This window comes from Hibiscus syriacus, unplaced genomic scaffold (genome assembly GCF_006381635.1).
Source record: "Hibiscus syriacus cultivar Baekdansim isolate YM2019G1 unplaced genomic scaffold, ASM638163v2 tig00003715_pilon, whole genome shotgun sequence".
NCBI lineage: Eukaryota > Viridiplantae > Streptophyta > Magnoliopsida > Malvales > Malvaceae > Hibiscus > Hibiscus syriacus.
This window is the reverse complement of record NW_024061980.1, coordinates 1,901,386-2,023,281: the sequence shown is the minus strand read 5'-3', so window position 1 is coordinate 2,023,281 and position 121,896 is coordinate 1,901,386. Positions and strand designations below refer to the sequence as shown.

Below are 121,896 nucleotides of genomic sequence, written 5' to 3'. Positions count from 1 at the left end.
AAAACGGTCAGTCAACTATTTACTCAGAAAAATATAATCAAAAGTAAGCAATAAGGATCGAAATGTTACCTTAAAATTTAAACTTACCATTTTCATTAAAAAGACAACTGGAAATTACCTTAGCATGACTCGCTTACCTGTCTCCAGCGGAGTCGCCAAGCTGTCGCAACTGCCTTTAGGTTGGGCCCCAGTATTGGGCTTCGACTTAGGAAAATGTGGATTGGAGTCGCCACCGACCACTTTAAAACGAATTTAGGTGGGTCAGACACCATTTTACCTGATCTGCGTTGTACCAGAAACGTGTCGAGTTCGAGAGTCGGTTACGGTCAAGGAAGGATTAGCACCCTTGAACCGCCCTTTCGGTACCACATAATTTTCAGTTGTCTTAAATTAAGAAAATTGTAATTTTAAATAAAAAAGGTAAAATTTGATCATGATTACTTACCTTAGATTGATTTGAAAATATCCTTAAAAAATCGAGAAATATGTTAGATAAACAAGGTAAAAAAAACAAATAAGATAAAGAGAATAAAATAAAAGGGAAAAATAAAATAAATAAATAAGATAAGGAAAAAAATAGTAAAATAATAATTATATATAGTAATATTTGAAAAAGGAATATATATATATATATATATACATCAAAGTATTAATAAAATAAATAAGCTATATATATACAACAAATATTTAAAAATAGAAAATCTACTCTCTCACTTCACCGAAAGTGGGGGGCTTTAGTCAGAAATAAGACAAAAAGAGGAAACTGGAAGAGACTTTAGTTAGAAATAAAATAAAAAAAATGGGCCCTCTAAGTTAGTAGTATATAATATAATATAATGTTTAATAATAATAATGATAAAGACACAAGATTTTAAAAAATAATATAATAATGATTAAAAAAATAAAAAAATAATAAAAAATAATATATTTATATAAAGTTATAAAATATATTACGTAAATAAAGAAATAATCAAATAAAAATAATTAAGAATATATATATATATATATTAATAATATGTATATAAATAAACTATTAAAAGTATAAAAAAAATATATAACTAGATAAAGATAATTACAATATATATAGTAATAATAGACTTATAAGTAAAATATTAAAGAAATATATATATATAATAAAATGAAGTAAAAAAATCAAATGAAAATCATTTAATATATATATATATATGTATAATAATAACATGAATAATAAAAATAAATGAATAAAATATTCATATAATAAATAAATGGACTAATATAGATTTTTAAAAAGCTCTTCCCCTCCTTTAACCGAAAATCAAACTGGTTTTTCAAAATAAGCCTCGGGGAAGCGTAGATCTAAGAGAAAAGATCTCGGTTCCCTTGTGTTCATCTGCCCTTTCAAAGTAAAAACGTAAAAGAAGAAGTGAAACAAGCCACATGCAAGCGAGAATCGAAGCAATATAGATAAAAATACCTCTTTTATTTCTCTGTTGAAAATTACAAGCGAATCTTTGGGGCTTATTGCATATTTTCTTTGGGTATTTGTGTGTGTGTTTAATCCCGTATGATAATCGTATCCCCTGGTGTGATAATTACAAGGCTTATTTATAGTACTAAAAAAAACCCTATTTTAGACTAGTATTTGAGTCCTAATCCAACTCTATTTTAGACTAGTATTTGAGTCATAATCCAACTCTTCTTTTTTGGTTAAATGAAGACTCCTCGGTTGACAGGACAAAATCTGGTGTCTTCAATAATGACAACCAATATAAAAAACAATAATATTCATAAAAAATTCATTTTCTCTTTGAACAAGATGTTTTAAGAAGTAATAAAAAAGAGGTGGGCGAATCAAACTATCATGCAGGCTTTCTCGTTACACAATTCTGATTATATCAGCAAGTAACCTTTTATCAAAGAGGAGATCAGATAATACTTGACCACCAGTAAACCAAATGTCGTGAGGATTTCTGTGCGAGCACCAAAATAATTGTAAAGATATGTGAAAAACGTACTAAAAGACAAAATAATTGTGTCAGAAAAGTAGAAAAAACACAGGTCACAAGAACATAAAAATCGTGTCACAATGACATAATTTTTTTTATTTAAAATTAAAGAATAACTTAAGAGAAAAGAAAAATGAACATAATATGAAGAAGAGAACTAATAATCACCTACTATGGTCAGTTAATATTGAAATTAATATCGTTTTTAGTTAAATAAAATCAAAGATAATAAAAAGATGACACAAAAACATTAAAATAAAATCTAAATAAAAAATATTTCATTATCTAAAAGTAAATTTAAAAGACGTAGTTTGAAAAATATGTCACGTATCCAGCCTAATTTTTTTTATAAAAAAAGTACAATTTTCCTTAAAGCTAATCATATTGCATACTTGGCATAGGTGATTTTTTCTCCTGGTATATATTTATTTGAGCGATCAAATATTTTTTTTAAGTATAATTGAAACTCAAAAACTGGAAGACGATAAAAATTTGGGTAGTTCTAGTACGATATTTTTAATATATTGTTAATAAAATATTTTATCAGAAATGTTAATATTTTTTTAATATTTTTTGTAAAATATTATTTTTTTTACTGAAAATATTAATTTCGTTAATTGATTTTCGGAAGAATCCAATATTAATATTTTCGGTAAAAAAATAATGTTTTAGGTAGCACTTTACCGAAAATATTAAACATTTTAGGTAGCGCCCAATATTAATATTTTCGGTAGAAAATAATAATATTTTAGATAGCGATATATTAAAAATATTAAAAAAATATTAACATTTTCAATAACGCATTTCCTTAGCGGTATATTAAAATTGTCGTACCTGAGGCATCCCTAAAAATTTCAAAGGACTAAAACAAGAATATTCTAAAACATAGTGCAGAAAAAAACAAATAATAATTTTCTTACTGCATTTGTCTGATGACCAATGGATATCCAATTCCCACCAGAGCCCCACTTACCATCTATGGCTTTTAGCTTCTACATAAATTTCTCAGATAATTCATTCACCTATTTATTATGACAAATCGGAGATCCTCCTTGTAAACTCCTTCCACCATCAATCCCGTCATTTGAAGTTCAAATCACTGCTTAAGGTAACCACAAGCCTTGTTTCTACTTCAATAGTTCTCTCCCAAAACTCATAGTTTTTTCCACTTCTTTTTTGCCGAAAATTATTGCTTCTAGAAAATAAAAAAAAATGTCAAACTTGAAGGAAAAGACTAAAAACCCTTTCAAAATATTGATACAGTTATAAAGTTGGGTTTAAGGTGGATTTTTCTCTGTACATGGTGAGTTGATGATCATGATAATAATAGAGCTGCTACTGTATGGTTGATGAGAAAGTTCATTAAAATTGTATTTTTCAATTTTGGGTTAAGTGAAAATATTCTTTAGATATAACTTTTATCAACTTTTCAGCCATAAAAATTGGATGGTGCCATGGTGGTTTGATTAGTTGCTGTTTGATGTCTTTATACAGTGTTAGGTGAAGCCTCTACAGTGTGAAAATGGCGACCGGAACGATACCAGCCTCTTTTCCCGGTTTGAAGAGCAAGGAATCAAGCCTAGGATTTGGAAAAGGTCTGGATTTTGTGAGAATTTGTGATTTGAAGAGAACTAAACCTGGTAGAACAAGAATCTCAGTAATTAGGAATCAGAACCCTGGTCAGGATACTGCTGAACTTAAGCCTGCGTCAGAAGGGAGCCCTCTCTTAGGTATAAAGCTCAAACAGAAAAAAAAACTAGTATCTGGATTTGTATGCTATATTTGAATTCTGTGTTGATCTTTATCTAAATTAAAGTGGCAAATTTAGTTGAAACGAGATGTTTCCCCTTTTTTCGCACCTTAACATTTAACTTAAGCTTTGGATCATGATTAATTCTGTGTGGTTCCTCCATATCATTTAGGTATATCGTTTCCAAGTGCAAGTGATTTTCATTTTTCATTCAAGCTTTGTACTTTATTCTGATTATTTCTATATCTTGTGATTAATTATTATTTTTTAATTTAGTTCCTAGGCAAAAATATTGTGAATCGATACACAAAACTGTCAGGAGAAAAACACGGACAGTGATGGTCGGAAATGTAGCTCTTGGTAGTGAGCATCCTATAAGAATTCAAACAATGACCACTACTGATACTAAGGATGTGGCTGGGACAGTGGAGCAGGTATTGACTTCTCCCATCCGCTTAAGCTTTTTTTTCTGGTCAGTATATGGCCTTTGTTCTCTTTTCCTGCAATTTCTATCGATAAGGATCGGCAATAAATCTGATGCTCTCAGTTTTTTCCTTTCCTTAAGGTGGCCAAATGTTCACAACTACAAACCAGTGTTATAAGCAGCCTTCTAATTTGTATGCAATAGTGTTATGAATTGTTGATGTTTGAAATTAACTGCCTCTGTTGATTTTAGGTGATGAGAATAGCAGACAAAGGGGCGGATATTGTCCGGATAACTGTTCAAGGGAAGAGAGAGGCAGATGCATGTTTTGAAATAAAAAACTCTCTGGTGCAGAAGAAGTATGTCCTATTCTATATCACAATTTTAGAATTATTTTGCAGTTATTTGAAGTTTCAATCACATTTAATGTAATATCAAAATTAAATCATGTAATATCAAAATTAAATCATGTAACTAACATTTTATAAATGCAGCTATAACATACCACTGGTGGCAGATATCCATTTTGCTCCTTCAGTTGCATTGAGAGTTGCTGAGTGCTTCGACAAAATTCGAGTCAACCCAGGAAATTTTGGTAAATAATTTGCTGTGCGGTCATTTTTAGAGAAGTTTTTTATTTAATCAATTCTGAATCAAAGAAGGTGGTTAATTGGCAGCTGATAGACGGGCTCAGTTTGAGCAAATAGAATATACAGATGAGGAGTATCATAAAGAACTTGAGCATATCGAGAAGGTCAAATCATAGAGTCCATAAAATTAATTGTCTTCGTGTTTGATTCTTTATGCATGTATCGATTTCAGTATGCATATTGAACTCAATCCCCCACTACAGGTTTTTACTCCATTGGTCGAAAAATGCAAGAAGTATGGACGGGCAATGCGTATTGGAACCAACCATGGGAGCCTGTCTGACCGCATAATGAGCTACTACGGTGATTCTCCTAGGGGAATGGTGAATATTTATCTCATCTCACTCTGCCGACGGCTTTCAAGAGTGTTTTTATCTTGATATGATTCCACTAATTGGTTTTTTCAAACAGGTTGAATCTGCATTTGAGTTTGCTAAGATATGTAGAAAGTTGGACTATCATAATTTCGTCTTCTCAATGAAAGCAAGCAATCCAGTTATCATGGTCCAGGCATACCGTCTTCTTGTGGCTGAAATGTATGTTCATGGCTGGGATTATCCGTTGCACTTGGGAGTTACTGAAGCCGGAGAAGGTGAGGATGGGAGGATGAAATCTGCTATTGGAATAGGGACCCTCCTTCAGGTACCCCCATAGTGTAAATAGTATAGTCAAGAGAAGCTATTCCAAATTCTTTAAATGTTTGTAGCCATAATTTACAAGTGAGAAATCATTTCATAACTACAGTGCTGTGGAGCTTTGTCGACTTGCAGGATGGTTTAGGTGACACAATCAGGGTTTCACTTACTGAGCCACCAGAGGAGGAGATAGATCCCTGCAGAAGGTTGGCTAACCTTGGTATGAAAGCTGCTCAACTCCAGCAAGGGGTGGTAGGATACTACAACTATTGTAATTAGACAACTTGTTTTAGTACTTAAAATGACATTTTGAGAACTTTTGTATCTAAACCTTAAAATTTCATCAGGCCCCATTTGAGGAAAAGCACAGACATTACTTTGATTTCCAGCGCCGTTCTGGTCAATTGCCAACACAAAAGGAGGTTAGCCATAAATGTCTCATTAACATACTGTTAGCTCATCCTATGCACTGTGCTTTTTTAAATGGAGAATTCATTCTTTATAGGGTGAAGAGGTGGATTATAGAGGTGTCTTACATCGTGATGGCTCAGTTCTTATGTCTGTTTCCCTGGATCAATTGAAGGTAACCGCTTGAGACTCTGCTTTCTTATTTTTTTGGGGTAAGATGTAGAGATTTTCGTTGATTATTTTTCCCCTCTCCAGACACCAGAACTCTTGTACAAGTCACTTGCAGCAAAGCTGGTTGTTGGCATGCCATTTAAGGTCTACTCTCGGTCCATGCTCGTATAAGTTAGCTGCATTATGTGTTTTTTCATCACAATTGAATCATCTAGCTTGATTTAGGACTTGGCAACTGTGGACTCGATCATTCTGAGGGAGCTTCCACCCGTACACGACAGTGATGCTGTAAGAATCTGCCTTATTTTATTTTGTTTCCTCAGGGAATGAAGTCTATGGTTCCACTCCCTCTCATCTCTTGTCCTTTCTCTCTCTCTCTACAAAAACAATTGAAATGAAATGGTCAATATTATTCTGTGTTATAACCAGCGGCTAGCTCTTAAAAGGCTGATAGACATAAGCATGGGGGTCATAACTCCTTTATCAGAGCAGCTGACAAAGCCATTGCCTAATGCTATGGCTCTGGTAAGCCTCAAGGAACTATCAACCGGTGCTTACAAGCTTTTGCCAGAAGGTGCTGGTCCTTATTTTTGACATTGAATTCTTAAAGAATAGATGGTTGTTTATATGATATCAATATTACCTTGCAGGTACACGATTGGTTGTATCTTTACATGGTGACGAGCCCTTTGAAGAGTTGGAAATCCTCCAAGACATCGATGCTACAATGCTTCTTCATACTATACCCTACAATGAAGATAAAATTGGCAGAGTGCATGCAGCTAGGAGGTAAAATGTTAATGGCTTGAATTTGTTCAACTCTTATAGATAAAGGGTGTAACATGTAAAGTAACTTTGTCGGAAGTCAAGATGGAATCATTCATAAAGTATGATTTCCTGTCTTAAGACCCATTACAATTAACTCAATCCCTAACTTATTTGAACATTAGCAAATATTTGAACATTATGTTGCTGCAGGTTATTTGAGTATCTATCTGAGAATGCTCTGGATGTCCCTGTAATCCACCATATTCAATATCCAAGTGGGATTCACAGGTAATTAACCGCATAGTGGTTGTTACAGAAGTCAATGTACTGAAATTTTTAGTTCATTATGTTTTTATTCTCTACATGTAGGGATGACTTGGTCATTAATGCCGGCACCAATGCTGGAGCCCTTCTGGTTGACGGATTGGGAGACGGTGTCTTGCTAGAATCCCTGGACCAGGATTTTGATTTCCTCAGAGATACTTCTTTCAACTTACTGCAGGGCTGTAGGATGAGGAATACCAAGACAGTATGAATCTTAGCTTCTTTCAACATCAAAATATTACAAAACAACAATACTCTTATTCTTGAAATCTGGTTGCAGGAGTATGTCTCATGTCCATCTTGTGGCAGAACTTTGTTTGACCTTCAAGAAATAAGTGCACAAATACGTGAAAAAACGTCACACCTACCTGGTGTTTCGGTAATCACTTATATCTCTCTCCTATCTAACACTGGACGGTATTCGAGTTAATCATCATTTTATTTAGAATAATATATATAATTCATCTTACTTTTTCCAGATTGCAATCATGGGTTGCATCGTCAACGGTCCAGGGGAAATGGCTGATGCTGATTTCGGATATGTTGGTGGTGCTCCTGGAAAAATTGACCTTTATGTTGGCAAGGTACTATAGCATGGCATTTAATGCTTTCTAATTCGTCGAAAATAACTCTTTTCAAAGCTAAATATACTGTGATTGTGAACCTAACTAGTATTTGACTATTTGTATCACCTTTTTAGACTGTTGTGAAGCGTGGAATTGCAATGGAGCATGCGACTGATGCCTTGATCCAACTGATAAAAGATCATGGCCGTTGGGTAGACCCTGCTGCTGAAGACTAAATTTAGTAGGTTGGAGTTCGAATTAGCAGATTGGAGGTCAAGGCATACCGGTGTTCTTAACATACCAATCCAAATACAGTTAATAAGAGCAGTAGAAATATCAACATTGTCGTATTGAGTCCAACATTCTCGGGTTTAAAGTGCCTAATTAGCACTGTGTTTACTGCATCTCAATCTGTTTGCATTGTTTTACAACAGATTTAATATTAAAGACAGTTCTATTAGTAGAAGGATACTTTGGGGTTAATAATTTTCACCATCTAAGACTAATAAAAAAATTATTATTAAATATTTAATTCAAATACTTGAATCGCATTGCATCATAACAATGGAAATCGCCAAAGGACACCACAAGGAAAGATGAATGCTAACTGCTCTAAAGAAAGTAAAATGCCACCAGTAAATGAAATTGGGTAGTGTAAATTCAAATGCTAAATGAATAGACATACATCCGTTGACTAATTGATGGAAACGCAGGGTAAATACAGTACACGACGGGTTAAATTTCTCGCAAAAAATGGTCGAAAATTCCTTGCAAATAATCAAAGATAAGAAATTTCGAATCACCAAGTGAGAATTACTAAAATCAAATCAAAAGCAGGTAAAATACATAATGTATGTAACCTCTTATAATCATTTTTAAAATCTGTACCCGTCTCTTCTTCAAAGAATTTCTCTCCTCGCGGCGTATCCGTATTGAGATCTCCCGATATTATCTTGTCTCTTCTTGTAAACCAATCCACCGAAGCCAACCAAACACACCGCTGCCACCACTGCCACCGCGATTCCGGCCTTTTTCCCTGCGCTCAAACCTCCGTCACGGCCGGTCTTGTCTTCGCTTTCTTCGCCATTGATGTTGCCGTGGTTGATGTCACTTGCATCGCTCGGTGAAGGAGCAGGAGAACTTGAAGGCGATGAGTCTCCTTGCGCCAGATCTGATGGAGATGGCGCCATTGGCGCGGGAGGCGATGCAGGCATTACCGGTGAGATTAATGGGGTTGAATCAGGAGATCCAGTCACCGGAGTAGGAGCAAGTTGCGGTGTGTCTGCACCAAGTGAGGGAGTCGGCGCCGGCGAATCTGTAGCGAAGGCGAGTTCTAAAACCAAGAAGAAAACAATGGTAGGAAATCCAAACTTTGCCATTTTGAGTAGATCTGAAAATTAATACAAGAAGCTTCAAAGTGGAGATTCTGGAGGAATGGATTTTAAGAACGGGGTATATCTAGTGGAACGGAAATTTAGGGGGTGAAATATTGCAAATTTCTGTGTACACGTCAGACGGGACGTAATCGCGTATGGAACGGAGCTCCCACCACACACAGGCTATTTGACATAACTGACACCAATTTTCTTTAATATTCTCTTTCTGATATCGTTTGATTAATATTTCTCGAAGTAACACTCTTTTTACTGAGTTGGCAAAGACGCGTCCCCGGGGACGCGCTTTACCCGTGTTTTCGCTGAGTTTGATCCCACATGTGAAAGGCGCATCCCCGGAGACGTGCCTTTCGCCAGCTCGACTGCCACGTGTGGAAAGCGCATCCCCGGGGACACGCCTTCCATTAAATGCCATAAATTCCCCCATCCGTTTTTCCTAAATACCCCTCCTCCTCCCCTATATAAACCCCCTCAACCCTCTCTCATTCTTCACACCAAAATCATATTCTCCTCTCTTATATAACTCAAATTCTCCAACTATTTGAGTTTTAAATTTGTTATTAGTGGTAAGAAATTTATTTTTATGTTAGTATTTTTTTAAATAGTTATTATTTTTTATATTAATATATTTATGTAAATATTATTTTTTTATTAAAATAATATTTATATAATTATTATTTATTTAGAATTATTAATTTTTTTTGCTAATTATATTGTTTTGTCTACAGTTATAATGGAAAACGAAATGCGGTTGCGATTGGATATTGATCATATCTCCAGACATTTTAGCGATATGGTAATATTTTTTATAATTAATGTTAATATTTAAATTTATTTTTATTTTAAAGTTATTATGAATTTATATTAATTTTTATTTTAAAGTTATTATGAATTTATATTAATTTTAATTTTTTATAATGTATATTATTTAGGATGTTGATCGTATTTTAGAGACTTTTATTAAAAATCCACGTATACCGACACCGGAACGTATTTTGCCATATTTGGCTTCTGCCGGGTTCGGGTATATTGCAACAATTATAGACGGTTGCAAACTCGAACCTGTCCTAATTTCTGCACTGATTGAGAGGTGGAGGCCCGAAACACACACTTTTCACCTTCCATGTGGAGAGGCGACAATTACATTGGAGGATGTCTCTATGCATCTGGGGCTTTCCGTCGACGGAAATATGATGTGTGGTATGGCGGATGGTGATTGGCAATCAATGTGCATTGATTATCTTGGAGCTGCTCCGCCAGAGTTTAATGGAGGTAGAATAACTTTATCTTGGTTGAAAGCTAATTTTGAGGTTTTAAATGAAAATGCTTCAGAGGATCAAGCAAAGGCATGTGCTCGGGCATATATTCTACGAATAATTGGAGGAATATTGATGCCCGACAAATCTCGCAACCAGGTGCATTGTATGTGGTTGCGACATCTGATCGATTTTGATGAAGCTGGAAGATATAGTTGGGGCGCTGCAGTTTTGGAATCTTTAGAGAAATGTGTCGGGCGACGAATTATAAGTAAACTGCTATCGGTGGATGTCTTCTGCTTCTACAATCATGGGCGTGGTTCCGCATGTCTTTCTTATGCCCGATCGTGAATGAACCATACGTATTCCCCTTATTGTTGAGGTAATTTTCGAACTAAATTTTGATTTAAATATTTTCAATAAAATAGGGTGATATTTAGTTTATATTATATCTCATAGGTGGTCGATGAAAAGAAAGGACCATAAAAGTATACCTACTGGGTTAGAGGAAATTCGTTTACTTATTGATACGAAAGCTGGGTCTGAGGTATGTTTTTAAATTTGTTTAATTATTAATATTTTAATTTAAAATGTTAGATATAATTAGAATATTTTATTTATTTGAATTGTATATTTATATTTCAGTTTCAGTGGATACCTTATGCGAGCGATGAAGTGAAAGTTTGCATCCCACCCCACCTTAGTGGGTCATTAGAGGTATGGATATCGGTTATACCTCTTATATGTTATGTTATGTTATTATTGAGTGGCATCCAGTTGATCGCGTGCTTCGTCAGTATGGTTGTACGCAATATATTCCTGGAGCACCTAGGAATTTAGACGACGTGCATAACATAGATAGACGAGGAAAGAAAGATGTTAACTGGGTGGTGAGACACAGAGATTGGATTGCGATTTGGGAGAACCGATATACACTGTTAGCCCCTCGACAATATTACGCTGAAACTGGTCATATGGTTACGGATAACTATATGGACTGGTTTAATGAAAATGGGAAGCCGTTTCTACTTTCGGCGGAAGCACGAGGGGTTAACATTCCTAGGCGCCGAGAAAGACGTCAACCGTCTCAATATCATCGTCCCCCGACGCGTGGACGGAGAGAAGGCGCTACCGGTTCTGCATCAGTCCCACCACAACATCCTTATTCGTCGATGCCGCAGGGGTACATGCCCAGCCCTCCACTTCATATGCCAAGCCCACCAGTTTATATGCCATCTCCGCATGGTTACATTCCGAGCCCGCAGGGTTACATTCCGAGCCCGCAGGGTTACATTCCTAGCCCGCCAGGTTACATGCCTAGCCCGCAGGGTTTTATACCATATGGAGGTGCATATACGACTATGTTTAATGATCCAGCATATGGTTCATATGCATCTTATTTGGCTGGTGGTGCTTCTCCGCAAACACCTCAATCTCCATCTGGATCACAGACATCGATGCCAATGTTTCCACAGTTTTCACAGTTCCCGGGGAGCGGTGGGATTGTTACTAGCACTCCTCCAGGGTCGTTATTTTATACAGGCCCTTCAGCCCCTTCAGCGCCATCTACACCAAATGAAGAAAATGTTGTTGATGATGATAGTGAAGATGAGGAGACTGAAGAACAAGTTCCACGAAGAAATCCTCCACGAAATAGACAACCACCGCCATGTGGAACTCATTCGAGAAGACGACATCGGTGATCCAGTTGTATTTAATATTATTTAAATAATTATATTTCAGAATTTTATGTAATTTGGTTATGTTATTTAAATAATTATATTTTCGTTAAATATTGATATGAGATGACTAGATTGATAACATTTAAATAATTAACTGATAAAATTAATAGATCGATAATCAAAATCAAAAATAATAATATAACCATATGTGTAATATTATAATTTCATACATTTTTCCTATAACTACAATAAAGTCAAAACTGGTTTTCATATATTGTTATATCATATTAATGTAGATAATTCACTCCACCTTTAACACACATTAACAAAATACATTTGATAATTCTTACATTATAATCGAAACATTTTACATAATATATTATTAATTTATAATAATAATAAAAATAAAATATTTATTATTAAACAAAATACGTGGCAGTCGAGCTGGCGAAAGGCGCGTCCCCGGGGATGCGCCTTCCACACGTGGCATCCAACTCAGCGAAAACACGGGTAAAGCGCGTCCCCGGGGACGCGCCTCTACCAACTCAGCTAAAAAGGTGCTATTTCGGAAAATATTGGTCAAACGATGTCAGAAAAAGAATATTAAAGAAAATTGGTGTCAGTTATGTCAAATAACCCCCCCCCATGAGATTTTGTAATTAAATTTGGAGCTAACTACATGAAAATCTTATGTTTATGTTTTTGTTCGTTTTTTGTCACTGAATTTAAAAAACATAAGATATGATCATTTTTTTTATTTAATTAAGATGTGGTCACTTTAATTTTTATTTAATTAGACGTGGTCCCTTTTATTTTTATTTAAATAAGGTGTGATCACCCGAGTTAATTATCATTAACAACAATTAAATATTTTTGATATAATAATACATTTGATTCATATTATTTACATATTCTCTCAATTTAGTCCTATTTTTAATAAATTAAAATAAATTTAATCCTCCAATCGAATGATGTCACATGTCACGCCACATAGAGGTGAGCGTTCGATCGAGCCTAGTCAAAAAATTTCGATTTATTCAAGTTAACGAGTCTTATTTTACAACTCGAAGTTGACTTAGAATTTTTTTTTTGAGTCGAGTCAAATTTTTGAATTTCTTTTTAAATTTAATTATAAATATTTATAATATTATGATATTATTTGATTCCAATTTAAATGATATTTTATAACCATATACAATACATGTGTATTTCTTTATATTGAGTCTCAAACTTGAAAAATCAATCCACTAATTATTAAAAATTTTGAGTTATTCGAGTTGTATTTTACAACTCGGTTTGAACTTGAATTTTTTTAGTCGAGTCAGTTTTATGAAAGTTAATTCTCCAACCGAACGATGACATGTGGCATTAGAGGGTGAGCGAAACTCTACTTGACTCGAAGAACTGATTTTTTTTTCGACTCGACTCTTAAAAACTTAACTCGAATTAACTTAGAGTTGTAATTCCATAATCCCGACTCAACTCGAAAAAATTTCAAGTTAAAATGAGTTATAAAATATAACTCGAATAACTTGAATAACTCGAAAATTTTAATAATTAGTAGATTGATTTTCAAGTTTGAGTTTAGTCTCTTGACTTTGTATCATAAATGTGTATCATATATGAAAAAAATATGAACAAATACACATGTATTGTATATGGTTATAAAAGATCATTCAAATTGAAATCAAATACTATCATAATATTATAATTATTTATAATTAAATTTAAACAGAAACTCAAAAATTTGACTCGACTCGACTCGAAAAAATTCTAAGTCAACTCCGAGTCGTAAAATAGGATTAAATTTATTTTAAGTTATTAAAAGTAAGACTAAATTGAGAGAATATGTAAATAACAATGACCAAATATGTGATTATATGAAAATATTTAACTCCTGTTAACGACAGTTAACTCGGGGTGACCATATCTTAATTAAATAAAAACGAAAGTGATCATATCTTATTTTTTTTAAATCAGTGACCAAAAGTAGATAAAACATAAACGTAAGTAATTGAATATTATATAAACCATGAAAAGAAAAGTAAAAATGCAGGATGAGTATAGTTTGTATTGAATTTGATGTTTTTTGTAAATACAAATTTTGTATTCACCCGAAAGCAGTAAAGTTACACTAATACAATACCTCCAAGACAAGAGTTACAAAGACACCCCACCCACCATACCACCCTTATTCTATACAAAGATTAATATTCCTATTAATAAATTTGTCAAAAAGTCTAAATATAATCCGTCTCCTTAATATTCCTCAAAACATCTGGTCTAAGTCTCTGCCTCCTTTAAAAGCTTTCACGATTCCTCTCTCTCCAAACAAAATAGATGAAGGAGCTCCAAGCCAGCTGCAAGACAACAGTGAACAATGATTTATCCTTCAACTTCGTCACAGACCAGGGGGGGCTTCAAGTGCCAACCCAAAACCCCACTCGACAAGTCACGAAGTGTGTAAACAAGAAGCCAGATCTTACCGGAGAAGAAAAAACCAAAGAAAATGTGGACTCTAGATTCAGGCTCCACACTATACAGCACACAAGACCCCTCCACCTTCATCCCAAAAGCTTGCAATCTATCATTCGTTGGAAGTTTATTAAGAACATTTATCCAAGCAACTATAGAGTGCCTAGGAACATGTCAAACCAACCTATGCCATAGCACCTTCATCCTTTTTAGTCTAATGCCATCCCACACCTTTCTCAAGGTCACCCCCGATCTATCACGAGGTCAATAGAGATAACTGCCCTCAGCTTAGACAGCCTCCTCCAAACATAACTATGACTGGAACCAGTCTGTACCCGCCAAAAGTCAGCTCCTCTCAGGACATACTCATCAATCCAGGTCACCCAAATAGACCATTCTCCTGTAGAATAGCCTGAATGGGTAACACTAAACACTCATTGTTCCAGGTCTTCAAATCCTTTAGCCCTAAGATTTTTCTAGGATATTAATGATAATTTTAATTCTTGTATTTTTTAAATATTTAAATATTAAAGTATTAGAAAATTGAATTGACTATTCATATAAATATTAAGTGTGAATTTTAACATTATACCCAAAAAAAACTCATATAAAGTTTGATTCGGTTGATTAATCGAATTAATTTGTATATAATACTATTTTATTATAAATATATTTAAGAATATAACATATAATGATTTTTTATCAAGTTTTATTCGATTAACAATATAGTCAATACAATATATAAAATTTGATAACTCATTAAATTTGAACCGGTAACAATTATCTTTAACTATCGTATTAACGTAAGTTAGATCATATTTAAGAACTATCTTTATAACTCAAAATCAATAAATTTTAATCATTAGGTTATAAAATCTTATTTTATTTATATGTAAGTTATTTTTAAAAGTATTTAACTATAATATTTAAAACGTGTAATCATTCAGTGATTATCATTTTTGTCAGTAGAGTTTCATTTTAATTTTGGATGACAGCAACAATGGAGACTCCATCCATAAAACTTGCCACGTCAGCGAAGACTTATCTTATAGACTACCTCTTTTGAAAATTGTTTTTTTCGTAACACATCTTTATTAAAAGAATAATATTTTTTAAATAAAGTTATTTGTGTGTTATGTGAATAAATAAATGTTTAATGTAAAAATAAGTGTCTAAACTGTATCTTAAATTAACTTTAGGTACCTTAAGAATTTTTCGTTAAATATTGATACTTAACGTTTTATTGGTTACACTTTTAGGTGTCTAATGTTTTATTCGTTCACTTTTAGGTGCCTACATAATAATAATTGTTAAAAAAAATTATTAAGTGACACATGTCATATTTATATTTTGGTTTAATGCAAATATAAATGTTCAAAATACTCTAAATTAGCTTTAGGTGACTACATATTTTTTTGCTAAGAATAAATGTTTAATTTTTCTGACGTTATACTTTTAGATGCCTATGCTATAACGACGGTTAAATTCGATTGTTATATGACATTATAATGTTTATATATTTTTTATTTTTTATTTTTTTAAAAATAAAAATATTATTTTAAGAACATTTTTAAGGAAGAAATTTCCCATTTCGCCCTTGTAAAAAAATTTCTCCTCCCCAATTACAGTTAAGAAAAACCCTCCATCATCTCCATAAAACCCTAAAATTAACTTAGGGTGAGAATTATAAAATTGGGATTATTGTTAGAAGGTTTAGGGATTTTAGTTTGAATTTATGGATTTAATGGGGTTGAGATGACAACAAGAGGGATGATTGACATTGGAGGTATGACGACCGATGAATGGTCGTTCGATAATTACGAAGGAAGTCGATTATGGCCGACGACAACTGGTAATGAGATTGAAATGAGAGATTTTAAGGTTGCAAGTTTTTTTTTTGTAATTTTAGGAAAATTTAGCTTTTTAAAAAAGTAATAATATTATTAATTTTTTAGTAAAATAAAATTTTAAAATATATATAAGTATGATATGTGTCATTTAATGGATGTTTTAACGATCATTATTAGGTAGTCACTTAAAAGTGTAATGTCAGAAACATAAGACACTTATTTTAAAAAAACATCTTTAGACACCTAAAGTTAACTTAAAATATAGTTTGAACACTTATTTTTGCATTAAATCAAAATATAAACATGAAAATGCCACTTAATTGTTTTTTTAACAACATAACTACATAGACACCTAAAAATGTAATGTCGGAAACGTTAAGTACTTATTTTTAACGAAAAAATTTTATGCACCTAAAATTAACTTACAATATATTTGAACACTTATTTTTACATTAAATCATAAATAAATATGAAATAAATATTATTCTCAGAATATTACCTATAAAATATATTAATATTTGATTTATTCAAAACTCGAATCAACCCAATTTATCACTTGTTGTGCGCAATGGCATGATCATTTATCGTGGGTTGCCTTTTAAAGGACTTTATATTTGTAGGCGTTACAGATTTAAAAGAAACACGTTACTTGGTGGATTTCATGTCTCATGGGCCATGCACATTGCACGCCACATGATTTAACATGCTCAGCCTTCCATATTTCCTTTGTCATTACTTACACGCCAAAACAGTATGAAAAGGTTAGTTTACAACTTGGATCAGAAGGAAATTTTTCTCATATATTCCCAACTAGATAAGGCCGTAACAGTAAGATAGTAGCAACAGATATGGGAGAAATTAGGAGCCATTTATTCTCTAGCATTCGTTTCACATAGATGCATAGGTCATGCCTAACAGTCTTCACAACTCATCCTTCATATCCGCACTGCCTCTCTTGTCGCTCTCCTTGGAATCTGAAGACTTGGTTTCGTGATCCGAAGCCGGTTTGACTTTTGGAGTTGGAAATGGTTTTTGGAGCTTAAAAGGGATCGAAGCATGTTTCTTGAGGAACTTATACTATGCCACCACAGAGCGTTCGGTGTTCACCTCTATCTGCCAATGTCCACCATTCAAACATTTTCGCATCATCTTTTGGAAAGAGAAAAGGATATGTCATAGTTGGATAAATAAATAGAAGCGGAATTGACTATAGTTCTTACAGGATCAGAACTCTTGTTTCCTGCTGGGAAGAACAGAACCGTGGGGAACCCCGCTTTCTGCAAAAATAAACTTGTTACTCCCATGTCTCATTCCGGGCTTAAGTGCAAAATACTGAAAATAGCATTTGAATCTTATCCTTTTTCATTAAACAGGTTATTGATTTAAATTTTACCCTTGCACTAGGATGTTCATTTGTTGTCCCATCCATTTTGGCAATAACCAGAGAGTCAATTCGTCTAAGATGTTTGGCAAGCTGGTTGTATATCGGCTCCAATGATCGGCACCAAGGAGCATAGATCTGGTATTTAGAGCATTCATCAACAGTCCAAGCTCATTCCAAGAAAGATTTAAATAACCGGTATTTTCATATTGGACGACAACAATACCTCAAGAAGGACATCCTTGGACTCGTCTAAAACAATTTCATCGAAGCTACTGGCAACCACTACTTTCACATCTTCGTCATTATGTGACAGATAGAATTTTGGGGAAAGTTAGATCGCTATCAACTTCGACAAGGCCAATCATACTAAAAAGAATATGCTTACAGTTTCAGGAATTGGGTCTGACTTATAATAAGGTTTAAGCCTGTCTTCGAGAAAATGCTCTGCAAAAGCCTACAGAAAGGTAGAAACACTGAAGTATACTCGAACCATTAACTTTTACAAGTTTATTGAAAGACAAGCAGTATCAACCGACCAAATTAAAGCAGTGAAAGAGAGAGAGAGCACGTTAATGTTATCCAAAGTGTCATCTCCATCCATGCAAACTTCCTAGCATCAGTTCCAGAGTATGTAAGGATCTGCGTGATAAATGAACAGTGTGATTATCAAATATGCGCATAGAGTATACAACAAATCTCTTCCCACCCACACCACGTCTTCATCATAAGAAAATAAAACAAAACGGATAGGGACATACACAAGATTCCATGTTAGGGGATGAGAACTTATAAAATTATAAGTAGTGGAAAACTTATAAAATTTTAGGCGGCCAAAATATATAAAACTACATAGGAATTTTAAAATTTTAAGGGAGGTGCATCCTTGAAACTAACTGGGGGTTAGGGGAAGATCAAAAAGCATAAGAGTGTCTGACTCTGGGACTATCTCCACTGATGCCAAAAAAAATTTGCAACAGGTCTTCCAGTATCTTTATTATCCACTTGCACGTAAATAGAAATAAGCTGCAAGAAAATTTACATGATAATACTTGGTAACAACTTTTGAAGTCCTCATCAAAGGGGATATATTATCATCATTTTACTAGATACCAAAGTTCTTTTAAACAATATGGAGTTTCTTACCTTTCCTTTGAAAAGTTTTGATGCTTCTTGGAATACTGGGATAAACTTCTGAGAAATGTTTAATGTGGCAAGCAACAAAAGCTTACAACAAAAAGATTAGCCATAAATTCAAGGAATGTGTTATTAAAAATTTCACCAGTATGAGGGAAAGCAAAATTACAAAACATGCACACGTGATTCTTAATTGAGCTTTCAAAAATTGAAGGAGCGTTGTCCCTGTTAAATGTCGTAACAAAAGAAAGCTTGTTGGAAGTTACAAACTCAGATATTGTCCTCTTGACAAACTGACCATCTACAACAAGAATTTTTTTTTGCATATATAAGTTCCTCAAAGCAAGCGGGATCAAGATTCCAATCAATGTTACATGCGTCAGGAAACTAACCAAAGTGGCATATTTTTTTCAGCCTCCCTTTTAACCAAGACCAAACCTGGGCATTTTACATGAGCTTTTATATTCGTACATCTCTCTCTATCTCTGGCTAGTTTATAAACCTGTAAATCAACTGTACTAGAACCACCAGAAGTTGGATTAGAACTTTCCTCTCTCTCAGCTACTACTGTATACCGTTCTACATCCATCATTGCCTTGTCTTGGTTCTGCTGCAACATGAACTGCTCATCAAAGACTACATCTCTATTGATCACCACTTTCTATGCAATCAAATCCCAAAACTTGTATCCTTTGACACATTTCTTGTACCCCAGAAAAATGCAATTTTTCGACTTTGCATCAAGCTTTGATCTCTCATCACCAGGTACGTGCACATAAGCAAGAAAACCAAAAATTCGTAAGTGACCAAAATCAATTGCATTACAAGTCCATACCTCTTATGCAACCTTTCCACCCAATCCTGCTCTCGGTGATCTGTTAATGTAGTAGCATGCCATGCTCACAACCTCTACCCATAAGCTTTTAGGAAGCCCTGCATTCAGTCTCAAACATCTTGCCCTTTCATTCAATGATATGTTCATCCTTTCTACAACACCATTTTATTGTGGTGTCTTGCACACTGTAAAATGCCTCTGAATCCTATGCTTCTCACAAAATTTCTGAAACTGTGAATTTGCGTACTCTGTGTCATTATCAGTCCTCAAATACTTGATCTTTCTACCAGTTTGGTTCACAACCTCAGCTTTCCACAGCTTGAACTTGACAAAAACTTCATATTTCTGTTTCATGAAGTACACCAATCTTTCCTAGAAAAATCGTCAATAAATGTAACATAATACATAGATCCACCCAATGATGATTTTCTGGTAGGCCTCCATACATCAGATTGCACATAATCAAGAATCCCTTCACTTTTGTGCTTTCCAGTCTTGAAACTATCTTTAGTCTGTTTACCAAGAACACAAAACTTGCAAAAAATCGAGCTTGCATCTTTTAACACCATTCAACGGATTTCTTTTATACAATTCATCCATTCCACGTTCACTAAGATGAGCAAGATGCATAAGTCATATTTTTGTATTATCATCATATGACTCAACAGAATGAAATCCACCTACAACTGTACTCCCTAACAGTTTATAGATATTCCCTGCAGTCATCTTTTCTTTTTTCACAATCAATGCACCTTTAACAACTCTAATGGTTTCCCTATCCTCATCTGCTTTAGGAATAAAACCATTCTTATGCAAAGTGCCTAAGATAATCAAATTCTTTTTCAAATATGGTATTTGCCTAACATCACATAATGTCCTAACAATACCATCATACATCTTAATTCTGACTTCACCAATACCAACAATATTGCAACATATATCATCACACAAATAGACATAACTAGAATTAACGGACATGTATGTCGAAAACCACTCCATGTTAGGCGTTATATGATAAGAACATCCTGAATCAAGAATCCATGCATCCATCAACTGAGTTATCGAAATAGAAAGCATATCACCATCACTGCAATATGAATTGTCATCATGCACCACATTCACAGACTTGGATGATTCATCACGTTTCTCATCAGTCTTCTTTTTCCACTTTGGACAGTCTCTCTTCATATGTCTTGGCTCCTTGCACTTGTAGCAATGAATTTTCTTTTTTCCCCTAGACTTTAATTTGGAATTTCTTTTTCCAAACCCCTCATTCTCTGATTTTCTTCCACGATCTTGATTACCCTTAATATAAAAACTATCAGCATGAGAGTTTTCCCTTACATTCTGTTTTCGATGGTTATAAACCAACAAGGTTGCAATAATCTCTTCAACATTTATTGTTTTTTTTTCATATGTAAGAGTAGTCATCATGTGTTCGTAAGATGAAGGCAATGAACATAACATAAGCATTGCTCTATTTTCATCCTCAATCTTCACATCAAGTTGAATCAAATATATAATTATTTGATTGAAGACATTCATGTGCTATGCCAAATCATGACCTTCCTACATCTTCAGCCCATACAGCCTATGCTTTAGATACAATTTATTCGTTAGGGATTTGGACATACATTGGCTTTCCAATTTCTTCCATATTTCTCCTGGAGACGACAGACTCATTACGTGATACATATTCTCATCTGCCAAACATAACCGTATGGTTCATGCCGCTCGTTGCTATAGTTCTTCCCAATCATAGTCTTTCATTGATTCTGGCTTTTGAGGTCGTAGAGCCTTTAAAATTCCTTGTAGAGCCTTCAAAATTCCTTGTTGCGCCAACAAATCCTTTACCCTCGTTTGCCATAATCTGAAGTTACCATGACCGTTAAACTTCACAACTTCAAATTTCACACCTGACATAGCCATCTCAAACCTTACTCTTGATACCAATTTGTAGAATTTAGATTTTGATATAACAAATAAGGACAAAATGTTTTTGGAGTAAATTGAATTTATTCAAAGTCTTTAAAAATAATTCAAATTCCAAATAAAAGTTAAAAATATGTTTTTAAATGTTTTCAAACTTACTCAAACCTTTTCAAAACATACTCGATCGTTTTTCGCGCTTTAAAGTCATGTTTTCAAGCTTCTCTGGCTCAAAGGATCGATCCCTTAAAAAATGATCGATCCCTTAGACAACAGTGAGTTTGAGATCGATCCCTTGACAAAAGGATCAATCCATTCCCAAAATGATCGACCCCTTTGGCATAACGATCAAAATTTTTGAAAAATGATTGATCCCTTTTGTAAAAGGATCGATCCCTTGTGCATTAAAAGTTGCAGGTAACGACTATTTTGATACCCAACGACTAGAAATGACTAGTAACTCATTCAAACTTATAAAAACAACCCTAGGACACTTAAAGAAAGTCACCAACACCTATCCAAGCAATAAAACACAATAGAAAGGCTTTTATTCTTTATTTTCTTTCTCTTGTAAATATTTGTGTTTTTGTGAGCTTTAATTTGTAAACGCCTTCCTTTTTAGAGGTTTTATTGTTTACAATTCTTTTTTTTGTAAAGGGGTTTTGGTTCTAGCTAAGCCTTTGAAAGGCTATGGAGTTTGTAAAGGTTATCTCTTTAGCCTAGAAAAAAAAGAACAAATTAGTGGATTTGTTGGAAAATCCTAAGTGAGGAGCTTAGGTAGTGGATGTAGATTTCATTGGGGGAGTTGAACCACTATAAATCATTTTGCAAATTTTTCTATCATTAAACTTCAAAAAGTCAATTTCCCCCTCTTAGCATATTTCGGTTGATCAATTGAGCTTCATCAAGCCTAACATAATTGTTGTGAAAACGGGCTAATTAACTAAGGAAATCAACAAGCAGTAAAGCAAAAAAAAATGCAAGATTTAACGAGGTTCAGCAATGTGTCTATGTCCTCGGGAGCGATGAGCGGTTGTTCTCATTATTATTCACAATAATAAAGAGAATAGTCGTTCATCACTCCTAATGACATAGACACATTGTCGAACCTCGTTAAATCTTGTATTCTTTATTTATTTTACTGCCTATTGATTTCTTGAATTAATTAATCCGTTTTCACAACAAATTTTAAACTCTTTTTTAACACTTGAAAGATGGTGTAAAATTGATCTTGTCTTGGAAGCGTAGGGTTAGAGACGTTGTATAGGTACGTATGGGCATGGGGAAAATACGAAAATCTTTGGATGATGGGTCCTAATCAGGAGGGGGTTTGGGGACAGAATTGTAATGAACATGCAATGAGAGTGGGACCATTTTTGGATATAGTAGCTGACCGAGGCAGACATCACGTGAGGGGAATTGTGAAGACAGCCGCTCCCATGCAATGCAACCACACCTTCCTTGCCCTTACGTTTCTTTCATTTATGGTTATGGGGGTCCGTTTTACATATGCTTTTATATTTCCAAATATGGACATCATCCATCGACCATTCCTACTGTTGCCAATGAGGCGGGGAAGGGCCGAGTAGGCAACCATGGGTTTTTGATGAAATAATTTGAAAAGTTTATTTAATATATTTGAAATTTAAATATAAAATTTTGAAAAATAGCAGATCATGGTAGTGAAATTAAATTAACCAGAAATACACAGCACAAAAACTTCTTACAATTTCACAATCAAAATATTGAAAGGTGTACGGCGGATACCTTAATTAATTGTAGGGTAAATTACGTGTTTAGTATTTAAACTATTATTTTTTGTATGTTTTAGTAATTAAATATTTATTTTTTTATTAATTTAAGACCATTACAATGTAATATTTGTTTATAGATAATTTTCTACCATTTAACAATGAACGCTCACATCCTGACATTCCTCATATTCGAATCTAAAACCTCAAAAAATAACAACAATACCGAGATCGTTTGATTCCTGCCATATCAGAAATCTTAATTTATGGTGTTTTCTCAGGTCATCAATTTCAGGTCCTTTTTTATTTGATTTATGGTGTTTTCTTTTATATTTACTAACTGAAACCCTGAAAAATAGCAGATTGACGTTCTTATAGTTATTTTATTAAAAAAAATCAAAATTTAAGCTTCTTTTCTTAAATTATATTTAAGGAAAAACAAATTCCTTATTAATTCGTGATTTCGTTATTTTTTTTTCTGATTCTGATGAAAGGAAAAAGTGCTTTTGTATTCGAAGAATATTTGGAACTTCTGATGAATTTATAACCTTTGAAATTATTGGGGTAATTCCATTGCCATAATTTTGTTACTTCTATTGCTATAGAAATTATCCTGCAGCTCGAAGTCATTGTTAATGCCTGCCCCAATATCATCTGGCATGATAACTGGTTAAACTAATGCCTGATGGATATTTTAGAACAAGCAACCATGTCACAGTAAATGTGAGTGCAAAGTATAGAAGATGCGAATTTGATTGGTAAAAGTGCAAAAATCAAATGTGTAATGAGGAAACTAGATTCTTAGTTTTGTATTTGTTTCATGGAATGAACAAGGAGATAATGGCTTCCTTCCCCCTTCATTTTGTGAATTTCTCATAAACTTCTTTTAGCGTTCTCCTTTATATCCTTCTTCCTAAGGATTGAGGTTGATCATGAGAAATCTTGTGCTTTGGTATAAATTTTCTATGGTCACATGTAGAGAGATTGAGACACACCCTGTAACATTTGAAGTTTGGCATGTTGTCACATTCTTCAACGTTTGAAATTCAAAGTCTTCTTCTTCTTTTTTTGGATAAGTATCAAAGTCTTCTTCTTAGTATCCGTCGATGGTTCAAAAATTAATGATTGAACTCGTTGATCTTACTCCCTAGCTTTGCATAAGAAACGAAAAAAAACTAAACTGTCTGGTTATAATTATTAACAGGTTTAAGTGCTTAACTCTCTAGTGTTACGGAGTTGTATCTTTACAAGAGAAAGCAGAGTAGCCTCTTCTAAGATGTTATTAACAATCTTGTTAATTGTTTAAAAATGAGAATGTAATTTCTGGAGACATTTTGGTTTCTTCTGCAGTCTTTAAACCTTTGTTATTAACAATCTAATGTCTTCAGCGATATTGTCACCCTATTGACACCAATTTTCTTCAAAATTCTTTGTGCTATGTATGTGACCTCTAATGAAGAAAGTATAAAACCTTTGGTTTTAGACATGAGACTTGTGCATGTGGTTTTGGAGTATATCTCATGTGGAATTATAGGAAATAGGAAGATATGACTTTGAAAGAAATGGTTAATGTCACTGAAATGATGAACCTGTTATTATATAGAATTGCTACACAAGTAGATTCATCTTGCACTTTGAGATATGAATCTTTAGCAACTTGTTGAGTATGCTATTTGCTTTTATTTATGCAGTAAATTTGAACTGCAAAATTGTTCGGACCTCCCTCAACTTGTTTCTGATCTACATGGTTCCAATCTGCTAAAACTCCTCGTTTTCTTAAAACTCGTCATTTTTAGTTAAAATGATCCACCTACCCCAAAATGACCCGGATCATCAAAATCTAATCTCTGAGAATATGTTTGATTCATGTCACGTTCTTACATTATTTTGTTTGATTTATTTTATACTTTATCGGAGTGTGAAATTATAGTATTTAAAAGTAAATTTCATCAAATTATCCTTGTAACATATTTTATATTAGCATGAAATTCATAAGTATTTTTCCCTGATGCCAATGGTGGAGGTAAACTTATTACTGATTTTTTTGGGTATACCAATTGCAACTTAATGGTTTTGTTGATATCAAACGTCTAAATCTACCCCTAATGCATTATGGTTTAGTTGACCAGTTCATAATATCAAAATATCGAGTGGTGATGCAAACGTTAAAAATGAATGTAAAAGTTGTTAGCATCAACTATTCGAGGGTAGTGGAGCAGTTAATCTCACATGACTACTTGATCAGCTCTTAAAGCCGTGCAAGTTGGGGTATCAAATGAGAGAATTACAGTACTCTGTTTGTATCTTTTTACCTCTATTGTTAATGATTATGGGCATAATCTCAGTTGTCTTTCTTGATTTTCAGGTCCTAAATTTTTATGTGTCTGCCATTGCCTCGTATGATTGTGAGGATCACAAAATCTCAAACAGTGGGGAATACTCTATCACGCAATTTATACAACAAATTGAGCCATAAAATAAGATAACGAAAACCATGAACAATAACAAATAAGATGGTTAAAAACATAGAAGAAAGGCTTAATTCTTAACTGACCTAACCTTAGCCTACATTATACAATGGAAAATACTGAAGATCACATGATTTAAGCAGACTGAACATAGCTTGCTCTATTAGCATTGGTTCGACGAACGTTAAGCACATAATAAACGCCCATAGCCAAAAGCACCACAAATGCCAAACCGAAAACAAGGCCAATGATCCCACCGGCTCGGAGCCGATGCCCGGATTCCTTTTGTGCCGATACCTTGCTTTCAAGTGCTTTAGTTCCGTCCATTTGAGCTGCAATAGGCAGTGGCGAGCAATTGGAACCTGCACAAGGGTTCTTGGTGTCTGGCACATGGGTTTTGGGATGGAAGAATTCATATGCCGAGGGCGAGAAGGCCGTGGGATTCTCGTAGGCAATGCCATGGGGAGCTCTGCCTTCACCATTAGCAATGGTCAAAAGAGCCAAAGAAGATAAGAGAAGCAAGAACGAAACAAATGAACTCATTTTTTCTTAAATTGAGTTGCCTTGGAGCTCAACTCTAGGTGCCTTTACAATGGCTTTTATAAGGACTTTTTTAAAGTGGTTGCTGTCGATGCTGCTTGGCATTTAATATTGGGAAGATAAATTATGGTTCCAAAAGTGCAAGTCATTCATTTTCAGCTCTTTGGTTTATATAGAGAACTTCTTTATCTTTCTTAATTAATCTTCATCGACTAATATCATCATTGTGCCTGTGTTTCATATACTTGCTCCTGAAGCCAAGCTTTCTACCTGTCGGGGTTGGCTTCTCAAACACCCTTGATTGAGAACAAAAGCAATTATAATAACTCGGCTACATTATCCATTGTGCACTGAAATGAGAAGAAAATTATAGGCTTATTATCTCAATATTAAGTGGAAATTATTACATCTTATACAAACAGGCTCGGTTAACAATGTTGTGATGATTTTGTTATCGTATTTTGTTTTGTCATCGAAATATGGAGTAATGGGGAGCATGGAGGTTTTACTTAGCTTGAAAGAACAGCAAAGGGCCTTCAAACGCATATTCTATATATTTAATTAATCAATGGCTAGCCTGCCTTCACCATTATAGCAAGACGGGTAAGCATGCAAACCCAAAAGCTACAACTAGTAATCCATTTATTCATATTATTTTTTTCATAAAAACATTTAAAATTTATATTTTTTTATTATTGTGTGGAAAAATAAATTAACGTTGAGATATTTAATCTAAATTGTAAAATGGGATTTTTAATTTTATCTAGGTAAAAATTAAAAGTTTACAATAATAATATTTTAACATTTAAATCACATTAAAAAATAATTAAAAAATTAAATCACATTAAATATTATCTTTTATAAATATGAATAATTTTCTAAAATCAACTCTTAGGATTTACCCTATTTTTTTTTTCTTCTTTTTTCTTCCCTTAGATGTCGTCGGTCTCTTTTCATTTTCGTCTTTGTGATCGACAATGACATCAGTTTAGTGCTGATCGTCGACCGTCAATATTTATTGTTTTTCTTTACTTTATTTTAGTGTATCTTTTATTTTTTTTCCTTGTTTTTATTTTTAATAATTTTGTCTTTATGACACATATTCTTACGCCTTTATGAAACGTTTTTCTCTGTTTTTATGGCATGTTTTCGATCGTTTGGCCGTTATTTTTGTTTATATTTTTTCAGGGTTGGATCTGACATTGTCACCACTGATCAAGATGGTGCTTCATTTTTTTATCATGCTGATTTTTCCTGCTTTGGACCTCGGATTGGATTTGGATACGCGAATTGCATTAATGTGTAGTATTTTCAAGTCGCTCAATTTTGATTTGCGATTTTTCGATGGCCTTTTAATAGCTTCATCTCCTTTTGTGGTCGTTTACCAATGCGATCTGATATGTTCGTATCTACTTTTTATTCAAATTTATTTGATTAGGTTTTTGTGATCTTAAGTGATTAGTTTTTTTGTGATCTTAGTTTTATTTGAATATTTTTTTTTCTTAATTTTTTTTCCTATTACAATTTTTTGAGTTACCCTCGTGGTTTTTCAATTTTTATCTTGACTAATCTGAATCGATTTGTGTTACACTTTTAATTTTGGTGAGTAAATTTTACGATAAATTTTTTTTACATACACATAGACTCAAACTTAAAACTCACTGAAATAATATCAAACAGTTTATCAATTCAACCAATCCTTTAATTGTTTTCGTATTACATTGAATACTTTATATAACCTGCAAAATTCCAACGAACCAATGGTGTGTCTTCCTATGGCCGTAACATTTAAATCATGGGAGTTTTCACGCAGTTGCTTTTGCAGTGGCCCCTTCAACAAATCCGCGAGATTCTTGTTATGTAGTCAATGGGCTTTTAAGGCTTCACATGTTTTAAGCGTTGCACCTCTAAAGTCGCATGATTCATCCATATCTATTCAACATTCCTTTTGGAGAATTCCAGGGTATATATTATTTGACGGTAAATGGATCATATATTTTAATACTTTTTTTATTTTTTCATTTGATACAATATTATATTTTATTTTTATTTTGATATCATGTCGATAAAAAGTTGACAACGATATTAATGTGATTGTTGTTTTGGTAATTCTTATATAAGGGGTATTGAAATTGAATATCGTATCTTTCTATCTATACACTTTATTTTCTGTTGTTTTTTTTATAATAAATTTAAATATCAATTTTAATAAAATAGTAATTATGTCGCTAAACTTAATAATTTAGAGCATGACCCCTTTCACAAGTGACATAGATTCTATATTTTTCTTTCTTCTCAATTTATTTACTAATTAAAATAAAATTATTTAAAAATAATAATGTATAAATTACTGAGGATGATCTATCCTATTATTTATTCAATTGTTATAATTGGGCTGGATCATCAAGACGGGGATTCTATATAAGAAAGGTAAAAGAGGCCCAGACCTTTATCGACCTAACACATTTCAAATTGTATTTTTTTATAATTTTAAATAATATATATTAAGAGGTCATTAAATTATATTAAGATAATTGTTTTGATTATTAAATCTTTAGAAAATGTAAAGGAAACGATTAGTTAATATATTTTTCTGTATAATGCATTTTTATCTTTTAAGACAGAGAATCAGATACATGACATCGATCTCTGATTTCCAATATTCAGAAGCACAACAAAATTCAACTCATCCAACCACTTTTGTGACATCATCGTGCTATTACTTATTCTGGTGCAAAATAGAATTACAGTCAATGCGTAGTTTAATAATTTAAGAGATAGAGGATAGAGATGCTCATACAAAACCTTTATTTTTAATCATTTAGAAATATGCCCCACGGGTAAGAAGAAGACACAAATTAAACGAAACAAAGAAAAGAAGGAACAAACAGGAACCAGCAAGCCAGCCTTGTTGACAAATATACTCCTATTTACAGTTCAATGGCTCTCTCATGGTTCTCCATTTTATTTTTGGAGTTAAATCAAGCATTGCTCCTGAAAGATCCAAGGGCTTTGACGGCTTCTGCTCTGAGGATGTATTGGTGGCAGAATGCAGCAATGGCAGCTCCAATGAATGGTCCAACCCAGAAGATCCACTGAATAATTACAATGAAACATGATCAGCAACTATTATAATATCAAACGGAAACTATATAGTAATATATAGGGGAGGAAGTAATTTACTTGGTCATCCCAGGCCTTCTCTTTGTTGTAAATGACAGCAGCTCCAAAGCTCCTTGCAGGGTTGATACCAGTTCCGGTGACTGAAATCGTGGCAAGGTGAACCATGAACACCGCAAACCCAATGGGGAGTGGTGCCAACGCCTTTTGAATTTTACATGCAAACGAAATTCATCACTCGTGATTTTGAACGTGAGTTGAAAAGGTAATAGTGATGGAGTTATAATAAACATACAGGGACATGGGAATCTCTTGCATTCCTCTTGGGATCAGTGGCGGCGAAGACAGTGTAGACAAGAACAAATGTGCCGATGATCTCAGCACCAAATCCAGTGCCGTTGTTGAACCCAGCTGCGACCTCGTTCGCACCGCCGCCGTAGTTGTTGTAGTAGTAAGTCTTCTGGAAAGCCTTGACCAACCCACACCCACATATTGGCACCCAAGCACTGAGCCACCATGTACATCAACGCTCGGATCAGTGACACCTTTGTTAAAATCAATTAATCTTACGTGTGGAAACAATTAACACATAAGAATTTTGATAAGGTAATTAAATCAATCAAATCAAGCACATGACATAATTATTAAAACCCTTTTACTTTTCAGTTACACATAACACCACTCAAACTTATATTTTCAATAAACTTCTCAATATTACGCTAATCATCACCGTGTGTATAACAATAACAATGATCAATTACTTAAATTATATGAATCAATATTAGAAATTAAAATTTCTAACAACCTTACGTGCCAAAAAACAGCCCAAACGTCACAGCCGGGTTGATATGTCCTCCTGTATATCACAGTCCACGCAGTTTCTTTCATCATGCTGCTCTAAATTTTGTTTGGTTACCAAGAAAAATAAAGAGTTTCTCACCTGAGATACCAGCAGTGCAGTAAACAAGAATAAAGATCATGCCGCCGAAGGCCCAGGGAATACCAAGGATACCGACACCACCGCAGTCAGCGTCAACGGTGTTCTTAGTTGGGTCGGTTTGGACCTTGTAGCCAATCACGGTCAACACGGTGACCTATAAGAAGAGAAGTGTAGCATTGAACTCGGCGATCACTGCTCTATAAAACGACCATTTGGTTAACTCTTTGGGATCGATCAATGGTACCAGTGGTGGATCATGGTAGTCCTTTGCCTCTCCACGTTGCTCTGCTGCAGTCTCGATATCCTTGGCCATTTTCTTGCTTTCCTGAAAAAGGGAAATGGATTGGGAGTTTTGGGTAGCCGTCCAATCCACCTTTGATCTCCAGCTTCTTCGTTTGCGTGGACCCACCATTTGCCATACAAATTACAATTCCTTCTAAATTTTCACCATTGCAGCTGCCATGCCAAACGTTTTGATGATTCGGATAAAATTAGAAGAAAACTTGCTCACGCCTTTTTAATATACCGATAGGTATATAAATTTAAATTTCACCGGTAAATTAAATAAATATTAAAATTGATTACGTTAAAAATAATCAATTTAAATAAAATGTGAATTAGAAAATATATTCAAGTGCATAGTATGTTTATCAAATTTACTGAGAGGAAAAAAATTAAAAGTTAACATTATAAAATTCAATTTGATGTTGATTAGAGAATTTTAGTACAGAAATGTGTTACGAAGTTGATAAACTATTGTAAGGTGTCGAGACCTACATTATATCATATGAATATGTGAAATTAATGATGTGATTGTAAATCATTTTAAGTATCTGTACTCCCTACTTTATAATCACATGTTTACATGTTAAGATTGGATTCAGGAGATATCCCAATGATGTATACGTATTTTCTTTTAGATCTTTAAGGTATAAAAATGTATGTTTTCTTTGATTTAAAATAAAAGATAATAAAATAAGAGCGATATATTGGACATACATTTCTATCGTTCATTGCATAAATATTTGGTAGATCATACAGTATCAAATAAGATTTATGATTATATAGATATAAAAAAAATATCCTAAACTGTACGGACATGTTAAAAATTCATATCAGAATTGTTTTTAATTTTTAACCCCTCAATCTTATATTATAGTTTTTTATTAACTGTATTTACAATTAAATAATGCGTTTTAACATATATTTTATTAAAATTAAATAGTTCTTTAAAAATTAATATTAAGCTTCCAACTATTTATTCTTTTATTTATTTCCTTTGCCTCCTGTCTTTCTGGTTCATGGCTATGAATAAGCCACGTGTCATCATTTCAATCGTGGAACTTTTTGGCACTTAATGGTGACACAAGTAAGCCGGGCGGTGCCGTCTTTTTATTCCCATTAATCCAAACATAATGTTAATGGCCTTATATGTTGTTAAAATATTTATATAATTTTTGAGAGTTTAAATATTAATATTACAAATGAAATAAATTAAATTAAAATTATTTTTTATAATTCATATTATAATATTTATCTCAATAACTATTAAAAGGTATAAAGAAAACATTTTAATTTATTTAATTGTTTTCAAACAAACATGGTATATCATTAACTTGATACTAATTTAATTAAAAATTTAATATTCATAAAATTTTGAAAAATGATAATTTTTTCCTATCATTCTAGAAAACCCTTTTCTTTTTACATTTGGTTGGTTGATTTATAAATCATAAAAACAATAATTTATTAAACAAAGCAAAAAGTGATTACATAAACTATAACGATAATACATGATTATCAACATTTGAGTGCTTCATTTTACGTCTCTTAAAAAGTTCCTTTCGAGAACCAGGACGCTAACTCCAACCTAGCCTTAACCAAAAAGCTAATCGGTCTTCATCAATCCATCATCCCCATCTCCATCGTCATCCTCCTCGTACTCTTCCTCAGCTTGCTCTTCTCTGATCGTCTCTAGTTTTGGAATACTGGAAGGCCTTGACGGGAAATCAATGAGGGATGGAGGGGCAGCCTCGATCCAAGGCCTCATCATATACTCTCTTCCTCCGATGGGATAAAGAGAGAGGGAGCAGGACAACACGACTCACAATGGCAAATGCAGATTTTGGTTTTGCACAAATGACTTGTTGAAAATGTTCGTGTTTATATACAGAAAAACATGTCGGAGATGATAACGAAACTATTTAATGGTCGGCAAGTAGCTAACCCACGTGGACGATGATTAAGTGAGGTGACAACCTAAGTTTTGACGGGTAAAGGAAAGGAAGAAGATATTTATTTTTCTACAAATTTGTTGGGAAAAGTCTATTATTAGAAGCAAAATTGTTCAACTAGATCCTAAAAAATATAAAGACCAATGCAACCAAGATTTTCAATTTTGGAGTTATGGGAATATAAATGGCACCTCCAACAGAATCTGCGCCAGGGAAATATCAAACAAGAAAATGATGGTACAATAGGGTGAAAAGGTGCACCAACAGGGAAATCATAGCCCCGCAACAGGTGGCAGAATCAAGACTCTAAATAGGTAAAGACAAACATTTCGCTTTCCTCTAAAAGTGAACTTTGTCTTGACATTGACAACAAATATCAAGACATTTAGATGCTGCCTACAGAATGGGGAAGAGGGAAGGGAAAGACTGAATAGGCCGACAAGTATTCAGCTAAAAATCCATCAAAATTTAAACACCTTACAATATTAAACAGAAATCTTGGTGTCCAGGTTAAAGATAACAAGCTTTCTTAACGGCTCGGATCAAGGATAGGCAGACAGAAATGGAGTTGTTCGATGCACAGATTCAACCCGTGCTCCTACCTTTCCCCAAAGGCTCAAATCTTTGCCAGTTTTGAGGCCAACAAACATCAACTTACAAATGCTACCATTCTCCTATTTTGAAGAAGCATCAAACTTTTCCAAGTCAGGGTCATACAGTCATAAGAGCCAAAACAAGTAAACTGCCCTTTCCCTTCCCTTTAAAAGTGAATTTCAATGCTTTGTCGTTAAAAAAAGGACCAAAAAGATCTATACGTTTAGAAGCTACCTATGGAAAGGGCAAAGGGAAATACTGAATAAAAAATATCTAGACATTTATGGAAGGAGGAAAGGAAAATAACGAATTGATAGGGGATATACTGGGATATATTCAGCCATAAATCCAACCAAGTGCAAAAGCCACCATTCTAGAACACACAAAAAATATCCGAAAGAGATTCAGTCCAAGCTAAAGATGATAAGCTTTCTGAATGACTGAGAACACAAGCAAAAACACACAAGGATATGCATGAAAAAAGGGAGTTGTTCTAGAACACGAATTCAACCAGAGATCACTCCATCCCAAAGCTTTCACCTATTTTCAGGCCATTGAACATCTACTTACAAATATGACCATTCTCCTATTAAAGCAGCAGCATATTGATTTATGGTCATACAATTGAGTCTGCATGAATTACAGATCGAGTAACAATGTAACAGAAACAGTACCATTCTTCCTACAACAAGCAATATAAAATGAAAAATACAATCTCAAGCAACAATGAAATACACTTAAAATCTGAAGTTAATCATTCTTAAGAACAAATTTCTAACCGTTACAACAAAGTTTCAGGCTGAAACACCTTTTGCACGGTGCTGCAATTGTCATTCAAAAGCAACTCAATAATTATTAAACTGAGAAGGAAATAATTACAAACTAACGGGCCTAAATCACAACTGAACAAAAACTCAAAGAGAGCTTTTCCCTAGACATGCATGTTACCATGTGTCAGTACATTGTATGGATCCATCACCAGGGACTGATCTAGTATCAAATGTTTCCAGGGGCAAATTGAGTTGGCTCAAAACAATAGGGACTCATTAAGTACTTAATATCAAAAAAAATGGAGGGGGCAAAAGTCTAATTTAACTTAAATCTAAACTGATAGTCGTAGGACCTAAAATGCCTTTAGAACAAAATTTTTTATGTGCCTCGCCTCTGTTCATCATAGATTCTGGATACAACATGAACAAAGAAAACACCATTTTTCACATGAAAATTGAAAGTATCAATGCCTAACAATTAAGCAAAGTTTTCACCAAACAAATTAAACAAGAGCTAGACACATCAAGTGCTGATTGCAGCGCACAAAAGCAGAAAAGAATAGGCTAGTCTAGAACTTTTGTAAAGAAACTGAGACGTGAATCTAGAACAGGAAAAGAATGCAATTCATAGACATCATCACAACAACATACTTGTTCCATGTTCTACAATCAAACCTAGCCAACAGAATCTAACAAGTTAAGCATTCATTAAGAAACCAATATATTCTTAGCCACAACATCCAAAAACATCCATTTAAAGACATCTCAATATAAAAAAAGAGCTAAAAAATATGGCAAGTTGTTAACGAGAAGACTAATGTGATTGACTGCCTTCAACAATCAACAACCGATACTCAACAGATATGGGACATTTCCCAAACAAATTTACCACCAAAACTTGCATTTTCGATTCATTTCTTATTTATCAAGTTGAAACACTATCAAAGCGCAGATTTTTTGTTCATTTCTTACTTACCAATCACAATACTAGCATTTTAAATAGACAATATAAGCAAAAGGAACAAAAAAAAAAATCAAGCATCCATAATACTTGATATCATCTAAATTCAACTTAAAACGACCTCTAAATTAAATATTCGCAAGTAGTTCAAAATCTTAAAATTTAATATTTTTTTTAAGAAAAGACGAACACGAGAATAATCGTAAATCATAAAAACGAAAGAACGAACTTTCTCACTCCAAAGGAACATCAACATCTCCATCATCGATCTCCTGCTGCAAATCCTTAGGGTCTTTCCCATCAACCGTACACCCAACGGAAACGCAGGTTCCCAGAATCTCCTTTACTGTCCCTCTCAAATCCTTAGCCATCGACCTCGGTCTCATTATCTTAGCAATTTCGATGACGTCATCCAGGCTGATGTTCCCGTTATGCTTGATGTTCTTGGTCTTCTTCCTATCCCTCTCCGGCTCCTTCAAGGCCTTGATTACAAGAGCCGCCGCCGACGGAACCACCATGACTTTAGCCTGACGGTTCTGGACGGTGAGCTTGACAGTTACGCGGAGACCCTTCCAGTCCTTAGCAGTTTCTTTGGCGATGTCTTCACCGATCTTTTTGGGAGAGAGACCAAGGGGACCGATCTTTGGAGCGAGAGAACTGGCTGCTCCAACCTCGCCACCGGTGACGCGGACGAAGACGTCGACGACTTGGGTTGGGTCGAACTTGGGCGGCATTGTTGGGCTTGTTCTTTGATGTAGGAGAAGACGTTGGCTAGGGTTTTCAGATATAGAAGATTGAAAGTTGGGATAATATAGCTAGGGCTTTTCCAGTTTAATGACCAATTTAACCTTATGCGAGTCCTGAACAATGAGAAATAACAAGAAGTAGGGTTGGTTTATCTTTGATTATCATACTAATCATATTGTTATTGTTATGATATATTTAAGTTTTTTAAAATTATGAAATTATTGATATCGGTGGTTAAAAGGAGTAATTTTCTTAAAATTTGTAAATTCAAGCAGTTATATATGTGATGTATGTGTATATTATCAATAATTAAAAAAGATTTTTAACAGATATTATCTTGTAATCATCTATATTATTATTTTTTTAAAAAAAATTATGACTCCATTTAACCTATTAAGTTGCCTTAGTACTTAAAAGGAGTTAGTTATCTCTAGAGGTCATAGATTTGAGCAATTACATCTGTAGAGTGTATGCACGTTGTCAATAATTAAGAAAAATTCTGAACAAATATTATCTTGTAATCATCACAAACTATTCAAAAAACTATGAACCACTAAGTGACTTCAATGATAAAAATAAATATTTGCCATAGAGGTCATATGTTCAAGTAAAAGTATTTGCAGATTGTATGTAGCTTCCTAGTCAATTGGATAAAATATTTTGAACAAATATTGCATTGTATACTTATTTTTATAATAATTAATTTAAATTAATTGATCATTAAATTAAATATTGATAACTTATAATTGATTTATTGAATTTGAGGCTTCATATGTGAATATGTGGAACGTGATCCTTAATAGTATGTAATTGCTTTATAATGTTTGGTATGAATTACACTTTTATGGAGAATAACGTTCTATATGATCTCTAAAATCATTTCATGAGTTCCTTTTATTGTTAAATAAACATTTGAGGACTTAGGGATGATCATACATTAGGTCAGGTCGAGTTTAGCTCATCTGAACTCGGCCCAAAAGTTAAAACTTTCCACTTGATTCAAAACAAAATTTTATTTTTTAGGAGAATAAAATTCTCTTTTATCATTGAGATTGTTTGATGCGTTCAAAATCACAAGTTTCCAAAATATAAAATCAATCTAATCAATCAAAATTCGGTAGGTCCAAATGAAATAATCATTTCTACATATAATTGAATAACATTATTAATAAGAATTCATAAAACTATTTTCTTAAGCTTTCAAAAAAATAGAAGAGAACAAAATGGAGGACGAACGCTCTGACCAGGAACACGATCTGTTAATGAGAAGTAAGAAAAAGATTAAAGCAATTCTATCTAATGCAGAAGCAAATAGTTTGGATGATATGGAGATTGTCGACTCAGGAACCATCTCGCTTCTCGAGTCTAAGAAGACGGAGGCTAATGTGATGGGAAAGTCTTCTTATTAGAATATGTTTTTAGGATAAAGTCTGATTAATGGATTTCAGGAAGGTGATGAGTTTGGACCTCTCGATAAGAATGATGATTTAATTTCAATGGGAGTTAAGAATTCTTGGTCGACGATAATGACATCAGCTAAGTTTAGGGCTAGTCTCCACGTTCGATGGTTGGATTGCCTGGTTCTAAAACTACTCGAGAGATCTATCGGTTTTCGAGCCCTAGATGAACGACTTCGAAAGAAGTGGATGCCGAAGGTGGACTATTAATTGATTGATGTTAGGAACAACTACTTCTTAGCTAAGTTTTTAGCCTTTGATGATCTCCGTTTTGCGTTAGAAGAAGGTCATTGGATCATCTACGGTCATTATCTTACGATACGCAAGTGGTTTGCTGATTTCCACTACCATTGACTCAACTACAGTTTGAGTTAGGTTCCCTGGATTACCTGTGCAATAATATAATTAAAGAGTATTATTTGCAATGGGGAATTCTCTCGGACGTTCTCTAAAGGTAGAGCATAACACGAGTTATGCCTTAAAGGGAAGATTTGTTCTTGTTTGTATGGAAATTGATTTTCGAAAAGCTCTGCTGCCAAAAACTGAAGTGGATGGAAGATGGTATTCCATTGAGTATGAAGGATTATCGTTGATTTGTTTTAGTTGTAGTAAGTTTGGTCACCAGGTCTGTCCTTCATCCGATGAACAAACAAAGCTGGTAGAGACTCAAGGGAATGTAGCTATGGAAACAAAAGAAGGTTTACAACCCACAATGATTCTGATAAGGCCAATTCGTCGAAGGACACCAAAAAATTGATTTCGTCTAACTTCAGGCATTGGATGATTGCTCAACTCCGTAAAACAAGGAGAAGCTCCAATAATTAAGGAGATGTGACTAGTAAAAACAAAAATCTTTGAAGAGTAAAAGTTGGATCAAGATTCTCTCCTCTTGAGAGTATCCTTGAAGAGAATGAATCAAATAAGGAACATGATAATCATTGATAAGTATCGTTTTACTGTCAAATAAATTTTTTAATCTCAAAAGAAAGAAATAAAATAGTAGTAGAGAGAAGAAGGGTCGATCCACAGGGACTTTGAAGCTGCTAATGTAGAAGGCATTTGATTCTTGTGTTAGGTGAAGATTTAAGAAAGAATTGGAGGATTTGTTTGAAAGATTGAAAAGAAAATAAAGTTTTTAATTTAAGAAAATTAAAGAAAGTAAATGGATATGAAAATTCAATATAGTAAAAATAGCCTCAGGATTTTGTTTTGTCTCAACTCCCGCCAATCATTGAATAAGATTTTTTACTTCGGATTTGTAACACTCATAACATGTATACGTCTCGAAGTACGATTTATAGAAGTTACATTAACATTTTAGACATTCATTGATCATAAATGCTTAATTTTTTTTTTGTTCACTTTTAAACATTTTCTATTTTAACTTAAAAACTTTTTCCTTATTCCTATAAAATCATAAAATAATATTTGATCATTGAAAACGAAATAGATTTTAAGTAGTAATTAGACAGTTTAGTACTGTTTCATAACTATATAAAGTTGTCTAAATACTTCTTAATTTAAAAACCATTTAGAACATAAAGTTTATACTATTCATTCATAAATACAATGATTCATAAATATTATTCATTCATAAATATCGATACTCCTGGTCTGTGGTATCGATACTATTCTGGGTATTGTTACTAAATTTAGCTTCGATGTTTTGAAAAATACCTAAGACCGATACCCATGTTAGAGAGTATCGATACTCTACCCTAGGTATCGATACTCACATAATTATTGATACCAAAAGTGGCTACTGGAATCTGCTAAGTGAATTTGGTATTGATACCAATCTACAAGTATCGATACCCATTGCATGAGAATCAATACTTCTGGCCTAAAACCACTTTTGTTTTAAGCGTCTGAAGAACATTATAGGTATTGTTCTTCTAGTACCGATACTCGTGCTTAGAAATACCCTATTTTGAGTATAAAAATGCCTCTCTAACACTCCTATAAGTCCTATTGAGGTCCCCAAAAGTTATTAAAGTGTTATGTCTGATTATAGGAGTCATAATAAGTCCATAAAAAATGTTGAATCTACCATGAATATGCTTCATAACTCATGCAACCTATCAAAACACATCTAGTGTCCTACATGTGGTATACTTGAGCTAGAAGTGAGTTACCTTAAATCCCTAAGCTGCTATAAACACCCGAGGTTCAACCAAGAGCGAGTCTTTCATTTCTCTTGCACTTGGAGCTTTCTCCAACTAAGCAAATAATCAAATGCCAGAATTAGTAAATTATTTGGAAGTTTATAATAGGTTTAGAAACACATCTAGGATAAAATCTCCAAAAAAACGAGCTGAAACACCGTGGGTTCCTAAAACCCCACTAAAACCCATGGATGGCCATTATCACCAAAACTTGTGTTTGAGGGCTAGAATCGAAGCTCTAGGAGTGGTTATTTCGTTTCTCACCTTATCTAAACCAGACTAGAATTGTAGACCAATAAAATTTCCACATTTGCTCAAGCTTTTAAGGGAAAGAGGTAAAGTTTGAAGGTAGAAGAAAATGAAAAAATAGAGTTGAGAAAAAAAGAATGACAAACGTGATATCATTCTTCATTAAAGGATTTCAGCATTTGAAAATAAAAAGGGTACAATTACTCCTTTGGTCACTTTAGCTTTGCCCAACTTTTAAAAATGCTCTCTTTAATCCTAGTTGGGCCAAAACCGAGCCCAACCTAATTCCCATTTGGGCCAAACTTTCCTATAAGGCTTTTGGGGTTAATTTAAACACTATAGGGTTAACCCAAACTACTAACCCAAAATTCAAGGGGTTATAACTCTCTCATCCTATATAGAAATTTTGTCCTCAAAATTTACTTGGATAAAAGAGGTGAGGGTACTGAAGCTGTATGTCCTCCTCAGTTTCCCAAGTCACTTCCTCGACGCTATGGTTCCTCCACAACATATTCACTAAAGGAATCCAATTGTTCCTTAACTCTTTTACATCTCTTGTTAAGATTCTGATCGGTTCTTCCTCATTGGTCATGTCTGGGCTCACCTCGATCTGTTCTAGGGGTAAGACGTGAGATGGATCGAATAGATATCTCCTAAATATTTGTACATGAAACACATTACGAATGTGCTCTAGCTATGGTGGTAAGGCTAACCAATACGCAACTGGCCCAACTCTCTCGAGTACCTCGTAGGGTACTATGAAGCATGGGATCAACTTTCTTTTGCGCCCAAAATGAAACATTTTTATCCATGGGGAAACCTTGATAAACACCTTGTACCCCTCTGTAAACTCTATATCCTTACGTTTATCTGCATAAGATATATGTCTATCTGAGGCCTCCCTCAACCGACTTTGAATTATCGAAACCTTTTCCTCAGTTTCTCTAATTAAGTCTAGACCCACTATCTTGCCCTCACTAAGCTTTGTCCAACATAGCAGAGTTTTACACTCGTACCCATAAAATGCATCACACAGATCCATCTAAAGGCTCGACTAAAAACTGTTGTTGTACTCAAACTCCACTAATGGCATGTGGTCCTCCCAACTACCCTCAAGATCTATAATAGTGCACCCAAGCATGTTCTCTAAGATTTGAATGACACGTTCTGACTAGTCATTTGTCTGAGGGTGGAAATAGGTATTGAAGTTTAGTTTGGTGATTAGGGATTCATGAAGGGCTTTCTAGAAACGAGAAGTGAATAGATGGTCTATATCAAATATAATGGAAGTCGATACCCCGTGCAACCTCACTGTCTCATAGATGTACAACTGAGCTAACCCCTCTAAGGTATAATACATCCTAACCAAGAAAAAATATGTTGATTGGTTAAACGGTTAATTATGACCCAAACTACATCGTGTCTCTGTTTGTTCATGGGTAACTCGGTCACAAAGTCCATGGTCACTTTGTCTCATTTCCACTAAGGAATCTGAATGGGCTGAAGTAATCCTGAAGGAACCTAATGTTTTGCTTTAAAATGTTGACACACTAAACATCTATGTACAAATTTTGACACTTCCCTTTTCATGCCCAACTACCAGTACAATTGTCGAAGCTCTTGGTACATCTTGTTACTGCATGGGTGAGCTGAAAATAGACTAAAATACACATCATGAAGGATCTTAATACACAATTGAATGTATGAGGGTACACATAATCGACCCTTGAAGTACAAAACATCCCTATCGTGCAACTTAAAACCTGGTGCCTCGCCTTATTAAACTTGCTCAACCTGAGCCTTTAACTGATCATTTGAACTTTTTAGCCTTTTTGTCTCGCCTACTATCTCTGGCTCAACTCGTAACTTGGCTAACAAACCACATTCACTAGACAAGTTCAACTGTTCTAGGAGAGCTTTCAACCCTAACTTGACTTTCTACTCAAGGTGTCTGCCACAACATTTACTTTACCTTGATGGTAGTCTATCACACAATCATAGTCCTTAAGCAACTCAACCCACCAACTCTGCCTCAAGTTCAACTCTTTCTGGGTGAGTAGATACTTGAGACTCTAGTGGTCAGTTAAGATGTGACATTTCTCACAAAAAATGTAGTGTCACCAAATCTTCAAGGCAAATACAACTGCTGCTACCTAAAGGTTGTGGGCGGGATAATTGTGCTCGTGAGGTTTAAGCTGATAGGATGCATAAGCTACAACCTTACCTTATTACATCAAGAAGTGTCCAAGACCATTCAACGAAACATCACTAAAAACTGTAAAGTTGTTACACGACTTCGGTTGGGTCAACACTAGGGCCCGAGTCAAGATGGTCTTTAACTGTTCGAACATCTTTTACCGCTTTTTATCTCACACAAAGGGAACTCTCTTCTGAAGTAATTTGGTTAACGGGGTAGCTATCATCAAGAATCCCTAAACAAATAGACGATAGTACCCGGCTAAACCTAGAAAATTACGCACCTATGGCATATCCTTAGGTGGCTCCCATTCAACTATGGCCTAAATCTTTTAAGGGTTGACTCGAATGTCATCTGCTGACACGACATGAACTAGAAATGAAACCTCCGGTAATTAAAACTAGTATTTTCCAAACTTGACATAAAATTTACGATCTCATGGTGTCTAAAAAATAATACGGAGGTGTTGATCATGTTCCTCCTATGATTGGGAGTACACTAGGATGTCATCTATAAACACCACAATGAATTAATCTAGGTAGGGGTGAAATACTCGGTTTATCAAGTCCATGAATACCACTGTGGCGTTGGTGGGTCCAAACAACATTACTAGGAACTCATAATGACCGTACATTTTTCTAAAAGATGTATTCGCCACATCGGCATCCTTGACTTTCAATTGGTAATAACATGACCGCAAGTTGATCTTGGAGAACACACACTCTCCCTTGAGCTGGTTAAAGAGATCGTTTATCCCAGGAAGTGGGTAACAATTCTTGATGGTTAACTTGTTCAACTACTTATAGTCGAAGCACAACCTCATCGACCCATCATTCTTTTTAACAAACAAGTCTGGCGCTCCCCACATATAGATGCTCAGTCGAATAAAGCCCTTTTATAACAACTCTTGAATATAAGCCTTTAACTCCTTCAATTTTATCGGTGTTATGCGATAGGGAATAATGGACACCGAAGCTGAATCTATCATTACCTCAATGCCAAATTCTAGTTCATGGGTGGACGGTAAACCCAATAACTCTTATGGGAATAAATCAGGGAAATCTTACACTACTCTGATATCTGTGAGTATTGAAACTGAAATTCGGGTGTCGACCATATGAGCCAAGAAGGCCTCACATCCTTGGTCAATCATCCGCTAAACTTTTATAGTTGACAATAAGATCCTCGATTGGCTTGAATTCTCGTTAGTCGTCACTAACTTGGTACCATTATCTACTTTGAGCTTAAGGTGTCTGGCTATACACTTCAAACTAATTTCATGTTCGATTAACCAATCTATACACAAGATCATGTTGAACTCTTAGAAGGGCAACTCTATCAATTCTACTAGAAATGTCTGACCCTGAATTGCTACTAGACATCATTGAAGAATCTTGTCTATCAGGACATCTAAACCTAGAGGACTCAATACTTGAACTCCTATCTCTAAGTCTTCAGCTAGGATTTCTATCTCTTGAACTAGGTCTGAACAAATGTAAGAGTGGGTGGAATTGAGATATACCAATGTGGTAACTATAATGGAAAATACTATGAAGGTACCTGGTATCACATCTACTGCATCATACTCCTCCCTAGCTTTCACCGTATATTGCTTGGAGGCTACCCTCGACTCTACACTGACCATTTATTTGGTTGTCCCTTTTCTCTGTTATGCAGATGTAGTTAGAGCTGGGTATATGGGCTAAGGCCCGCGGGCTACTTGTTTAACCCGCGATCCGTACGGGCTTCGGGCCTCAAAAATTGAAGATCGTTTAAATTGCGGGCTTTTTTAGCCCGGACCGTTAAACCCGCGGGTTTAATGGGTATAACCACGGGCTACCCGCGAAACCCGCTAAAGCCCACTTAATTTAAAATTCATAAAATTTTAGATAAAATAAACTTAAAGAATTTTATAGAAAAAGAAAATAAATTACCTATAAATATGATGTTACTTATAACTATTGTAGTTCTTAAATTTATTAGGACGTTTGTCATAATTTTACCGATGCTTGATATTTTTTTCATTTAAATATACATCATTATCATTTTGGTATTTAAAGATTTTTTTTATTTAATTTTGACCTTTATTTTTTTCCATGAAGTATGTTATCCATTTTGTTCTTTAATTATAAAAAGTCACGTGATATTCTAATAATATATCACATGACACGTAATATTTGGATTAAAAATAAGAAAGAAAAGTAAAAGAAAAAATTGAAAACATATTTTTCAACATTTAAAGACTTTTACAAAATAAATATATTTTAACAAATTAATGACTTATATTTTATCAATTTTAGTATAACTGTATCTTTCAAATTTACTCTTATACTGTAAGTATTTTATTTTATATTTTTCATATTATGTTTTAGTCTTTCTATAAAGTATCCATAAAATACAATTATTAGGACCACTTGACAACTTTCTTGTTAGATTTGTATAATGTTTGACTTTGTTGAATTTTTATGTTTGAATTTCTGTTTTCATAATTCAGACACTTCTGTATCTTCATATTATAGCCTTGAATAATCGTGTTTTATAAAAGTGTAATGTGGTTATTGTTTTATTTGTTTTTCAATTTGGTGATATAAGTGAATATTGTTTTTTTTAATTTGAGTTTAAGTAATTATATCATTATATATATATATTAATAATTAAAAAAATTTAAAAAAATATTATTTTATAATCATTTCCGACTATTTAAAATAAAAATTAAATATTATTTATTATTTTGACGGTGCTACCTTCATTTTCAAGTTGTTCGATCATTTTTAAAGGTGTAGTAAGTTAAAACATTATTTTTTATTGCATTTAAAGCATTTAAAATTATTTTTATTAAACGGGTCGCGGGTAAGCCCGTTTAGGCCGCGGGTTAAATGGACGGGCCGCGGGCCTTAAAATTCAAAACCGTTTATGAATGCGGGCTTTTTAGCCCGCACCGTCAAAACCCACGGGCTAAACGGGCGGGTAGCCCGTATACCCACCTCTAGATGTAGTATTACCACCCTCACTAGTCCCCAGCCTCTCTGTACGAACGATGTTGATCTCTGAGTCGACACTGGAGTCACTCCTTGAACCTACGGAAAATCTCTAACAAAGTGGTCTAGGGAGTCACAATTGAAGCAACCTATAGATCCCTACTAGCATGTCTTCGGGTGTCTCCTCTCGCACTGAGTATAGATCAGATGGGTGAAGACTCTCATTGAATCATTTGTGCTCACACTGGAGACTAACATCATAGGTCTCGTCCTAGACTCAGACCTACCTCCACGGTCTGAACTCTGACCAACTCTTCTTAACTATATTGTTGGGGGTTTCCACGAACCTTGACTATCATTGGCTCTCTTGGACAGAATCTACGATGACTTCGTCAACTCGGGGACTCTCCTAGTTTATCTCACAGTCTCAATGGACTGTCTAGCCCTCATACTCATGACCCTTTCAATGATCTTCGCCTAACGGGATAACTCGACAAAGGTCCTAGGAGGGTGTACTGCAAGGTATGATAGAATGTCAAGTTGTAGGCCATATCTAAATCTATGACAATGGTCATCCTCTGTCAAAACCAACTCAAGCATGTATCTACTTAGCTTGAGAAACACTCGCTCATAGTCCATTACAGAGCGATCCCCTGACCTAAATACAAAGAATTGCTCCCTCAGATAATTGATGTGAGCCTCTTCGATGTATTTCTGTCTGAACTCAAATAGGAATTGCTCCCAAATATCCTATCTAGCTCAAATGCCAACTCTATCATCTCTTACCAATCAATGGTGTCACCCTTAAGTAGGGCGGTGATATACTCAAGCTTACCTTCAGGGTAAGATATAACTTTCAGAGACTACGGAGGGTATCCTAAAGCTACTGATCTACCGCTCTAGGATCATCATCTCATGAACCAAAGAACTCGGTGGTCTTATATCTGCGAAATCTCTCTTCTAAGGAATCATAGTGTACTATTACGAGTTAGAGGTGATAGGTATAGCCCTAACTATCTGCCTAAGGGTTGAGGTAAAGTCCCTAAAGAAGGTTGCATCCTCAAACCTGCATCCACTGGTACATCTTACTAGTATGTGTCCGGAAGAAACTCGTCGCCGGTGTCGGCCATTAATGAAGCACGACTCTCGTCCATACCGTCCTAATTATAATCTGGAATACCCTGTTTTGGGCACAAAAATGCCTCTCCAACACCGAAGCGTTATTAAAGTGTTATGTTTGATTATAGGGGTCATAATAAGTCCATAAACACACTGAAAAACACAAAATGTTTAATATACAATGAATATGCTTCATAACTCATGCAACCTATCAAAACACATCTAGTGTCCTGCATGTGGTAGAGTTGAATTAGAACTGAGTTACATTGAATTCCTAAGCTGATGTAAACACCCAAGGTTCAACCAAGATTGAGCTTTTCTTTTCCCTTGTACTTGGAGCTTTTTTCAACTTCTCTCATTAAGCAAAGAATCAAATACTAGAGTTACTAACTTATTTGGAAGTTTAGAAGAGGTTTTGGGTCACTTATAGGATTAAAATCTCTAAAAAAACAAGCTGAAAAACTATGGGTTCTTAACCCCCCACAAAACCCATGGATTGCCACTATTACCAAAACCTGTGTTTGAGGGCTAGAATCGAAGCTCTAGGAGAGGTAATTTTGTTTCTTACTTTATCTAAATCGGACTAGAATTGTGCCCAATAAAGCTTACACTTTTGCTCAAGCTTCTAAGGGAAAGAAGTGAAGTTTGGAGGAAGAATAAAATGACAAAGGAGAGTTGAGAAAAAGAGAATGACGGACATGATATCATTCTTCATTAAAGGATTTCAGCCTTTGAAAATAAAAAAGGGTATAATTTCTCCCTTGGTCACTTTAACTTTTCCCAACTTTTAAAAATACCCTCTTTAATCCTAGTTGGGCCAAAACCAAGCCCAATCCAATTCCCATTGGGGCTAAGTTTTCCTATAAGGCTTTTTGAGTTAGTTTAAACACTTTCTGGTTAACTTGAACTACTAACCTGGGAGTTACAATGCATCTACGGGAAAAGGAAGGGCAAAGTCAACGACACCCTTATGTATGGAAATGGAAACATTCAAACTAATGATGATACGCTAAGAATAGACTGTATGATTGTGGGGAATAAGAACAATGATGCGAATAGTGCTGATGTGGTGGGGGATATAATCCATATTGGTGAATCGTCCTCCATAGATCACAAAAGCATGAAACCTCTTAGAGCTCGATAAACAGTTCCTAAGTTAAAAAATCAAGAAGAATCCATGTTGTTATTCCTAAGGGAGGCTTCCTCGGGTGACATGATGATTGTTGATGATGCAAATGCTTCCTCAAGTGAGCATCTTCAACTTGAGCTATTATCAACCTTGTTTGGAACTGCAAAGGTATTGGTAACAAGGAATTTTTGTGTAATTCAAGAGATATTATCAACTTTCATAAACGTAGCGTCTTAGCTTTGATGGAGCCTAGAATTTCTGGTCGAACTACTGAACGAATAGCAAAAAAGCTTTAATTCTCTAAAGTTCACATTGAAGATCCCATTGGTTTTGCCGGTGGTATATGGGTTTTATGGGACGAGCAATTTGTTTCTATTGAAGTGTACTCCTCCCCGCAGTTGGTTCACAGTATTGTTAAATATGTCTATTCTGATCCTTTTCTACTCTCTTTTATCTATGCTAGTGCGTCTTTAGAAATTCGTAGAAGACTTTGGTTAAGCTGGAAAGAATTTGCAAATTCTGTTTCACTCTCTTGGATGATTGTTGGTGATTTTAATGATGTCAATATATCTGAGAAGTTTGGAGACATGACACCCTCTATGCTTAGTTGTCGTCTATTCCATGAGATGATTTTGAATTGCAGCTTCATGGATCTTGGTTTCCAAGGTTCCCCCTTCACCTAGTGGAACAAGAGACATGGCTTTGCTAGAATTCACGCTTGTTTGGATCGATTTATGGCTAATGTTAACTGTCGCACCAAATTTCTAGAAGCTTTGGTCACCCATCTTTCCTGTCTTCACTCTGACCACTGTTCTTTATTTCTCTAGCTTTATCCGGTACAAAATATGGCTAAAGACATGTGACCCTTTTGATTTCAAGCTATGTGGCTTAAACACGAGGATTTTTGTGGCATGGTTAATAACTTGTAGAGTTCTATGGGTGATGACTTTATTTCTTACTCTGAAACATTGACGGATAGTTTGTAGCTCTGGAATCGGGCAACCTTTGGGAATATTTTTAGCCATAAAAATTGGTTGCGAGCAAGGATTAAGGGGTTGCAATGTATCCCAGTTCATTTTCTCTCTCATCGGTTACAAGTCCTTGAAGACAGACTAATTGCTAAGTATAACAAAATCTTAGATCAAGAAGAAATTTATTGGAGACAGAAATCACGTGTCCAGTGGTTAAACTAGGGTGATCATAATACTCATTTCTTCCATCTCTCTACCATTTCAAGTAGAAGGAAAAACAAAATATCTATGTTGAGATATGTTAATGGCAGTTGGGTTAGTGGCTCCCCATCTCTTAAAAGCTTGGTTTTCGATTACTTTGATGATCTTTTTTCTCTAGATAATTGCAACCGAGTTCCTCTTCTGAGTTTAAATTGTCCGCAAATTTCTTGGATAGCTTCCCAGTCGCTAATTATGGAAGTCTAGGAGGAGGAAGTCCACCGTGCTATTTCTTTATGAAGCCTTGAAAGGCACTTGATGATGATGGGTTCCACGCAGGAGTGTTTCAAGAGCTTTGGGATACTTTTCGAGTATCTCTTACTTCTTTGGTTCAGTCAGCGCTTGAATATGGCAGCTTTCTGGTTGATCTAAATCACACACTCCAAGTTCTAATTCCTAAAGTTCCATACGTAAAATTTGTTAAACAATTCTGCCCTATCAGCTTATACAATGTTGCTTACAAGTTGATTACGAAGGTGATTGTGAACCGCCTTAGACCTTTGCTGGATATGTTGGTTACTCCCTTACAAGCAAGTTTCAGTCTTAATCGTCAAGTTGTTGACAACATTCTTCTTGCTCAAGAGATGATTCATAAAATCAAATGCTTCAAAGGAAAAAATGGGTTGGTAGCTATGAAGATCGATCTTGAGAAGACTTACGATAGAATTCGGTGAGACTTCCTTGAAGAAACTCCTGATCAGTTTGAGTTCCCTCGTGCCTGTATAAATCTCCTACTATATTGTGTTCGGAGTAGTAAATTCTCGATTCTTTAGAATGATGAAAAAACAGATTTCCTCAGTTAATCAAAAGGCTTACGATAAGGTGATCCTATTTTGCCTGATCTTTTTGTTTTATGTATAGAGCGGCTCGAACATCTGATTTAAAATGAAGTTAATAAGAAGTTGTGGAAGCCTATTAAGTTAGAACGAGATGGTCATCAAATTTCTCATTTGTTTTTGTTGATGATTTATTTTTGTTCGGAAGGGCGAATAAACATCATGCTCACATCTTCAAAAAATTCTAGATCAATTTTGCCTAGCCTCGGTGCCAAGGTTAGCTTTGACAAATCTAAATTTTTCATATCTCCTCACGCTAGACCAGGTGTTGGAAGAAGGTTTGAACATATTCTAAATATGTGACATTCCTCGTACTTGGGAAAATATCTGGGTGTGCCCCTAGTACATAGTCATGTCACCAAAACTACATACAGAGAGATTGTTGACAAAGTTAAATCTAAGCTTAATGGCTGGAAAGTGAAGACTTTAAATATAGCGGGGAGAACAACTCTTGTCAACTCTATTACTTCGGCTATCCCTACTTATACGATGTTAACGTCTCGTTTGCCTGCTGGCACTGTTGATGAAATTGATCGCTTGAATAAAAGATTCTTGTGGGGTGAAAATGAAAATTAACGTGGACTGCATTTGGTCACTTAGGAGAAGGTTTGCAAACCAAAGCGGTCGGGGGGATTGGGACTTCATATGGTGGGAAAAATAATTTCGTTCTTCTCTAAAATCCCGTTTGGCAGTTTATTAATCAATCGCACAGTTTATGAGTGAGAGCTCTCAAATCTCTTTATGGTGTTAATGGTGAACCATGTAGCTTTGCTCTTAATTTTAACCTAAGCATATCATCCTGGCCCCATTCTTGGAAAAATATGGTGCATGGCCTTCAAGGGCTAGCTACTGGTATGCTTCGTCGGGTTGGTGATGGAAATGAAACTCTATTTTGAAAGGATAATTGGCTGGGACAACTAATTTGTAATTACCAAGATGTGACGGTTGCCCTGGTTGATGATTCCCTCCCCATGGATGTTGCGAGCAGAGTAATGGGCTACCCTATTCCAAGATTTTCGAATAAGCATGATTCTTCTATTTGGAAGTATTTTGGTAATGATTTGTTTACTACACGCTCAGCATGTAATGCCCTTATTTCCGACGCTGTTAATGGACCCGAGATGGAGTCGTTATGGATTTGGAAGCTACCGATTCCAGCCGATGGATGTTCTTTATTTGGTTGACTTGGCGTGATAGGCTTTTAACTAACGCTAAACGAGCAACTTGAAAAGTTTCGCACGTAGATGGTTGTGTAATTTGTGGATGTCCTTTGGAAACGTTAAGTCATATCCTGAGAGACTGCACGATGACTCGTAGAATTTGGGATCGATGGACCCCTAATATTTTGCACGGTAACTTCTTTTCTCAGGATATGAACAGTTGGATATTTGATTATCTCGATTTAAAAAAACATTCGCAAGAGGTGGTTACACGGTTTGCCATGATTATTTAGACATTATGGATGGAGAGATGTAAGAAAGTTTTCGAGCCCGATGATCATGTGCATGATGATTATGGACTTTGGCGGAATATCATCGCTACATCAAAGGAGATTTTGGAGGCCAATATGAAGCATGGTCGAGTTTTATTAAATAATTTTCATGTTGCGTGGATACCTCCACAAGATGAAAGGCTGGAATTAAATACAGACATTACGAGCCAAAGTAATCCGGGTATGTTAGGAGTTGTTAGAAGTGAATCGGGTGTTTGGATTTTGGGTTTTGGGTTTTACGGCATACTTGGGCATTTGTACAAGTGTGTCTGCAGAACTTCACGCTGTCAGAATCAGGTTGACGATTGCTTAGGAATATGGATATAGAGCATTTTAATGTAAGGTGGATGCCCGGGTGATTTTACAACTTATCGACACTGCAGATGTCGCGACACATCCCTAGGGAGCAATTGTTGAAGATATTAGAATGCTGTCAACACGATCTTGGAGTCTCCAATTTCAGCATACCTACAGGGAAGGTAATTTCTGCGAAGATTTCCTCTCAAAGATAGGATGTTTCCTTGATGAAGAACTTATAATTTTAGACTCTCCACCAGTAGCTTTAATGTCATTCTTGGATGCTGATGCCAAGGGAATTGTGTTCCCTAGAGGCTTCACTGTGAACTGATCTCGCTACTTTCTTTTCCCTCGTAACAAAAAAGTAACATTATTAACTTAGGTTTACTTAAAAAAAGTAAAATGACCTCAACGACCTACATAAATTTAATATTTTTTATATAAATATGGAGTGGATATCATATAGTATTTATTCAAAGATTCTCAAATCTTTTAACAATGAATACTCTTACTCATACATGGTGTTTGAATTCAGGACCTAAGTCCTCAAGCAATAAATTTCTTAACCAATAAGATCGTTTGGTTCGTGTTATAAATAATTAGATTATTTATATAATAATTTTGAAAATTAATTTAAAAAGTGAAGTAAAAAGTATATTTTTAAAAATATAGTTTAAAATTTAATTGTTTAGGATTGTGAAAGAGCCAACTAAGGAGCATCTCAGTAACAATCTAAAGCCCTCACTTTCTACCCTAATTATTAAGGGTCCCTATCAATTTTATAAAATTATCCCCACTGTGTACTTTAATTATTAAGGGCCTCAATTTTTTTTTCAATTTTATAAAATAGTCTCTATTTCCTATCTTTATAAGTGATGACCCTATTTTTTTAATTTTATAAAATGACATCACTTTCTATTTCTATAATCGATGACTCCTAAAAAATTTTAATTCTATAAAATTTTCAATTTCCAATCACTTTTTCTATCTCTCTTTAATCGTTCAACACTGGAATAAATCTAATCATATTTTTCTATCTTTTTCAATTTTCATTATTCAATTTATCAAATATATTTTAACACTCAGTTTTCTTCAATCTTAATCTAACTGTAAAATAATATAATATTCTTCAATTTTAATTTATTGTTCAAAATCAAGATCCATATCATACTTACATTCAATTTTTATTCTCTCTTAATTGAATTTAAGGTGTTTTCTTAACAAAACAATAAATTAACATGTTCGATAAAATTTAATCATTTTTTCATGATTTATTAATATAATATTAATTTAATTGATCAAAGTAATAAAATATACTTTATTTTATAGGCTTATTTTTTAGTTTTCGCTCAGAGCCCCAAAAATATCCGAGACAACTCTGAATTGTAGTTAAAAACTGATTGAAAAGATAAAATGTCAATTTTAGACATTATGTTATAAATTGAAAAAACATAATATTTAAATTATATTTACACTTATTAATATTATGATATTTTAAATACATCAACTTAAACTACAATAAAATATAAAAAATAGTTTATGATAATTAATTATAATATTTTTGTATACTAAATATTTTGTTAAAAAAGTTGCCATCAGCTGTTTTTAACATGTGAGATTAAAATTATTACAAAATTAATAATATATTTATTTTAAATAATATATATATGATTAAAGTAAAAATATATTTTAAGTTCATTTATGTCTAATAATCAATTTAAACATTAATAAAAATCAATTAATAAAAAATTATACATGTACATGTAATAATTTAAAAAATAATTAAAATTAATATAAAATTATAATTTTATTTTAAAAGTGATTTTTTTAAAAAGTTAAAAATATGGGGACTTTTAAGATTACATTGAAAATCAAAATTTTAACATATTTTTGAACTAATTTTTTAGTATCTAATATTGTCAATGAGCGGTGAGCATGATTAATCTGATAAAACCTTTGTTATAGTTACAAAAGCTACTGGCCGGTTACCATAAGTTTATCAGGAGCAGTGTAGATGGTCTCCTCCGCCTGTTTCCTTGCTATTTTTATTTTACCGTTGTTCGATTTCGTTAATTTTCATTTATATTTTAACATATTTAAAATAATATTTTTATTATTATTTTTCTAATAAAGAGTATCATAACTATCAGTATTTTTTGAATCTCGGTGCATATTTCTTCTATTAATCTTTTTTTTTGATCTATGATTCTTCAAAATTTCATGGTTGCTTGTTTTTTCGATGCATGATTTCTTTATTCATTTGTATGTGATTTTATTAGTCCTTAAACATATGTGTCATACGAGACTGCGGTTAAAGAATGATTCGTTTTTCATTCGTTCACTTTGAATATTCTTCAAGTTTTCATTCTCTATGTTTAATGTATTGGAAAGTCGGAGTGATCTATTTCTACATGTCGTTGGCTCATTTGTTTACACTCTTACTTATCAGGTTGTCAATGATCTATCACCGATATATTTTATTTATGATAAATATGAATATAGTATGAATTTGATAAGAAGTGGTTAATGATATTTTATTTAATCGATGAATATATTACAATTCTACATTAAAAAATTGTTAATGAGCAGTTATAGTACTCGAATAATCATATTATTGGATGATTAAGGATGTGGATGAGATCCGAACCCGACGAGTTTCGAACCGATCCGATTGGGTCAGATTTAAAAAAAAAATCAAGTTCGGGTCGGGGTTTTTTTAAATGTGATGTCCGGGTTCGACCCGAAAAATATATAATTTTACCTTATATATTTAGAAATAATTACAATAATATCTCTCTATATATTATTTTTTTCAATTAAGTCAATGTTTTTATTGAATATTTTTTTTTATTATTTCGGGTAAGGTTTTTAAGTTATATATAGGGTCGGGTGAAAACTTATTTTGGTCGGGTCGATTCTTAAGTGGATGACTCCTTATTCTCGGGTCGGATGGGTGGATAAAAAACCTGACATAATCCGACCCATGACATCCCTAATTGGATCTACACAAACGGGTGTTATAGCTCGGGCCCAATCGCCTGCTCTCCTCCTCGTTCGTTGCAAACATTTACTTCGACACACCGACCAGTGAAGATCCCGCCAGAAAGAAAAAACGAAGGAAAAGAGCCGAAGAGAAACTACCAAAACAAAACTTCAGAAGGCAGTAGCAAAGCCGAAAGCGCTATCGCAGTACTGTATTTTTATTAACTTAAATCAATTCTTCATTTCGTAATCTGATCTTTCCCCCAAATTCTAAAACCCTAGACTCCTTTCTTCATTTATTATGGTACGGTAAACCATAATGTCGTCCGATTCCAGCCCATCTTCCTCTATCTCTGATGGCTTAGCTGACCTTAATTCTGATCCCCAATTGGTCGATAAACGGTTCGATTTGTTGTCATTGAATGAACCGACCGAATTAGAACGTAATCATCCTGGAAACGGGAATGAAATCGCTGATGGATCGTTGAGTCCGGAGAGAAACAACAACGTCGCTGAAGATGAAGATCGATTACGAGTGGGGGATCAAAGGATTTCTGGCGAAGAAGGGCTTTCAAGTCCCAGCAGTAGTGGATATGCTGGTGGTAGAGGGAGTAGCAGCGTCACGGGCCCATCGAGGATTGGTGAAACGGGTGAAATTGATGATAATGAGATTCAGAAACTGAGGAACGATGGTTCCCTTGGAGGAATCACCGGTTCTTACGCCTCCTGGGTTCCCGGTAAACGCCACGTCGATGAGGTTAGCCATTTCATTTCTTATTTCATTGTTAATAGAGAGAAAAATATTTTGGTTTAGTTTGTCGTATCCCAACTCATCAACTCCTGTTGTATAAATAAACTGAATTTTAGAATCGGGAACCTGTGTGAAGTTTTTGACTATCCAGTAACAATTTCACTGTTTGAATGTTAGTACCATGGGCATCACTCATTTGAAAAAGGGGAAAAAAGTTACATTAAAGAATCTTTGGCATATTGTATCGTATTTGATTTTTAAGTGCAGGATGATGCTTCAATATCTTGGGGAAAGAGGAAGAAGCACTTCTTTATTTTGAGTAATTCTGGCAAACCAATATATTCCAGGTTAGTCACTAGTTCCTAAAATGCCACCATTAGAAGGCACATAATCTTTGGAGTTTAATATGAACTAATTCCTAAGTAATCCTATTTTAGTACCTCTTGTATATTTGACTTCCAGATATGGAGATGAGCACAAGCTAGCAGGTTTTACAGAAACACTACAAGCCATTATTTCCTTCGTGGAGAATGGGTACTTGGAGTTGGCTGCATCTACCTTAGTTTTTAGTAGTTATTTTCTCTTTATCAAGTGCAGTTATCTGGGATACTTTGCATTTTTTATTAGTCTTCAAGGGAATTTTAATTTTCATTCATTGCTTTTCAGGGGAGATCATGTCAAATTGGTCAAGGCTGGAAACCACCAGGTATTGTTATATTTGCTATTTTTCTATATGAAGTTTATCTATTTTTTAATTCTTTAGCTCAAGAATCATTTTTTTTTTCTTTTGCATTTAAACTAGTGGTTGAGCTTTTAAGTAGATACTTGAATTTTCTTCCACATGCTAACTACTCTAGAAAGAAACATTGAGAAGCTGCAATATAATTTATGTTTGAAAATTAAGCTAATTATTTTAGTTTAATAAGATGTGGTGGAATCTTGATTCGAAAAGGCATGTTACTGGCAGGTAATTATTTTTGAAATAAAAGTGAATGTTGTGATAGCAGAATGTTTGATACTAGTTTAAAATAGGCATGCTTGCTTGAAAAGTTTAGTGATTGACCTCATCAATAAAGCTCAACTTCTCATAAATTGCCACTGTTTCTTATTACTTTTAACTCTTATAGGACCCATCTTATATTTTGACCAATTGAATAAGATATGCAGTGGCATATTTTTTTTGTTTAGGTGGTTTTTCTTGTGAAGGGACCGATCTATATAGTTTGCATCAGTTGCACAGAAGAACCCCTTGAATCATTAAAAGGACAGTTAGAGTTTATTTATGGTCAGGTATCTCTTGTCTCCCTTGCAAATCTCTACTTCTGGATAGATGAATTTGGTTACTACTGCCGATTCAAGCCTTGCAAATTTCCCTTGATCATTTTATGCAGTCACTTTTTACATTTTTGGCTTATGAAGTCACCCAAAAGTACTTCTCTTACTGACCCTTTTGCTTGGTTATGAAACGGTTGCAGCTGATACTTATCTTAACAAAGTCAATAAATAGGTGCTTCGAGAAGAATCCTAAGTTTGATATGACACCTTTGCTTGGAGGAACAGATGTCATCTTTTCTTCCCTCTTCCACTTGTTCAGTTGGTGCGTTTTATTGGGCTTTTCTCTTGCATGTTCAACAGTGTTGGTTTTGTCCTCACTTCATCCTGCCCTTGTTTTCCATTCCCTCTTCCACTCTATCGTTCGGGGAGTTTTCTTGCATTTCTAATGATGTTGGATCTTTGTTCTCCTCACCCTCCCCTGTAACTCCCTGTTTCTGCTTTCTTGTTTGAGCTTGAAAATAAAACTACCGAGTTTTTTTTTTACATATTTTGAGTAAATTGTGGGATTTTTGGTTTTGGTTGTTCAACAGTTTGTCACATTTATACCCGGTTGAAAATAATGGTTCTTCATTCAGAACAAGGATAATATGCGTTTGTGTTTTTTTTACATTTTTGTTACTTCTATTGATGAGATGGGAGTTACAATACAATATTCATCCTCTTTCATATTCTACCTGAAGGGTACCTCCTAAAAATTTTGTCCCTTCTTTCAGGAACCCAGCTACATTTCTTCATGCATACACTTGTCTTCCACTTGCTTATGCATCAAGGCAAGCTGCAGGCGCTATATTGCAAGATGTTGCTAATTTTGGGGTTCTATTTGCAATATTAATGTGTAAACACAAGGTGAAACTCCCTCCTCTTTTCACTTCGTTTGCTCTGAAAGTATAAAAAATTGTTTTTGTCATTGCTACTCTGGTTTTACTCCATAAAATAATATTTTCCTGTTCAGAGTATTTTAATAACCTGAAGGTCAATGTCAGGTTATCAGTCTTGTTGGTGCACAAAAAGCCTCCCTTCATCCTGACGATATGTTGCTACTTTCAAATTTTGTGTTATCATCAGAGTCATTTAGGTAAGTAGAATAAATATTAGTAGGTCTTTAATCCCTGTATATTTTGTCAACTCCTTGGTTTTAATTAGTAGGTCTTTAATCCCTGTATATTTGGTCAACTCCTTGGTTTTAAAAGGCGTGCCTAGGCGCGAGGCGCAGCCAGGCACTGAAGATGGCGTCCGCCTGGGATGAAGCGACGCGAGATACAAGAGGCGCGTGCCTCTAGGCTTTAGGCGTCGGGCGCAACGCCTTTGCGCCTTTAAGATTTTTTTTAAAGATATTAATAGTAAGTAGAACAGATTAAGAAGAAATAAGAAGATAAAAAAGAATTGCAGTAGTAAGAAAGGAAGAAGACGGTTAAAGAAGACTAGAAAACTCTTTCTTTTATCACATTTTCTCATTCTTAACCCTAATATTTGACCTATTAACAAGTCCAACCCTTAGCCCAAATCTATAGTCCAACTCTAATGTTTACATAATTAATTTTAAATTTTAAAATAGTTAAATATTAAATTAAATATTAATTACTTAATAAATTTTATTAAATATAAAAATTAATTTTTATAATAATTACAAATTTTAAATTGATAATAAAATAAATTTGTATCATTTAAAAATAAATGAAAAATAGTTTTAAATATTAAAAACATTAAGTATAAATCAATAGCAGTGTAGATTTTGGTGAAAGGGAATTAAAATATGTTTATAAAAATAAATAAAATAATAGTTTTAAATATTAAAAACTTTAAGTATAAATCAATACATTGTAGACAAGTATTTTAGGAGTTAATCGGTGGGTAATGAGTATAAATATACTCAAGCAATTAATTTATAAACTTTTTTAGCATAGATATGTTTATAATATAGTTTTAAGTATAAAATATGTTCCATAACTAATTTATAGGTTTTTTTTAGTATAACAGTGTGTCTCGCTTACGAAAGGCACATGCCTGCGCCTTGTGCCTAGGCTCCAGGGACCTTTTGCGCCTAGGTGCGCCTTGTGTCTTTTAAAACCAAGGGAGACTCTATAGCATCGGAATGCATATGCCTTGAAGCACATGGGACATCATTGTTCTGTTACAATACCTTCCCTTAGTAATCCTTACTAGGGTAGTCGGAGGTAGTAATGGCATTTTGCTTGGATGGTCAATTGGTTTATACAAATTTCTAGCTAAATGTTGTTTGGCATATGAACTACCCCATTACCTTTGTACCTTATCTTGGAACCCCTAACATACTAATTGAAGATCCAATTCAAAAACTTGTTACATCCTATAAGCGATCAATACTTTTACGAGTTCTTTCGTTGTTGTGTGACCATGTTAAAGGTTCTTAATGTTGAATATTAAAAAAGCACATGGGCTGCTAAAGAATTAGCAGTCTGTTGTTTGAAAAAAATGGGGGCTGATTTTTTTTTTTAATTTAAGCAATGGTTAATTACATTTTTTAGTCATTGCACTTTAGGGTATTTTCAAAGATTAATCCTTAAGCTTCAACTATAAATACCATAGTTCATTTAGCTTCAAAATCATCCCAAAAATCATTTCTTTCTCCCAATACTAAAGAGTTTAGAGAGTTCTCTTGTGAGTAGTGAGTATTTTGTAAATATTTGTAAATTTTCTCTCTTTAGTAAAAGATCTGCAGCAGTACGGAGACGTAAGCAAAATTGGTTGAATTCCGTTATTAATTTCGGATATTATTTTTCCGTTTTTATTTCACATTCTCACTAATCTGGCTATAGGGAAATTACTCGTTTATTTCCCAACAACTGGTATCAGAGCTTTTGATTGTGAATTTTGTCAATTTTTTGTGAGGTTACTATTTATTACTATTTATGTAAATAGTAAATTTCGTGAATAGTAAAAATTTTGTCGGCGATACGAGTTTGTCGACGGAGGTGTTATAATACACGGCGGTTCGCAGAAATTGTCAAAAACGATCTAAAGAAGCCAGATTCGAGTGGGAGTGATGGCTGCAGACGAAGGGAATGTGAAAATTGAAAAGTTCGATGATACGAATTTTGGCTTTTGAAAGATGCAGATTGAAGATTTTCTGTACTAGAAAAATCTATATTAACCTCTCTCAGGAAAGCAACCAGAAGGCATGAAGAATGAAGACTGGACTCTTCTCGACAGACAAGCCTTCGAAGTAATCCGACTGACGTTATCCCGCAATGTTGCTTTCAACATAGCAAAGGAAAAGACTACGACGGGTCTTATGGCGACTCTCTCAAGTATGTATGAGAAGCCATCGGCCTCAAACAAAGTTCACTTGATGAGACGATTATTCAATTTGCGGATGGCGGAAGGAGTATCAGTGGCTCAACACCTAAATGAACTCAACACAGTCACAACCCAGTTGAGTTCAGTGGAAATTGAATTCGATTATGAAGTTCGAGCTTTAATTCTCTTATCATCTCTATCAGACAGTTGAAATGTTACTGTTACAGCAGTTAGCAGCTCGTCGGGAAACAGTAAATTGAAATTCGACGATGTTCAAGATATGGTATTGAGCGAAGAAATTCGACGAAGAGAATCGGGTGAACTATCAACCTCCTCAGCCTTACACACACGGAGTCTAGAAGGAGAACTTCAGAAAGAAATTCAAATCGTGGCAGATCCAAATCCAGAAGAGGAAAATCAAGAACATGAAAGAAAGATTTTACCTGTTATAATTGTGGCAAAAATAGTCACTTTAAAAGAGATTGTCGAGCACTAAAGAAAGATACCGGCGCACAGGAAGCCAACATGACAGAGGAGACAGGTGATGACATGATTCTAAGCGTCAACAGTCCGATTGAATCATGGATATTGGATTCAGGGGCATCTTTCCACTCCACCCCATGCCAAGAAATCATAGAGAACTATGTCAGTGGTGATTTTGGGAATGATCATCTAACTGATGATGAAACCTTGAAGGTCGTCGGAAAAGAAGACATCCGATTAAAGTTGTCAAACCAGACCACCTGGACGCTGAAAGGAGAGACATATTTCTGGTCTCAAAAGAAATTTGATTTCTGTAGGACAGCTTGATAGAGAAGGATATAGCACACCCTTTTCAGGTTGTGAATGGAAGATTACCAAAGGAGCACTCGTCATTGCTCGTGGTAAGAAGACTGGTACTCCCTATGTAACCTCAAATTTAGAGAATATCATTGCAGCCGCAGATGCTGATAGAAAATCAAACCTATGGCACCAGAGGCTTGGCCATATGAGCGAGAAAAGGATGAAGATATTTTTGTCAAAAGGAAAGATGTCGGATCTAAAGAATGTAGATGTCAGACTATGTGAGGATTGCATCTTTGGCAAACAAAAGAAAGTCAGTTTTTCAAATATTGGCAAGACACCCAAGGAAGAAAAGTTAGAGTTGGTTCATACTGATGTGTGGGGGCCAGTTCCATCTCTTGCAGACTCACTATATTATGTCACCTTCATCGATGATTCAACAAGAAAGACGTGAGTTTATTTTCTGAAGAAGAAATCAGAAGTCTTTGATACATTCAGAAAATGAAAGGTCATGGTGGAAAATGAGACTGATTTGAAAGTCAAGCAGTTGAGGTCTGACAATGGAGGAGAGTACAGAAACAGTAGATTCAGAGATTTTTGCGCAAACAATGGGATCAAGATGAAGACAACAGTTCCCATGACACCACAGCAGAATGGCGTAGCAGAGCGCATGAACAGAACTCTGAATGAACGTGCCAGAAGTATGAGTATACATGCCGGATTGTCCAAATTTCTATGGGCTGAAGTTATCAACACTGCAACTTACCTGATCAACCGTTGGCCCTCAGTTCCTTTGGATGACAGAATACCAAAAGAAGTTTGAAGCAAGAAAAAAATAAATCTTTCACTTAAGAGTGTTTGGTTGTATTTCTTATGTACACATAGACTCTGCTGAAAGGAGTAAACTTGATGCTAAGTCCAACAAATGTGTCTTTGTTGGTTATGACGGTGATGAGTTCGGTTACTGGTTTTGGGACTATGAAAATCGGAAGATCATCAGAAGCAGAGATGTCATTTTCAATGAGAATGTGATGTACAAAGACAGGGCAACCGTAGAATCAAATAGCTCCAATATCGAAGCTGAAACAAAGAAATTTGTTGAGTTCGAGGAGATCTCTGGAAATGATGTTCAGATCAATCCTGAAGCAGTTCAAGAAGAACCAGACACACCAGAATTGAGACGCTCATCCAGAATTCCTAAACCAACCCAGCGTTATTCACCTTCTTTGCACTACTTGCTGCTGTCTGACAATGGTGAACCTGAGTGTTATGATGAAGCAATGGAGATGGAGGATTCAGTCAAGTGGGAGTCTTCCATGAAAGATGAGATGAACTCGCTTATGTCAAATCAGACGTGTGAATTAGCTGAATTACCACCAGGCAAGAAAGCGCTCCACAACAAGTGGATTTACAAGATCAAAGAAGAGCACAATGGGAGCAAACGCTACAAAACAAGATTGGTTATCAAAGGTTTTCAAAAAAAGAATGTATTGATTACAATGAAATTTTCTCTCAAGTCGTGAAACTGTCTACAATCAGACTGGTGTTGAAAATTGTAGCTGCAAAGAATCTATATCTTGAGCAGTTAGATGTGAAGATAACTTTCCTTCATGGTGATTTGGAGGAAGAAATCTATATGAGGCAGTTAGAAGGCTTCATAGAGACAAACAAAAAAAACCTGGTATGCAGGTTGAAGAAGAGCTTGTATAGTTTAAAGCAAGCTCCTAGACAGTGGTACAAGAAGTTCGATAGTTTCATGGGTAGCAATGGTTTTACCAGATGCCAAGCAGATCATTGTTGCTACATAAAGAGGTTCGACAACAACTTCATTATTTTATTGTTGTATGTTGATGACATGCTCGTTGTAGACTCAGACATGCAAGATATTATAAACTTGAAGCAAAAATTGTCGAAGCAGTTTGCTATGAATGATTTGGGCACTGCAAAGCAGATTCTTGGGATGAGGATTAAGAAAGACAAAAAGTCGGGGACTTTGATGTTATCACAGGCTGAGTACATCAACAAAGAACTCTCCAAGTTTAACATGCAAGATGCTAAATCAATAAATACACCTTTAAGTATTCATTTTAGACTCTCCAAAGAACAATCACCAAAGACGGAAGAAAAACATGCACATATGGTGAAGGTTCCGTATGTCTCAGCAATTGGAAGTCTGATGTATGTCATGGTTTGTACCAAACCAAATATTTTGCTCAAACAGTGGGAGCTGTTAGTAGGTACATGAATAATCCGGGCAAAGTACACTGGGAAGCAGTCAAATGAATCCTCAGATATCTGCGGGGTAATACAAACAAAACATTTTGTTTCAAAGGTGGAGATACGATACTGACAGGCTATGTAGATGCTGACTTAGCCGGAAATGTTGACATCAGAAGGAGCACTACAGGGTATGTTTATACTCTAGGAGGTAGTACAGTGAGTTGGGTTTCTCAACTACAGAAGATAGTTGCTCTCTCCACAACTGAAGCAGAATATGTCGCTGTTACGGAAGCCAGTAAGAAGATGGTTTGGCTACAAAGTTTCTTGGAAGAGTTAGGCAAGAAACAAGAAACAAGAAACAAGAAAACAATGTATTGTATTGCGACAGTCAAAGTGTTATCCATCTAGAAAAGAATCCGTCTTTTCATTCCAGGACGAAGCACATACAATTGAGATATCATTTTATTTTGTCTCTTCTGGAAGATGGGATTTTAAAACTTGAAAAGATTAGTGGAGGTCAAAATCCGACAGACATGTTGACAAAGACTGTGACTACAGACAAACTGAAGTTTTGTTTGCATGTTAGAATAACAAGACTAGAAATGCTGCTGCATCGATCAAGGTGTGAAGACAGATTAAAATCAGTCTTCAAGTGGGAGATTGTTGAATGTTAAAAAAGCACATGGGTTGTTAAAGAATTAGCAGCCGACTACTTGAAAAAAATAGGGGCTGAATTTTTTTTAATTTAAGCAATGGTTAATTACATTTTTTAGTCATTGCACTTTAGGGTATTTTCAAAAATTAGTTCCTAAGTTTCAACTATAAATACCCTAGCTCATTTAGCTTCAAAATCATCACAAAAATCATTTCTTTCTCTCAATACTAAAGAGTTTAGAGAGTTCTCTTGTGAGTAGTGAGTGTTTTGTAAACACCTGTAAATTTTCTCTCTTTAGTAAAATATCTACAGCAGTCCGGAGACGTAATCAAAATTGGCTGAATTCCGTTATCAATTTCGGGTATTATTTTTCCGCTTTTATTTCGCATTCTCACTAATCTGGTTATAGAGAAATTACTCGTTTATTTCCCAACACTTAACAGCTCAATATTACAATTGACAGGCAGAAATGAATATATCGATAATTCTGTACTTAATTGAGTGTTAAGTCTTTGCGCAGTTCTCTTCGAGACATTTCACTTCTTTTATTCTCTTTTTTCTCCTCTTCTATTATGATGTTGCAGAGTTAACATTGTATTTATGCTGATGATTTCATGGGCTTTTTGTTCTTATGAGATCTACATGGTTTATGCAGGACATCAGAGTCCTTACCAATTTGTTTACCAAGATATAATCCTATGGCATTTTTGTATGCTTATGTGCATTTTCTTGATGTGAGTGAAACCTGCTTCAAAATATATTAATTTTATGCATTCTCTATGACATACAGTGATGTCATAATTTTACTCTATATTGGTCATGCCTATAGCATCGGATGATAAATCTTTTTCTTGTGACAGGTTAATACATACTTGATGTTGCTTACTACCAGTTCAGATGCCTTCTATCACCTTAAAGAATGCAGGTAAGCTACCGTTTCCTAATTTGATCCTTATGATATAGTGAACATTCTGGTATGAAATTCGTAATGTCGAAATTAATTGACTGCATACATTTTAGGCTGACCCATATCCATCACACAAATCAGAAATATAGCCATATTAAGTAATAATACTCATGATGTACATATTATCTCCGTATGTAAAAATATTATTGTTCATTTTCTTCTGTTCTAGACCATTGAGAAGTTTGATTTAAATTTTGTAGGATTCGAATAGAAGTAGTTCTTTTGAATTCCAACGTTCTTAGTGAAGTTCAAAGGTCAATGATAGATGGTGGAATGCGTGTTGTGGATTTGCCAGTCGATTCATTGCCTCGATCCGGATCATCTCATCTTGGCAAGCAAAGGCTTACATCAGATTCTCCTGAGATGCCTAGGGAATCATTTGTTGGCATAGGTGGTCCTGCAGGACTTTGGCATTTCATTTATCGTAGTATATATCTTGATCAATATGTGTCCTCCGAGTTCTCACCACCACTTAACAGTCTCCGGCAACAGAAAAGGTAAAACTTTGAATCTTGTATAAATTCAATTGACACTTCTTTCATACCTAATGCATATCATATATTTCTTCACTGTTATTTGCAGATTATATAGAGCTTACCAAAGATTGTATGCTTCCATGCACGATAAAGGGATTGGGCCACATAAAACTCAGTTTAGAAGAGATGAAAACTATGGTAATTCTCTCTTCCTCTCTCAAATATTGACGTTAACTATTTAATTATTTAGTGAAAAGTTAACATTTTTACATTTTTGTTTTCATTTTTCTGTCTGAACGTCTTTTCTGCAATTAATACTTTTGCTTTCTTAATGTTCTGTTAGTGAACAACAGTGTTGCTCATGAGTTATGATCAAAAGGTTTTTGTTTTATAGCCTTCATAGAATTAATAAGAACTCAGTTTAGAATAGATGAAAACTATGGTAATTCTCTCTTCCTCTCTCTAATATTGACGTTAACAATTTAATTATTTAGTGAGAAGTTGACATTTTTACATTTTGTTTTCATTTTTCTGTCTGAATGTCTTTTCTGCAATTAATACTTTTGCTTTCTTAATGTTCTGTTAGTGGACAACTGTTGCTCATGAGTTACGATCAAAAGGTTTTTGTTTTATAGCCTTCATAGAATTAATATGATTACATTTTTCTGTCAGTTTTACTCTGCTGGGTCACACAAGATTTTGAATTCTATGCAGCATTTGATCCACTTGCAGACAAGGTTTGTTTCAGCTTATATATATATATATACCTTAATCATTTATTGTGTTCAAAGTTCAAATCTTGTCTTAAATACTACTGAATACTTTCTGTAAAGAACTTCAAAGTTTCATATATGTTATGTGCAGGCTCTAGCCATAAAGACTTGCAACCGGGTTTGTCAATGGGTAAAAGATGTGGAAAATGAGATTTTTTTGCAGGGAGCAAGCCCCTTTTCATGGTGACAAGTCAACCATGTAAACAAAATGTATTGTAGTTTTGGTTGTTTGCACACTCGTAGCAACTTCTTCGGGACCAACACTTTTTTCCCTCCTATGTTCATGAGACATGTCGTTAGCTACCAAATGTATGATTCACCTTTAAAGGTTCTTTTTTTGTTAGGAAGATGCTAAACTATGAGTACTCTGTTTTATTCGAACTGGGGCGTATTTTGTATTAGTATGTTAAGGATGACAAATAAAGGTGTCAACGGTAGTTTTTTACATGCTCATTGTTGTAGGATTACTTTGTTCTTTTATTTCTGTCATGTTTGAGCGATTTTTTATTTTCTATTCCTCTTTGTAATTTTTTCTGTGCATTTTCCCCATGGAAATCATCTAGAGAGTGCCATCTGAAGTGATGTAAATTTAAGAATGCTTCAACTGATATTTTCCTATTAGCACTGCAGCATGGGCAGTTAATGCTTCATTATTGTTGATGTGAGTTTGCGAGGATATGAACCGAATGCACAAGTTTTGATGAGGCGTGTCTTCCAAGAATCCATCTTCTAACAGGGGTATGTAAAACTATCCATGGGTTTCCTGCTAGTTATCTATGTGCCTAGTCTTAAGTGAGTTTGACTTGCAGTTCGAATGTAGGGAGTAACTGCAATCAATTTCTGGAGTTGGTTTTACAGGCACTACGCCTTGTAACTGCAGGTAATAAAGAGAGAATGATCAGAGAGCTGTAAAAGGTTCCATTGTGGAAGCAGTAGAGACAAAACCAAAGACGTTTTTAATGGGGGCAATGACTATCCTATGAATTGAATTTATTGAAGGTCAGTAAACTAAATGCCCACTTTCTGCTACGATTCAGTATTGCCGAATTATTTACTATTTATCTCTTGGCCTTGCCTTATGAAAAACGAGTACAAAATAATTCCATGCTTTGCATTGCGTTTATTATTAGGTTGGTTTTGGCTTTGCTTCCCCATTTTGTTTGTTCATTTTGTAAAGAAAATTCCATAGGACCTGTTTGAACAATAAACATCTATACACTTTTTTATTTTAAAAAAACACCTTATTCTGCTTCTAAATTGTGCTCTTCTATTTCCTTAATGGGTTTTGCTATGATTATGAAAACTCTATTTTTTGTTTTTATTTTTACTTCTTTACTTGATATATTAATTAAATAATAATAATAACTTGATTGGATTTGGTTGGATGATGTTAGTGTTGAAGTTCTAGTAATATAGATTCAGTCTGACAATTTTAATACTCTATCATTGCACTAAATCACATATCCATGAACTGTATCTTTTGACAACGTACAACACCATTTGAACTGTCTCTTAAATAGAAGACCGTGTTTGTTGCTTCATTTATTGCAAAAAGTTAATTAAACCCCCGATTTCTTCAAACAAACAAAATGATATTTATTTTACCAAAAAGGTACCCATTTTATTTCTCTCCATTGTAGATTCATCAAGAGCTATTTATTATTATTAAAAAAAAGTTCATCCTTGGAACTCTTTGGTGTCATTTTTATTATTTGAAATTAGTCAAACCTCATCAATTTCGGAGATTATTACTGCTTTGGTAATTAAAAGTTTGTTCCCCACTTGCATTGTTCATGGTAATGAAGTCTAGATAGTACCTCATCATATTTGGTGGAAAGTCCATTAACTCATGATATTTGCATCCTTGGACAGTATTCTCTGATTTATGTAGGTGCTATGATTTCATAATTGAATTAGTCAACAATTTTATTTTATTATTCAAGGGAGATTGTGACTTCAAGAAAGTCAATTACTAAAGGTAAAGAGTCCGCTTGTAGAGGAGCAAGTTTAAAAATAAAATTTTAGTGTTATGTTTGGTAGAAGTGTTATTATTTATATTCAAGTATATTTTAGTGCATGTGAATAAGAAATTAACTTCATTTTGTAATTTTTAGTCATGGTTTTATTTCGATATATTTAAGAAAAATATTATTATTTTTATTATATTTTTAAAATCAAATTCAGGTTTGTAGTAATTTTCTTTATGTTTTAACTAACTGTTTTCGAATTCATATATAACTCGTATTAAAAATCACCGGACCTTCTACCCAAATGAAATATTGTGGAGGCCACCGCATATCCATGATGAATACGTGATTAACGATAATGATTAATGTGATATTTATATTTCTTTTTTGTTACAATGTGATATTTATATTAAAACACTATTGATGTATGCTTTTTTTTGTATTTTCATAATTCCAAAATTTATTCACCTCAAAACAAGTAATAGCATAAACTGTAACTAAAATACGTATTAATCAATCTTACTTAATATTATTAATTACTTGACTTGAGATTAAAAAAAGAAAAAATTTGATTAAAAAGATCACATCCGTGCAGTCTAAAGTCTTGGATTTTCAGATGAATTATAGGGTATTATTTTATTGAGTCTCATGTATATTAAAAGTTACAAATTGATATCTAATTATAGGATATTTTTTGTTGAGTCGCTTAATATTAAAAGTTACAAAATGATCATTTAACTATTCATTTATTTTAGAATTATTCTTTTTTCTTGAAAAATTGATGGCAGTTTAAGTTGGACGTTAACTTGCTGATTAAGTTATAATAAAATTTGATCTTAGAATCTCAGACGATTATTATATCTCGGTTAGCATGTTAACGTCTAGCTCAAATAATTGTTAAGTTTTTAATAGAAAATGATGAGTTTAGAACATATAAATAGTCGAGTGATCATTTTGTAACTTTTAATAGTTGAGGGGTTTAAAAAATAATTCATTATAGTTGGAGGATCATTTATGTACTTTGCCCATTAAAATATACGTCTGGCTAAAATTCAAAAAACAACCCCTACCTCTCATGATAGATTTCGGTCTTTTCCCTCTTGATATTTGTTCACCCAATGCAAACCCCCTGAAAACCTTGATCTTTACGGACCGATATTCTATCTCAATCTGGGTAGTATCTCATTTCGCCATCCTGCTCAACTTCAACCTGAAAAGGATTTAAACTCTGATAAAGAAAAATTTAAGAAGCACAAAAGAAAAGCAGTGTGGAAGAAAATAAATAAAGAGAGAGATGTACAAGAACCAGCTGCAAGAGCTGGCCCAGAGGAGCTGATTTAATCTTCCTTCCTACGCCTGCATTAGGGAGAGTCCAGACCACGCTCAAGGCCACCGTTATCTTTAACGGCGAAACCTTTGAGAGTCCTCAATGCTGTTCTACTCTCCGTCAAGCCGAACACTCCCGAAGTCGCCCTCCAATCAGTGACAGATGCACTAAGCTCCATAGGGTCAAGTGCATCCATTATTTTAGAAAAAATAATTAAATTTAACTTAATGTGTTAAGAAAAAAAGAAAAAAATTATAATTTTTGCATACCCATTATTTTTAAGAAAAGAAAATTAAAATTTTGGACCTCTATTCTTAAATTTCTGGATCCGTCACTGCCTCCAATCCCTCTCTGTTCGTGGACCTTCTCTCTCTCGCTGCCAGGGTCCTAGAAGTTTTTCACAGCTTATTTTATTTTTTTAGAACTTGCACCTCATATGTTTAAGGCTCAAATTTGAGGGAGGGTAGGTTTTTGGCTAAGTAGAACCATGGGGAGTGATCGGGACTAAACCATGATCGCCGGAGCTTGAGTTCAGGTGGTTGCGGGGAAGAAGGGAGTGGGAATCACTGGAATGCCCTTTAACGGTTAATGAACTAATAAAAGTAGTATACGATTTTATGATTTGTTTAGGTGGTCTAAAGAGAATTTTGATTTTGTTATCATATGTTTAGAAACAATTGTATTTTGATTACCTGGTTTTTGTTGGTGTAATTAATGATTAATCATGGATATAAACCTGTTTTTCCCTGATGTCACGGTTCAGTTAATTTGGATTGTCAAGGTTTCCTTTTGAGAGAGACATTTGCTTGTCAAATTAAGAGAAACTGGTCATTTTTCTTTAGCTATATGAGAACTAAAAGTACCACCTTTAGAATTACGTGTGGACTTAATCTTAGCAAGTATAGCTACGGGATTAACATACAACTGTTGTTGGAGTTAAACTCGCGGCTTTTTTCCTGTAGTATCAGACACTACCTCCTTGAGAGCGAAAATGTATGTGAATATGAGTAAGCCGATTACAATGATGGCTCGGACTTCTATCCGATGATGCATATCGACAAGAATGATACACGTTTTAGATAATCCTGCTTCATAAGAAGCTTTCAAATTTAAGAGATTGAGAGGTTCTGAATGTTTTTCTTTTTGTATTTATATCTGAAAACTTCTTGAATATGTCCTTTCTAGTTGTCTGTAGCTTTGTTGGGGTTGTTATTGATCTGGCTTCGTTATGTTAGGATGAGACGGGTTTCTAAAAACCTCTTACAGGAAATTTCGCAAAGAGTTGGAGCTCCATTGCCGCATTATACAACATTTAGATCAGGCCTTGGGCACCAACCTGTCTTTACGGGAACAGTTGAATTGGCTGGAATCACTTTCACAAGCGAACCTGCTAAGAACAAGCAGAAAAGAATGCTGCCATGGCAGCTTGGGCATCTCTAAAACAATGTGAGTCAATGTTTCAATTGTTTTTTTGGGATATTTAGGAATGATTAAATAGGTAATACGCAGTTTCTTGTGTGGTTAGAAGGAATATTTGTGCCTAAACTGAATTTGTATCTTTTATTTCCAGTGGCCAAGGAAACTGCAAGCTCTTCAGAGCCAGGAAACAATGATGAACTTGAACAGATCCTAATAGCTCGGGCACTGTTAAATTACCGAGCAAAGGAAAAGATGGCAATTGGAAACTCCTCCAGTGCCTCGATACCATTTACAAAGAAGTTTCCTATGCAGAGTCCTAGACCAACAACTCAACAACCTTCAACCACCTCTAAAATCCTTTCGTTAAACTGCAATAAGGTCGTTCCTCGAAGTCAATTCATGTCAGCAATACCAAATGACAAGCCCGTTAAGCCATAATCGCAGGTACCTGCACCTCGGAGCCATGTGATTCGTCCACAGAAATTCCCTGCTGCTGAAGCAGCTCCTTATGTCCCCATCCTACAATTTAGGACACCTTGTCACGGCATTGCTCCGGCGGTGACAATAAGAACAGCAGTGCCTGTTTTCTCTGCACCTCCACGGCCACCTTCATCCAGTATTGCAAGTTCCTTCGCAGCAATCACCATCTATACTCCGAACCCAAGTGACACAAGCACCATCCATATGTCTTGATCCACCTGTCACCATTAGGCAAGTAGTTCCATTTGCAACCGCACCAATGCGAAAAGATCTTCCAACTGCTAATCCTTCTGCTCTGCCCAACAAATCAGACGATCAAGTAGAGGAAGCAACATGCAAAAACACAAAAAACCTGCAAGAAGTTGAGGCAGTACAGGTTTTAGAACTCAAAATCTGATGGTAGTGAAAGAGCAAATTAAAACAACAGGACAAGAGCAGAAGGATTAGTCTTTTTTGTTGGTATGAAGCTTGTTTTGTTACATTTTTGTCACTTCATCAAATGAGTGCTTTTACCCATGGTTTTCAGAACCGGACCGGTTAGCGAACCGGTCATGCTACTGGTTCATTGGTTCAACCGGTCGAACCGGTCCGACCGGTCGGAAGAACCGGCCGACGTCATAATTATTTAAAAAATTAAATAAAAATACCAAAAATATTTAATAAAAAATAATTGTTTATATCACAAGTCATATTCAAAGCAAGTCATAACATATATAAATTAAAAACCATAAAATCAAGTGAAACAAAATGATTCAAATTAACTATAACATAACCATAAAATCAAGTGAAACAAAATGATTCAAATTAACTATAATATAATATTTAAGGTAAAACATATTAAATAATAAATATAATTATATAACTATAATTAAAAAATAAATTTGGGGTTAAAAAATCATAACAAAATGATATTGTTTGGTTTAAGTTTTTTTTAAAAACAATCCCACATGGCTAAGAAACATAGAAGAGCATCCCAAAAGTCTAAAGAGTAAAAATATGAAAACAAAATAATCTCACATTACTAAGAAAAATAGAAGCACATCACAACTAACTTCTATAAATAATAGAGGTAATTTGACATTCAAAATCATGGAGCCTTTTTGTGAGCATTGAATGAACTATTCTTTCACTTCAATCAAGCTCGAATTTTAGGCTTCAATCGAGCTTCTAATTTTTTTTTAGTTCAAGCCTTTTTGAGTTCAAGTTTCAATATTATATTTCGAGTTTGAGTTGAACTTTATAATTTTTAGCTTGTGAGTTTGAATTGAGCTTACTTTTAAAGTTTTCAAGTTCGAGTCGAGCTCAGCAATACTCGAGTTCGACTTGGCTCGTTTAACAAACGACGTTGTTTGGTTTAATTTTTTAAAAAAATAAAAATAAAAATCCCGGTTTTTCCCGGTTTTCAGCCGATCCGGTTCGAACGGTTCAACGGTTCTAACCGGTTCACTAATAGCGGTTCAACCGGTTTAAATTAAATCGAATTAAATAACAATTTCCGATTGAACCGACCAATCCGATCCGATTTTCAAAACAGAGCTTTTACCGTCTTTCTTGTTTTCTTAGTCGTTACAATTTTTTAAGTTTAAGTTAGTATTTTCAGTCAGATAACAATGCAAATTAAAGTTAAACTATGTCTAGCAAGGTGGCAGAGAAATGAACAAATCCATTGGTCAAACATTGAGTATTTTCAGTCTACGTCGCTACTTTTTATGACTAGAACGACAAACTCTCTGCAAAAGAGCTTTTCGTGACAGTAGATGACAATTTCGTAATGGGAATTCCTACTTTTTTTCTACCATTTCAGAAAGCTGCTCCACTGCGTACATCTGATAAGCTTGGATTTTTGCAAAGTTGACATCTTAAGCTAAAAACATGGGTATGATCCAGTCCACAAAACGCAGTCGTTCTGACCATCATTGAGGTACCTTATCGTACACAATATGATCCCAATGGTACCTAGAAACAATATCCTTGATTCGCAGGAAAATGAATTGACCAAAGTGGCCTCTTAAAAGACAATGTACATATACATTAGTTTTTTTGCTTAAAAAAAATCCAAACCACACTGACTATTCTTAGTGACAGTTCAATAATGCTACTTTTGCGTCAACTGGTTAATAGATTAAGGGGAAACAAATAAATCACCACTATGAAGAAAAGGTTTGTCACTTTTCATATTGTTTATATAATGGTAGAAACTCCTCCCAGCTGTCTCTATAATCAACAACACAACCACTCAATATATCTTTCAGAATCCGATTCACCTGCTTAGACTGACTGTCGGTATGTGGATCATAAGAAATATTGAAATTCAACAAAGTACCAATGGCACTATGCAGAGACTTCTAAAACTTCAAGGTGAATCTCGGATCACGATCTGAAATAATATATAACGGTACCCTATGCAAACAAACAATCTCAGAAATATTACAATCGTGCAAGCTTATTCAAGGAATAGTCAACCCCCACCGGAATATAGTGAGTGGATTTGGTAAGATGGTCAACAATAACCTAAATAGAGTCCTTCTTTGATGGAGTCAAAGGTAGACCTAAAACAAAGCACACAATCACACGCTCCTATTTCCACTGTGGAATCTCAATATGCTATAGCAACCTCGATGGACGCATATGTTCTGCCGTCACTTTTTGACAGGTTAAGCACCGAGACATATAGTCAACGATATGCCGCTTAAGTTATTTCCACCAATGCCTCTATCGGGAGATTCTTATACATCTTATCCCCACCAGCAGGCATAGAGTACGAACTATCATGGGCCTCACGAAGAATGACTTGTTTCAATCTATAATTTCTTGAAATACAATATCGACCTCTGAAACACAAAACACCGTCCCGATCAACTGTAAAATCCTAAGATGCACTACTCTCAACCTCTCTAATCTGGTGAATCGAAAACGGATCGTTACGTTGTTTCACATAAAGCTCGAAAACAAGAGTGTTGAGTTAATCGATCGACGGAATCGGCCAAGAGGGGGGTGAATTGACAATTAAAATTTTGGTGGAAGCTTTTGTAGAAAATTGAAAGTAATTACACAGCGATTTAGAGTGGTTCAACTTTCTCAATCAAAGTCTACATCCACTACCTTATCTATCCAAACTAAGGATTTTCCAACAAATTCACTAATTTGTTCTTTCTTTTGAGGCCAAAGAGATAACCTTACAACTCCCTCAAGAGTATACCCCAATTCTTGAGAACACTCTTTCTCAAAGAGAAGATTACAAATTTGCAAACTTACAAGGAAATCATCACAAGGTAGATTGTTTGCACAATTCTAGAACAAAGAAAAAAAACTCAAAAATGAATACAATTGAGTACAAGTAGTGTTCTTGAAAGCAAAATGAATATTGAATGAAAAATAGGCTTGAAATGCTCAAACTTGAGGTTTGATGCTTTCTCTTTGATTCTCTCTTGATTCTTGTTGATTGTTGTTTCTTGTTATTAATCAATGGCTTATAAGCTTGTTTAAATACACCTTCAAATGATTCTGAACGTTGGGGATGCTTAGTGGAGTCAATAGAGCCATTTAAGTGTGAAAACAATTAATTAAAACAGTTGGGAGCGTCAGTGCATCGATGCATACCCATGGTGCATCAGTGTAAAATTCAAATACTTTGACTGTTGGACCCTTAGTGCATCAAGTGCATTCGATGTTTCAAAATAGCCAGAGTGCATCGATGCATCAAATGCATTCGATGTTCAATTTAATTCATGGTGCATCGATGCATGGATTGGTGCATCACTTTGATAAATTGATTTTAGGCTTGATTTTGGTTCAAAATACTTTATGAGAATTGTTTCAAAAATAGTTTAAGTATAAAACACAATTTTACACATTTAGTAAGGTTTGAATTTGAACTTGAAAGACATGGAGTAATAATTTGATATTCGATTAATTAAATCGAATATACTTAGAAAATCATTTGTAAAATCTTAAAATTCATTTAAACTTAATTTGTTATATCGAAACACAAAAATGTTTTCAACAATCTCACATTTTTTGATATAACAAAACATTTGTGTTATTTTAAGATTTTCTAAAATTTTGAAATCAATTTTGAAAAATTACTCCACCTTACTACAACACTTCTCCCCTTTAACACTTTTACACTTCTCCCCCTTTTTGTTAAATCAAAAAGATATTAAAATATTTTAAACAAGGTTTTGAAAAGCATAGCCAATTGATTTTAAATATATATATATATATATATATAGCTTAAGCTGCTAAGATCACAATCAAAAGAGAGATTAGCCATTAGTTCCATAATCAATATTCATAAACAAATGTGAAATGGCATAATTGGTCATATATATCTAATGATGAAAAAATAAGAAAAATCAACCAAACCAAAAATATATATAAGTTCAAAATCTAATCATTCAAACCATAACAAATTCAAGCATTTAACAATCCAAAACAAACAATCCAGAAACATAAAAAACAATCCAAGTTTGAAATACTAAGAAAGCATGGAGAAAAGGTCTAATCCATCGGAGGGTCGGGAGAAGGATAATGAGCTCGAACTTCAAGAGTGAGCGCGTCCATACGTTCACGCATCCATACGTTCACGCATCTCCCGCTGAAACTCAATAATCTGAGACTCCATGAAGGAAAACCTCAGATCAAATGACTCCAAGAAGGATCAAAAATATGGTGGCATTTGATCTTCTTGTCGTGCCGGTTTCGGTGCAGACTCATCGTCTGGAACGTGATCGTCGATATCTTGCATAAGTTTTTGAAACTCATGATCATCGTCAGCAGTCGGTGTCGGAGGAGGAGGAGGAGAACGAGAAGAGCTAGGAGCAGCTCGTGAAGAACTAGCTCCCGGAGTTTACTTATCGGGACGAAATACCCAAAGACCGGTTTTCTCGTCTTGTTTCCAATCCACTTTCTTCAAGGAAGTAAGATTGATTTGATTTTGGAGTAGGATAGGATTGTCGAGAGAGACGTTTAGACCGAGTTTGATAAAGAGGTTACTCAAAAGACATCCATAAATCAATGTTTCAACATGTTTTAAAGGAACAATGTTTATGATATCCACCAGTTGACTAAAAATAATGTGGGGTAGATTTATTTTGATCTTATTTTTAATACAGCACATCCACCATAAATCCCTAGCACGAAGAGTGGAGTACCTACCTCCGGATGATCTAAACCACCAAGAGATCATCAAATGAAAAAAACGATCGTGATGAGATCGTAGAGTACTAACACTAGAATTTGGAACATAGGGATATTCCACATTTTCATTCTCATTACATAACCCATCATCATCTAACCCAAAACGGAAAGCTATAGTCTCGGGGTCAATATTAATATATTGGCCTAAAAGATAGGATCTAATGGTTATAGTCCCACATTGAGTTTCGTTTTGAATACATACCACATTAGAATAGAAAATGCGGACTAACTGTTGATAAACGATAGGTTTGAGCTGAAACATTTTATCAAACTTCCAAGCTTTAAGAATCAGAAGGTATTCAAAGTCAATATCTATCATAACTTGAAGAGAAGGAATACGCTCTTCCCGGATTCTATAAGATTGAAAAGAATTTCTGTACCTAGAGTACAATTCGTCTCTACGACGCTCAGGCATGTTAAAATAAGATCCTAATAGAGATGTAGGTGGAGGAGGAATGGGATTAGGAGGTTGGTTTGAACGAGAACGACTCGATGAAGTCCTAGGGCGTTTGGGATTTGACATGTTTTAAAGACTCAGAAAAAGGAAAGTAACCTGCAATTTGAAAAACATGTATGCACAATAATCAATCCCAAAACTCAATTGAGTCCTCAATAATTCAAGGTTCTCTAAACCGAATCCTAATGGGCAAGGTTTTGAAAACTATTTAAAAACAATTTTTGTAAAATCATAATATGTATAGTTTTTATGAAAACAATATAATTAAATCAAAAACATCAAATTTAAAAATTAAATTCAAATTTTTGATTTTTTTATTTCAAAAATTCAAAAAAAAATTTGAAAATTTGTGAGTTTTTGATGAAATTGGTTGTAAAATCTAGTTTGTAATCATCAAACAATCAATGCCCGATAAAATGTTCATCCTAGAACTAATTAAAACTAGTCCTAAGATTAGAATATGATAAAATAGAGGTTTTTAGAAAAATACCTTGAAAATTTCAGATTTGAGAGGAATGAGATATTGTGTTGCACAATTTAATGATAGTAGCAGGATATAGAGATGAAAAGCTCGAAGATTCTGATTAAAAACGTTGATTTTGGAGCAAGAGGAGAATTTAGAGATGAAGAGAGGCGTACGGCTGAGAGGGTTTAGTTTTTAGGGTTTAAAAATAAGAAAATAAGCCTTTTAAACCCAAAAACCCGACCGATGCATTGATGCACATTTAAGGCGTGCATCGGTGCACCTTCATGGTGTATCGATGCACATTTAAGGATGCATCGATACACTATTAGGTGTATCGATGCATTAAGCACAAAAATGTCAAAAATCCGTTTTAAACACTCAAAATGCTAAATTAATTAGCTCTAGTGGTATTGGCAACTCATATAATGAAAAATAATCATGTTCAATCAATCAAATTAAACCTTAAACTATATTTGAACATAAAATTAATTTTCATCAAGCAACATTAACTCCCCCTAACTAATATCAAAGAATGCAATCAAAAAGTATTATTATAAGCATTTTTCATTTATACTTAAAAGTGATAAAATTATTTTAAACACTAAGTGAAGATAGGTCAGTTAAACCTAATTCTCTCCTAAGTGTCCAAAATCTTTCCTTGTCTAAAGGTTTTGTAAAGATATCCGCTAATTGGTGCAAAGTATCAACAAATTCTAGAACAACATATTCCTTAGCGACATGGTCTCTAATGAAGTGATGTCTAATTTCAATATGCAACACAATTTTGTTTTTTTGAAAACTAAGAAATCAGCATATTTCCAAGGAATTGGAAAGTACCGGAGGTGCTTTTCCTATCTAATTTGCCTCCTCCATAATCCACATCAGAGAAGACATGCTAGATAAAGCTAGAGTCTCTAGGATACCAAAGTCCTAAACTATTAGTGTCCTTAAGGTATCTAAAGATCCTCTTAACAGCTAGTAAATGTGATTCCTTAGGGCATGATTGAAATCTAGCACATAAGCAAACACTAAACATAATGTCTGATCTACTTGCAGTTAGATAAAGCAAAGAACCAATCATTGACCTATATAATTTAACATCCACACATTTACCTCATTCATCTATGTCAAGCTTTGTCGATGAGCTCATTGGAGTGTTATGTGGCTTCCCATTTTTCTGTTCAAACTTCTTGAGCATATCTTTGACGTACTTAGCTTGATTAATGAAGATGCCATCTTTTCTTTGCTTGATTTGGAGTCCCAAGAAAAATTAGAGCTCCCCCATCATGCTCATCTCGAATTCACTTTGCATTATCTTAGAAAATTCTTGGCAAAGAACATCAATAGTAGAACCAAATATTATATCATCAACATAAAATTGAACTACTAATAAATCTTTACCTTTTATGCTTTAAAAACAATGTAGTGTCAACCTTCCCTTTGGAAAAACCTTTCTCAATTACAAAGTTTGACAATCTTTCATACCAAGCTCTAGGAGCTTGTTTTAAACCATAAAGTGCTTTTGTCAACTTAAGAACATGATTTGGAAATTTTAAATCTTCAAAACCATGAGGTTGTTCCACATACACTTCTTCATTTATAAAACCATTTAAAAATGCACTTTTAACATCCATTTGATATAATTTAAATTCATGAAAATATGCAAATGCTAATAACATTCTAATTTCTTCCATCCTAGATACGGGAGCGTATGTTTCATCATAATCTATGCCTTCTTCTTGAGTATAGCCTTGAGCAACAAGTCTAGCCTTGTTTCTCACTATATTACCACTCTCATCAAGTTTATTCCTAAATACCCATCTAGTACCTACAGTAGATTTATTACTAAACCTTTCAACTAATGTCCATACTTTACTTCTCTTAAATTGATTTAACTCTTCTTGCATAGCCATAATCCAATGTTCATTTTTAATGCTTATTTAATATTCTTAGGCTCTATGCATGAGATATATGCAACATAATTACAAATATTTCTAAGAGAAGATCGAGTTATTACCCTTTTGGATGGATCACCTATAATCTCACCATCTTTGACATAGTTGTACTCTCTTGGGTAAGATACTTTTCTTTCTTCAATGGTTGGATTCTCGAAAGGATCTTGAGTTTCCTCATCTTTCGTTTCTTCCTTTGATGATGGTTCTCCAACGTCATGTTCAACGTCATTTATATTTATAATACCTACATCATCATTCAAACAAGAATCCTTCCTCGGAAGGGGATTATCATCGAAAACAACATGTATAGACTCTTCTACAACTAAAGTTATTTTATTAAATACTCGATAAGCTTTAGAATTTAAGGAATAACCCAGAAAAATTCCTTCATCACTTTTAGCATCAAATTTGCCAAGATTGTCTTTACCGTTGTTTAAAACAAAACATTTACATCCAAAAGGATGAAAATAGCTAATGTTAGGCTTTTTATTTTTGAAAATTTCATATGGAGTTTTCTTTAAGATTGGCCTAATCATTACTCGATTTACAACATAACAAGCGGTATTTGTGGCTTCCGCCCAATAATATTTTGGCAAATTGTTTTCACAAAGCATGGTTCTAGTCATTTCTTCTAAAGTTCGATTTTTCCTCTCAAAAACTCCATTTTTAGGGGTTCTAAGTGCTGAAAAATTATGGCTAATACCATTAGAATTTCAAAAATCAGTAAATTCAAGATTTTCAAATTCAGTTCCATGATCACTCCTAACACTAGTTATAGAGTAACCTTTTTCGTTTTGGATTACTTTTGAAAACATGATGAATTTTTCTAATGCTTCATCTTTAGTACTTAATAATAGAACCCAAGTATATCTAGAATAGTCATTTACCAAGACAAATGCATACTGTTTTCCACCCAAGTTAGTAGTCCTAGTTGGCCCAAAAAGATCTATATGGATCAATTGTAATACTCTACTAGTTGATACATCATTAATGGATTTAAAAGAAATTCGCTTTTGTTTTCCTTTAGCACAAGCATCACAAATTTTATCATTATCAAATTTAAGCTTAGGCAACCCTCGAACTAAATTTCCTTGAATTAGCCGTTGCAAAACACTCATACTAGCATGTCCTAGTCTCCTATGCCATAACCAACTATCATGCTCATCCTTAGCAACTAGGTATAAATTAGTCATATCAATAGAGTCTAAATGTACTATGTATATGTTTCCTATTCTATGACCAACAAACATAATCCGATTAGATGCAATGTCAATAACTTTACAACCATTAGTTTCAAATATGACCTTGAATCCTTTATCACATAATTGACTAATACTTAAGAGATTATGCTATAATCCATTCACATATAAAACATTTTTAATTTCTATAGAAGAGGTATTACCTATGGTACCAATACCTCCGATGTGACCTTTTGAATTATCACCAAAAGTCACTTCTCCTCTATTTTGGTGTTAAACTCTATGAACCGGATTTTGTCTCCAGTCATGTGTCTTGAGCATCCACTATCAAGGTACCATGAGTTTGAATTTGTTTCCCGTGCCTTGTAGCAATGCTCATTTTCCTACAAACATAGATTAATTTCTAATTTTTGGTACCCAAATTCTTTTGGGTCCATATTCATTATTTTCCAAAATCCTAGTCCCCTTAGGTATCCATTTGTTTAGGATATCTTTATCTTTAGTAGTAATGAGTCCTTTAGGAACCCATATACTTCTAACGATTTTTCCATAAGAGGTTCTTCGGGGACCTCTATGATTGTAGTTTTTAAGACTTTTTCTAACAATTTTGAATTTTGAATTTTCTCCATTTTCAAAATGTTTTGTTTCAACTTTATCAAAAGAAGCTTTAAGATCATCAATTTTGTTTTGATGATCATCATTGACCTTTGAAAGTAAATTTTGCAAATCCGAATTTTTCTTTTCAAACTCTTCTAGTTTGATTTCCAAATCTTTGATTTTACTTTCAAAATCATTGTTGGTCTTGGATATGATCTTATTTTCATTTTTCAATTTTGAGACATCATTTTTATATTTTAAAAATAATTTCTCATAATCCGAAGCCAACCCATTATATTCCTCTAATAACTCATCATAAGATAAATCATCTAATTCAGATGAGTTAGAGGTTACCTTAGAATCTTCCCCGAATGCCATCAAGCACAAGTTTACTACTTCTTGTTTCTCTTCATCGCTCCATGTAGCCACATGAGCCTTGTGCTTATTCTTTGATTGACCCTTTCTTTTCAATTGTGGGCAATCATATTTGACATGCCCCGACTTTTTGCATTCATAGCAAATGATAGGGTCCTTCTCTTTTGGTTCATTTTTGAGACCTTTATTTCGTTTGAATTTTCTTCCTCGGTAAGGTCTCATCATTTTTCTGAACCGTTTGGCAAATAATGCCATTTTCTCGTCATCGTCATCTTCATCTGAATCACTCTCATCTTTTGTGAATTTGAGAGCAACTCCAATGTTTTTCTTCTTCTCCTTCTCCTTTGGTGTCTCATCAATTTTATCGAGGTCCACCTCATCTTCAAGCATTATTTCATGAGTGGGGAGGGAACCAATTAGCTCTTCAAGAGCTAAGGATTTTAGGTTCTTAGCCTCGATGATTGTTGTCTTCTTGGATTGCCACGATATTGGAAGTGAGTAAACTAACTTCCTCACAAGAGTTTCGTTTGGAATGATCTCTCCATATGATTTGAGACCATTGAGAATCGTTGAGAATCTATCCGTCATAGCTTTGATATCTACATTTGGTTTCATCCTGAAATTTTCATAGCTATGTGTTAGAAGACTAATTTTAGATTCTTTTACCTCATCGGTGCCTTTATGAGTGACTTGTAGTTTATCCCATATTTCTTTGGCGGTTGTACAAGATGAAACTCTTTCATATTCATCTGGTCCAAGAGCACAAAATATGATATGGATTGCTTTGGAGTTGAGCTGGAACATTCTTGTCTCTCCTTCACTCCACAATCTTGGATGAGTAAGAGGCTTGATATATCCGTCTTCTACAACATTCCATGCTCCCATGTCACTTGCTTGAATGAAATACATCATCCTATTCTTCCAATAGGCATAGTTAGCTCCATTGAAGAAATGAGGCTTGTTGACAGGCATCGAATCGAGACCGGAGTTGACATTTGAAGTAGAGGCCATTGATGACTTGATAATCGATGTAACTCTTCCTGAATCGACTCAAGAGGCGATTAAACCTTTAAATGAGTGAGGCTCTGATACCAATTATTGAGTTAATCTATCGACAGAATCGGCCAAGAGGGGGTGAATTGGTAATTAAAGTTTGGTGGAAGCTTTTACAGAAAATTGAAAGTAATTGCACAACGATTTAGAGTGGTTCGACTTTCTCAATCAAAGTATACGTTCACTACCTTAGCTATCCAAACTAAAGATTTTCCAACAAATTCACTAATTTGTTATTTCTTTTGAGGCCAAAGAGATAACCTTATAACTCCCTCAAGAATATACCTCAATTCTTGAGAACACTCTTTCTCAAAGAGAAGATTACAAATTTACAAACTTACAAGGAAATCCTCACAAGGTAGATTATTTGCACAATTATAGAACAAATAAAAGAACACTAAAAAATGAATACAATTGAGTACAAGTAGTGTTCTTGAAAGTAAAATGAATATTGAATGAAAAATAGGCTTGAAATGCTCAAACTTGAGGTTTGATGTTTTCTATTTGGTTCTCTCTTGATTCTTGTTGATTGTTGTTGATTGTTATTGATCAATGGCTTCTAAGCTTGTTAAAATACACCTTCAAATGATTCTGAATGTTGGGGATGCTTAGTGGAGTCAATAAAGTCGTTTAAGTGTGAAAACAATTAATTAAAGCAATTGGGAGCGTCAGTGCATCGATGCATACCCATGGTGCATCAGTGTAAAATTCAAATATTTTGACCGTTGGACCCTTAGTGCATCGGTGCACTAAAAGTGCAACGATGCATCAAGTGCATTCGATGTTTTAAAATAGCTAGAGTGCATCGATACATGGCTGGTGCATCGATGCATCAAATGCATTCGATGTTCAATTTAATTCATGGTGCATCGATGTATGGATTGGTGCATAGGTGCATCACTTTGATAAATTGATTTTAGTCTTGATTTTGGTTCAAAATACTTTATGAAAATTGTTTCAAAAATAGTTTAAGTATAAAACACAATTTTACACATTTAGTAAGGTTTGAATTTGAACTTGAAAGACTTGGAGTAATAATTTGATATTCGATTAATTAAATCGAATATACTTAGAAAATCATTTGTAAAATCTTAAAATTCATTTAAACTTAATTTGTTATATCGAAACACAAAAATATTTTCAACAAAGAATATGAACTACACGTAACTCTGCCAAAAGACTATTTTCAACAAAAATATTTTCAACAAACTCATCCGAGCAAATAATGCCCTTAAATCCGAATAACATTACGACTCAATACATCGGTAACCATATTAGCCTTGTCTAGGTGATACTTGATTTCACAATCGAAATCCTTAAGCAATTCTAACCACCGACGTTGTTTCAAGTTAAGCTCTTTCTGAGTGAAGAGGTATTTTAGGCTCTTGTAATTAGTGTAAATATAATACTTCTCACCGTAAAGATAGTACCGCCAAATCTTAAGGGTAAAAATCACAGCTGCCAACTCGTGATTGTGGGTAGGATAGTTATACTCATGAGTCTTCAACTACCGCGATGCATAAGCCACTTCATTCTCATCCTGCATAAGTACACATTCTAATATATTATGAGATATGCATCACTATAAACAATATAAGCCTTACCGAGTTTAGGTTGAATCAGAATTGGTGCTTCAGTCAACACATTTTTTAGCTTTTCAAAGCTAGCCTACTAGACCTTAGTTCATTCAAAATGTGCATTCTTCCGAATAAGCTTCTTTAAAGAGCCATTCACAAATCTTTGATAGTAACTATCTAAACCCTGGAAGCTCCAAACCTCCGGTAAATTCTTCGATCATTTACAACCCATAACGACCTCAATCTTTTTCAAATCCACCTGAATACCCTTCGCATAGACTATATGACCTAAAAATGTCACTTTCAAAAGCCAAAAATCACACTTGTTAAATTTCGCATATAACTGATTCTCCTTTAAAGTTTGCAAGATTATTCTCAAATGTTCCTCATGCTCGGTTTTAAACCTAGAATAGACCAAGATATCATCGATGAAGACAATGACAAACTAATACATATATGGTTGGAACACTCTATTTATGATATCCATGAATGTGACAGGAGCATTAGTCAAACCAAACGGCTTCACGAAAAACTCGTAATGGACATAACGAGTCTATAAAGCAGTTTTAGACATATCAAAATCCTTAACTTTGAGCTGGTAATAACTGAATATAAAGTATATCTTAGAAAATATTGAAGCTCCACAAAATTGATAGAAGAGATCATTAATACAAGGTAATAGATACTTGTTCTTAATCATAAGTTTATTCAAATTTCGATAATCAATGCAGAACCGTAGTGCCCCGTCTTTTTTCTTAACGAACAAAACTGATACTCCCTACGGTGATACACTTGGTCAAATAAAACCATGTTCCAAAACTCTTGTAACTCCATCATATTAGCTGAAAAGATCACAGTGAAGTTCTTACAAACAATTCTTATAAACCTTATTAATCTCCACCGGAGTACCCACAGAAAGATAAATAGAGAATGAAACCTTAGTATTCTCAATAGGAATCTCAAGACCCCCAACTATTATACTCATCACATAAGAGTGAGTAAAATAATTATTAAGAAGTACAATGTATGAAATAGAATAGAAGAAAATGTACCCGTAATAATATTTGGCCAATTTTGACCCCCGTACCTCTGAGTAGCATTAACCAACCCAGAATGTCTCGCTACTAACCTATCAGAACCTTTACTCTAATTCGGTCTATCTCTACTAACCAAACCAGAACCAAAACTGGTCAGTCTACTCTAATCCCTACCTCAAGTCAGTGCTTGAACAAAAGTTTGTGACTGACTAGGACTATAAGAACCAATAGTCGGAAGAGGACACTCATTGAAACAGTGCTCCCTATAGATACATCGTAAGCATCATTCACTCTTATACTTTTTGGGTGCCTCTTGTTACAGTAAGAGCACAGTGGTACCTCATAACCACCAATCAAACTGCTAACAATAATAGTCGGTAGCATGTCACTAGTCTTACTGTAGAAAAACCTTGAGAACCCACATTGTAATATCCTCAATACCGGGTTAGTGACTAAATTGTAAAGTCTTATAATTTGGTGATTAAAATAGAATGATTGAATAGTATAAAGATTTATTTGTAAATTATTGTATAGAATTGAATTGAAAGAAATAAGGAATTGAATGGCAAAGAGGTCATTTACAAGAAAATAAGAAAGGAAGGGTTATATATTAATCCACGAGGGTTGAAGAGGGGAGAACACAAAGGCTTCCAGAGTTTTTCTTCTTCTTCTTTCTTCCTTGTACGAGTAAAGCAAAACAAATGTGAGTTTTTTTATTATTGAGTTTCTTGTTAAATTTAAGATTGGGTTTTGATTATTAGATGATAACTAAGCTTAAGGAAAGCTTAAGTTATCTTAAAATCAAAGTATGATAAAGTTAGAAGAGATTTAAGATTAGAGGTTCTTGAATGAAATCTTGGAATATAGTTCATATATAGAATTGGAAGTTAAATTTGACTTGTCATCAATCTAGTTAAGACATATTAAGTGTTAGAAGTGGAATTAAATCATGTTGCAAAGTTAGTATAATTCTTGAATTTCATGAGGAGGATAGGATTTTGAAGTTTAAGATGAAATAAATGAGTATATATATGTTTAAGTATATATACTGGAGTTAAGAATATAAAAGGGAATGAAAGATGAAGGAATTAAGCTAAAATGGATAAGTTTTCAGGTTCAAGAAGTGAATTCTGGGCAGAGTGCATCGATACACATCCACTGTGTACTAATACATCAAGGATAAAGTTCCAGAAATTATTAAATGTGCATCGATACACATGAAGTGTATCGATGCACTCCTTTAAAATAAAAACATCGAGTGCCATCAGTGTATCGATGCACAAGTAGTGCATCGATGCACCCCTTAATATTCAAACATCGAATGGGATTTGTGTACCGATGCATAGGTAGTGCATCGATGCTCCCGTTAAGGGATGCATCGATACACTGTAGAGTGTATCGATGCATACCTTCATTAAAAGATAAAAATAACTTCCATTTTAGCCTAAGGAGTAATAATTTAGAATATATCAATTAATATTCTGATATGTATCAATGTATTACTATGTATATATAGAACATAATCTTGTTCCGGAACAATCAAATGACTAGAATCGAATCAAAACAAGGCTAAGGTGAGTGTATTTTATAGTTAAAATGTATAGAGACAAGACTTGTGATAAGTCTATCTCTGATAGTTGAATTCATGATTCTATACTCATGTACATGCATATATATACTATTGTGATAATGATTGTATGTATAATTCATTATGTGTTAATATGATATTAAATGAACGAATGTCATTGCCAGAGAAACAATCCAGGTATGTGGAATAATGGAAATGATTATATGTGTTTATATGAAAAGTGATGAAAGAGATATGAAATGAGAAATGTATTCATATTTAAGCTCATGTTATATGATATGAGAGCTGTAGGTATAGTTGGCATGCCAAGAGTCGAGGGTTTATAGTGGTCCTTCAGGACGTATCCAATGATCCTTAGGGACATAATGGTCTTTCGGGACAAATATTCACTGCCCCTAGTGGGAATTTATTGAGCTGACAGCGTTAGTGCACAACCTCAATATACTCACGTACCTTTGTTTTCAATAATGTACATGGGCAAATGAAAAATAAATTAAAGTGAAAATGGTACAATAAGGTAAGTCTTATAAATACATGCATATTGAAATGTCATGATCATAAGGTAAAAATTCATATTCATGAATCTATTGTTACATATTTATTCATTGTCTCACTAAGTCTATGACTTAGCGTGTAAGTGATTTATACGTATATACCAAGAAACAAGAAGAGCAGTACTACAAATGATAAGAACAACATCACTACTAAAAGATCAGATCAGAAGTAATTGACAAAGTAGGTATTTTGGGTTATGCATAGAGTGTTGGCATGTAATAAATTGTTAATTACGAATGTTTTGATCGATTTTGTATTTCGTGGTCTCTCTTATGTAAATTAATATATTTTGTTTTAATGAAAGTTTAAAATTTCCTTGTTTTTCTTTAAGTGTCAAAGTTTGAAAAGTCAATGTGATACCTCAGACTCATATTTGGGTCGGATACGAGTTAGGGGTGTTATATTTAATGGTTTCATAGCTACGGTTTAGTCGAGTCTCAGTATAAACTGAAGTCTAGAGTGTCTTATAATGTATATATGCCAAAAAAATAGTGAAAACTTCTGATCTGATAGAATAGTAAGTATGTTGTTTTGCTAATAGAATGATATTATTGTGTCTTAATAGATGTCCGGACATGGTAGTTCTAGAAATGAAGCAGTAGATGATAGACCCGCAGAAAGTAGCAATTCACCTGCCCTGGCCAGGCATAGTGAAGAACAGACACCCTCTGGAGTGCATGTGAATGACCAAGATGTATTCTTTAGAACGTTAGACGTGGTATTGACGCGTTTCCAACCTCCTACTACTTTAACTCCGAAAATGAATGTTGTGAAAGAGTTGAAGGGTTTAGGATCTCCCGAGTTTAGAGGGGAAGCTAAGGAAGGTCCTGTTACTGTGAACCTTTGGCTTAATGACGTGAAAGTCATGCTTGAGGGACTTCATTATTCCGATATTGAGAAGCTAGATGGAGTAATTTCCTTGTTAACAGTACAAGCAAGGATTTGGTGGACCAATATTACATTGAGGATGTCTAGTAATCAAGTAACTTGGTCATCGTGTTTAGAAGAATTCAAGCATAAGTACATTGGAGATCAATTTGTTCGACAGATGAAACAAGAGTTCATGAATTTGAAGTAATGGAATCACACTGTATATAAGTACGAGTGTGAATTCAATAAGTTGAGCCGCTTTACTACGGAGCTTGTTCCTACAGATAAAGATGCTTGTGAGTAGTTCGTAGAAGGATTACGTCCTCGGTTAAAGGAAATACTGATTGTATTGAATCTATCCTCGTTTCAAGAGGTACTCAATCATGCTAAAGCTTTGGAAAGAGATCATAATGAGAGATTTAAAAATTCAAGAGCTCATACAGTCAAAATAACGGGTGCTTCTTCGAGTTCTGTACCATAAAAAATGAGCAAAGATGCTGGTTCTCGACCTCAAGCTAGATCAGAGTCAGTGGCATCCTCCGCAAGAGGATCAAATCCGATGAGAGGTAGACAAATTCAGTCAGTGAGATCTGGAGCTGGGAGATCTAATCAGAGTCAAGTCAGACAATGCCCGCATTATGGAAAGAATTATTTTGGGATATGTAGGATGATTTTCGGAGCTTGCTTTAGATGTGGGGAGACCGAACATTTTGTTCAGGATTGTCCCAGGGGAGCCGGTGAATCTGCACTACAAAAGAGGTTTATTTCTGCAGGCCAAAGGGGTAGAGGTAGAGGAAGAAATCAGTCAGAGTCCTCTGCTCAACAAGAGATACGTTCTACTGCTCGAGTGTACAATCTCAAGACCAATGAGGATCGGGATGATCCAGAGATTATAATAGGTACCTTTCTGTTGTTTGATAAATATGTTATGGTATTGATTGATACGGGGTCTATATATTTATACATTACTAGTAAGTTAGTGAGAGAATTGAATATTCAGTTAGAAACTACTAGCAATGAGGTGATAGTAACGAATCCGTTAGGACACAGTGCTCGGGTAAATATGGTGAGTCGAGGGTGTCCCATACGAATCCAAAGAATTAAATTCCCTGCTAATCTGATGGAATTACCCTTCGACGAATTTGAAGTGATACTGGGAATGGATTGGTTATATCATTATTATGCTAATGACGATTGTAGACTGAAAAGAATAACGTTAAGAAGTTCAGAAGGAGTAGAAGTTATTGTATTTAGTGAAAGATGAAATCCGTTGGCGAATGTGATATCAGTAATGACTGCAAAGAAGTTACTGCTACAAGGATGTCAAGGATTCATTACTAATGTGTTGGATGTAAGAGCCAAAGACAAAGAGATATAAGAAATTCCTATAGTGAGAGAGTTCTTCAATGTTTTTCCTGCAGAGTTGCCAGGTTTACCTCAGGACAGAGAGGTAGAATTCCAAATTGAGATAATGCTGGGAACAACACCCATTGCAATGGCACCATACAGAATGGCTCCAAAATAGTTGCAAGAATTAAAGATTCAATTATAGGAGCTACTGGACAAAGGGTTTATTAGACCAAGTGTATCACCTTGGGGAGCTCCAGTTCTATTTGTTAAGAAGAAAGATGGTTCAATACATCTCTGCATCGACTACAGACAGCTCAATAAAGTGACCATTAAGAACAAGTATCCTCTCCCCCGAATTGACGATTTATTTGATCAATTAAAGGGAAATTAAATTTTTGTCAAATATTGATTTGCGTTCGGGTTACCATCAATTGAATATTCAAGAGAAAGACATTCCAAAGACGGCGTTTAGAACAAGGTATGGTCACTATGAATTTATTGTGATGCCATTTGGAGTTACGAATGCACCAGCTGCTTTCATGGATTTAATGAACAGAATATTCCAATCATATTTGGATCAGTTCGTGGTGGTGTTCATTGATGATTTTTTAGTGTATTCAAAGTCAGAAGAAGAACATAGTTCACACTTAAAGATTGTTTTGCAAATTTTACGGGACAAAAGGTTTTATGCTAAATTCTCTAAATGTGAATTTTGGTTGAATGAAGTGGTATTCCTTGGACATGTAATTTCTGAAGAAGGAATTTGAGTGGATCCTCAAAAGATTAAATCTATTCTGGAGTGGGATGTTCCCAAGAATGTGTCAGAAGTTCGAAGTTTTCTGGGGTTAGCTGGTTATTATCGAAGGTTCATTAAAAACTTTTCGATAATAGCTTTACCTCTAACTAAATTATTGAGAAAAGAAGTAAAATTTTCTTGGACTCGGGAATGCCAAGAGAGTTTAGAAAAATTAAAGAAGAATTTAACAGAAGCTCCAGTGTTAGTCCAGCCTGAGTCTGGCAAGAACCTTGTAGTGTACAGTGATGCATCTCATAACGGTTTAGGATGTGTGTTAATGTAAGAGGGCAAAGTAGTGGCCTATGCTTCGAGGCAACTAAAACCACACGAAAAGAATTATCCTACACATGATCTGGAGATGGCCGCCGTAGTGTTTGCTCTTAAGATTTGGCGTCACTATTTGTATGGTGAAAAGTGCTACTTGTATACAGATCATAAGAGTTTAAAGTACTTGATGACTCAGAAAGAGTTGAATTTAAGACAGAGAAGATGGGTGGAATTTCTCAAGGATTATGATGTTGTGATTGATTTCCATCCCGAAAAAGCAAATGTGGTAGTGGATGCCTTAAGTAGAAAGACGTTTGCAGCCTTACGAGCTTTGGATGCCAAACTATCATTTGGCGGAGACGGTGCAATTTGTGCGGAATTGACTATCAAGCCATCATGGCTGGATCGAATTAAGGAATTGCAAATAAAAGATGAAATGTGTTTGAAGAAATTGTAACAATTTAAGAATGAAGAGCTAAATGATTATGAAATCAAGTTGGATGGGAACTTGTATTTTCAAGGGAGATTGGTGATTCCAAATGATGATGAGTTAAAGAATGATTTATTAACGGAAGCTCATTGTAGTCCATTAACGATGCACCCAGGAGGAAACAAAATGTATATGGACCTCAAGAGTCGATATTGGTGGCCTGGAATGAAGAAAGACATTACGGTATTTGTATCAAAGTGTTTGACTTGTCAAAAAGTCAAAGCTGAGCATCAGGTTCCGTCGGGATTGTTATAATCAGTATCAATTCCTCAATGGAAATGGGAGAATGTAACAATGGATTTTGTGTCTGGGTTGCCTTTAACTCCAAACAAAAGGGATTCAATCTGGATGATTGTAGATAGATTGACTAAATCAGCCCATTTTATCCCGGTGCGAACTGATTTCTCCATGGATAAGTATGCCGAGCTATATGTTAGAGAAATTATACGCTTGCATGGTATACCTATTTCTATAATTTCTTATCGGGATCGTTGATTCACATCGCGATTTTGGAAATCATTACATGGAGCATTGAGAACTCGGTTGAACTTTAGTACAACATTTCATCATCATACCGATGGACAATCCGAGCGAACTATCCAAATTCTGGAGGATATGCTTAGAGCTTGTGTAATTGAATTCAAAGGATCGTGGGAAAGGTATTTGACACTTGCTGAATTTGCATTTAACAATAGTTATCAGTCAAGCATCAAAATGGCTCCCTATAAAGCTTTATACGGGAGAAGATGCCGTACGCCCTTGAATTGGTTTGAGCTTAATGATAGAGAAGTTATTGGTCCCAAGTTGATTCAGGAAATGAAAGAAAATGTTCAAGTGATTCAGAGTAACATCAAAACAGAAGCTGATAGACAAAAATCGTATACAGATTTAAAGAGAAAGGAAATAGAATATCAAGTAGGAGACAAAGTGTTTCTTAAAGTTTCTCTTTGGAAGAAGGTTATGAGGTTTAGACATAAAGGAAAATTGAGTCCTCAGTTCATTGGACCCTACGAAATTATTAAGAGAGTAGGACCAGTAGCATATCAGTTAGCTTTGTCATCTGAAATGGAGAAAATTCACAATGTCTTTCATGTTTCAATACTTCGGAAGTATCAATCTGATCCTTCCCACATTGTGACTCCAGAAGAGATAGATATTCAACTAGATCTGACTTATGAAGAGGAACCGGTTAAAATCTTAGCTCATGAGGTTAAATAAGTAAGGAATAAGATTATTCCATTGGTTAAAGTCTTGTGGAGGAATCATAAATTAAAGGAAGCAACATGGGAGCATGAAGAGGATGTGAGGATTAAGTACCCCCACCTCTTTAAGTAATGAAAATTTGAGGACAAATTTTCTTAAGGGGGAAGATTTGTAACATCCTTAATATCGGGTTAGTGACTAAATTATAAAGTCTTATAATTTGGTGATTAAAATAGAATGATTAAATAGTATAAAGATTTATTTGTAAATTATTGTATAGAATTGAATTGAAAGGAAGAAGGAATGGAAGGGAAAAGAGGTCATTTACAAGGAAATAAGAAAGGAAGGGTTATATATTAATCCACGTGGGTTGAATAGGGGAGAACACAAAGGCTTCCAAGGTTTTTTTTCTTCTTTTTTCTTCCTTGTACGAGTAAAGCAAAATAAAGGTGAGTTTTCTAATTATTGAGTTTCTTGTTAAATTTAAGATTGGGTTTTGATTATTAGATGATAACTAAGCTTAAAGAAAGCTCAAGTTATCTTAAAATCAAAGGATGATAAAGTTAGAAGAGATTAAAGATTAGAGGTTCTTTAATGAAATCTTGGAATATAGTTCATATCTAGAATTGGAAGTTAAATTTGACTTGTCATCAATCTAGTTAAGACATATTAAGTTTTAGAAGTGGAATTAAATCATGTTGCACAATTGGTATAATTCTTGAATTTCATGAGGAGGATAGGATTTTAAAGTTTAAGATGAAATAAATGAGTATAGATTGGTTTAAGTATGTATACTGGAGTTAAGAATATAAAAGGGAATGAAAGATCAAGGAATTAAGCTAAAATGGATAATTTTTCGAGTTCAAGAAGTGAATTCTGGGCAGAGTGCATCGATACACATCCATAGTGTACCGATGCATCAAGGATAAAATTCCAGAAATTGTTGAAGGTGCATCGATGCACATGAAGTGTATCGATGCACTCCTTTAAAATAAAAACATCGAATGCCATCAGTGTCAATGCACAAGTAGTGCATCGATGCACCCCTTAATATTCAAACATCAAATGGGATTTGTGTACCGATGCACGGGTAGTGTATCGATGCACCCGTTAAGGGATGCATCGATACACTGTAGAGTGCATCGATGCATACCTTCATTAAAAGATGAAAATAACTTCCTTTTTAGCCTAAGGAGTAATAGTTTAGAATATATCAATTAATATTCTGATATGTATCAATGTATTATTATGTAGATATAGAACATAATCTTTTTCCGGAACAATCAAAGGACTAGAATCGAATCAAAACAAGGCTAAGGTGAGTGTATTTTATAGTTAAAATGTATATAGACAAGACTTGTGATAAATCTATCTTTGATAGTTGAATTCATGATTCTATACTCATGTACATGCAAACATATACTATTCTTATAGTGATTACATGTATAATTCATTATGTGTTAATATGATATTAAATGAACGAATGTCATTGCCAGAGAAATAATCCAGGTATGTGGAATAATGGAAATGATTATATGTGTTTATATGAAAAGTGATGAAAGAGATATGAAATGAGAAATGTATTCATATTTAAGCCCATGTTATATGATATAAGAGCTGTAGGTATAGTTGGCATGCCAAGAGTCAAGGGTTTACAGTGGTCATTCGGGACATATCCAGTGGTCCTTCGGGACGTATCCAGTGGTTCTTCGGGACGTATCCAGTGGTCCTTCGGGACATATCCAGTGGTCCTTCGGGACGTAGTGGTCCTTCGGGACATATCTAGTGGTCCTTAGGGACGTAATGGTCCTTTGGGACAAATATTCACTGCCCCTAGTGGGAATTTATCGAGCTGTGGTGACAGCGTTAGTGCACAACCTCAATGTACTCACATACCTTTGTTCTCAATAATGTACACGGGTAAATGAAAAATAAATTAAAGTAAAAATGGTACAAGAAGGTAAGTCTTATAAATACATGTATATTGAAATATCATGATCATAAGGTAAAAATGCATATTCATTAATCTATTGTTATATGTTTATTCATTGCCTCACTAAGTCTATGACTTAGCGTGTAAGTGATTTACACGTAGGTACCAAGAAACAAGGAGAGCAGTACTATAAGTGACAAGAACAACATCACTACTAAAAGATCAAATCAGAAGTAATTGACAAAATAGGTATTTTGGGTTATGCATAGAGTGTTGGCATGTAATAAGTTGTTAATTACGAATGCTATGATCGATTTTGTATTTCGTGGTCTTTCTTATGTAAATTAACATATTTTGTTTTAATGAAAGTTTAAAATTTCCTTGCTTTTCTTTAAGTGTCGAAGTTTGAAAAGTCAATGTGACACCTCGGACTCATATTCAGGTCGAATACGGCTTAGGGGTGTTACACACATCACCCCTCAATCTTTTTCCAAAGTGATTATATAACCCGCCTTAGTAGGTGGTCATGGTTGCCTCTGAGCTTTATCAGACTAATGGGATTTAGGACTCGACGGTAATGGCTCGCTCTTCTCAACAGTTCTAGCTCGTCCAACTAAAGTATTCAACATTGTGTCATGGTGTAAGGCAATCGTTGATTGAATCAAAGGGTAGCGATATTTCAAGAACCAATCACATTTCTCATTCTCATTCAAAATCAACCCTGGAACATACTTGACCAATCTCAGAAACTCAATCTCATAGTCGATCACGAACATATCATTCTGCTTCATATTTATAAAATATTCCCGACAATTTTCCAGATACTCAACCCCCATATAACGATCTCAAAAAGCCTGACGAAAATGCTCCCAAGTGACTTATCCGGTCGAAATGGTATCTTGTTCAAATTCCCACCAATCCCGAGCTTTACCACCTAATAATGATATAATATCCCTCAAGATACGACCAGTTATGTAATCCATTTTCTCAAACAGTCGATGCAACTTCTTCAGCCAATACTCAACATCAGCGGGGTCAGTCCCGACCTTACCCACAAACATAGTCATCCTAGCATCTAAGAACTCAATTGGTGCGAGTTTATGATACCCTCAGTCTAGCAGAGATAACGAAGTAGCTATCGATTCGTTGTAGCATTATCTATCTCTACAGTCACGTTGTCCTCAGATCCATGTGATCATTCACTCTAAGTTGGGGTGCGAGTGGTTTTTCATTCCCCTTAACTCTAGTATGATTCATATGTTGTTCATCTCTCTATCTCATTAACTTGATACAGATTATGAGTTTGGCACACTAGAGGTGGAGGATCAATCTCAGACGGTGCGATACAACCTTGATCGATTACTAGTCAGAGACTTCTACGCGGTGCCATAAGAACTATCTACAAAAGTCAACACCTAATATTAAATTTTGTACTTGGAGTTTTCAAATATAAAATATAATGCATTTATTTTTAAAAAATCTCATTTTAACTCGAAAATATTTTATGTAACCAAAATCATTTTTCGATTAAAAATCTTATGATTTAGCTACACAATTTGAGGGTTGAACCTGCCTCTCATACCACTAAATATAACCCATTTGACCCGACCTAAATGAAACAGGTCGAATCCAGATGACTCATTAACTAAATTCCCTAAAATCGTACCTAAACATTACTTAAAATACATTAAAAAAATTATCTCATTTATTGATTTCAAATACTCAAAAAATAGCCGAAATACATTAAAAAAATTATTAACATATACCAAACATTTATAAAAATCCAGAGTTCAAGTCCCAACGTTCGAAACAAAATTTATGTTCGAAGTCCCAAAATATTTAAACATAGTAAATATTATCCAAATAAAATAAGAAATAAAAATCCGAATAAAATGTCATACTATGCAAATAATGACAATGGAATAATGTCGTAACTCCAAGTATCAGTTCTCCTAACCCGAGTATCTGAAAGAGAAACTAAGGGGGTCTGAGCTAATAAGCTTAGTGTGTCTCTAAAGTGCAAGTAAAGCCAAATCATAGCACAGTCCGAGTCAAACAATATTAATCATATTCTGAATCAAGCAATAATAATCAAATATTTGATTATTATGCTAATACTAATGTACCTACTCGTACTCATGTCACACCATTCAAAGTGTGGGTTCTTCAGAACCACACTATCTACAATCAAAACACACTATATGAGTGGGGTCTGCCACAAAGGCAGAGGCCATAGAATCTGAAAAGTGATATTCACCCCGTCGAGTGAATGCATTGAACTTCTCCTATCAGAAATTCGTCCCAACATGACATGCAAAATGACAGAATATCTGATGCCTGATCTGATTTGAATAATAATATTTCTGAAGCATATATTTCAAAGCATATATTCTGTTAAATCAATTACAATTACACATTACATTCACGTAATTGTATTCCAGTTCCAATAACTAAACATGCATCATATGGCTATATGTTTTCGAATCTCAATTATCACAAACAAACTCATAGCCAGACATGTTTTTAATCATATTTCAACTAACCAAGCAAACAAGCAGCCAAACAATTAATATATCACTAAATAAAGAGACACGCCTCGGCAGAAGGCTAACGACGGTAATAACCTCTACCACGATCAGATGAAGTAGTGGATCGACCCGAATCAGAACCTATGAAATAATTTAAATAAATAAATAATCCTAAAATTAACTACGAATTTAACGTACTTAAATTTTTCAGTTAACACTCATCGACACGAGCTATACAGTTCGGTTTGAAGTTTGTAGGTAATGACAGTAACTCCATTCCCGGTTCAGAATTTCCTGTAAATTTTACATCGTCCTAATCAAACACCAATAAACCAATTTCCGGTTAAAACTAATAATTATCGAAGAGTAAAAATAATTCTGATTCGATTGGGGATCTGCCAGCAGACTTTTGATTCGAATATCGGGACTGTCAGTACACTTAAATGAGGCTGTCGTTGACGGAACTTTATCGGCAGCAGTCCAATGGGTCGGGAATATCACGGCTGGCCTTGTCGTAGCCTTAAACGGCCGATCACCACACGACAATGACAACAACACCTCAAACAGAACTGACGAAGGGGTTTCCATGGTCAAACCCAGCTGTCAGCCGCTAACCAGGCCAATTGGGCCTTCCTCAACGAAAACCCGTCCACCCACGACCATAAACAGCCGAACACAGCGGCGACAGGGGCAATATTGTGAGTTAAAGATCGCGAGTTTTATGATAACTCGTTCAAACAATGACGGTTGCGAATGGGGTTACGACGGGGTAATGAGGGAAGGTCGACGAACCTACCTTGATGATAAACGGCGACGAAGCAAGCAAGGGCTGCGGCAACTGGGGTTGATGAATCAAGGTGAGCAGCGCTAGGGTTTCAAAAGAAAGAAGAGGGTGCCACGGTATTTTAAAATGGGGAAGAGTTTGTTTTAAAATAAAATTGGGTAATTGCAGTGTTGACCATTTAACTTTATAGGATTCATGAAAAGGTTCTGAACTTTACAAATTTATAATTTAGCCACTAGTTTCCAATTCGGAATTTAGGTCAAAATTTCTCAATTTTTAGGGTTTTAAATTTGGGATTTTTTGGTGTGTTACATCGAGTCAATTTTTTAAATCAATTTATAAAATTACACTGTAAGAATTTAAACTTTTCATAGTAACGATCAAGCCATCAAAACTTAAAAAAATATGTGAATCATTAATTTTTTAATGATACAATCAAGCATTTATTCTATGTTATCTCTTGCTCTTTGCCTTGGATATCTTTCTTGATGGTGTTAGTGACATCTTTGATGTCATGCTTCCTCACATTTATGAAGTCTTAATGATTTATTCGTTACTTTGGTGAACTGAAGTTCTCACAAAATTATTTTACAGATTAATTTAGGCCATTAAATTAATTTTATCATCTAAAATTATATAAATAATTAGTTGAAACGCTATTCCCGTAACAAATAATACCCAAGCATGCCATTTTCATCTTTTATCCATTTGTGGTGTAGAAAATTTCAATAATCATAAGATTGACAAACAAGCAAAGCAAAAGAGAGAGAGAGATGGAAATTCGTTTGGAATTGGTTGGGCCGACAGATTGGACTGAGATGGGGCCCAAAAGATGGTGCAATGATTTTTTTCTCTAAAAATAAATACGAAAATAATAATTAAAAGAAAGGACAATAGATTGTGGGAGGAGGGGGACAAATTGGAAGAATGTTAGTCCCATCAACTAAAGTTGAGAAAATGAAAAAGTATATAAATACCCATTTTGACTTTGGTTTCATCATATGCCATTGATAGTACTTTACATCTGTGTGTGAGATAGGATCATGTAATAAATACACTCTCATGCGTAACCCCTTAATTGCAACTATCAAAACACGCATCGCCAGTTGATTTTAATAATAACAAAAATAAATTAAAAGATATACATGATCTATGATTATCATTAAATTTGAGTTAAAATACAAGTTATTTAATACATTAATAATTGTGCATGAATAAAATGATGGTATGTTTATAAAAAAATCCAATAAATAAATTTTAGTTATTTCAAGATAAGATTTTTGATTTAAAATTTTACAGTTTTATTTTAATCTATATTGGGTTATCTTTGGGGTTCAATGATAAAGCATAAAACTTAATATATGACGGGATTTTAGTTTTGAAAATATTTGGAGGGTCTTTTAAGTATGAATGTAAAACTTTGGGTATTCAAGTGATCCAACTTTTGACTAAAAATTGGTACCGAAAAGGAAGGCTTGTGAAGATAAACATTGCACGTTCATACGAAAGAAGAGACATAGGCCGACAGGGAGAAAGCAGAAAGGAAAGGGGAGAAGATATGATGATTCGTATGAATCATGAAGCTTATTGTTTCTCAGCCTATGTCTTGATGTTTAAGAAATGGTCAAATAAATACGAGAGTAATGCCTCGGGAAATCGTTTCCAGCAGATTCATATTTACAATTAATATTGTTTTTGAAAGACGGAAAAGAGGTTTTTGGTGATTCAGAAACCGACACAAGGTGGCCTTTTTAAAGTCAAAGTTGCATTGCTTTTGTTTTACTGCAAACATGTTCATATAATGTCCAGATGGGGCTAAGGCATTGGCAGTGGGATGCTTTGTTTATGGGACGCAACACCCATCAGCCAACAACAGCAACTGAGAGAGAGAGTGAGTGAGAGGATCACAGCAGAGCAAAAAGCAATAGCCCATATGAACAAAATAGTGGGGGGTTGAATCCTAAGCTTTTCCATTATCAAATCCAAACAAAGATTTGTTTTCAATCATGTATGGTCGGCGGCAATTTTCCCGATAAATCATCGGTGATCGATATATTTATCGATCTAACAATGGTCAGATTATATTTCCCGATCTAACACCCGTCTTTCACCTGAACTTTTGACAATTTTTTCCATTAACATTATTCAACTTTTCTTCGGTCTTCAAGACAAAACAAGATACTGATGGTGTTACCATTCAGTCTGATCCACAAGATTCGTTCACTGCAAATCGGACTTTGGATCTGGCTTCTAGTCTCGAAGTAGGACCAGCAACAAAGCATGCTGCAGCAGATGCTCCATCTTGTCAGAGCACAAGATCAGTGTTGACAATCGCCTTCCAGTTTCCATTTGAAAGCAATATTCAGGATAATGCTGCAAACATGGCACGTCAGTATATCCATAGTGTCATTTCTTCTGTCCAGAGGATTGCCATGGCCATATCTCCAGCTGGATTGGACCCAGCTATTGGACCAAAGCTATCTCCAGGCTCTCCAGAAGCACTTACACTGGCTCAATGGATTTGCTGGAGCTACAGGTGAGTTGCTTTATTGTTTGTGTATATTGTAGTTTGGCTAACATGCCACACTGGAAACTGTAAGTGCTGTCGGTTTATGGAATCAGCTCATTTATCCTTTTCCCCCCTAGTTGCTGATGTGTCATTTTCATTTGTTTTTACTCGGTTTCTATTTAGGGACGGAGTTGTTGAGGTCTGAATCACTTGGCGGTGACTCTATATTGAAGAATCTCTGGCAACACCGGGATGCAATATTGTGCTGTTCGTTGAAGGTATAGTCAAAACTCTGTTGAAAAGGCAAGAGCTTTTCTTCGAACCATGTATATCAGGTCCTGCAGATGCATTCTTCATGATTGTTCAAATCGAGTAATCTTAATCTGTTTTGGGTTTGCAGTCTCAACCTGTTTTCATATTTGCAAACCAAGCTGGACTAGACATGCTCGAGACAACTCTAGTGGCTCTACAAGACATTACTTTGGACAAATTGTTTGATGAGTCTGGACGCAAGGCATTGTGCTCTGATTTTGCCAAGTTAATGCAGCAGGTGAGTCGACCCGAGTTAAATATTTGGCTGAGCTAAGAAAAGGGATGCTGTAATTTGCCTGGTAAATACATAATTGGCCCTAAATATATCAACTTTAACAACAGGGATTTGCTTGCTTGTCGGCTGGAATCTGCATGTCAACAATGGGACGCCATGTTTCGTATGAACAAGCTTTTGCCTGGAAAGTCCTTGAAGCTGATGAGACCACTGTCCATTGCCTCGCCTTCTCGTTTGTTAACTGGTCTTTTGTATGAATACATTTGACTGTAATTTATTTCGTCTCAAGACCAAGCTTTCCTCCTACCTGCCCATGGAAAATGGAAATGATGAACAAATCAGGAAAAAAAAATTAAAATTCCAATGAAGAACAGGTACAAAGTTTTGTAACATGGAAGGCACCCTGTTCAGGTTTGCATTTGATTCATTTAATTAATTTTTTTAGTGCATCATAATTTGGTTTAGCCCTCTGATAACTAATTCATCAGGAAATATTGGGATTTTCCCCAGAATTGGTAAAATGATCCCCAGCAATTGGTAACCAGAAGAGGAGACGCTCAGTAGTAACAAATTTGAGGCGCAAACAAACAATCTAGCATTGAAGAATGTACATGTTTTACATTAATGTGATCGATCTCCAAAAGATGCATATTGAAGTAACTGGTATTCATAATGTCCTAGCCCAGATATTTGTCTCGCACACCGATTTACAGAACTAATTACACAACTACAAAATTAATCCAAGATGGCTACGAGGAGATATATATACTAGAAATAGAAAAAATGCTTCATATATGGCTACTCTTTTCCACTTCAATTTTCCCTTGTTACATGTCTATCTGGATGCTTCAGCTATTATATAATTCAAACATGGATAGTATTATAAATTATACCAAAATATTAAATTATTTTATGAATTAGGTTAAATTAATTTTTTTTATCGTATTGCATATTAAAGAGTATTTTTTTAAATTAATAATAATCATTAATTTTATTAAATAAATAAAATATATAAGAAAATTATAAAAAAATTACAAAAAATACAACAGATTAAAAAATATATACAAAACTCGTTTAATCATATGCGAAATAACATCTATTTAGACATTATAATAATAATAATAATTCAAATTAAAACTCATTGTATATAGTATGTAAGGCTTAAGTATACAAAATGTGTCTAATCTATGCCTTTTTTTTAGTTAAGTGCCTAACGTTTATTTTGTTTTAATTTGGTACCTAAAGTTTCATTACGTTACTCAAAATGAGTCCAGACGTAACGGACCGTTAAGTTTGACAGTTAACCTATTAAAAATACCACCTTACATATTTTTTAATATTAAAAATGATTATCTAACATGAATCCATCCTTCTCTGTACCCTTTCTGTCACCGCTTCTTTATCAATTCATCTGTCCCGTTGCGATGCAGTCTCTTCCTAGACAATGAGATGGGATACTAACCTTTTAAATGTATTTTTAATTAAAAAAATTTATTTTAACCGTAAAATCAATACCAAATGAATAGAAAATAAAATAAAAAGTTAGAATATTAACATCTTTAAAAATTAATACATCCTTATTAATACATGGATTCCGCTCAATTATGTATTTATATTTTATTTTAATAATTTAATATTAACGTAATTAAAAAAATAATTTATTAATTTATTTTAATTATTTAAAAGTAAATAAAATTTATTATTTATATATTAAAATATTAATAAAACATGTTATATCACATGTTAAAAAGTATTGATGATATGTTTTTCTCAATAAAATATTTTATTTATAAAAATATTATTAATGAGTTATCTTCAAATATTTTTTTATATACTTTTATTATAGTTTAAGTGGTATATTTTATATATCATAGTATTGATAAGTCTAAATATAATTAAAATTTTATATTTTTAATTTACAACATAATCTCTATAATGTACAATTTATCTTTTAAAACTCACTTTTTAACAATAATCCCAAACAATTAAATTTCAATCCCTAACAATTAAATTTTAAACAACACTTTTTTTAAAAAAAATTACCACACTTTTAAAATGAGAAAATAACCTCAGTGACAAAAAATGTCTTATAATATACGATTTTAACCAACATTTTTGGATTTGCCAAAATGACCAACTAAATCGCAATGCGATCGATAATTCGCAACGCGATCTCCGGTATTGCAAATCAGTTTCCAGATTCGCAACGCGATTCTGACTATCGCATTGCGATTTTCCTAATTCGCAATACGAATACGTAAATCGCAATGCGAATACGTAAATCGCAACGCGAATCTGACTATCGCAACGAGATTCTGACTATCGCAACGCGATTCTGACTATCGCAATACTGAATTTCAAATTCGCAACTCGATTTCTGAATTCGCAACACAAATGTTTTGGGTATATAACTACGCAGCAGCATCAACTCATAACCTAAATCCCTAAATCGCAACTCATTCCATCTCCATCTATCACTCTCTCCGGCGACATCCGTTCCTATATCCAACGACATCCTTCCTCATCCGGCAACAGGTTTTAGTTTCGTAACTCGTTTGTTTAGTAAATTAATTTACAATAATGAAATCATCTAATGTTGATAATGTTTGGATAGATTTGTGTTTTGGAGGGTCATGGGAGAACGTTCATGGTGTTTTACAATATATGCCTTTACCCATGAATCTTCAACTAAAATTGTCATTAAAAAAGTTGACTTATGAAACTCTAATGTTACGTGTTGCAAATAAATTGAATTTAGAGCCCCTAAGTGAATTTAGGCTATCTTATCAGAGAAATGGTAAAGTTTATTTGTTAACCGACAATGAAGGTGTTGAACGATTCATTGCTTACATTAGTGTTTCAAGTGATGATGTTACATTGTATGTTGTTGAACATAGAAATAGTTGTTATCACTTATTAGACATTCATTTGACTATCGCAACGCGGAAATCGCAACGCGAATATGACTATCGCAACACGGAAATGACTATCGCAACACGAAATTGACTATCGCAACGTGGAAATGACTATCGCAACGAGAGAATCGCAACGCGAAATGAAAATCGCAACAAGAGAATCGCAATGCGAAAATGAAAATCGCAACGCGAATCTCGTTGCGATAGTCATTTCCGCGTTGTGATAGTCTGTTTTGCATTCAACATAATGCAGATTGAAATCAACAAATCAACTATTACATTTCAATCAATTAAACAAGCACAAATAATAATTATGTACACATCAATTAAACAAATCAACATTTACAAATCATCTTTTACAAATCAATTAAACAATCAAAAAATAATAATAAGAATTATTTCCTCATCAATTATTGAATCAACTTTTGGACCCATACATCCATTTCACGCAGCTCACTTCAGGATTAACCTGCAGAAACCAAACATTGAATCAACAACACTTTCTACACATCTAAAACCTACAAACAGCAAATTATTGAATTCTAGCTACTTAACCAAACATTTTCAAACCAAAAAAAGTATATATGTTTAACAACACTTGCATTTGACTTACAAATTGTTTATGGACACTTTCATAACGCGGATGCAGGTAGGCAGCGTCTCGCATATATCGTTCTAGCCATAAAATGCGAAACCACAAGCCTACTGCACCTCTATCTCTATCGGTGGGAGGTAGAAACTGTGTACTTCCTGTCGTCAAACGCTCCAAGCACATGCATACGAGAGGACTACAATCCCCTCTGGCTTCCTTCGTTTGTTGTGGCGCGATCTCGTCTCTGATAACTGTAACATTGAACTTCTTTGGTTTCTTGTTTCCAGAATTAGTCCAATAATTAATTGCATCCAAGAATTTAGCCAAATGAGAGCTCAATCCCTTAATAATATCTCTCAGATATGTAATTTATCATGCTGTCATATACTATTGTCTTTAGGGATGGGAGCTGAAGCTCGACGAGAAGCCAATGAGTACGTTCCAAAACAGGGATAAACACCTACATCGAAATGTAATAATTCAAATTGCGCACTTATTTATGAACACCTTTAAAATATTTAAACAAATAAATACTAACCTTATCGACCTCCCACCATGCAGGATAAAGTTTAGCTTGTCCATTAGCCAACACATATGATTCCTGTTGTTGATTATTCAAGTGAACTACGTGAAAAGACGTCGGCATAATTGTATATCGCGTTTTTTTATATTTTTCTTCAATTTCCTTACAATTAGAAGACGTGTCACCCATGCATCAATATGCTGTTTAACAAAAAAAGACATATATTAGTGAATTACATAAATTTTTTAAAAAATTAATCAAACTGAAATATAAGAAGAAATATAAGACTTACCCCCATCGAAATAGCCGTTGTCTTCAACCCCTAATAATACACCCCACCAAGACCGTTCAATCAACAAATGCATATCATTGTTGAGTTTGTATATGTCAGCGTAACACCCTTTGCTCCGCTCATGTAGATAAAAATCAACTGCGGTCTTAGCCTAAAGGGTATTATCCAGAATTGTTTCCAGTAGTTGTTTCCTCTCCACTTCATCTGCCGGAATGGTACTGGCCAGTAACTTATACGAAAGCCAACAGTCATCCATCATGTCCGGCACGTGAGGGGGCTTCTCAATAATTCGATATATTACGCCGTGTGAATCGGGCTCTAGAATGTTGGGAGGGACCTCTTCAACGATGACAGTGGCCTCTTGAACGGTGGGAGGGGACTCTTGAGGGATGATAGGGGCCTCTTGAACAATAGGGGAGGCCTCTTGAACGATGAAAGGTGAGTCGGGCTTTTTCTTACGGATTCTTCGCACTATTGGGGTGAACGGAGACGTAATGGAACGTGCACGCCGTCTGATGCGTGAGCTCCGTCTTGTAAGAAAACCCCAACGTAGAGTATCCACCTTAGCGGGCCGCTAAAAATAAATTAATACATAAATCAATAAATAAACAGACATGATATTAAACAGTGAAAACAAAGACAAATATATTTCAAACTTGCACGATATTCACCCAAGTCATTATTATATCATTGATCACAAAATGCATCAGATAACATTCCAGAAGTAAGCACTTATATAAACATTTAAAAGGACAACATATATGTTTAGTGCAGGTTCAATGACAACATAAAGAGTAGTAGTTTATTCTTGAAACTTAAATTTTCAACACTGTGAAGTTAGTATTTGTCTTTTGGTTGAAGTAATGCAATTCATTCAAGTTTCATTTTGCAGAAGAAGAATAGAATCTGAAACTTAAAATCGCAACACGAAAATGACTATCGCAACGCGAAAATGACTATCGCAATGCGAATTTGACTATCGCAACGAGAGAATCGCAATGCGATTTTCATTTCGCATTACGATTCTTTCGTTGCGATAGTCAAATTCGCATTGCGATAGTCATTTTCGCATTGTGATAGCCATTTTCGCGTTGTGATTTTGTTGTTGCGATTTTCATTTCGCATTACGATTCTCTCGTTGCGATAGTCATTTTCGTGTTGCGATAGTAATTTTTGCATTGCGATAGTAAACTATTCTTCTTCTGCAAATTGAAACTTGAATGGATTGCATTACTTCAACCAAAAGACAACCAAAAACAAATACTAACTTCATAGGGTTAAAGAATAAATAGTATTGGCAGACCGAATGAATTTACTAAGCAATCTAAGTGAAATTATGAGTAAATTTATCATCAAGTTAAATATGAAAAATAATAAACTTACCTCGTTGCGTAGAGTATGAACCTCGTTCTGCAACGATGCTACAATCTCACGTAGAGCTGCTACCTCACCACGTAAAGTAGACACCTCAACACGCATGCACCATTGTCATCGCGTAAAGTACCGACCTCCTCACGCAAGGCATTGACCTCATTACGTAACTCCCCTAACTCATCCCGTAGAGGTGGAGAACAGGGAGATAAACGTCGTGGCATCTTTACCGGTCGCCTATCATGAGGTGATGGTAGAGAAGAGGCTCGGTGATGTGACAGAATAGATGATGACTCTCGTTGTGGAGGTGTATATTCGGGTCGATCAGGTGATGGTTCTGGGTGAGGTGATGGCTCTCGAAGTGGTGGCTGCTCATCATCCGTGCCATCAAAAAAACGCTTACTAGCTTGCCACCAATCAGTGGCAAGCTCAGCTTCCGTGGGTGTCAGCCTCTGTAATGGAGTGTTGGCCTCCTAACAATATAAAAGCTCAAACAAAGTTAAACGTGTACTAGTAATAATTTATTTATAAACATATGGTAGTATTTGTGTTAACTTACATTATTTATTGTAGTATACGGTAGTAAATCTTCCCATTGCTGCAAGGACCGTTTCCTCTACCAGGAAATAGCCCTAGGAATATCATTAGAAGTTTTTAATACATATGTCTGCATGGCGGGAAAGGCCTCAAATATCTAAATCTACAAACAATATAATAACAAATATTAGTAATTGTTAAAGAATTAATTATAATTTTGGAAACATTATATAAAAATTATTACCTTAAAGGCCCAAATAAAGCCTGACAAAGTGTATTTGGAACCATCGCCACGCAAACTTTCCCGATCATCAAAGGCAGACGACAACTTATTCCATGTAGCTTTCCATAGATACGAACCCCACGGAAATAGGTTCCATGCATTTAGGTCCTCTACCAATTTAATTAGATCATTAGGAATAGGTTGTCGGGCCTCTCTGCCTAAAAAGTCGGCTTGCAAAAGTATTAGAAGGCATACTCGGACAACATCGACGTCATCCATCCGAGTAAAACCATATTTCTTATTCAATAATCTCATCGAGTCTTCCACATGTAAATTCGACTTCTCCGTTGACAGCTCAGGAAAAACCCGAGAAAACCATAATAGGTGGGTAATATGTCTAGTGTACCGATCTACATCATCGTGTCTGAAGCGTAGACCGGTGATTAAGCAAAACTCCTCCCGCCCAAAACATGTATACGCCGGTGGAAAATCAAACCATATCTTTTCATCACGACGTTGTATAGTCCCCGGTAGATCGCTAGTCATGGTTTGAAGAAACATATGGGTCAACATAGCATCTCCACCAGGAAGTTATACTTTCAGCCATGGCCCGAAGCAAATATCCTCAAATATTTTTCTTTGTGCAGGTGAAAGCTTCGACGCAATTGTTTTGGCCAGGCTTACTTTATTTCTTAAGGTCAATTGAGCCGAATAAAATTTCTGCAAAAACAATAAACATACCAAGTTAGATATACCAAAAACTACACTGTGAAGATATAACAAGAACAATAAACATAAAGAGTAGTATTTTATTCTTCAAACTTAAATTTGCAACACTGTGAATTTAGTATTTGTCTTTGTTTTTTGGTTGAAGTAATGCAATTCATTCAAGTTTCAATTTGCAGAAGAAGAATAGTTTCTGAAACTTAAAATCGCAACACGAAAATGAAAATCGCAACACGAAAATGACTCGCAACGCGAATTTAACTATCGCAACGCGAAATGAAAAGTACAACGACAGAATCGCATTGCGATAGTCATTCTCGGTTTCAAATACTAAAATTGAAAGAAACTTGAATGGATTGCATTACTTCAACCAAAAGACAAAACAAAGACAAATACTAACTTCACAGGGTTAAAGACTAAACAGTTTAGCAGTATTGGCAGCAATCGAATGAATATAATAAGCAATCTAAGTAAAATGGTTAATCTATTATTGAAAACACCAGTAAACTTATCATCAATTTCAAATAATGCAAAAATTTCAAAATAAAAATAATTAAAAAAACTAACCGTCGGTGGTTAATTTGGTTGATTTTCCATTTTTGACCGTGAATGATTTTGCCAGAGATAGAGACTGATATCGTCGGAGATGGGGACTGATTTCGTCGGAGATGGGGACGGATGTCTCCTTAGAGAGTGAGAGATGGAGATGAGATTGAGTTGTGATTTAGGGTTTTAGGTTATGAGTTGCGATTACGGGATATACTGTGGACGGTTCAGTGTTCCGATATATTAATATATTCGTGTTTAGAATTTGAAAAAAAATACGCGTTGGATACGAATGGCGCTATGTAAATCGCATTGCGATAGTCAGATTCGCGTTGCGATTTACGTATTCGCATTGCGATTTACGTATTCGCATTGCGATTTACGTATTCGCATTGCGATTTACGTATTCGCATTGCGATTTACGTATTCGCATTGCGAATTAAAAAATCGCAACGCGAATTTGGAAAATCGCAATGCGATAGTCAGAATCGCGTTGCGAATCTGGAAACTGAATTGCGATACCGGAGATCGCGTTGCGAATTATCGATCGCATTGCGATTTAGTTGGTCATTTTGATAAATCCAAAATAAATTGGTTAAAATCGTATATTATAAGGCATTTTTGGTCACTGAGTTTATTTTCTCCTTTTAAAATCTACTTTTCAAAAGCCTACCAAAGTGCCCTTAAAGTGACCGTATATAATAGTTTAAGATTTGTTTTGGCCCAAAAAAATAGTTTAAGGATTAAAGAAAGAGAAAATAACCTCAGTGACCAAAAATCCCATATAATATACGATTTTAACCAACTTTTTCCGGATTTGCCAAAATGACCAACAAAATCGCAATGCGATCGCTAATTCGCAACGCGATCTCCATTATCGCAAATTCGCGTTGCATTTTCGCAATGCGATAGTTGAAAATCGCGTTGCGATGGTCTACAGTATCGTTGCGATTTTCCCAATTCGCAATGCGAATAAGTAAATCGTAACGCGAATTGGGAAATTCGCAATGCGAATAAGTAAATCGCAACGCGAATTGGGAAAATCGCAATGCGATACTGACTATCGCAATGCGATAATAAAAAATCGCAACGAGATACTTACTTTCGCAACACGATACTGACTTTCGCAACGCGATTTACTTAGCGCCATTCGTATTAACGCGTATTTTTTTTTCAAATTCCAAACACATATTTTTTCTTAATAAATCGGAAAATGAACCGTCCACAGTAATCGCAACTCATAACCTCAAACCCAAAAACACAACACTCAGTCCCATCTCCATCTCTCACTCTCTACGGCAAAATCCGTCCCCATCTCCGAAGATTTCCGTCCCCATCGTTGCGATTTTCATTTCGCATTGCGATAGTAATTTCCGCGTTGCGATGAACATTAAGATGATTGCCTATTAAGTGATAACAACTGGAACAGATCATAGCAATTTTCAAACTCAAGTTACTAATACATGCCTAACTGAAAATGTTAAAAGTTCACACATAAAATCTACATAATACAACGTTTGCATTTAAAAATCACCTAAGTTAACAGACCCAAAAGGTGAAGCCAGTTGTGATTGGGATTTAAAAGATGATTGCGATTTTGATTGCCTTTTTCTTGACACCATATGAGCTTTGGATTTTGATGATGATCCATATTTTGGTATAGGAAAAGATGATTGTGATGGCACTGGTGATCCACATGTCAACCTTGTATGACCACTTTCCTTGCACCGACTACATGTCGATCTCTTCTTCTCTTCACCCTTAGACGGTATACGATCGTGACTTTTTGGTCGGCCAGGTAGCCTTCTGTCCATGGTTGGTGGCAAAACTGTTTGTAAGTCATCTGGTATGTCCCACTCAGAAGGATGTGAAATAGGGTAGACAATCTCGGCATAAGTCTGTCGATATACTTCTGTAGTGTAGCAATCCATAGCGTATGTGCTTGAATCATCTTGGTTTAGATGAAGAGCAACTTTTATAACATGGCCACATGGATAACCAGATGTTTGCCATTTCATACAACTACACGTCCTTGCATTTAGATCGACAAGCCCATTTAAGTTATTATCCAGTACTTCAAACAAAGTGTTTGAACATGGTTCAACTCTCCATGACGTTGACTTCACAACACGTTTCGTTATCTTTTTTTCAGTCCATGGTGTAACACGATGTTCCAATGTTCCTGTAAATTTAAATAAATAATACTTAGTAAAATATATCCCAATGTTCCTGTAAATTCAAAGAAATAATACCTGCATGGTTTCTTTTCTTGTAGTACCACTGTTGAATAGAGGCTCGAAAAAACTCCATTAACATAGTAATGGGTAATTTCCGGGAATGACGACTTAGAGCGTTAATTGATTCTGCACTATTAGACGTCATGAAACCATATCTTGCTCCAAGTTGATGTACTCTTGACCATCTTTCAAACCCGACATCTTCTAGTGTTTGAGCACACTGAGGCAAAACACGTCTTAAATAGTTTATATGCTTATTGAAATCCACTTCCCGATAAGCCTTTACAGCCTTCCAGTATGTCCATTTGTGCTTTTTTATACCAGCAGACCTTGATTTTAGATTTCTATACAAATGAACACCACAAAGTCCATGAAAAGCATCTGGGAAACACCTTCTAACAGCGTTGTCAATTGAGTTTGCCCTATCGGATATGATTGTCAGATTGCTAATAGGACCTATGCAATCCCTAAGATGCCCCATAAACCATGTCCATGAATCAGAGGTTTCAGATTTGCCAACCCCGTAAGCTATTGACAATATCCCATTGTTAGCATCCATGGCTACTGCTAATAAGTTTACTCCAAGGTATCGACCTTTCAAATATGCTCCGTCAACTATAATAACTGGGCGCATGCAAGTAATAAACGAACGAATCTACAAAATAATATACACAAGAAATATAATCATTTAAATTTTAAATGCATGTAACTAACAGAAATGAGTCAACAGAATTATATTGATTTACTAACCGCAGCACCAATGGCGATAAACAGCAACTCAAAGCGTCCATCTCTATCTGTTTTGATATGAGTTACCGACCCAGGATTTTTCAGCTTTAAATTATGACAATAAGCCGGCAGTTGGGCAAACGATGCTTCTGGCGACCCCCTCAACAATTCCAAGGCATAACATTTGGCTCTCCAAGCTTGAGAATATGATATACTAATCTTGAACGAGCATTCATGTCAGTCATAATTTCATGTCCCCGATATACCCTGCCATTCAAAAACATTAACTCAGCCAGAAAACCACCCAACACTTTTTTGTTTGCCTGTCTATGGTGAGGAAAAACTTGGGTTCTTGAACATGTATGTTTATCAATAAAGGTCCTAACTTGAAACATTGCACAATCTTTTATCCTCTTTGCAATCATACGCCACGTACAGTTTTTGTCAATCGTACACCTTGTTTCGAAACGATCTTTGCTTGATTTGTTAACTTTTAGTTGATAGCCATCTTCCACACATTTCATATACAAAGCTATCTTCAAGTCTTCCTTTGTATCAAAACAATCATCTTTCTTGATACGAATAACTTTTGTGTAACAATCAACTGCTTTCTTTGCCAACTCTTCTTCCGGTAACTGAAGTAATTCTGGCATATTCCAGTTATACTCCCGTGGCATTTTCTTTTCTTCGGGGACTTTTTCTTCTTCTTTTTCTTCTTCAGGATTATATGAATTACAGAATGGATGTTCAACATGTTCATTCATAGTCGTAACTTCCTCCTCATTATCATCAACAACATCTTCCTCGACAACGGGTGTTTCATCATCAAAATTCGGGTATTGACCAATATCAAAATCATTACACGCAGGGTCTGTTTCTTCTTCTGAAACATCATCAAAATTCGTGTATTGACCAATATCAAAGTCCGGGTATTGACCAAGATCAAATTTCGAATACTGACTAGTACTCACAATTTTTTCTCTTGGCTCATCATCGTCTAATTGGTCAATACGAAAACCGGAATTTGGTGCTGAAAGTTGATTTGGATTTGGATTAGAGAAAGGCTGTGGGTTTTGAGACCCACTTAGTTGATTACTACCCGCTACTGACCCAACAATACTACTTCTAGGTTCAACAACATACAATGTAACATCATCACTTGAAACATTAATGTAATCAATGAATCGTTCAACATCTTCATTGTCGGTTAACAAATAAACTTTACCATTTCTCTGATAAGATAGCCTAAATCCACTTAGGGGCTCTAAATTCAATTTTTTTGAAACACGTAACATTAGGGTTTCATAAGTTAACTTCTTTAATGACAGTTTTAGTTGAAGATTCATGGGTAAAGGCATATATTGTAAAACACCATGAACATTCTCCCATGACCCTCCAAAACACAAATCTATCCAAACATGATCAACATTAGATGATTTCATGGTTGTAACTAAACAAACGAGATGCGAAACTAAGACCTGTTGCCGGATGGGGAAGGATGTCGTTGGATATTGGAACGGATGTCGCCGGAGAGAGTGATAGATGGAGATGGAATGAGTTGCGATTTAGGGATTTAGGTTATGAGTTGTTGCTGCTGCGTATATATACATACACAAAAAATTTGGCTTGCGAAACTAAAACCTATTGCGAACTTTGAAACTCGCATTGCGATTCTGTATTATCTCGTTGCGAAAGTCAGAATCGCGTTGCGAAAGGCAATCATTTGACCATCGCAATGCGAACTGCAAATCGCAACGATAGAATCGCAATGCGAAATGAAAAAGGCAACGATGATTAACATGCATAAACTTTTAACAATTATTATTGAATTCTAGGTACTTAACCAAACATTTTCAAAACAAAAGGAGTATATATGTTAACAAAACTTGCATTATGTGTATTTTATGTGTGCACTTTTAACATTTTCAGTTAGGCATGTATTAGTAACTTGAGTTTGAACATTGCTATGATCTGTTCAGTTGTCATCACTTAATTCATTTGACTATCGCAACGCGAAAATGGTTATCGCAACGAGAAAATCGCAATGCGAAATGAAAATCGCATTGCGATTTTCTCGTTGCGATAACCATTTCGCGTTGCGATAGTCTGTTTTGCCTTCAACATAAAGCAGATTGAAAATCAACAAATCAACTATTACATTTCAACACAAATTATGTACACATCAATTAAACAAATCAACATTTACAAATCATCTTTTACAAATCAATTAAACAATCAAAAATAATAATAATTCTTATTTCTTCATCAATTATTGAATCAAGAATCAACAACTTTGTGACCCCGTACATCCATTTCACGCAGCTCACTTAAGGATTAACCTGCAGAAACCAAACATTTGCTCAAACAAGACTTCCTACACATCTAAAACCTACAAACATCAAATTATTGAATTCTAGGTACTTAACCAAACATTTTCAAACCAAAAGGAGTATATATGTTAACAAAACTTGCATTATGTGTATTTTATGTGTGCACTTTTAACATTTTCAGTTAGGCATGTATTAGTAACTTGAGTTTGAACATTGCTATGATCTGTTCAGTTGTCATCACTTATTAGACATTCATTTGACTATCGCAACGTGAAAATGGCTATCGCAACGCGAAAATGGTTATCGCAACGAGAATATCGCAACGCGAAATGAAAATCGCATTGCGATTTTCTCGTTGCGATTTTCATTTCGCATTGCGATTTCATTTCACATTGCGATTTTCTCGTTGCGATAGCCATTTCGCGTTGCGATAGTCTGTTTTGCCTTCAACATAAAGCAGATTGAAAATCAACAAATCAACTATTACATTTCAACACAAATTATGTACACATCAATTAAACAAATCAACATTTACAAATCATCTTTTACAAATCAATTAAACAATCAAAAAATAATAATAATTCTTATTTCTTCATCAATTATTGAATCAATGAATCAACAACTTTGTGACCCCGTACATCCATTTCACGCAGCTCACTTAAGGATTAACCTGCAGAAACCAAACATTTGCTCAAACAAGACTTCCTACACATCTAAAACCTACAAACAGCAAATTATTGAATTCTAGGTACTTAACCAAACATTTTCAAACCAAGAGGAGTATATATGTTAACAAAACTTGCATTTGACTTACCAATTAACAATGGACACTTTCATAACGCGGATGCAGGTAGGCAACGTCTCGAATATATTGCTCTAGCCATATAATGCCGAAACCACAAGCCTACTGCAGCTCTATCTCTATCGGTGGGAGGTAAAAACTCTGTGCTTCCCGTCGTCAAACGCGCCAAGCAAAGGCATACGAGAGGACCACAATCCCCTCTGGCTCCCGGCGATTGCTGTGGCGCGGTCTCGTCTCTGACAACTGTGACATTGAACTTCTTTGGCTTCTTGTGTCCAGAATGACTCCAATACTTAATCCCATCCAAGAATTTAGCCAAATGAGAGCTCCATCCCTTGAAAATATCTCTCAAATCAAACAGTGATATGTAATTGATCATGATGTCATACACTATTATCTTCAGGGATGGGAGCTGAAGTTGGACGAGAAGCCAGTGACGACGTTCCAAAACAGGGATAAACACCTGCGATCATAAGTAATAATTCATTTATTTGCGCACTTATTTATTAACACCTTTAAAAAATTTAAAAAAATAACACTAACCTTATCGACCTCCCACCATGCAGGATAAAGTTTAGCTTGTCCATTGCCCAACAAAAATGATTCATCTCGTTGATTCTTCAAGTGAACTGCGTGAAAAGCCGTCGGCATTATTGTATATAGCGAATTTTTTTTATTTTTCCTAAGCTTCCTTATTATTAGTAGACGTAACACCCATGCATCGATATGCTGTTTTACAAAAAAATACATATATTAGTGAATTACATTAATTTTTAAACAAATTAATCAAAATCATATATAAGACAAATATAGTCTTACCTCCCCATCCAAATAGCCACTGTCTTCAACCCCTAATAGCACACCCCACCAAGACCGATCAAGCAACAAAAACATTTCATCGTTGAGTTTGCTGATGTCAGTGTAACACCCTTGGCTCCGCTCATGTAGATAAAAATCAACTGCGGTCTTAGCCCAAAGGGTATTATCCACAATTGTTTTCGGTAGTTGTCTCCTCTCCACTTCAGATACCGGAAGGGTACTAGCCGGTAACTCATACGAGAGCCAACTCTCATCCATCATGTCCGGAACTGGTGGGGGTTTCTCAATACTTCGATATATTACCCCATGTGAATCGGGCTCTGGAATGGTGGGAGGGACCTCTTCAACGATGACAGTGGCCTCTTGAACGGTGGGGGGGGGGGAATCTTGAGGGAGAATAGGGGCCTCTTGAACGATTGGAGGGGACTCTTGAGGGATGACCGGTGAGTCGGGCTTCTTCTTGCGGAGTCTTCGCACCATTGGGGTGAACGGAGACGTAATAGCACGTCCACGCCGTCTGATGCGTGAACTCCGTCGTGCAAGGAAAACCCGACGTAAAGCATCCACCTTATCGGGCCGCTAAAAAAAATTAATACATAAATCAGTAAATAAACAGACATGATATTAAACAAAGACAAATATGTTTCAAACTAGCATTGTATTCACCCAAATCATTATTCTATCATAGTTCACAAAATGCTCAGATAACATTCCAGAAGTAAGCACTTATATAAACATTTAAAAGGACAACATATATAAACATTCCAGAAGAAGAATAGTTTACTTTCGCAACACGAAACTTAAAATCGCAACGCGAAATGACTATCGCAACGCAGAAATGGCTATCGCAATGCGAAATGAAAATCGCAACGACAAAATCGCAACGCGAAATGAAATCGCAACGACAAAATCGCAACGCGAAACACAAATCGCATTGCGATTTTCATTTCGCGTTGCGATTTTGTCGTTGCGATTTCATTTCGCATTGCGATTTTGTCGTTGCGATTTTCATTTCGCATTGCGATAGCCATTTCCGCGTTGCGATAGTCATTTTCGTGTTGCGAAAGTAAACTATTCTTCTTGTGCAAATTGAAACTTGAATGGATTGCATTACTTCAACCAAAAGACAAAAACAAAACCAAAAACAAATACTAACAAAAACAGATTGGCAGCAACCGAATGAATTACGAGTATGAAAAATCTTAAACTTACCTCGTTGCGTAGAGTATGAACCTCATTCTGCAATGATGCTACCATCTCACGTAGAGCGGCTACCTCACCGCGTAATGTAGACACCTCAACACGCCATGCACCATCGTCTTTGCGTAAAGTACCGACCTCCTCACGCAAGGCATTGACCTCATCACGTAACTCCCCTAACTCATCCCGTTGAGGTGGAGAACAGGGAGATAAACGTCGTGACATCTTTGCCGGTCGCCTATCTTGCGGTGATGGTGGAGAAGAGGCTCGATGATGTGAAAGAATAGGTGATGGCTGTCGTTGTGGAGGTGTATAGCCGGGTCGATCAGATGATGGCTCTAGGTGAGGTGATAGCTCTGGTAGAGGTGATGGCTCCCGAAGTGGAGGCTGCTCATCAACCGTTCCATCAAAAAAATGCTTACTAGCTTGCCACCAATCAGTGGCAAGCTCAGCTTCCGTGGGTGTCAGCCTCTGTAGAGGAGTGTTGGCCTCCTAACAATATAAAAGCTTAAACAAAGTTAAATGTGTACTAGTAATAACTTGTTTATAAACATATGGTAGTATTTATGTTAACTTACATTATTTATTGTCGTATACCATAGTAAATCTTCCCATTGCAAGATTAGTTTCCTCTTCCAGGAAATAGCCATGGGAATATTATTTGAAGTTTTTATTGCATATGTCTTCATGGCGGGAAAGGCCTCAAATATCCAAATCTACAAACAATATAATAACAAACATTAGTAATTGTTAAATAATTACTTATAATTTTGGAAACATTATATAAAAATTCTTACCTTAAAGGCCCAAATAAAGCCTGTCAAAGTGTATTTGGAACCATCGCCATGCAAACTTTTTCGATCATCCAAGGCAGACGATAACTTATTCCATGTAGCTTTCCATAAATACGAGCCCCACGGAAACAGGTTCCACGCATTTAGGTCTTCTACCAATTTGATTAGATCATTTGGAATAGGTTGTCTGGCCTCTCTGCCTAAAAAGTCGGCATGCAAAAGAATTAGAAGGCATACTCGGACAACGTCGACGTCATCCATCCGAGTAAAACCATCTTTATTATTCAAAAATCTTGTCAGGTCTTCTACGTGTAGACTCGACCTCTCCAGCTCAGGGAAAACCCGGGATAGCCATGATGGGCGGGTAATGTGTCTAGTGTACCGACCTACATCATCGTGTCCGAAGCGTAGACCGGTGATTAAGCAAAACTCCTCCCGCCCAAAACACGTATACGCCGGTGGAAAATCAAATCATATCTCTTCATCACGACGTTGTATAGTCTCTGGTAGATCTCTAGTCATGGTTTGAAGAAACAGGTGTGTCAACATCGCATCTCCACCGGGATGTTGTACTTTCAGCCATGGCCCGAAGCATGTATCCTCAAACATTTTTCTTTGTGCAGGTGAAAGCTTCGACGCAATTGTTTTGGCCAGGCTGACTTTATTTCTCAAGGTCAATTGAGCCGAATAAAAGTTCTACAAAAACAATAAACATACTAAATTAGATATACCAAAAACTACACTGTGAAGATATACCAAAAACAATAATAAACATAAATAGTAGTAGTTTATTCTTCAAACTTAAATATGCAACACTGTGAATTTCGTATTTGTCTTTGTTTTTTGGTTGAAGTAATGCAATTCATTCAAGTTTCAATTTGCAGAAGAAGAATAGTTTCTGAAAATGAAAATCGCAACACGAAAATGACTATCGCAACGCGAAACTAAAATCGCGTTGCGATTTGCATTTCGCGTTGCGATTCTTGGTTGATTTAATAAGCAATCTAAGTGAAATGGTTAATCTATTATTGAAATTACCAGTAAACCTATCATCAATTTCAATATGAAAAACCTAATAATAATGCAAAAATTTCAAAAAGAAAATAATTAAAAAAACTAACCCTCGTTGGTTGATTTGGTTGATTTTCCATTTCTGATTGTGAGGGTGGCTCTGAGAGATTTAGATAGACGGATTTCGCCGGAGATGGGGACGGATTTCGTCGGAGATGGGTGAGAGAGTGAGAGATGGAGATGGGACTGAGTTGTGATTTTAGGTTTTAGGTTATGAGTTACGATTACGGGATATACTGTGGACAGTTCAGTGTTCCAATATATTTATATTCATGTTTGGAATTTAAAAATAAAATACTTGGCCAGGATACTAATGGCGCTTTGAAAATCGCATTGCGATTATGTATTATCGCGTTGCGAAAGTCAGTATCGCGTTGCGAAAGTAAGTATCTCGTTGCGATTTTTTATTATCGCATTGCGATAGTCAGTATCGCATTGCGATTTTCCCAATTCGCGTTGCGATTTACTTATTCATATTGCGAATTTCCCAATTCGCGTTGCGATTTACTTATTCGCATTGCGAATTGGGAAAATCGCAACGATACTGTAGACCATCGCAACGCGATTTTCAACTATCGCATTGCGAAAATGCAACGCAAATTTGCGATAATGGAGATCGCGTTGCGAATTAGCGATCGCATTGCGATTTTGTTGGTCATTTTGGCAAATCCGGAAAAAGTTGGTTAAAATCGTATATTATATGGGATTTTTGGTCACTGAGGTTATTTTCTCTTAAAGAAAAGACATAATTTAGAGATTTTTTTACTTTAAACCTAAATAAGCCTGTAAACGAACAAAACGTTCAGGGAATTGTTCGTAACCTTTAGGCGGAAGTTCGTTTATTTATGAAACGAATGAAATATTGACACTATTTTATACTCTTTTAATTAAATGAACGAACACAAACAAAAAGCTCATTCGTTTAGTTACGTTCGTGAAACATTCGATAATCCATTCGTTTATGTTCGTTTGTTTATGTTTATTCGTTTATGTTCGTTTGTTTATGCTCACTCGTTTATGTTTTCCAGACCCGTTTGAAATATTAAGACTTAATAAATTTTAACGTTGAACCTTCTAATATTTTTAAATTCATTTCATTTTCATTCCAAATAAAATACTCAAATCAATTAAAAAATATAAATCTTAAAATTATTTGAAAAGAAAGAAACTCTTCTCAAATATAAATCCGATTAATTTTATGTTCATTCGTTTGTGTTCGTTCATTTTAACAAACGAATATAAACGAATATGAACAAACTAAATTTCTTAATGAAAGAACACAAATTCTGTTCGTTTAGTTATTCGTGTTCCTTCGTTTGGTTAAAGTTTAACGAACGAACACGAATATACCCTCGTTCTTGTTCATTTATAGGCCTAAGCCTAAGTGTAACGCCAATTTGAAAATTGAACAGTGAATGTCTGGGGGTTAAGCTGCAGATTGTTGCATGAGACAAAATGGTTTGGAATTACCAACTTACGAAAGCTTTGAGATTTATAATGTTGCAATCTCATAAGATACAACGAAAGCTGGCAAACCATGGGACTCGATTTCTTAGAAAAATTTATAAATTTCTCATAAGCTCTCCTTGGTTGCATGTTTAAGAAAGGCCAAATGCAGTAACTAAAGAAAAGATTGCATTGGAAAAAAAATAGATATTTACGAAGCAAAGAGAAAGCACATGTTACCTTGTAAACAAGTGATGAGGACAATGAACAAAGAGAGAGACCTTTGAATGAGTACAAATAAGTCGAGTACACTCGGAATACATGAAATTCTTGGGGGGGGGGGGATGGAGGAAGCCCATCACCATTATTCATACTGGAGTCAAAGTAACATAGGGGATATGATCACGATAGAAATGGAATTAGAAACATGAGCAACTCGAGAGGAAGATATAAAAGAATCCCCCCCCCCTCTATAGCTGTAGAAATCTTATGTTACAAAAGAATGTGTCTCAGGGAAATGAGTCAGCCCGCTTTCGGCAAAAACTGTTGCTCAAACTGAAACCTAGCAAACATCAGATGAGGTAATATACATGTACAAATGGGGGTGAAAGAAATTCAGTAGGGCTCTCAGAAAAAGAAATCAATGAAATTAATATTTAATCCTCCTTTCCAAGCTGAGCAAAGTATTCCTTGTCTGCACTCGAGAGTCATTTCTGAAACATCGACCGTTCGTTTTTGCACCTTGCTCTAACCTGTGAATGGAAAAGGAAGAAATAACCGAGTTGGTTTACGGATTAACCCTTCTTTTACAACAAGACGTTTCAAATCTAAGAATAACTTTTAAAATATCAAGATTCATAATATGCATACCCCTTCCCAAGGAGCTTTTCCACCTTCCGGATTGCCCTGAAATTCAATAAAACACATAGTTATGAGATTGTAATCAGGACGGCCATGATAAAGAGATAAAAAAGGTCATCAGTAATAGATCAAAACCTATCTTCATATAATTAATAATTCACATAAACGTACGAGGAAATAAGCTAACACATCATTCAGCATGAAACCAATAGTATCTAGTAGGCTGACGAGAACTCACCTGCTTTCCAAGAGAAGGGATTACTTGATGTATAATCCACTGTGAATCTACCACACCAATTTTTTCATGTGCAGGCTAGGAAGAAGAAAATGGCAATTTAGTACAAGAGAAAATAAGAGGTCGGACTGAGATAAACATGAAGCTCTCACTTTTCACAGAGCTAAGAGAAGCCAACTTGGCATGTTATTAGATAGTTGAAAAAGCTCAAATTTCATAAAAAAATTAACATTTTTACAAGGATGCCTTCATAAATTCAAGTGTTGCTGATTTTACAAGGAAGAGTTTCCAAAAAGAGCAGGTAATTATAATGCATTTTACCAATTAAAGACTTCCACAGGTTCTTATATTGTTCACTGTAGAGCAGTGAATGAATAAAAGAAAAAGGAAATGTTAAGAAAAAGAGATATAAACCACTAACCTCGACGCATCTTCTGAGAGCAAAATCCAATCCCCATCCATGCACCAAATCATTCTACAAGAACAAGTTTTGCTAAGCACTTTGGTAGAATCAAAAGGAAAGAGCTCAAGAAATTAAGCATCCACGCACCAAACTGATCTACAAGAATCTCATTTTTGGTAGTATCATAAGGAGCTCAGGGAATTGTAACAAGTTATGAAGTAAATTTTTAGCAAACAGTATTCTACGCTCCTAATCCGTGTCTTCATTCTTAATTCCATCATTGGAGAAGTTGAGAATGTAAGGAACTCATCCCAAATGGTGCTGGTATTGAGCTGGTTTTAATCTGATTTTTTCTTCTTCTAAATTACCTCATTTAAGAACTACAAAGAGTCAATCAATTAAGAGTTCTCTTTAGATTTAAGTTTATCTATTTACTTGGGCGTGTAAACAATCTGGCTAAAGAACGGAATTCTGAACTATACTTTACCTGAATCATATGCCACACACATCTCCAAGCCTCCCGAGAAAATACAGGTGCCATTATTTCCACAAAACTGAAAGAAAGCAAACAATGTTAAATGCACCAAGAGGAAAAGAGGGCATCTGGTTGAAGGGAAAATCAAGAGTGGCATAGAGAGAGAGAGAGAGCATACGCGACACATGGTGGCAAATGAGGATCACTGCACCAGCCTGGTTTCTCCTCTGTAATCCTGTGAACCAAGTTCAAATGCAGAATTCAGATGACACGAAAAAAAATCCTTTATGATCGTAAAAGTAATTGCGACTTCATATGGATGAGTAATAGAGAGAGTGAGAGAGAGAGAGAGAGAGAGACTACTTGTGAACTTCTTTGTCACCTCTCTTTGTCATCTGCCATGTCAATCCATTATTGGGCTCCCAACCTGGTTGAGAGATCTCCAGACCATGCTTCTTGACCAGTTGTATGTATCTGGTAATTTTTGTAGAGAAAATAAGAAACATATACATGTTGAAACTAAGTGAAAAACATAAATGGTTTACAGGACAAACCTCTCCGAATTGAAGTGTTCCACTCCCAGGTCTTCATCCCATATGAAAATATATTCATAAGCGGATACAACATCTGGATGCAAAAGCCTTTTTGCATACCACCTGATAATGTACAAATATATTAGCATGAATATCAGAACTGCAGCAACTTATCATCCATCTAGCAAGGCAGCAACTGGAATTGAAGGAAGCAAGGAATAAGCAAAAGCTTATCCTTTCTTCAAAAATCTCTCCAACTAAAAAGATCTAGCAACATAGAAATTTCACACCATTCTAAACGCCATAAAGCTTACCATTTTGTTTGCTTCTTTACACTAACATGGATTGCATTCTTTGACCACTCATATTGGTCCCATTCAGTCGTCCGCCCATCGTAATGAAAAAGCATGATTTGAAAATCCTCAGAAAACTACCATACGTGAGAATACATAAGCATCAAAAACCCTGGAAATCAATTTTTTTTTAAAAAAATGGAATGTCCCATTGTCTGACCTTTTTAACACATTTATCTATGTTATCCCTCTGATCAAAACCAACTGTAAATGTCACTAAATACTTTGGTTTCTTCTTCAGATC

General features: G+C 34.9%; 6 protein-coding genes and 3 pseudogenes across 6 annotated transcripts in view; 4 read left to right on the top strand and 5 right to left on the bottom strand.

Annotated features, from left to right (window-relative positions):
* Positions 1-2,983: 2,983 nt before the first annotated feature.
* Positions 2,984-8,017, top strand: LOC120180682 (4-hydroxy-3-methylbut-2-en-1-yl diphosphate synthase (ferredoxin), chloroplastic). The gene is made up of 20 exons (XM_039185967.1): positions 2,984-3,093; positions 3,480-3,715; positions 4,012-4,169; positions 4,412-4,518; positions 4,654-4,754; positions 4,837-4,913; positions 5,013-5,132; positions 5,221-5,451; positions 5,580-5,696; positions 5,792-5,866; positions 5,950-6,027; positions 6,108-6,167; positions 6,249-6,311; positions 6,453-6,597; positions 6,674-6,812; positions 7,002-7,079; positions 7,161-7,320; positions 7,396-7,494; positions 7,595-7,699; positions 7,816-8,017. Exons 2-20 carry the CDS (start codon positions 3,508-3,510, stop codon positions 7,915-7,917), a joined length of 2,223 nt encoding a protein of 740 aa, XP_039041898.1. The 5' UTR covers positions 2,984-3,093; positions 3,480-3,507; the 3' UTR covers positions 7,918-8,017.
* Positions 8,018-8,559: 542 nt separating this feature from the next.
* On the bottom strand, positions 8,560-9,113 carry LOC120179712 (predicted GPI-anchored protein 58). Its single transcript, XM_039185244.1, has one exon. The coding sequence runs from the start codon at positions 9,058-9,060 to the stop codon at positions 8,581-8,583; it is 480 nt and encodes a 159-aa protein (XP_039041175.1). The 5' UTR covers positions 9,061-9,113; the 3' UTR covers positions 8,560-8,580.
* Positions 9,114-17,259: 8,146 nt separating this feature from the next.
* LOC120181230 lies at positions 17,260-20,588 on the bottom strand (annotated as a pseudogene).
* Positions 20,589-29,355: 8,767 nt separating this feature from the next.
* On the bottom strand, positions 29,356-30,791 carry LOC120180671 (annotated as a pseudogene).
* A 4,386-nt stretch (positions 30,792-35,177) lies between these two features.
* LOC120180661 (60S ribosomal protein L12-3-like) lies at positions 35,178-35,793 on the bottom strand. Its single transcript, XM_039185948.1, has one exon. It carries the CDS (start codon positions 35,730-35,732, stop codon positions 35,232-35,234), a length of 501 nt encoding a protein of 166 aa, XP_039041879.1. The 5' UTR covers positions 35,733-35,793; the 3' UTR covers positions 35,178-35,231.
* Positions 35,794-53,954: 18,161 nt separating this feature from the next.
* LOC120180644 (vacuolar fusion protein MON1 homolog) lies at positions 53,955-65,514 on the top strand. Its single transcript, XM_039185934.1, has 15 exons — positions 53,955-54,093; positions 54,133-54,632; positions 54,894-54,973; positions 55,089-55,160; positions 55,293-55,332; positions 55,815-55,916; positions 56,102-56,223; positions 56,675-56,807; positions 56,945-57,036; positions 63,551-63,629; positions 63,756-63,820; positions 64,063-64,359; positions 64,445-64,536; positions 65,011-65,075; positions 65,203-65,514. The coding sequence occupies exons 2-15, from the start codon at positions 54,195-54,197 to the stop codon at positions 65,296-65,298; spliced, it is 1,773 nt and encodes a 590-aa protein (XP_039041865.1). The 5' UTR covers positions 53,955-54,093; positions 54,133-54,194; the 3' UTR covers positions 65,299-65,514.
* Positions 65,515-69,551: 4,037 nt separating this feature from the next.
* On the top strand, positions 69,552-70,733 carry LOC120180652 (annotated as a pseudogene).
* A 27,860-nt stretch (positions 70,734-98,593) lies between these two features.
* On the top strand, positions 98,594-100,088 carry LOC120181220 (homeobox-leucine zipper protein REVOLUTA-like). The gene is made up of 5 exons (XM_039186394.1): positions 98,594-98,626; positions 98,752-99,119; positions 99,265-99,370; positions 99,493-99,642; positions 99,747-100,088. The coding sequence occupies exons 1-5, from the start codon at positions 98,594-98,596 to the stop codon at positions 99,894-99,896; spliced, it is 807 nt and encodes a 268-aa protein (XP_039042325.1). The 3' UTR covers positions 99,897-100,088.
* Positions 100,089-119,370: 19,282 nt separating this feature from the next.
* The window catches only part of LOC120180623, a 4,564-nt gene continuing 2,038 nt past the window's right edge, over positions 119,371-121,896 (bottom strand). Inside the window, exons 5-14 of the mRNA XM_039185924.1 lie at positions 121,813-121,896; positions 121,614-121,729; positions 121,321-121,422; positions 121,130-121,240; positions 120,945-121,001; positions 120,779-120,845; positions 120,310-120,363; positions 119,892-119,966; positions 119,663-119,698; positions 119,371-119,544 (exon numbers count right to left, since the gene is read on the bottom strand). Coding sequence (XP_039041855.1) covers positions 119,500-119,544; positions 119,663-119,698; positions 119,892-119,966; positions 120,310-120,363; positions 120,779-120,845; positions 120,945-121,001; positions 121,130-121,240; positions 121,321-121,422; positions 121,614-121,729; positions 121,813-121,896 — 747 coding nt within the window. The 3' untranslated portion in view covers positions 119,371-119,499. The remainder of the gene's footprint in view (positions 119,545-119,662; positions 119,699-119,891; positions 119,967-120,309; positions 120,364-120,778; positions 120,846-120,944; positions 121,002-121,129; positions 121,241-121,320; positions 121,423-121,613; positions 121,730-121,812) is intronic.

What these genes read in the sequence shown, in the direction of transcription:
- LOC120180661 (XM_039185948.1), bottom strand. Translation starts at nt 35,732, where the DNA reads ATGCCGCCCAAGTTCGACCCAACCCAAGTCGTCGACGTCTTCGTCCGC.
- LOC120179712 (XM_039185244.1), bottom strand. Translation starts at nt 9,060, where the DNA reads ATGGCAAAGTTTGGATTTCCTACCATTGTTTTCTTCTTGGTTTTAGAA.
- LOC120181220 (XM_039186394.1), top strand. Translation starts at nt 98,594, where the DNA reads ATGGTCGGCGGCAATTTTCCCGATAAATCATCG. An exon ending in ATTTTCCCGATAAATCATCG is followed by an intron (nt 98,627 to 98,751) that starts GTGATCGATATA and finishes TCGGTCTTCAAG; the next exon opens with ACAAAACAAGATACTGATGG. An exon ending in TATTGTGCTGTTCGTTGAAG is followed by an intron (nt 99,371 to 99,492) that starts GTATAGTCAAAA and finishes TTGGGTTTGCAG; the next exon opens with TCTCAACCTGTTTTCATATT.
- LOC120180644 (XM_039185934.1), top strand. Translation starts at nt 54,195, where the DNA reads ATGTCGTCCGATTCCAGCCCATCTTCCTCTATCTCTGATGGCTTAGCT. An exon ending in TATCACCTTAAAGAATGCAG is followed by an intron (nt 63,821 to 64,062) that starts GTAAGCTACCGT and finishes TAAATTTTGTAG; the next exon opens with GATTCGAATAGAAGTAGTTC. An exon ending in TTGATCCACTTGCAGACAAG is followed by an intron (nt 65,076 to 65,202) that starts GTTTGTTTCAGC and finishes TGTTATGTGCAG; the next exon opens with GCTCTAGCCATAAAGACTTG.
- LOC120180682 (XM_039185967.1), top strand. Translation starts at nt 3,508, where the DNA reads ATGGCGACCGGAACGATACCAGCCTCTTTTCCCGGTTTGAAGAGCAAG. An exon ending in AACTTGAGCATATCGAGAAG is followed by an intron (nt 4,914 to 5,012) that starts GTCAAATCATAG and finishes CCCCCACTACAG; the next exon opens with GTTTTTACTCCATTGGTCGA. An exon ending in CTCAACTCCAGCAAGGGGTG is followed by an intron (nt 5,697 to 5,791) that starts GTAGGATACTAC and finishes AAATTTCATCAG; the next exon opens with GCCCCATTTGAGGAAAAGCA.